This window comes from Phyllobates terribilis, unplaced genomic scaffold (genome assembly GCF_046119375.1).
Source record: "Phyllobates terribilis strain yellow unplaced genomic scaffold, ASM4611937v1 Scaffold_1__5_contigs__length_1240528914, whole genome shotgun sequence".
Lineage (NCBI taxonomy): Eukaryota > Metazoa > Chordata > Amphibia > Anura > Dendrobatidae > Phyllobates > Phyllobates terribilis.
The window spans coordinates 1,150,752,056-1,150,896,234 of record NW_027362761.1 but is presented as its reverse complement, the minus strand read 5'-3'; the positions used below and the strand labels follow the sequence as shown (position 1 = coordinate 1,150,896,234).

At 44.1% G+C, this 144,179-nt stretch overlaps 1 protein-coding gene and 1 long non-coding RNA gene across 2 annotated transcripts; one reads left to right on the top strand and one right to left on the bottom strand.

Moving 5' to 3' along the window:
- The first annotated feature begins 8,762 nt into the window (after positions 1-8,762).
- LOC141172825 (uncharacterized) lies at positions 8,763-17,717 on the top strand. The gene is made up of 4 exons (XR_012252540.1): positions 8,763-9,001; positions 13,348-13,493; positions 14,622-14,713; positions 17,232-17,717. It is a non-coding gene; the product is annotated as an uncharacterized lncRNA (long non-coding RNA).
- Positions 17,718-42,492: 24,775 nt separating this feature from the next.
- LOC141191640 (proton channel OTOP1-like) lies at positions 42,493-142,821 on the bottom strand. Its single transcript, XM_073661614.1, has 7 exons — positions 142,763-142,821; positions 135,358-135,776; positions 98,008-98,144; positions 80,762-80,820; positions 69,972-70,102; positions 49,998-50,857; positions 42,493-42,672 (listed from the first exon to the last, which is right to left on the bottom strand). The coding sequence occupies exons 1-7, from the start codon at positions 142,819-142,821 to the stop codon at positions 42,493-42,495; spliced, it is 1,845 nt and encodes a 614-aa protein (XP_073517715.1).
- Positions 142,822-144,179: the final 1,358 nt, after the last annotated feature.

The window sequence follows — 144,179 nt, the reverse complement described above, 5'->3', positions numbered from 1 at the left end:
TGAACACCTTGTACTTCTGTGTCTTGTTCAGTGGTGGTTGGGTTGAGCCTTCCTTACCTCGGTCGTGTCTCTGAGCACTGAACACCTTGTACTTCTGTGTCTTGTTCAGTGGTGGTTGGGTTGAGCCTTCCTTACCACAGCCGTGTCTCTGAGCACTGAACACCTTGTACTTCTGTGTCTTGTTCAGTGGTGGTTGGATTGAGCCTTCCTTACCACAGCCGTGTCTCTGAGCACTGAATACCTTTTACTTCTGTGTCTTGTTCAGTGGTGGTTGGGTTGAGCCTTCCTTACCTTGGCCATGTCTCTGAGCACTGAACACCTTATACTTCTGTGTCTTGTTCAGAGGTGGTCGGGTTGAGCCTTCCTTACCTTGGCCGTGTCTCTGAGCACTGAACACCTTGTACTTCTGTGTCTTGTTCAGTGGTGGTCGGGTTGAGCCTTCCTTACCTCGGTCGTGTTTTTGAGCACTGAACACCTTGTACTTCTGTGTCTTGTTCAGTGGTGGTTGGGTTGAGCCTTCCTTACCACGGCCGTGTCTCTGAGCACTGAACACCTTGTCCTTCTGTGTCTTATTCAGTGGTGGTCGGGTTGAGATTTCCTTACCTCGGCCATGTCTCTGAGCACGGAACACCTGGTACTTCTGTGTCTTGTTCAGTGGTGGTCGGGTTGAGCCTTCCTTACCTCGCCTGTGTCTCTGAGCACTGAACACCTTGTTCTTCTGTGTCTTGTTCAGTGGTGGTCGGATTGAGCCTTCCTTACCTCGCCTGTGTCTCTGAGCACTGAACACCTTGTACTTCTGTGTCTTGTTCAGTGGTGGTCGGGTTGAGCCTTCCTTATTTCGGTCGTGTTTCTGAGCACTGAACACCTTGTACTTCTGTGTCTTGTTCAGTGGTGGTTGGGTTGAGCCTTCCTTACCTCGGTCGTGTCTCTGAGCACTGAACACCTTGTACTTCTGTGTCTTGTTCAGTGGTGGTTGGGTTGAGCCTTGCTTACCACAGCCGTGTCTCTGAGCACTGAACACCTTGTACTTCTGTGTCTTGTTCAGTGGTGGTTGGATTGAGCCTTCCTTACCACAGCCGTGTCTCTGAGCACTGAATACCTTTTACTTCTGTGTCTTGTTCAGTGGTGGTTGGGTTGAGCCTTCCTTACCACGGCCGTGTCTCTGAGCCCTGAACACCTTGTCCTTCTGTGTCTTATTCAGTGGTGGTCGGGTTGAGCCTTCCTTACCTTGGCCATGTCTCTGAGCACTGAACACCTTGTACTTGTTTGTCTTGTGCAGTGGTGGTTGGATTGAACCTTCCTTACCACGGCCGTGTCTCTCAGCACTGAACACCTTTTACTTCTGTGTCTTGTTCAGTGGTGGTTAGGTTGAGCCTTCCTTACCATGATCGTGTCTCTGAGCACTGAAAACCTTGTCCTTCTGTGTCTTATTCAGTGATCGTCGGGTTGAGATTTCCTTACCTCGGCCATGTCTCTGAGCCCTGAACACCTTGTCCTTCTGTGTCTTATTCAGTGGTGGTCGGGTTGAGCCTTCCTTACCTTGGCCATGTGTCTGAACACTGAACACCTTGTACTTGTTTGTCTTGTTCAGTGGTGGTTGGATTGAGCCTTCCTTACCACGGCTGTGTCTCTGAGCACTGAACACCTTTTACTTCTGTGTCTTGTTTAGTGGTGGTTAGGTTGAGCCTTCCTTACCATGATCGTGTCTCTGAGCACTGAAAACCTTGTCCTTCTGTGTCTTATTCAGTGATCGTCGGGTTGAGATTTCCTTACCTCGGCCATGTCTCTGAGCCCTGAACACCTTGTCCTTCTGTGTCTTATTCAGTGGTGGTCGGGTTGAGCCTTCCTTACCTTGGCCATGTGTCTGAACACTGAACACCTTGTACTTGTTTGTCTTGTTCAGTGGTGGTTGGATTGAGCCTTCCTTACCACGGCCATGTCTCTGAGCACGGAACACCTGGTACTTCTGTGTCTTGTTCAGTGGTGGTCGGGTTGAGCCTTCCTTTCCACAGTCGTGTCTCTGAGCCCTGAAAACCTTGTCCTTCTGTGTCTTATTCAGTGGTGGTCGGGTTGAGATTTCCTTACCTCGGCCATGTCTCTGAGCACTGAACACCTTGTACTTCTGTGTCTTATTCAGTGGTGGTTGGGTTGAGCCTTCCTTACCACGGCCGTGTCTCTGAGCCCTGAACACCTTGTACTTCTGTGTCTTATTCAGTGGTGGTCGGGTTGAGCCTTCCTTACCTTGGCCATGCCTCTGAGCACTGAACACCTTGTCCTTCTGTGTCTTGTTCAGTGGTGGTTGGGTTGAGCCTTCCTTACCACGGCCTTGTCTCTGAGCACGGAACACCTTGTCCTTCTGTGTCTTATTCAGTGGTGGTCGGTTTGAGATTTCCTTACCTCGGCCGTGTCTCTGAGCACTGAACACATTGTACTTCTGTGTCTTGTTCAGTGGTGGTCGGGTTGAGCCTTCCTTACCTTGGCCGTGTCTCTGAGCACTGAACACCTTGTACTTCTGTGTCTTGTTCAGTGGTGGTCGGATTGAGCCTTCCTTACCTCGGTCGTGTTTTTGAGTACTGAACACCTTGTCCTTCTGTGTCTTGTTCAGTGGTGGTTGGGTTGAGCTTTCCTTACCACGGCCGTGTCTCTGAGCCCTGAACACCTTGTCCTTCTGTGTCTTATTCAGTGGTGGTCGTGTTGAGCCTTCCTTACCTCGGCTGTCTCTCTGAGCACTGAACACCTTGTACTTCTGTGTCTTGTTCAGTGGTGGTCAGGTTGAGCCTTCCTTACCACGGCCATGTCTCCGAGCCCTGAACACCTTATACTGTTTCTTATTCAGTGGTGGTCGGGTTGAGCCTTCCTTACCTCGGCCATGTCTCTGAGCACTGAACACCTTGTACGTCTGTGTCTTGTTCAGTGGTGGTCAGGTTGAGCCTTCCTTACTTCGGCCATGTCTCTGAGCACGGAACACCTTGTACTTCTGTGTCTTCTACAGTGGTGGTCAGGTTGAGCCTTCCTTACATCGGCCATGTCTCTGAGCACTGAACACCTTATACTTCTGTGTCTTTTTCAGTGGTGGTCGGGTTGAGCCTTCCTTATCTCAGCCGTGTCTCTGAGCACTGAACACCTTGTACTTCTGTGTCTTGTTCAGTGGTCGTCGGGTTGAGCCTTCCTTACCTCGGCCATGTCACTGAGCACTGAACACCATGTACTTCTGTGTCTTGTTCAGTGGTGGTTGGGTTGAGCCTTCCTTACCACGGCCGTGTCTCTGAGCACTGAACACCTTGTACTTCTGTGTCTTTTTCAGTGGCGGTTGGGTTGAACCTTCCTTACCACGGCCGTGTCTCTGAGCACTGAACACCTTGTACTTCTGTGTCTTCTTCAGTGGTGGTCGGGTTGAGCCTTCCTTACCACGGCCATGTCTCTGAGCACTGAACACCTTGTACTTCTGTGTCTTATTCAGTGGTGGTCGGGTTGAGCCTTCCTTACCACGGCCATGTCTCTGAGCACTGAACACCTTGTACTTCTGTGTCTTGTTCAGTGGCGGTTGGGTTGAACCTTCCTTACCTTGGCCATGTCTCTGAGCACTGAACACCTTGTACTTCTGTGTCTTGTTCAGTGGCGGTTGGGTTGAACCTTCCTTACCACGGCCGTGTCTCTGAGCACTGAACACCTTGTACTTCTGTGTCTTATTCAGTGGTGGTTGGGTTGAGCCTTCCTTACCTCGGCCGTGTGTCTCTGAGCTCTGAGCACCTTGTACTCCTTGGCTCTCCAAGGAGGCTGCAGTTCTGGAATATGACGGCACTGGAGGATAACGGATTCCTGGTCGCTTCACGCATGATTTCTCTCAAATCTTTTCAGAGTCAGTTAAATCTCTTTTTTGGCCCACCCCTCCTTATTACACAAACCCACATCACCTGATCCGCTTAATCCAATAAGCGTTCACATTTATACAGCTTGGTGGTGGAAAATTTGCATAAAAATTATGATATGGTCAAAATACTGACTTGCCTTATAATTGTGCACACAGAGCATAATAAACACAGGGGTTAAAATAGAAATATAATAATATGCTCATCTCACTCCTCACCTGTCCCTCGGCCACAGCTTCCTGCTAAGTCTTTTGCATTCCTCCGACTCCAGTCTACGGCTCTTCTGTATTCGCTCTTTGGTGCCTCTAGAGCTAACTAGACCTCACACAGCATTATATCATGTCCTACGATGTTATGATGTCATAATAGGCATATGTCAGTGCCAGAGAAGAGCTTAAGAATGAAGACCGAAGAGCTGAAGACAAGTGTCAGAAAGGGAGATAAAGCCGAGGGCCGGGTGTTGAGATTTGGCAATGTTTTAGGGAATGGGTGCAATCACTAAATATGTTTTTTATTTTTCAGCCTCTTCCTGCCCTAAAAGAATCCAGCAAAATGTTGGCTAGCCAGCCTTCAGTTTGCTTGTGTGACGCTCGCAAGCCCTGCCCTGGGAAGATGGGGTACTCGGAGCCGGGCCAGATGTTTAAGAAGGGGGATGCAGTCGTGGCCTTGACCCGTTCCGTGCCCAGGGCCGTCACATTGAAAATGGTGTTAGGGCTTTCCGGGTTGAGTGGTAATTTGTCGACTACGCCACTTGTGGTGTCTGGTGATGCGCCACCAGCGCCGCTAGCAGTCCGCTGAGGCCCGATGTCGTGGCGGCTAAAGTTCTCGCTGCTCCCCACAGGCGGAGCGTGGCCTCAGGGCAGGCAAGGCGGGATGAAGGGGGGTAGTAGTGTGGGAGTGCGGGCACCGTGTCGCGTGGTATGGCGCATAATGATCAGTCCGGAGGCCATAGGGATGAATTTCCAAGGCTTTACTCACAGTTCTCATAAGCAGCGCAAGGCTTCTCCCTGCTCCTCGCAGAGTCCTGCGGCCACCAGGGACGGGGGTCCGACTACCTCCGAGAAAGTCCAGTGTGAGGCAGCATTCCTACACCAGAGTGTTCCTGCACTACAGACTTTACCCCTTCCCGTCTATGCGTGTGTAGATAGGCCGGGTCTCCCTCTGAGCTCCTCTAAGGTGTGGGGCTCGGGTGGCAATTCCTCTCCAGCCGAGGCCCGCTGCGATCCTCAAGGCCTAACCAGGCTTTCCCGTCCTGGACATAGAGTACGAGGTCGGGTGTCGGGGGCCGGTACCCCTCTTGCAGCCGGAATCTCTCTGAATAGATCAGGTAGAAGAGGACAGGTGGCGTGCTCCGCTCCGTCTGCATCCTCCCCGGGACCCATTTGCTAGGGAGCCACACTCTAAAGCTCCCGGGCCTTCTTGATCCTGGTCCTTGGCCGGGTTGAGACATTCGTTGTCTGCAACCTTCCTCTCGTCCCATAGATCGGGGTACGAGGGCTGTGTCCCATGCCGGTGCAGGCCCACACAGGATCTGCGCTCCCGGAGGGAAGTCACTTTACACACAGTATTTTGGACAGCACAGTACGACCACTTGACAGCAAGACTGCCAGAGACCACACAGGTCTAAAGGACTGGACTCTGCACTAGGCAGACAGGGACCAAGATCAAAGATGGCATTCTATTAAATATGAAATTAGAAGTGTAACTGACTAACTGTTCCTCCACCCACACCCACTAACTGGTTCCTACCACTTTGTGTTCCCCAGTCTCCCTGTAACCAGGGGAGCAGCACTAGTGCATACTAGCTCCCTCTGGTGGAAATGTGATGTTGGATGCAAGAGGCTGGATCACTACCATCACACTGGCCTTACCTCAGAGGAGGAACACCACACTCCATTAAAGAAGTGCAGCATTCCTGTGGCGGTCGAACCCTCAGGGGTGCCACACTTGCATACATATGGCATACATATTGTAGAATATCCGAATTTGCTTTGTATCGATTTGCTCATCTCTACTCGTACTCCACATTGACGCATTGAAAAAAACTTGTAATGTTATTAATATATTTTCTCCATTGAAAAGTACTGCAGTATTATTATTTACTTGTAACCCCTCACACATGTAGACATGCTTTATATCTATTGGAAACCATTCAGCATTGCATGCTTATTACATGGTTTTCTTGGATATCCATTATTCCTTATTGCACAGAGTACTCATTTGGACAGATTACATTGAGAAAAAATATACAGTTCAGTTCCCCCAACCGTAATTATTCTCCAAGTAGCATATAAATTATGTACTACGTACATCAATTGTTTTATGCAAGCAATGCCTCTAAGGACTCGAAAGACTGAGTACAATGCATAAATCGTGATGTTGGGTTCTTGTTTTTTTAACTCATAGCAGGAATCTTCATCATTTAACTTGACATCCTTTCTATATCCAACGTGATAATAAATGTGCTAATTTACATTAATATCAGTAACCAGAGACAAAACATAAAAACTTCCAGCATAAACACCCATCAAAGCGGCTTTCCACTTTCAAGAAAGAGAACCCCAAATGCTGTAAAATACCTGAAATAACAAACACAGCAGCTACTCACCCTTCCTGGGTGTAGAACGGACTTCCAGCCATTGCTCGGGTTTGGGTGCTTTGACGTCATGTCAATAGCCTGTATTGCCACTGTATCCAATAAGTGAGCTCAGAAGTTGTGCCAAAATAGACGACATGAGCCGCTGAGCTCAGACATCACCCTGCAATCAAACACTGAGATCCAAGCAGTGACGGAGAGTCAGCCCTAGACCTGGAAACAGTGAGTACCTGCTGCGTTTGTTATTTTAGATACTTTACAGCTTTTGAGGTCTACATTCCTGAAACGGGAATACCCCTATAAAGTCAAAATTGTAAGTGAATGCAACCACCAATAGAGGGAACTTATAAACTTATTGCATACTGTGTTATTATTGAGATTAATGTATAACAGTATTTGTTATGCTCCCTCTGTATTGTCTACTCATAGACTATACCCACCTAGTGGTGGTTTCCCACAGACAAGCTCCCTCTACTGGTGGCTGCCCACTGGATAAGTTCCCTCTAGTGGTGGCTGCCCCCAGACAAGTTCCCTCTAGTGGTGGATGCCCCCAGACAAGTTCCCTCTAGTGGTGACTGGCCCCAGACAAGTTTATTCTAGTGGTGGCTGCCGCCAGATAAGTTCCCTCTAGTGATGGCTGCCCCCAGAAAAGTTCCCTCTAGTGGTGGCTGCCCCAGTCAAGTTCCCTCTAGTGGTTGCTGCCACAGATAAGTTACCTCTACTGGTGGCTGGCCATAGACAAGTTCCCTCTAGTGGTGGCTGCTTAGACAAGTTCCCTCTAATGATGGCTGCCCCCAGCCAAGTTCCATCTAGTCGTGGCTGCCCCCAGACAAGTTCCCTCCAGTGGTGGCTACCCACAGATAAGTTCCCTCTAGTGGTGGCTGGCCACAGACAAGTTCCCTCTAGTGGTGGCTGCTCACAGACAAGATCCCTCTAGTGATGGCTGCCCCCAGACAAGTTCCCTCTATTTGTGGCTGCCCCCAGACAAGTTCTCTCTAGTGGTGGCTGCTCACAGACAAGATCCCTCTAGTGATGGCTGCCCCCAGACAAGTTCCCTCTATTTGTGGCTGCCCCCAGACAAGTTCTCTCTAGTGATGGCTGCCCACAGACAAGTACACTGTTGTGGTGGCTGCCCCCAGACAAGTTCCGTCTATTTGTGGCTGCCCCCAGACAAGTTCTCTCTAGTGTTGGCTGCCCACAGACAAGTTCCCTCTAGTTGTGGCTGCCCCCAGACAAGTTCTCTCTAGTGTTGGCTGCCCATAGACAAGTACACTCTAGTGGTGGCTGCCCCCAGACAAGTTCCCTATATTATTGGCTGCCCCCAGACAAGTACACTCTAGTGGTGGCTGCCCGCAGACAAGTTCCCTCTAGTGGTGGCTGCCCCCAGACAAGTTCTCTCTAGTGGTGGCTGCCCACAGACAAGTTCCCTCTAGTACTGTCTGCTCAGATACTATCTCTCTCTAGTGGTGGTTGCATTTAGACAAGCTCCCTCTAGTGGTGGCTGTCCACAGACTGTCTCCCATTGTTACATTAATTTGAAATCTGCATTGTGGAAAAAAATAGATTGTTTAAGCCCCACTGGATGAACTGACTTATCTCAGACACTGCAGTGTCGTAGCAATTTGGGGCTACTCAATGGGTATCAAATATCTTGGAGAATTCAGAATCGGTAAATAAAAGAGATAACAGGTTCAGGAGACAGAATTCACACACATCACAGAGTCTGGTACATAATTGCCCCCCTTTATTAGGCTGAACATAATTTACAACATACTGTCTCATTATAGTTTGACCTTCCTTCCAGATCAGGAGTCATAGCTGTATGTAGGAATCCAGGTTGCACAGGATGTACCACTCTCATCCTTGAAAGAAATGTATTCCCCTACAGTTTCTAGTTTCCATTTAAAGGCATAAATCTACTACACCAATAACACTATGTATCAACATGGCTGTTATGTCTCACTCGTTGAAGAAGATCCCGGAAGCCCTTGGCACAGATGATCAGTTATTATGCAGGACGGGCAGATGATGTTGGTGCAGCAGAAACATCCAGATTGAAGAACTTACATTGTGGTGAAAGGACGACAACAGGAGGAGAAAATGGGAATCATGGTATCTAATGCAGTAGAGTTGACTCAGCAGTGAAAGAGTTAAGTTTGTCACAGAGTTCAAAGCACAGCTGGCAGTAGTAGCAGAGCTGAGTTTGTCATAAAGCCCAATGTAGAACTGGCCAGGTATACAGTAAACAACCTACTGATGTAACAGAGATGAGTATGCCACAAGTTCAAGTTATTACAGACCAGAGGTTTAGCAGAGTCCACAGCTATGAAGCTAGCTTGGTTCGTCAGGTGTCCAAGTCAGCAGTGGGACAGCTAATAGTTGGTTACCCAGCACTATAGCAGAGATGGGTTTACCCAGAGTCAACAGTAGCTACCTGAATACACAGATAGCGATCCAGGGTGCTTGATATCAGATTTTAACAGAGACAACCGACAGCAGGAAGAGGATGCCGTACCTGAGGTTGGATCCAGGTGAGGTGAGTAACACAGGCAAAATATCAATGAGTGAAAATTCAAGGTACAAAAATCCTTTATGATACTACAATAAGAGTTGAATTGGTTACTGTTGGTCAAACCCATCAAAATTGGCAGGTTCATCCAACGTTACTCTAATAGGGTATAGGAGCCTTAATTCTGGACCCAGATGTTAAAGTATCACAAAGGTCTAGTTCTTAAGGATTCTCAGATGGTTGAAATTAAAGAGGGGGTAAAACTAATCATAGTAGGTGAGACTTACTTGCTTTAAAAAGTCTAAAGACAGATGACGCCATTATAATCTGTTCACCAAATAAAGAAGGGGCAATCATTATCTAAGATTGAGTTGATTATTAAAAGGAAGCTTATAAGTTCGTGGAGCATGTAAATAATATAGTGAGTTGGAATCGGATGATACTGATAGAAAGATGCAGCCTCAGGTAACTAGAGGACCAAATATTTAGGAGTCATACATCCTATCACCTCCTTTTTCTATCATCTCTTTAAAATCCACAAAATAGAAAAAAAAACCTTGGGAGACCAATAGTATTGGGCATTGGCTCATCAGGGGATGAGTCAATGCTTTAATTTCATCGGCCTACAGTGCTTTACAAAAGTTTTAGCCTATAATACTGCAAAGTAAGAATGATTTCAATAAAAGAAATGTTAATATTTTATTGTTATCAATTAACAAAATGCAAAGAGAATGAGCAAAAAAGAATCCTAAATCACATCAATATTTGGTGTCACCACTCTCTACCTTCAAAACATCATCAATTCTTCTAGGCACTTGTACAAAGTTTTTGAAGGAATTCGGCAGGGAGGTTGTTCCAAGCATCTTGGAGAACTAAACACAGATCTTCTGTGGATGTCGCTTGTGCAAATCCTTCTGTCTCTTCAGGTAATCCCAGACAGATTGGATGATGTTGGGATCAGGGCTCTGTGGGGGCCAGATCATCACTTCCAGGATGCATTGTTCCTTTTTATACTGAAGATCGTTCTTAATGACATTGGCTGGATGTTTGGGGTCTTTGTTCCGCTTCAGAATAAATTTGGATCCAATCCGATGGCTCCCTGATGGTATTTCATGATGGATAACTTCATCAGGTCGCCCCCAGTTTCTCAAATTTGTCCATGGGCGGATTTAAGTTTCTCCGCATCACAGTTTCCCCCTTCTCTGAACATATCATCTATTATAAACGCTTCATAGACAACCTATTCATCATCTGGAGAAGTTTACAGGAAGAATCAATTTTGTGAATGTGATAAATTAAACAATAATGATTGGGATTTCTGAACCCCAACATGACTACCAAGCGAAACAGATTTTTGGACATAGAGGATAGTCACTATAGACTGGGTCTGTTCATAATGAAAACAAACATCAAAAAGGTAGATTCAAATACTTTTCTAAACTATTGGCGTTTCGTCTATGGTAAATGAGTGAGAAACATCCCGCACAGCCAATTTTAACCAAATTAAGAAATCTTTCCAATCTCTTATTCATTCAGCATATGAACAAACTCTGAATATTCAGCACAAGGACTTTTTAAAAAATAGAATAGATACGGAGGAAATAAAATAGGAGAATAAATACCAGAGCAGCTTTTTAACCACATATAATAGTAATAATAAGGTTGTGAGAAGAATTCTTAATAAACATTGAGGGACCTTGAAACTAGATTCTATATTAAAAAATATAATTCCATCAAGACCAATAATAACCTTTAGAAGAGTGCAAACCACTAAAAAAGTTTTAGCACCAAGTCGGCGGAGGAAAGAGAACTAAAATAACAATAAAAGGCGGCTCAGTTAACAATAAAAGAACGTTTAAATCGAATATAACTCAAGTGTTTTGAGATTAAATTGTTTAATTGTAGCTCCACGTTCATTTTGTATTTGATAGAGCGAGGATGTGGACTACAATATATTAGCAGAATAACTTAAACACTCAGTAAAAGGCTGAATGATAATCATTTTAAGAAAAAAATCTGGATTTTTAAATCATAGCCTATTCTGTCATATTTTAGTGATGCACAAAAAATCTAAGGAGAGTCTGTGATTAACCCCATTTAGACAGTGTCCCTTCTAATTCTTCAAATAGATATAAATTGTTAAAAACACAAGGATGTTTATGGGTTTTTACAATTTTAAACTACAGACACTTTTTCTGTTTCAACGTGACCACAGAGAGCTTCTATTGGCTAAATGTTGGAGTGCATCCACCGATGTAATGATTCTACCCTTCAGTGTTGAGCTGTCTGTGCAGAGATTGACAGCTTAGTTGGCCAGTCCGCTGCAGGGGCGTGCTAAGTGGTCTGTGCAGTGATTGATATTTCATTTGCCCAGTCTGGTGCAGGGGCGTGCTGAGCTGTCTGTGCAGTCATTGATATCTCAGTTGCCCAGTCTGGTGCAGGGGCGCGCTGAGCTGTCTGTGCAGTGATTGATATCTCAGTGGTCCAGTCTGGTGCAGGGGCGTGCTGAGCTTTCTGTATTTTGAATGACAGCTCGGCCGTCCAATCTGAGACCGGAAGGTGCTGAGCTATTTGTGTTTTGATTGACAGCTCAGGCGTCCAATCTGAGACCGGAAGGTGCTGAGCCCTCATCAGGTGCTAAGTTTCCATAATTGCTCAGCTATGTAACTGGGTTGGCACTCCCAGATAGTAGTCAGTGTGGTTTGTTACTCTGTGCCTTGTATTTTGCTCATTGATCTATCGCTTATTTATATGCACCCCTATCAAGTGGTATATAACAGACAAGTTCCATTTTAGGACATTTTGTGCTTTTAATATCCAGTCTCTGTGGGCTTTTGGACTTGGGAGAGCATGAGATACTGGTGTTTGATTTTCACCTTTGGGTATACATTTAGTGCTGCTTTGGTTGATAGTGACGTGGCGCACGTGACCAATACCAGAGATTGCTATAGGAAAGCTGGAGTAAATTTCCAAACAGGTCAGAATGATGTTCAAAGCCGTATATATATATATTTTTTTTATTTTATTTATATTTTTATCGTCATTTATTATATAATTGTCTCTACAGTTGTTTTTTTCTTTGTTATTATAACTTACGGGAAATTAGTATTTTAAAATGAATTGCATTAAGGTACTTTTATTTGAGCCTGACAAAGATCTTGTGTTGAGGTGGAAAAGCTTTGCTAAGTGGATTTGCTCAGAATAAATAAATTACTAGATATTCATTATCTTTGTGTACCGTGCCATTTCAGTGATTGGAGATCCGTACACAACGCGGTGTTATCACAGAGATTCCATTACAAGTCTTGGAGTGCTGTTGTTTGTTTGTAGGAACCACGGACCCTATTTCTGTTCCCTTTGAAAGAGACTCTGCCAGACAGGTGGTTCTGTATCTCTTAGAGAACAAAATAATATGTTTGGATACTTCTCTCCTCCAACATTGTCTATCAAGGGAGAGTCGGGACAGTTGGCCAAAGCTGTCGATATTGGCGGGATCAACCAGCGTTAGTCTAATGAGCATGTTGGGCTTAATTCTGTAAAAAGTTAGTGACTTAGAGGTTACAGTGTCCCAAGAGGTAGCCTATAGTAGGTTCAAGCAGGAGGTGCAAGCCATCCTGTGTGCAATATAACCATTTGGAGGACTTATGGTGTGGTGCGGAGTCCAACAGACACATTAAAATACTGTCATGTTAACACAACTGTTCTTCTGTTCATCCTTTCAAGAGTATCACCCACCAAGCATGAGAGGAACCATTGTATTCCACTTAAAGTAACTTTAATGGTTCCGAGTATTGTGCCTCATTGTGAGAAAAGACTAAAAGTTTTCATTTCAGTGCCAACTATTTGCAACATTTTCCAATAGACTAATCCCCTCATATTCCAGCCTCAACACCTTCCACCTAATTGATTTTATCAGAAAAAGTAACCGAAACTGCCCAACTGTCCATTAACATATGGATATCTACATTGAATGATGTACTTATGTGTGCAATCATTATTATTATACACATGTTTGCTATGGGTTTGCTATTACTGGTGACCCTTAAGGTACCTGTCATACATTGATTGCTTACAAATTGGTGTTTAATAAACTCAGTTTTACGCTTCATTTACATGTATTTTTAATTCCGCAGCTTTATAGAGACAAGGACTGTTAACATTATTTGCCGAGACATGAACCGTGTTTCTTGAATTTAGAATGTTACAGGGTGTCTGACATTTGAAAAGCTTCACTGCAGACAAGGCCCCGGGTCTGTTGTTTCCTTGGATATGTTCACTTACTCAATTATAATGTGGTCCTCAGTTGTATTCTACATGTTCCCGAAGGTCTCCGTTTGACAGTGTGTGACTAATATCTTTTGATTTTTTAGCAGATGTAACATAAAAAATGGAAATCCAATCAAGGCTTGGAAATATAAGGTTTATCCCAGAATTAGAGTTAAGTATGGGCAGTATGTGAGCCCAAATGGAGACAGTGATGATGTCTGTAAAGTGCTGTGGAATTACTGGCGCTATATAAGTGAGTAAAATAAATACAGGAGAATACGAAGATGATTTTTTTTTTTTTTTTTTAAATATGTGTCATAAGTCAGATCAATGGGAACTCCAACAGTTGGACCCCATATGGATATGAAAAATAAGTAGATTCTTTTTTTCCCCAGATGTTTTCTTATTGGGTTATTCTCAAAATCTTAAATTATCCTCTATTCATAGAATACAGGATAATTTGCTGATTTCTGAGACTTGTAGAGATTTTGAAATGAGGACTCTGGAACCCGGGAGCCAAGTTCTACAGCCCTATCTTGAAGGAAGCAGAGATGCACATCCTCGGACTCCACTCCATTCATTGTCAACGGGACTTCTGGAAATAGCTGAGTTTAAAGCTCAGCTTTCTCCACCAGTCCCATATATAATGAGTCAATTGGAGGTTGAGCATTGTCAACTCCGTTTCAATGGGAATTTGTGATTTTGGGTTCTCCGGGACAATGATATTGTTGACCTATGCTTTAGGTCCTCATACACATTAGATAAAAGATGATCATGCTTTCTGTGGGACAAGAATCTGTGGGGGAATCTAATGTGTATTAGGGCCTTCCAACTTCCCCCAACAGATCATAAGGGTCTGGTTGTTGGAATTCAATTGACCGATCCTTTGGTTTGACGGAGAGATAAGCGGCAGTTTGATGATTCTGTCATTGAGAATAAAAAAACCTTGTATGGGGATGTTAGAAGAGACAGCTGTCAGTCAAACAATATTTAATCTAACAGTGATCTAGTGTGTATGGCCAGTCAATGATAGGTTAACAATACCAGACTGATGTGGTTACAACAGCCGACAGTACCACTGATAACTCAAACGTTATGTCCAATATAACTGAATTAGACATGTTTTTGTACAATTTTTTTAAAGAAATGATAGAATCATAGAATGGTAGAGTTGGAGGGGACCTCCAGGGTCATTGTGTCCAATCACCAGCTCAATGCAGGATTCACTAAAACATCTCAGACAGAAGTCTGTCCAGCCTCTGTCTGAAGACTTCCATTGAAGGAGAACTCACCACCTCTCGTGGCAGCCTGTTCCACTCATTGATCACCCTCATGGTCAAAAGTTTTTTCTAATATCTAAACGGTATCTTCTCCCTTTCAGTTCCATTCCATTGCTTCTCGTGTTTCCATGTGCAAATGAGAATAAGGATGATCCCTCTACACTGTGACAGCCCTTCAGATATTTGTAGACAGGTATTAAGTCTCCTCTTAGCCTTCTTTTTTGCAAGATAAACATTCCCAGATCCTTTAACTGTTCCTTGTAGGACATAGTTTGCAGTCCGCTCACCATTCTGGTCGCTCTTATCTGAACTTGCTCCAGTTTTTCAATGTCTTTTTTAAAATGTGGTGCCCAGAACTGGACACAGTATTCCAGATGGGGCCTGACCAAGGAGGAGTCAAGGGGAATAATTCATGTGATCTGGACTCTAGTCTGTCTACAATATTGTCTGTCTACAGTAAGTCTGTCTACAGTATTGCATAAAGTTTACCGAAATAGGAAATACTAAGTGGAAAGTAGGATTAGCCATCGGAAAAGTCTTATGTAACTGTATAGTGTTCTGAATAATAAGAAAAGACCTGAAAATGTGTATCTTTCTGGTGTTGATATACAAGTGATACTAAAGAACATGAACATTGACGAGCTGCCCAAGTATAGAGGAGTAAGCAAGAATCTTAAGACAGATTTTGAAAAATGGCAATAAATATCTGATATAAAAAATGAGTGAGAGAAATCAATTCAGGAAATTGTGTTCTCTATGATACCAAGGAAGAGAGGATCAGAAGCAGAAGAGGATTAACAGTGTCAAAAGCTGCAGAGGAGTCAATGGGAAGGAGAATGGAGTAAGATCTCCTAAAATTCCTAGTCAGGAGATTATGCAACTTTTGTCCAGAGTGTTGGGATTTAAAGCATCACTCCAACATCTTTTTTATTGCAGCGCTGGAGTGGTATTTCTAATCTAAGGTCTCTACCCCTACTCTCATACTTACCTGCCGTCGTCTTCACTTTTTATCTCCGCCACTCCCGTTGGCTTTGAGCTGGATCTCTCCAGTGTCCGGTCGGCCTCGAGCTGGATCTCTCAAGTCTTTGCATTGAAAAGTGACCTCCAGCTCGATCTAGCAAACACTGGAGATATCCAGCTCAAGGCTGACCGGAGCGGCGGAGATTAAAGGTGAAGACGACGGCAGGTAAGTATGAGAGTAGGGGAAGGGGATCTTTGTTCTGGCTCTCATATACTTGCATTAAGAGCTTGTGACCGTTACCCCTGGCTTCCGGTCAGTCAGCAGTTGCTGCTACAAGATGCTGCCACAGGACTGGAGCGGCGCCAATAAAAGGTGAAGACGCCAGCAGGAAAGTATAAGACTAAGGGCAGGGACCTTAGATTAGAAACACCACTCCGGAGCCGAAAACAAAAAACTGGGGTGGTGCTTTAATATCATATCAGATCGAGTGTGGTCAAAATGTTCCCATTATTTCAAGTTTTATGAGTGACACACTCGAACCTGTGAAAATCTACTATGTCACTTTCTAGATATAGTATAGTGAAGTATGTAAAGGAATGTAGGATTTTTCAAGTTCAAGGAGCTTATTAGTAAAGTGATGTGATGAAGAAGATATCTCCATCCTTTCAACTTCAGAGAAAGATAAAAAACTTCATATCAACCTTAGATACTCATGTGCTGATCTGTTCTTCTCATTTCAGTAACAGGAAGGTCTTACAGATACCATAAGCTGGAACCCAATTATGAGCAATCTGTCTACATGCAGGATTTTAGAAATATCCTCCACCTGTGATGCTCAACATCAATTTAGCCCTATTCTGACGACAAATATTTGGAAATATTTTATTTGCTAGGGTGGCTTATTAGTGGCACCTTAGGTGATTTCTTACTCTGCCTGCCTATTATTCTGACTGTTTCCTACTCAAATAAAGGGGCAATAATTTAATGTACTGATTGACAGCAACTTTTTTCCTCACTTCTCCACTCTATTAGTGGGAAGGTTCACAACAAGTTACCAACTCATCCATATACACAAATAAAACATGTAGAATCGGAGAGAACCCATTTAAAGGGAGCCTGTGACATTGTACAGAAAGTCCTATCTATGGGCATAAGGACATAGAGCAGGAGGAGCTGAGCAAATCGATATATAGTTTTGCCTGAAAAGACTCAGCACAAGTTGTGATTTATTCGTTTGAATCTCTGCACTTTCTATGCTTAGGAGTCCAGTAGAAAAGCTGTCAATCATTAAATAGGCCCGCCCACTGGACTCTTAAGTATGGTATTGATTCATATGAATAAATTACAGGTTCTGCTGGAGCTTTTCCCACGATGCTATATATCAATCTGCTCAGCTCTTCCTGCTCTACAACCTGATGCCCAGAGATAGAACTTCATAGACAACGTGACAGATTTGCTTTAAGAGCGAAGCAAGTATTCACAATTTGCTTTTCTCCTCCATTATACACCATTTTAGTTAAAAATTACCATCTTTGCAGAAAACATGTGTATTTCTGTCTAGGAACAGATAATGACAACATTTCTTCCAGATGATAGAAAGACAAGTATTTATTCTTCGTTAAGTAGATTGTTACAGCGAGAGTTCTTTGGGGACCATATTATTTTCATTTCTCTAGCTGTAAATAATTATTCTACACGTATATAAAATCGCCTCCATAGTATAACACTAATTATCTTCTTCCATACGTAGACACATTCGGATCATGGACTCTCAAGTGACAACGCTCTGGATTACTGACATTATAATGGCATTCAGTGCAAACAGAAAATGTCACCGTCTGCGCCTTCCATAATACCATATTAATTATGTACTGTTACAATACCGTAATATCCAGCAGAAAGGCAAAGTCAGAGTCTTAACCAACAAATGTTCTCAAAATCCTTGAGTATTTGTCATCATGAGGTCTCCTGGGGCCCATGTTCCTCAGGATAAACTCTGCGGTTGGAATCCTTTGATCTGGACTCTCAGTACATCTACAAACAGCGGTCAATGGTAATTAGCTCATTTCTAGATTACTGTATTTGACACCCAGTAGGAAGACAGAAATGTTTTATAGATAAAGGATTTAGGTGGTTTGGTGATTTATTGTTTGACCTGGTATCCATCTGCAGAATAGCCATAAACCTAACGATTCCTGGGAATTATTTGTAATTTTAACTGTTCGATTTATATATTTTATTCAGATTATTCTTTCAGGAAAAATATATATTTGTACCATGTTAGTCAGTAGAACTAATCCACATAATATTATTCATTTTTATTCTTTATATAGTTGTCTAGGTGAATATTCAGTAAACTAATCTGCATCTCAATCTCATTGACTTTAATAGCAGAAAATACTTAGCCTGAGTCTGTGGACAACATTGATGCTGCTGCAAAAAAATAAAAAGTCGACTCCTGCACAAACCTCTTGGTAACTTCTTTCAATGTACAGTGGCATGTAAAAGTTTGGGCACCCCCGTTCAAAATTACTGTTATTGTGAAGAGTTAAGCAAGCTGAAGATGAAATGATTTGTAAAAGGCTTAAAGTTAAAGATGACACATTTCCTTTGTATTTTAGGCAAAAAAGTTATATATATATATATATATATATATATATATATATATTTTTTTTTTTTTTTATCTTTTACATTTTAAAAATTATAAAAAGGAAATTAGGCATATGCAAAAGTTTGGGCACCCCACATGGTTAGCACCTAGTAACACCCCCTTTTGCAAGTATCACAGCTTGTAAATGCTTTTTATAGCCAGACAAGAGTCTTTCAATTCTTGTTTAAGGGATTTTCATCCATTCTTCCTTTTTAAAATTCTTCCAGTTCTGTGAGATTCCTGGGTCTTCTTGCATGCACTGCTATTTTGAGGTCTATCCACAGATTTTCAATGATGTTCAGATCAGGGGACTGTGAGGGCCATTGTAAAACCTTCAGCTTGCGCCTTTTGAGGCAGTCTATTCTGGATTTTGATGTGTGCTTAGGACCATTATCCATTTGTAGAAGCCATCCTCTTTTCAACTTGAGCTTTTTTACAGATGGTATTATGTTTGCATCAAGAATTTGTTGAAATTTCATGGAATCTATTCTTCTCTCTACCCGTGAAATGTTCCCCATGCCATTGGTTGCAACACCACCCAAAAGCATGAATAATCCACCCCCATGCTTAATGGTTGGCGAGATGTTCTTTTCCTGAAATTCTGTGCCCTTTTTCTCCACACATACCTGTGTGGTGCCTGAGAAACCCATATAGTTACTGTTGGGTGGTTACTGTGTGCAACTATATGTTGCCAGGTCCTCCGTCCTTAGTCTGTTAAAACTATTCCCTGTATTCCCATAGTCTATTATAATGATTCCCTATCTTGTACTGTCCCTGTAGTCCTGTCTTGGATATCCTGAAACCTCGTCTGCGGTATCTGTACCCCGTGGCTGAATCGGCAATACCTGAACTGTCTCCCAAGTGGCCATCTTGCCTCCACAGTCTGAACCTGTCCCAGTGGCTGTCCTGTCTGCTCAGTCTGTTGTCCAAAAATCGCCGTCCTGCCCTGTCTAGGAATCTGAGTTGATGTCTCTGCCACTTGGGGTCATCTGCTACTGCCTAATGCCGCCCTGGAGTGGCATCTGGCAGCTACCTGCTGCACAAGCCTGACATCACCACTAGAGGCTCCAGTGAACACCAAGGTAGCTGCTTAGTTACGCCCCTTCAGGGTAAGTCCGATCAATCGTACAGTTGGTCTACAAACCACAAGTGCCACCTACGAGCATAACAGGTTCAAGGAGCTAGAGTCCATATATTCAGATTTCGGGGGACTCTTCAAAAAATAGCAAATTGCCCAAAGTGGACAACTCATTAACAATGAAGCAGAGAATTGAATTGTTTTACTGTTAGATTTGCCTGCCGTTACATTTTTCTGAAATAGGTAAAATATATGCAGACCCAGAAATTCAATATCCTGTATGGTGCTCCTGGAGAATTTCTGACTTCCAGATGTTAGTATAATACAATGGAGCAAAAGTCTGCAGTGCGTTATTGTGTAGTCACTCGGCCGTATTGATGTAAAGGTCTGTGATAATGAATAGCAACGATGAGCTGTTCTAAGTGTCTCCGATAATGAAGAATCTTGAAGAATCAATGACAAATCTCCATTTTACCGATCAGTCGCATGCATGCAAATTGTTTCTCATGCTACTGGTCGGATGGCAGAGAAAGAGACAGATTTCATTCCCCATAGTTCATGCTTTCAATGTGCTCCTCTATTCACTTGTTTTTAGGGTATTTCAATAAAATTTGCATAGATTAACAGTACATTCAAAAGTAAGAAACTTTGTAATAAAGCTTATTTATTGAAAAATGCCTCTTTCTCCACTTATGAGCTACTGTATATCTCCACCACCTGAAGGCATCCTTCATTTTGAAATGCTCCATTGCATGCATCGAAGTGTCCATTGCTTGCCTGCCAGTTTTGACCTTAAAAATGAAAGAATAAAGACTTGTGGGCCCTTCTTAAAGAGAACCTGTCAGCACGATTTTGTAAATAAAGACATGGCTGTAATGGCACTGTAATACTGATTAAATTGATACTTTTAAAGAAGAAATCCCCTTTGTTGTTATTCTTCCATTTGAAGATTTCTGCTAATAAGATTTTGGTGCACAGGGGCCGGAGTGCACACTGGGTCTTCTCCTCCCTGTATGTGATTCCCTGGCCCCTCCGCCTGCTTCCAGTCTGTGACTGACCTACCTCCTCTGTTTGAATCCTCAACAGTGACCTTTCATTGAAAGACAAAAGGCAGGCGGGGGGGCTGGGGAATCACAGACCAAAGGCAGGAAGAAGAGCCGGGGAATCACAGATCAGAGGCAGGTGGAGGAGCCGGGAAATCACAGACCGGAGGCAGGCGGAGGAGACGGGGAATCACAGACCGGAGGCAGGTGGAGTGGATGGGGAATCACAGACCGGAGGCAGGATGAGGGGCCGGGGAATCACAGATCGAAGGCAGGCGGATGGGCCTGGGAATCACAGACCGGAGGCAGGAAGAAGAGCCGGGGAATCACAGATCAGAGGCAGGTGGAGGAGCCGGGAAATCACAGACCGGAGGCAGGCGGAGGAGACGGGGAATCACAGACCGGAGGCAGGTGGAGGGGATGGGGAATCACAGACCGGAGGCAGGATGAGGGGCCGGGGAATCACAGATCGAAGGCAGGCGGATGGGCCTGGGAATCACAGACCGGAGGCAGGCGGAGGGGACGGGGAATCAAAGACCAGAGGCAGATGGAGGGGCTGGGAAATCACAGACCGGAGGCAGGATGAGGGGCCGGGGAATCACAGATCGAAGGCAGGCGGATGGGCCTGGGAATCACAGACCGGAGGCAGGCGGAGGGGCCGGGGAATCACAGACCAGGGGCAGGCGGAGGGGTCGGGGAATCACAGACCGAAGGCAGGCGGATGGGCCGGGGAATCACAGACCGGAGGCAGGTAGAGGGGCTGGGGAATCACAGACCGGAGGCAGGCGGAGGGGCTGGGGAATCACAGACCGGAGGCAGGTGGAGGGGCGGGGAATGTTAGACTGGAGGCAGTTGGAGGGGCCAGGGAATCATAGACCAGAGGCAGGCGGAGGGGCCGGGGAATGATAGACAGCGAGGACAAGACCCAGTGCACAGTCCGGCCCATGTGCACCAAAATCTAATTACCGGAAAGTTTCAAATGGTGATTAAAGAACAACAAAGCATGTTTCTTCACTAAAGGTAACAATTTAATCAGTATTACAGTACCATTACAGCCATGGGGAGAGCTAAAGAAGGCGGGAGGTAAGTATAAGGCTAGGGTCAGGGAACTTAGATTAGTAGCACCATTCCAGCACTGAAATTAAAAAAACAAACAAACACCAGAGTGGTGCTTTCATTTTTGGTGCGTGTTTTACTCTCCATCTTACCTATATGAGAGCGCTGATCACCTCTCCTCACCTGCATCTCACTGGGTTGGCTGCATCTGGATGTTGTTTCTCCCCCATGTGTTACATGGAATTGTGCCCTACATAGCACCACCAGGTAAGAGTCTTTTATATTTCTCTCCATTGATGTTAACTTTTTATCTATTTACCAATACTACGCTCACATAGCACTGCATTGTCTCCCCCTTTTTCCCTAGGCAAAGTCTGTCCTTATATTGAATCAGGTTTCAGGTTTATTAACCTTTTGGATAGACCAACAGCGCTGCAGTTGTTCGATAATAAAATTAATCTTAAAAAATATAAATTGTCTAACAATTATGCACAGAGTGTACAAGTATATACAATATAATGGCCACAAATAGTGTTATTCTTCATGTACACACACATATGATGTGGAGATATGCAGAGGGGACTCGATAGCAAAATTAAAAAAGGTAGAGAGATGTTATGATACTGACGTAGCACTGCTGGAATCCAGTGGCCAAAGGAGCACAAGCAGGAACAGCAAGTGGTAGTAGAAGTTCTTGGAGTTAGCAAAGGAATTGTAGGAAACAATCCATAGATAGGTGAGAACAGTCTGGGAAAGACAGTCCAGGAGCTGGAGACTGGAGCTAGACACAATACTCAAGCAATGAGTGAGAGATCCATGCAGCTTTAAGTAGGCCCAAACAGGAAACAAGATGGATTCCACAGGTTCAGAATCTGCCATCTAAGTAGAGGGCAATTACAGAACACAGCAGCAGCATCCAGTGGAATTGCAGCACAATTATTAAGGTGAACAATAGCAGCCACTAGTGGTCAAACTGTAGAAGGACAACAGGATTCCTGACAAGAGCACATGCATGTGGCTCTCAATGTTGAAATTTAGAGTCTGAGGTGCTGTCTGAGCATATAAGAATGAATTGCTCAGACAACACCTAAGAATAAATTGCAGACAATGTTTAAAACAATAAGGATTAATTGCCTGTTAAATTCCATGCGGGTTCTAAGCAGAAGCAAGGGTGGTACCCATTTGTCTTTGCTAACTGTCCTGGGGTGATGTCATTCTGCACGGTACATGACCTCTGCATGTAGTCAGTGGATAAAGGGGTGATGCCAGCATGTACCGAATGAGACTGCAGAGGGCAATGATTGATTCATCATTCCTAGAAAGTAAACATAGACCATGGGACCACAAAGCCATTGGCACATGAAGGGTACAGAATTGAACAAATTGGTGTAGTTTGTTCTGTTTCCGAAACTTTCGGACAACTCTTAAAACTCCCATTGCGTTAAGACCATTCCCAACCTGGTGCTGGTTCTAGGAAGAAGAAGAAACTTGCTTGGAACTTCCTTTTACTTAAGGGCCACCCAGGAGTGGGCAACATCTGTGATACTCACCAATATCAGGAATAATCTGGTGTGACCTCCATATTCAGTTTATAATTAGATTTTTCAGAATGATTCTTATGCTTTAAAGGTATAAGTGTATCATCATAAAATGACTTAGTGTTTAACCCCTTCACCACCTTGCAATTTTCCATTTTTGCGCTTTAGTTTTTTGCTCCCCTTCTTCCCAGGGCCATAACTTTTTTATTTTTCTGTAAATTTGGCCATTTGAGGGTTTGTTTTTTGAAGGACGAGTTGTACTTTTGAATGACACCATTGGTTTTACCATATAGTGCACTGGAAAGTGGGAAAAAAAATTCCAAATGCGGTGAAATTGCAAAAAAGTGCAATTCCACAATTGTTTTTTGGGTTTTTTATTTACCATATTCGCTAAATGCTAAAACTGAAATGACAATATGATTCCCCAGGTCAGTACGAGTACTCAGATACCAAACATGTATAGGTTATTTTTTATTTAAGTGGTGAAAAAAAAATCCAAAGTTTGTAAGAAAGAAAAAATTTGCTTATGTCGTCATTTTCTGAGACCCATAGCGTCTCCATTTCTCGGGATCTGGGGCTCAATGATGGCCTTTTTTTTGCGCGCCGAGTTAACATTTTTATTGATACCATTTCGGGGTAGATACGATGTTTTGATCTCCTGTTATTGCATTTTATTTCAATGATGTGGCGGCCAAAAAACGTAATTCTGGCGTTTCAATATTTTCTCATTACGCTGTTTTCCTAATCGGATTAATTTATTTCATATTTTGATAGACCAACATTTCTGAATGCTGCATTACCAAATATGTGTATTTTTTTTAATATAGTAGTTTTATTTTGAATGGGGTAAAAGGGGGAGGGGATTTGAACTTTTGTGTTTTTGCTATTTTTTTCTATTTTTTTCTATTTTTTTCAACTTATTTTTTTTTACTGTGTTGAATAGTTTCTTTAGGAGACTTGAATCGTCTGATCGCCTGTGCTACACATAGCAGGGCTTCAGCTCTGCTATGTGTAGCAAAAATGACGATGTCCTATGAACGCCAGTCATGGGCTGCTGTTCATAGGAGAATCACAATGACAGGCACAGGGGGCTTCTGCGGACCCCCGGCCATCATGACAACCCATTGGCGCCCCGGGGTGAGACTTGTGACATGCTTCCGGCCGGCTGTCACTGATTAACATACTGTCACTGATTAACAGCGGCATTTAACTGGTTAACAGCTGCCCCACTGGCTACTGGAGTCCATACTTCCTGTTCATTCAGAAGACTTTTCTGCAGGTTCATTATCGTCACAGGCAGCATAACAATAACAGGTAATATGATTCAATGAACCTAGAATAGCCCCAATGATAAGTGTGAATATTAAAAAAAATGTCTATTTTTTATTTATTTATTTATTTATATATTTTTTTATACAAACTTGCAATATGGGAAAAAAACTTTGCCAAAATGTAAAAAAAAAATACATTTAAAATAAAATACTGATTTGAATTGCAAGTCATTTGCTGATGATCATTCCCTTAAAGGATGTTTAATTCAAAAACTATTTTTTTTTTTTTGTCACCATATTAACTCTTTACATTTAAAGACGACCTAAGCAAACACTGTTAAAGAACACCACATAAGAAATGATTCTGCACAGCAGGAGACTGTTTAGAAATTTCGACATTATATGGGAAAATTCTTCAGACTTGGCATTGTCCCAGGAAATGAGAAGAGTTACAAACTAGAAAGGACAGTGACATGCTTGGGAGAATGGCCAATGCTGGCAACATTTTATTTTGTTTCAACCAACGCAGCCCCAGCTGTACAACTATGATAACTAAGAATAGTCCGTCTTCTGAAGGCATCCGCTCAGCCGACACTAATGGATCACAGCTTGTATTTCATCTTTTATTATTGCAATAAATCAACACTTTAAGTTTTGCTTGAATTTGTTACAAGCAATCTTTTCATATTAGGATTTAGATACAGAACGCTAGGAATTGCAGTTCATTGATACAACACTGCCCTCTAGTCGACAATGTGAGAACTGCAGAAAGGTTTAACAGGAATCACTATTTTCTACAAATTTTCAATGAATTATTTTCATGAGATGAGTAAAGTTTGCCTGATTTGCTGATTTACCCATATGTAAAATACTGTACAATGAGAAATTTAATTCACATGGATATGAAATCTTTTAAAGTGACTTTCAAACCTGGCTTTTTACCAATTTTATTGGCTGGTTAATTAGGCACCAAAGCTGCATCCATTACAATCATATCGCATTCACTTTGTCATGTAATTTAATGCAGTGGCCGTGTGTGCCTGGCCTTAGCAGTTGCTCGCAAGTGGTGAGAGAAATTAGAGATGCCTTGTTATTGTGCTGGGGTTTTCTTTATGGCACAACCCCTTTTTAAAATGCAGTTAAACCTCCTATTCTATTATAGCAAAGCCAGATAGACTAGGATTAAATCCTAGCTCTACAGGTTATTATTAGTACACCTGGCTAACCCTGCATATAACCAGGCTAGCTGTTTGTAAACTGGCCACCGGCGGTAGTTGTGTGAGTGGTCCGCCATTTCCATGTTGGGGCCAGCTGCATAGAATTTTGTGTTGTTGAGGGGTGTGTGCGACATTGTACCTTGATCTGCTGCTTCCATTGACGCTTCAACGTCTACCATTTCATTCAATAAACCAGACCAATCCTTATAAACAATTTATATACGGTCAAACTGGTAAACAGGGGATTACAGGTTGTGCATTCACACAATACTCCGGCTCCATTCTGAAAGTTACAGTCTGCGTTTTGTTCCCGGCAACAGGTACCACAAGGGACATGGGGAGATGTTGTAATTGTCTACGTTTAGGGTTATTCGGGTCCACGCGTTATGTACTGATCCCGATACCCGTAGACCTTAGCTAAGACAGGCCCAGCGGGCGCTCGTTGAGACAATGCTTCCGGTTTTTAGTACTTACAGCAGGGCACTACATTCTTCCTAAGGTCCCCCTTTTCCGCTGGACAGTACTTTTTTCCGGACTTCTGAGCTTTTCCTTGATGCAGGGGGCACCAAATGCCTGTGCCACCTCTGTAACTAACTTCTTACATGCTGAGCCTTGTAGTTCCACACACACTGAACCTGTATCCTGCTGTCTCCACCTTCTCTGCACACAGCCTGCTCCACACTCTGCCCAATGAACACTGACTCCTACTTCCTGGATCCAGTCTCCTGTTTTTGCCCAGTCACTTCTCCCCCTCCCTGGCTGGCTAGCTGTTAGCCCTCTAATCCCTGAACCCATGATCCTGCAGCCCAAGGGAAATTTGATCAAGAAGACAGTGACCTCTGGTGGCCGGTGCAGACAACATATTAGGTACATAACTTTATACACAAATAACTTTTAGGAACTTGCCTCAACATCTTCTTGAGGGGGACATAGATCCTGTCCACCCTCTCACATGTTCACCATAGGCAGTAAGATCAGGGAAGCAGACCAGCCTGGATGTGTCTTGGAGCGGAAGAGAGAGACAGGAAAGAATCCCTCTTTTAGAAGAGTCTGCACAGGCCGTGTGCAGAACGCAATGGCTGTTTTGTTTGACCAAGCTGGGGCTAGCTTAGCCATGTCTGAACAGCCAGGGTCTGTTCTGTTTAGTTAGCACCTAGACAAGGCTAGGGATTTATGTCTATGAGTTTGTACAACCTGTGGAAAGCAATAAAATCTGCACGTGTTTGGACCAAAACTGCGTTGCCTGTGTAAACGCTATCTAATGCCTAACGCCTACCAGAGCGAGTGAATCACTACACTATTTTTATTATATTTTAGAACTCTGTTTAAATCAAATATAATTTCTTTCATTTTCTAGAAATGTGAATGCATGGCAACAATTCTGATAAGTACTTACGGCCTTATGGAGGATTTTCAAAAGCGTTTCCCAGACCTCAAAGGGGTTGTCTCAGGAACAAAGTACATTTTAATCCAAAAAATAATTTCCATCATTGGATGTTTTAAAAAACGTTCCTGTGGTGAGATAATCTTATAAATGTGCCCCTGCTGTGTACTGTGTAATGGCTGTGTCTGACCGTGCAGGAACATGGTCTGATCATACCACATCTCCTGGGCAGTGGAGGGAGAAAAAAGTATACAGACATTACAGCAGGGGATCACAGTGGTTGCTTTCTTGTGTTAAAATATTTCTCTGCCTTTTTAAAAACAGGCAAGGAAATGTTTTACTTCACAGAAAGAATCAGCTGCGATCCCCTGCTGTAATGTCTGTATACTCTTTTGCGTCCTCCCCTGCCCAGGAGATGTGTTATGATCAGACCATGTTCCTGCACGGTCAGACACAGCCATTACACAGTACACAGCAGGGGCACATTTATATAATCTCAGCACAGGAACATTTTATTTGAACACATATAATTGTAGAACTTATATACCAAGATTTATTGATTAAAGTGTACTTTTGTGGCTCCCCTGCTGCGCATTGGTGCCACAGAACCCAGAAGGGTGCATGGATGGACTTCTCCACAAGAGGCCCTCACTACATTCATACACCTCCACCTTCCACCTCAGACCAGCAGAGGGAGCCCGTTAGGGACATATATAGGGAAGGTGGAGCTAGGCAGCGTAGTGAGAGTTGAGTCTACAGAGAGTTCAGTTTCAGTTCAGTGTTCAGAGAGGAACACAGCTCAGAGTGAGCTGAGAGCGTGCCGACGCTCAGAGAGCGGTGAAGACGCAGCAAGCCAGCTGCCAAGAAGTGAGGGCCCCGAGTGTGATCGACGGCGAGAGGAAAAGGAGAGTGGAGCTAAGGGGGCAGAGGAGCGTAGTAAGCTCACCCCGATTTATATACCGGACACCGGGTCCGCGCCTACAGGGACTCCTTATACCCAGCAGGAACCACCGGAACCCCTGGAGAACTACAGGTCCCAGGTCCACCTAATGCTGATTGTAGTACCAGGGCTAGGAGTCACAGAGGTCCCAGCGTCCAGGGAGAGTGATCTCTGAAGAGAAGGCCCTACCACCAAGTCAGCAGGTGCAGAGAGAGACAGTAACCAAGCTAGGCCTAGCTCCAGGCAGGCCAGAAGCTTAGAGAAATAAGCAGCGGATCAGGAGGCCCTATACCCGCTCACTGGGGAGAGTCCAGAAGTGCGCCCTTCACCTGGAGTAGCCTGGACCGTGCCTGCAGCATCACCAGTAAAGGTACTGAAGCTTACCCCCGTGTGAGTGTCCGTCCTTCCTCCGGGACCGTCCTGCCGTCTCTCCCCTGCACCGCCATCCAGTACATCCCCCACGCTGCCCTGAGGCCCACTCCACCTGTGAGGAGCCATTCCATCACAAACTGCCCTACCATCTGCCTGAGAGGACTGTTGTAGCGCTGGTGATCCTCACCAGACACCACAGGTGGCGTGACGAAAAATTCCAAAAACCCCATATAAAAGTATTCCCCCATTTCACTGACCGCCCTGGGTCACGGACCGGGCCAGCGACCGTGATATACCCTGGCAACCAGAGGCCCGGCTGCCGAGTACCCCACGGCCTAGGGGCGAGACAGCTTCTTGGTGTCATGAACAGGATCCCGTGCCCATTGCCACCGGGTACTGTGCGCCTTAAAAGACTGTGTTACTCACTGTGGTGAAGTTTTCCCGCCATTCCTGAAGTTTTCCCGCCATATCCGCCATTTTTCCTGTTGCCGCGCAGGAAGAAGAGGGGCGTAACTGCTGGAAGCGCGCGAAGCCCAGTACACGCCCCGCCCCTGACGCCGTACCAGGAAGCGTCAGGTCCTGGAAGGGGCCAGAGGACGCTCTGACGTCAGACGCGAGCGACGCAAGGTCCTGGTAGAAGACCGTCGTCCGCGGAGCTGCGGCCTACCTGTTGAAGAAGGTAGGCTCCGGTACACTAGGGGGGCGCAACAATGGCCGATGACCAGCAAGCCGCCGGAGCACTGGTTAACGCACCTGATGCCCAATTTGCGCCCTGCGCTGCACAGGCCGGAGCGTTCACTCCACCAGCAGGGGTCGTAACTCCATTGATACCTATGGCCCTGTCGTATATCCCTGGAGCAAAGTGGTTCCCCCAGTATAATGGTAAACCGGACACACTGTCCGGATTCAAGAGAAAAATATGTGGCATATTGGATATGTATTCTATGACTGGCAAGCAGAGAGCCACTGTGGTGTTAGGACAATTGACTCGTGCCGCTGAGCGAGAAGTTGAAACCTGGTCAGCCGCAGACCAAGAATCAGTGTCCATCATCTTTAAAAGATTGCAAACAGCGTTTGAAAACCGCACTGAGACAGATCTCCGGATGAGGTTCTACCAGTGTGTCCAGAAACCTGAGGACAGTATCCGGGACTATGCCTGGCGCTTACAGGAGGCCCTGCGGGCCCTGAAACAGGTTAGTCCAGCCAGCATCCATGAGGAAAATAAAATGCTGACGGAACAATTCATCCGGGGGGTGAAGTCCCAGGAAGAGAGCAGAACTGTACGGTGATGGGCCTTAGACCATCCAGATGCCACCTTTGACACCCTTAAGGACATGGCTATAAAGGGCCTGCAGCCCCTGGAAACAACAGACACTGCTATCCAGCGTTACCAGGGTGGAGCCACCCCAGTGCCCGCAGCTCCCACTGCTTCTCCATTGACAGCTGAAACAAGGATGCAAACAGTGCCCCCTAGCGAGCTGGACAGCTTACGCTCCGGAGTGCGCCAGTTAAGTAAAACCCTGGCCACTGTCATGAGCACCCTGCAGCTATAGACGGAGCCTGAGCCAGAAGAAAGGATCCTGCTAGCCGATAGCCCTGAGGATGTCCCCTGGATGAGAAGAAGAAGGAGGACAACGCCACCCCGTAGGAGGACAACGCCACCCCGGAGGAGGACAACGCCACCCCGGAGAAGGACAACGCCACCCCGTGGGAGGACCAACGACCAACGGCGCTCTCCAGAAGACTTCATCTGCTACCGCTGTAATAAAGCAGGCCACACCACACGGACCTGCCCTTTAAACGAGGAAACCCTGGGGCCGAGGGCCGACACCCAGGAGTAGACCAACCAGGCCCATCAAACTGGTACCGCCGGTTCGTGGGAGGAAGACCTTTCATCTCCATTGTGCTGGACGGCATCGCAACACCTGCCCTGCTGGACACAGGATCTCAGGTGACCATCATGCCTGATGCCCTCTACAAAAGGTTCTGGTCCATAGACGTACTTCACCCGTCAGATCCCAACCTTTCCATTTATGCCTCTAATGGCCTCCCCCTTAACCTAGTCGGGGTTAAGGATGTGGCAGTAAAGGTGGGAAGAGGGGAACTGAAGGACCAGGGACTAATTGTAGTAGAGACTAATCCTGATGATACAGACTTGTATATGGTACTTGGCACAAATATTGTTAGTAACTATTTGGGAGAAGTGTTGTTCTTGCTCCAACAGATGGCTGACAACACCAGACCAGGGCAGAGGAGGGTGCTCCAGAAAGAGATCCGAGCCCTTATGTACCAGCAACAGGTAAAGCTATCAGGTGGTGAAATCGGTAATGTACGGGTGACAGACCCGATACCCATTGTGATCCCCCCGATGAGTGAGATGCTGATTTGGTGTAGAGCAGCAATAGGTCTCAGAGGACGGAGCTACCAGGCGGTAGTAGAGCCCCTTAGCTCAGAGCATAGACCTACACTCTTGACTGCCAGAGGGGTAGTGGATGTACGCAATGGGAGGGTGCCCATATGCCTCCTAAACTATGGGGAGGACGAGGTTAGATTACCACGCTACGCCACTGTTGCCAAACTGTGCACAGTAGATAACAACTCCATACACACGGCGGAGTCCTTAACCTCACCAGACGAAGTGGAGGATAATGACCGGGGATCCCAGGTGGAGGATTGGTATCAACAGCTCCATGTTGGGACAGACACCACTCCTGCCCATCAGAAACAGGGTGTACACCGGGTGGTTCAGGAATACGAGCAGGTATTCAGTAAACCCCCACTTGACTTTGGGAGGATTAAAGGGGTACAACACCATATCCCCACAGGTGACCATCCACCCATCAAAGAACGTTACAGGCCCATACCACCAGCACACTACCAGAAAGCGAAGGAGATGTTGCACGACATGAAGAAGGCAGGGGTAGTAAGGGATAGCTGTAGTCCCTGGGCAGCTCCCCTGGTCCTAGTCAGGAAAAAGGATGGAAGCATGAGAATGTGTGTAGATTACAGACAGGTAAATCTCATAACACACAAAGATGCATACCCTTTTCCCCGTATAGAGGAATCCCTGGCTGCATTAAAGTCTGCAAATTACTTCTCCACCCTTGACCTCACTAGTGGGTACTGGCAAGTAGCTGTTGTTGAGGAGGACCGGAAGAATACGGCCTTTACTACCCCGATGGGACTCTGCGAGTTCAACAGTATGCTGTTCGGACTCTGCAACGCCCCCGGAACGTTCCAGAGATTGATGGAGTGCTGCCTGGGACACCGCAACTTCGAGACTGTACTGCTATACCTGGATGACGTGATAGTGTACTCCAAAACGTACGAGGACCATTTGAAGCACCTGGCAGAGGTATTTGAGTCGCTGTCCCGGTATGGGATGAAGCTGAAGCCCTCCAAGTGCCACCTGCTCAAGCGAAAGGTACAGTACCTGGGGCACATCGTCAGTCCAGAAGGAGTAGCACTGGACCCGGAGAAGGTCACTGCCATTCGGAAATGGCCGGAGCCGAAGAGCCTCAAGGAGGTACGTCAATTCCTGGGACTAGTCTGGTATTACCGAAGGTTTGTGAAGGACTATACCTAGAAAGCGGCGCCTTTGCAAGATCTCCTGGTAGGACAGTCGGGGAGAGGCAGAAACCCCCCGTTCCAGTGGGGTAAGGAGCAAGCTGAATCCTTTGAGGTGATGAAGGAGATCCTGACCGGCGAAGAGATCCTAGCCTACCCTGACTACAGCCAACCGTTTCTGCTGTACACTGATGCCAGCAACGAGGGATTAGGAGCTGTGTTAAGTCAGAAGCAGAATGGCCGAGAGAAGGTGATTGCCTATGCAAGCAGGAAGCTCCGCCCGACCGAGAGGAACCCAAAGAACTATAGCAGCTTCAAGTTGGAGTTCCTGGCCCTGGTCTGGGCCATCACTGAGCAGTTCAAGCACTACCTAGCCTCCAGTAAGTTCACTGCCTACACTGATAATAACCCCTTGACTCATCTACAAACAGCCAAGTTAGGAGCCATGGAACAACGATGGATGGCTGTCAAACTACCAGTTCACCATTAAGTATTGGGCAGGCCGCAAGAATGCCAACGCCGATGCCCTGCCCAGGATGCCTCACCAGTCGGACACTCAAGAAGTGGATGACCTGGAAGAGATTGAGCTACCTGCCTTCCACCGTAATGGAATGGTCCACGAGCAACGAGCCTCCAGGAGGCATCGCGGTAAGACGTTAAACCCTTTGCCTCACCACAGCTGGAAGGAGACCCAGGACAGCGACCCGGTTGTCAGCCGTATCAAAGAACTGATAACCCAGGAAGGTTCTTCCCTGGAGAAGGACGTGTCTCCACAAGCCAAGCAACTGTGGAATGAGATAAACCGGCTGTTTATCTATGGAGAGAAGCTGTGTCGAAGGTACTTCAAACCGAGGACCCATGAGATGGTAAGGCAGATCGTAGTGCCTAGGACGGACATCCAGATGGTGTTGGAGGCCTACCACGATCAAGCGGGGCACTTTGGCTGGAAGAAGCTAGAAACTCTGCTGAAAGGTCGGTTTTATTGGGTTGGAATGCGCAGTTCCATAGAGAGATGGTGCCGGGATTGTGGACCCTGTGGCCTCAGAAGAAAAGACTACAGCAGCCAGAAGGCACCCCTGCAACCCATCAAGACAACTCGACCCATGGAGATCGTGGCCCTGGATCATGTCAAGCTGTCACCCAGCAGGTCAGGATATTCCTATGCCCTGACCATGGTGGATCACTACTCCCGGTTTCTAGTGGTCGCCCCCGTCAAGGATCTGATGGCGGAAACTGCGGCAAGGACGTTTCAGGCATATTTCTGCAGGCCCCATGGATACCCGGAGCAGGTGCTGACAGATCAAGGCCCTGCCTTTGAAGCCAAATTGTTCAAGGAGTTCTGCCATCTGTACAGGTGTAAGAAGATCCGGACTACACCGTACCACCCCCAAACCAATGGGTTATGTGAAAAGATGAATAACATCGTAATCGACCTGTTGAAGACCTTACCGCTAGAGGAAAGAAACCAGTGGCCGGACAAGCTACCTGACCTGGTAGATTTGTACAACTACATACCTGTGAGTTCCACCAATTGTACTCCAGCATATCTCATGCGAGCAAGACCCGGAAAGTTGCCCATGGACCTGGAGCTTGGTGTAGTAGAACCCGAAGCAGATATGTCCACTGAGGACTGGGATACGACTCGACAGGAGCAGTACAGGAGAGTACAAGCCTGTGTCGAAGACTGTCTGAATAGGGTAAGAGACAAGCAGGAAGCACAGTACAACAAGAGTGCACCAGCAGAACCCTTTTCACCTGGAGAAGTTGTGCTAAAAAGAAAAAGGAGAAGCCACAAACTTGACGACCAGTGGGAGAGAGAACCCTACACTGTGTTGAACTCCAGATTCGATAATAGGAAGACCTGCTTAATTAGTAGAGACGGAGGAAGAACAACTGCGACGGTATCAAGAGACCACCTGAAGTTGTGTCCAGGTCTTTTGAAGCCCCAGGAAGAAGTGCCTCTCACCGTTCCGGAGGAGCCTAAAGAAGAAGTACTCCACACTGAATTAGGAGATTTCCCGGCAGATTGGCCTCAATTGGATGGAGCAGTGATAATACCTGTGATCCCCTTCTACCAACAGCCAGAAGACCCTCCACAGCAAGTAGAACCTGTAAGTGCCCCAGAAGAGCCTGCTCAGGAAGAATCTCCGGAAGAAGGATCCCCGGTTGGAGCAGAGAAAGAAGGCCCAGCCAATGGTACACTTGCCAGTCCCATAGAGAGGTTAAGGCAGTTTTACAATCTACTCACATGTAGAACTGACAGGGTAGCAGACAGTGCAGACACAGATACCATCCACACTCCCGTACTATGCAGATCAACAAGTAGCACCAAAGGCCAGGCCCCTGTCAGGTTCAGTGAATAAGTAGAAATACCTATAGTATAAATAGTTGCCCCTGGGGAATGTTATTCTTGTGTGCTTTTCATGTATTTATTTATTGGTTTCAGCTTATGGTGGACAATTTATATGAACATTAGTTACCCGTAAGGGTATACATATAAAGGACTCAGTGGCTGAGGACTGTGAGCAGCCCAAAAACTCTTATGTATGTAGCTGCACTCCCTGGAGTGCCCCTTGGTTGACCACGGTACAAAAACCCGTTTGGCGTGGCGGAAGACGTGGTCCAGCACCTGGATCACCTATGCCCTGTAGCCACGCCCAGGGCCTACGTTGAGGGTTTTCAGGCGGGTCCCTCATGTGCCTCATGTTCTTTCACCGGTGAGATGGACACCATTAACTTGTAAGACTCTGAGGACGCTCTATACTTGTATATATTTATTATGTTTTTACACCTGTAACGTTCAAGAGATGTGCCTCCCATAAAGGGAAGTTATTGTTAACCTGTTTTGAAAATTGCTTCAGTCCAGGAGTACTGAGTCTTACTAGGGGGGAATGTGGCGTCCCTGCTGCGCATTGGTGCCACAGAACCCAGAAGGGTGCATGGATGGACTTGTCCACAAGAGGCCCTCACTAAATTCATACACCTCCACCTTCCATCTCAGACCAGCAGAGGGAGCCCATTAGGGACATATATAGGGAAGGTGGAGCTAGGCAGCGGAGTGAGAGTTGAGTCTACAGAGAGTTCAGTTTCAGTTCAGTGTTCAGAGAGGAACACAGCTCAGAGTGAGCTGAGAGTGTGCCGACGCTCAGAGAGCGGTGAAGATGCAGCAAGCCAGCTGCCAAGTAGTGAGGGCCCCGAGTGTGGTCGACGGTGAGAGGAAAAGGAGAGTGGAGCTAAGGGGGCAGAGGAGCGTAGTAAGCTTACCCCGATTTATATACTGGACACCGGGTCCGCGCCTACAGTGACTCCTTATACCCAGTAGGAACCACCGGAACCCCTGGAGAACTACAGGTCCTAGGTCCACCTAATGCCGATTGTAGTACCAGGGCTAGGAGTCACAGAGGTCCCAGCCTCCAGGGAGAGTGATCTCCGAAGAGAAGGCCCTACCACCAAGTCAGCAGGTGCAGAGAGAGACAGTAACCAAGCTAGGCCTAGCTCCAGGCAGGCCAAAAGCTTAGAGAAATAAGCAACGGATCAGGAGGCCCTATACCCGCTCACTGGGGAGAGTCCAGAAGTGCGCCCTTCACCTGGAGCACCCTGGACCGTGCCTGCAGCATCACCAGTAAAGGTAATGAAGCTTACCCCCTTGTGAGTGTCCGTCCTTCCTCCGGAACCATCCTGCCGTCTCTCCCCTGCATCGCCATCCAGTACATCCCCCACGCTGCCCTGAGGCCCACTCCACCTGTGAGGAGCCATTCCATCACAAGCTGCCCTACCATCTGCCTCAGAGGACTGTTGCAGCGCTGGTGATCCTCACCAGACACCACAGGTGGCGTCACAAAAAATTCCAAAAACCCCATATAAAAGTATTCCCCCATTTCACTGACCGCCCTGGGTCATGGACCGGGCCAGCCACCGTGATATACCCCAGCAACCAGAGGCCCGGCTGCCGAGTACTCCACGGCCCTGGGGGTGAGTCACTTTGTTCATGGGAAAACCCTCTTAAAGGAAACCTGTCAACTGATTCATACTACACAAACCATGGGCAGCATGAATCAGAGCCTGGCTGCACAATTGGAGTCAGGTATAATTTTACTCTTATTTAACTATACTTCAAAGAACTGTCCAAGGACCATAGCTGGAGATGTGACTAGTCCAGCGCCGCCCCTGGCCAGCTTCTCCCAGTGCCACTGGAGATGATTGGTTTCTCTATAACATCAGACATGTCAATCACCTGGAGTGGGGCTGGGAAAAACTGGCTGGGGGCGGCACTGGACTAGTCTTTGTTCCTGCTATATCTTCTAACTATATTTTCTCTGAAACAACTGTTCCTAACACAATTGCAGATTGCAGTTTTGGTGTAGGTTTTGCATGTGGGCATCTTTTCTTAAGTTCAACAGAGTAAAACTATAAAAACATACTAATAAAAGTAGCAAAGGGGTTAAGAGACTTGGAGATTTACAATAAAAACTACTTTCCTTTGTGCGTCACTTGCCTGATCTATGTTATGAGAGTTTAAGAACTTTTTTTTCCAGAAAAAAAAAAAAACGTGTAATTCAAGCTCTCGGCTATTGGTGAACTGACTTGTTTCTCAATACTATGTACATTGATGTGATGTATGAGATATTTAATAACTGCAACCAACACTCATAAAGTACCTAGAAATAATAATTTTAATAACAATAATCACAAATAATACTTCCATTAGCAATAATCACTTCTATGCCTTTATTTATATATAATCAGTGCATTCAAAATATTCTAAGAAAAATCTCAAAGATGAATAGATAAGAGAGAATTATATCAGGGGCAGACATATTGCCTTTGCAGCAATGTAAGGGGGGCCCAGTTTTGGATGCTGATCTCCACTGAGGCAGGACAGTGGGGCATCTGACTCAGTGAATGTTTCTATATATGTAGAATATATATAAAACTAATTCCCATCTTCCAGCTTGTCTTTGCTGGGATTCAAACTCAAGACCTGTGATATGAAAGGCAGAAATGCTAACAGTGAGCCACAAGCAGCACTGTATAGGAGAGAATTTTTGATGTATCTGGTATACAGATATGTCACTAAATAAAAAAAGTAAAAGTCATAGATAGAGATGGGAGAATCAATTTGCAGAATTCTGATCCAGTGTCCAGGTTAGTATCCTGTGACTGCTGGACGGGAGACCTTTGAAACTCCGCTTACATTCCGGCACCCCCAGCTCTTCCTTTGATTAGCCGGACTGGCATCAAGTCTGTGCATCAAGTCACAATGATGATGTCTCACCTGAAGCTGGGGATGCTGGGAGGTAAACGGAAATTTGCAGGGCTACCATACAGCAATCACAGATTACTGACCAGGTCACTGACCCAGAGTCCTCTGTTTTTTTTTCATTTAAAGGGAATCTGTCAGGAGGATCAGCCCTCAATATGGACATGCAGGTCATAGAAAGTCAAATAAAATGATACCTTGATATCTGAGATGTCTTATTCCAGAGAACTACAAGTTTATCTTATATGTAAATGAGCTGTTAAGATCTATAGGCCGGACATACAGTACAGACCAAAAGTTTGGACACACCTTCTCATTTAAAGATTTTTCTGTATTTTCAGGACTATGAAAATTGTACATTCACACTGAAGGCATCAAAACTATGAATTAACACATGTGGAATTATATAATTAACAAAAAGGTGTGAAACAACTGAAAATATGTCTTATATTCTAGGTTCTTCAAAGTAGCCACCTTTTGCTTTGATGACTGCTTTGCACACTCTTGGCATTCTCTTGATGAGCTTCAAGACGTAGTCACCTTAAATGGTTTTCACTTCACAGTTGTGCCCTGTCAGGTTTAATAAGTGGGATTTCTTGCCTTATAAATGGGATTGGGACCATCAGTTGTGTTGTGCAGAAGTCTGGTGGATACACTGCTGATAGTCCTACTGAATAGACTGTTAGAATTTGTATTATGGCAAGAAAAAAGCAGCTAAGTAAAGAAAAACGAGTGTCCATCATTACTTTAAGATATGAATCTCAGTCAGTGCGAAAAATTTGGCAAACTTTGAAAGTGTCCCCAAGTACAGTTGCAAAAACCATCAAGCGCTACAAAGAAGCTGGCTCACATGAGGACCGCCCCAGGAAAGGAAGACCAAGAGTCACCTCTGCTTCTGAGGATAAGTTTATCCGAGTCACCAGCCTCAGAAATAGCAGGTTAACAGCAGCTCAGATTAGAGACCAGGTCAATGCCACTCAGAGTTCTAGCAGCAGACACATCTCTTCAACAACTGTTAAGGAGACTTTGTGCAGCAGGCCTTCATGGTAAAATAACTGCTAGGAAACCACTGCTAAGGACAGGCAACAAGCAGAAGAGACTTGTTTTGGGCTAAAGTACACAAGGAATGGACGTTAGACCAGTGGAAATCTGTGCTTTGGTCTGATGAGTCCAAATTTGAGATCTTTGGTTCCAACCACCGTGTCTGTGTGCGACGCAGAAAAGGTGAACGGATGGACTCTACATGCCTGGTTCCCACCGTGAAGCATGGAGGAGGAGGTGTGATGGTGTAGGGGTGCTTTGCTGGTGACGCTGTTGGGGATTTATTCAAAATTGAAGGTATACTGAATCAGCATGGCTACCACAGCATCTTGCAGCGGCAAGCTATTCCATCCGGTTTGCGTTTAGTTGGACCATCATTTATTTTTCAGCAGGACACTGACCCCAAACACACCTCCAGGCTGTGTAAGGGCTATTTGACCAAGAAGGAGAGTGATGGGGTGCTACGCCAGATGACCTGACCTCCACAGTCACCAGACCTGAACCCAATCGAGATGGTTTGGGGTGAGCTGGACCGCAGAGTGAAGGCAAAAGGGCCAACAAGTGCTAAGCATCTCTGGGAACTCCTTCAAGATTGTTGGAAGACCATTTCTGGTGACTACCTCTTGAAGCTCATCAAGAGAATGCCAAGAGTGTGCAAAGCAGTCATCAAAGCAAAAGGTGGCTACTTTGAAGAACCTAGAATATAAGACATATTTTCAGTTGTTTCATACTTTTTTGGTAAGTATATAATTCCACATGTGTTAATTCATAGTTTTGATGCCTTCAGTGTGAATGTACAATTTTCATAGTCATGAAAATACAGAAAAATCTTTAAATGAGAAGGTGTGTCCAAACTTTTGGTCTGTACTGTAGATCTTCCCAAGATTCTGCCTCCAGAGATTATTTTAAATGAAAGTGGGCATTACCAGTGTGAGACATGTAATGGCTGATGGACTACTTTCATAATCGCACACAGCTCTGCAGTGAAATCAGAACTAACAGTACAGCAGAAGTGAACTTTGTCTCATTACAAACACTTTTGCAGTTATCATCTGACTGCACATGAGATGAAAGCGGAAGTATTGTGAGAGTACAATTGCAAATGTGTTTGTTGTGTTTGCAATGAGAAAACGTTCAGTTCTGCTGTACTATGTTGGTTATAATCAGGCACAGCTCTGCAGCAGAGTTGACAGCACTATGAGAGGACAACTGCAAATGTGTTTGTAATGAAAAAACATTCACTTCTGCTGGACTTTGTTAGTGCTGATCTCACTGCAGAGCTGTGCGTGATTATGAGATTAAAGAGTCAGACATCACAAGTCTCACACTGGTTACACCCCCTTTCATTTAAAATAAGCTCTCGAAGAGATCTATGTCCGGCTCATAGATCTGAACAGCTCATTTGCATATAATAAAAATAAGACACCGGATCACATACATCAAGCTATCATTTTATTCAGCTTCTATAATCAACATGCCCATATGGACGGTTTAGGAGGGTTCATCCTAATGACAGATTGCCTTTAACTCATGAAAAAAGTTAATATAAATGTAACACTTACTTATGAGTATGGTAACATGGCACCTTAAAAATACAGTTAGTCTGACAAAAAAATGCTTATGTGAAAATCAAAAAAAGTTATGGCTGGAATGGCTATGACTTTGAGAAGGTGAAAACTAAAAATAAATTCTGGGTGTCTGAACAATGGTATTGACAAAATTTCCATTAGTAAAAGGTTTAGATTACAAAATTAGTGCCCTACAGCAGCCTCTTTTGTTTTTAGGGTTTGTTTAAACATTGGAGGTTTTTTTGTACCAAATATATTTATGTCATTTTTATATACAGTGGGGAATATGAGTATTTGATACACTGCCGATTTTGAAAGTTTTTCCACCTACAAAGAATGGTGAGGTCTGTAATTTTTATCGTAGGTACACTTCAACTGTGAGAAACAGAATCTAAAAATAAAAACCAGAAAATCACATTGTATGATTTTTAGACAATTAATTTGCATTTTATTGCATGAAATAAGTATTTGATACAGTAGAAAAATAGAACTTAATATTTGGAACAGAAACCTTTGTTTGAAATTTCAGAGGTCAGACATTTCATGCAGTTCTGGACCAAGTTTGCACGCACTGCAGCAGGGATTTTGGCCCACTCCTCCATAGAGATCTCCTCCAGATCTTTCACGTTTCAGGGCTGTAGCTGGGCAACATTGTTTCAGCTCCCTCCATAGATTTTCTATTGGGTTCAGGTCTGAAGACTAGCTAGGCCACTCCAGGACATTGAAATGCTTCTTACGGAGCCACTAATTATCTGCCCTGGCTGTGTGTTTTGGGTCATTGTCATACTTGAAAACCCAGCCACGACCCATCTTCTATGTTCTTACTGAGGAAAAAGGAGGTTGTTGGCCAAAATATCGCGATACATGACCCTATCCATCCTTCCTTCAATACGGTGCAGTTGTCCTGTCCTCTTTGCAGAAAAGCACCCCTAAAGTATGATGTTTCCACCACCATGCTTCATTGTTGGGACGGTGTTCTTGGGGTTGTACTCATCCTTCTTCGTACTCCAAACAGGGTGAGTGGAGTTGATACCAAAAAGTTCTATTTTGGTCTCATCTGACCACATGACCTTCTCCCATGCCTCCTCTGGATCATCCATATGGTAATTGGTGAACTTCAAACAAGACTGGACATGTGCTGACATGAGGGCCTTCCTGCCTTGCGTGCCCTGCAGGATTTTAATCCACGACTGCGTAGTGTGTTGCTAACAATAATGTTTGAGATTGTGGTACCAGCTCTCTGCAAGTCATTGATCAGGTCCTCCTGTGTAGTACTGGGCTGATTCATGACCTTTCTCAGAATCATCCTTACCCCTCGAGGCGAGATCTTGCATGGAGCCCCAGACCAAGGAAGATTGACATCTTGTGTTTCTTCTATTTTCGAATAATTGTGCCAACATTAGTTGCCTTCTCACCAAGCTGCTTGCCAATTGTCCTGTAGCCCACCCCAGCCTTGTGCAGGTGTACAATTTTGTCCATGGTGTCCTTAGACAGCTCTTTGGTCTTGGCCATTGTGGAGAGGTTGGAGTGTAATTGATTGAGTGTGTAGACAGGTGTCTTTTATGAAGGTAACAAGTTCAAACAGGTGCAATTAATACAGGTAATGAGTGCAGAGTAGGAGAGCTTCTTAAAGAAAAACAAACAGGTCTGTGAGAGACAGAATTCTTGCTGGTTGGTAGGTGATCAAATACTTACTGTATTTCATGCAATAAAATGCAATTTAATTATTTAAAAATCATACAATGTGATTTTTTGTTTTTTATTTTTGGATTCTGTCTCTCATAGGTGAAGTGTACCGACGATAAAAAATACAGACCTCTCCATTCTTTGTAGGTGAGAAAATTTGCAAAATCGGCAGTGTATCAAATACTTATTTTCCCCACTGTATGTGTGATGTGTGTAATGTATATAAGCATGTTTATGTGTGTATTTTATATATTTGCACATGTATATGTTTTGGGTGATCTAGACATGTGTTCTACACAGGATGATTTTGCCAGTGTCAACTACTGAGATAGATAGATAGATAGATAGATAGATAGATAGATAGATAGATAGATAGATAGATAGATAGATACTATTTTTTTATTTTCTGTATTACACATTAATCAAAAAAACTTTTATTCTATTATTACTATCATTATACCACACACAATGTAGACACTGGAAATATGAGAAAAGATTATCCAGTTAAAAGTGGAAAGATTATTCATAATCTCCAAAATATTCATAGATAGATAGATAGATAGATAGATAGATACTATTTTTTTATTTTCTGTATTACACATTAATCAAAAAAACTTTTATTCTATTATTACTATCATTATACGACACACAATGTAGACACTGGAAATATGAGAAAAGATTATCCAGTTAAAAGTGGAAAGATCTCCAAAATATTCATAGATTATACAACTCAATGTTTTCAAGAGACACCACATAATTAACAAGCTCATCTTTAGAGGTAGAGTAACAACATTATATTAGTGTGTTATTATTGGGGGAGGGTCCTTTTAATCAATAAAGTAATTGTACAAAAGTAATCAATCCGTTAACTAATAAAGGCATGGTACATATAGTAGCAATTCAATCAATTTTGGAACAAATCATGCGGGACATGTTCCTGGAAGCAAGAATCACCAAACTACGACTTGCCTACTCTGGACAAATCATACGAAGGTAGCAATCACTGGAGAAGGACATCATGGTCAGAAGAATATAAGGAACACGGTGAAGAGGAAGACCGGCAAGCCAATGGCTTGATACAATCAAGATAACGGTGGAGAAGACCCTGGTGGACCTATCTAGGTTTGCACAAGATCGATCTTCCTACAGATCGCTCATCCATCAAGTCGCCATGGCTCAACATCGAGCCAAAGGCCGTTAAAAAAAGATAAAACAACATTTAGTAGTACTCATTGGGGAATTATGAGCTTTTTCTATGGAGTCCTGTTTTTTCTCTGTGTAGTTTCTTATGCATAAATTATCATGATTTATAAAATAAACCCGTAATTCTTCATGACTTTTCAGAAAGAACCTATTTTACAGTATACATCAAACAAGGAGTAAGCAGAGTGCATTCTGTAAAAGATGGAAAATGGAACAGCAATATCTACAATGATAATCCAGGGTATGAACCCAAACACAATCGCTTCCAATCCATTATCGTACTGCGGGCGACATCCAAAAGCTGGGGGTATCCAAAGCTGGAAGAAAAAACTGCATGTGTTAGTACTGTGTATATAGTATACAAGTGTATTACTAAATTATACAGGTACATGTGTCTAAAACAGATCTGCTCCAGAAGGAAGAATATTGTGACTATTTGTCCAAGAGAGCATTGCTCTAAAGAATCCTAATTAGCTGCATCTCAACAAGGAGAGTACAGACCAAGAGGAAATGTGCCAACATTTGCTTACTGTTAGGGCTTTTGCACACAACCAATTTTCTTGTTTTTCACAGATAGCGCCCATACCTGTGCTATTCTATGGAGCTGTGCACATGTCCAATTTTTTTCTCAGACTGAGTGGCCTGCTGAAAAAGTCGAAGACATGTCCAATTTTGATCTGAGTGTTGCAAGTCATTGGGTCTATGAAAAAAAAATAGGACCAAGCTCAGATGACATCCAATTGCGGTCCAATTTTCACTGACTGATAGAATGGACAAAGGTGGAGAAACTGTTTTTTTCTCCACGTCCGAGAAAAACTAATGCTACTCTGATCAAACTCTGATCAAAGTCTCATCAGAATAATTAGACCGTTTTTCACGGATGCGGAGACGTCGGTCGTGTGAACCGACCTTCAGCTAGCAGATTAGTATGAAACCTCAGGTGCAAATGCTTATACAGTATGTGATAGGGGAAGCCCACATGAGTGCTGTGGGGTCTAGGTTGAAAATGTCCTATTTATTTTTGGTTATATACCTGTTTTAATGGTTACTGAGAATTTACTCAGTGCATTGATACCATCGCTACAGGTGCTGCAATGCTGGCAAACTATGAAAAAAACATATACCAGCAATTTTGCATTGGCACAATAACTCTATTCCAGAAGTATTCTGGGGCTGTAATTTCTAAGCGGTTCCTCTACAAAACTTTTGGGAAATGCTCTCAAATTACTCACTTCTGGACTGTAATCCAATCTTTGCTCAAAGTCTTGTTTGGTGTAACCATTCCCCAAAACCTACTGACCTACTTTCTCCAAAACATTTTGACTAATCTAGTGCTAGATTATCCTTCACATCCTTATTGCCATATTCTGGAAGCGAACTGCTCCCCCAAGGAAGTATATACCTATATATAACCATTGTGATGCAGTGAGAGGGATCATATGCGAGGGACGGTATGTATCCCCCAGAATGCGCATAGAAGCATTTTGAACCCACTGGAGCACATTGCTATCACAGACACAGCAATGATTGCAGTGCAGAGTAAAAGTAAAGTTTGAACTTAGTCAAGCTATTTGTCTAAGTTGGATTTAAGAAAACCTGGCATGGGCTTTTATTCTTGGAGTGGACTACAGGATGGCAGTGGGGCGGTCCACTCCCTCCAGCCCGGGTCTTACAAGTGGCTCATGGCCACAGATTCCTTTTATAAACCTGCAGTAAAGGTTTGGGTGTGTCAGTGTTAGGACTGCTAGGAGCATAGCAGGAAGCTCTGCAAGCTTGTGTGAAGCTGAACACAGGCCTGTGAAGGCAACGTATCTGACGCACCCTAAGTGACATGGTGCGGCCGTCAGCCCACGGCAACAGGTTTACGTGGACTGTGTGGATATCCCGGCTGAGATCCGGAGGACAGCCTTTGCTTTTGAGTTGTGAGTTTTGCCAAATAAAGCCATTTAAGTTGGACTTTCCTTGGGTCACTGCCTCATTACTGCACAGTGTGAACACCGCTGCACTACAATATAGTGGAGAATGCGGGCAGTGTGAACTGAGGCATACCCCAACGCCAGCTGCATGTCTGTCATTAGGCCTGCCACTCTGCAGCCCAGGCCTGCTGACAAGATGGAGGAAATCCTGAGACAGCTGGTCCTCACACAGCAACAACAACAACTAATAACCTGTTGCAGCAGATTGCGGCTCTGCGAGAGACGCCACCAACACCAACCCCGAAACGTCGTGAGGCCCAGGACAAGGTCCGTTCCGCGTTGAGGAAGCTGAGTCCGGAGGATGACCTGGAAGCCTTCCTCATGAGCGCAAAGCAGAGCAGGAGAACCTGCCAGCCAAGCAGTGGGCTGAAGTGGTGGCTCCATTCATGATGGGTGACACGCAGAAGGCCTACTTTGACCTCAGTCGGGAGGATGCCCAGGGCTATGGGAAGCTGAAAGGTGAGATCCTTGCCCGAATGGGGGTTAATACCAATGTGAGAGCCCAACGGATGTTTTCATGGACCTTTGTGGAGGCCCGATCCGCCAGGTCTCAGGCATATGACTGGCTGCAGCTAGTGAAAAGGTGTCTCCAGCCTGAGACCTTGACTCTCGTCCAGATGGTGGAGAGGGTAGTGGTCGACTGGCTAGTGAGAGCTCTGCCAACCGCGATACAGTGTTGGGTGGGGGAAGGGGACCTTGGCACTCTAGACCAGGTGGTAAGCCTGATCGAGCGGTACACGGCCACTCAGGACTATATACGGGACTCTGCCCCATTGCAGCTGTCACGCCGGACCCTGCATGCTCAGGAACCGGGGAAAGGGTTGTGTCCCTCTGCTGGGGATGGTCAGCACCTAGTATATACTGAGGGGGTACCCCGGAGAGAGAATACCAGGAGACCAGTTTCGCCTAAAACGGTCTCAAAGACTAACGGTGCCTCCACTATCAGGTGCTGGAGATGCAAAGGGCCAGGACATGTGGCGCCAACTGCCCCCTGACGGCGGAATCTATGGACTGCGGGTTTACGCGCAGAGTCTTAATGTATGCCCAGACATTCTGCACTGCAACTGCAGATGCTGCATGCAGCGAACCCCAACTGTGCCCAATACTCATCAACGGGTTCCAGACGGAGGCTCTCTTGGACTCAGGGAGCCTAGTGACTCTGGCCCATGGGTCACTGGTTGCTGGGGACAGCCCCAGTGAACGGAAATTCGGGGTTGTTTGCATACATGGGGACCTCCGAGAATACCCAACCGCGGAGGTTACTTTTTCCACTCCATGTGGGGAGGTGAAACATGTGGGGAGAGTGGTGAAGACACTGCCTTATGGGACTGTTTTGGAAAGAGACTTGCCTCTGTTTTGGTCCCTTGGGTGAATAGAAATAACCCTCCCAGGGTAAATGTCTTTCCGAGTGAGGAACCCGAAGATCCAGAGTCAGGGATACCTGCCGTAGGGGTCACCAACTTAGGGACAGAGTGTAACCCCGATAGGTTTCCCCTAGAGGTATTGGAAGGAGAACTCAAGGAGACCCCATAAATCCCAGAGCTGGAAGTGTCCCGGGGAATGTTTGAGATAGCTCAGCTGCAGGATCCTACCCTGACCCGGGCCCGGGAAAGGGTAATAGAGGTAAATGGGGTGGCTCAGCAACCGGGTGCAGAGACCGTCTTTCCATGAATGGTGGTCAACCAAGAGTTACTCTATCGGGTTGACAAAATCCGGGACAAGGTCATGGAACAACTAGTAGTGCCTCAGTCGTACCATCACATGGTGCTAGAGATGACCCACACACACCTGCTGGGTGGACACTTAAGGGTAAAGAAAACACAAGAACGTATTCTGCAGTGGTTCTTTTGGCCTGGGATTTACACAGAGGTACTTAGGTATTGTGAGTCATGTCCCGAGTATAAATTTACCACACCCACTGCAAATTTCCGGAGTCCATTGGTACCTCTACCCATTATAGAGGTATCATTTGAGCGGATTGCGATGCATCTGGTGGGGCCTATAGTAAAATCCGCCCATAGCCACCAACATATTTTGGTGGTAGTAGATTATGCCACCCGTTACCCAGAGGCAATACCACTTTGCCACACTTCAGCAAAACGAATCGCCCTCGAGCAATATTCTGCCGCCTTGGGCTACCTATGGAGATCCTTACAGATCAGGGGACTCCTTTTATGTCCAAGGTGACATGGGAGCTATGTAAGCTGCTCCGAATTAAACAGTTGCGCACATCGGTGTACCACCCACAGACCGATGGGTTGGTGGAGATATTTAATAAGACACTTAAATCTATGCTAAAAAAGTGGTTTCCAAAGACGGGAGGGATTGGGACATGTTACTGCCCTATTTGATGTGCGCTGTCTGCGAGGTGCCACAGTCTTCCACAGGCTTCTCACCCTTTGAGCTATTGTATGGCAGGCATCCTAGGGGTCTGCTAGACGTAGCCAAGGAGACATGGGAACAGGGGTCTACCCCACATAGGAGTATAATAGAACATGTGGCAAATATGCAGGATCGCAGCGATCATGCCCTTAGTAAAGGAACCCCTCCAGGATGCTCAGGCAGCGCAGAGCCGGGCATATAATAGAAAGGCCATGGTTAGATCCTTTAAAGGGGATCGGGTATTGGTATTAGTGCCCACTGCAGAGATTAAGCATTTGGCCAAGTGGCAAGGGCCATATGAAGTCCGGGAAACGGTTGGGGAGGTGAATAACAGAGTGAACCAACCCGGGAAGAGGAAACCTGAATAGTTATATCACGTAAATCTGCTTAAAGCCTGGAAAGACCGGGAGTATATAGTAACGGAGGTGACTCCGAACGTCTCATCTGTGGACCCTCCAATGCCGGCCCGGGAGGAGGCCGCAGGAGAGGTAAAGATAAGTGATGTTTTCACTAAGCAGCAGCGGCAGGAGGCTCGGAGATTAGTGCAGCAGAATATGGATGTATTCTCCAAACTACCCGGCTGCACCTCTGTCATCCAACATGACATTGTCACCGAACCTCGGGTGAGGGTGCGAATGAAACCGCACTGTGTGCCAGAGGCCCAGAGGCAAGCTATTGTGACTGAAGTAAAACAGATGCTTAAGTTAGGAGTCATCGAGGAGTCCAGGAGTGAGTGGGCTAGCCCCATTGTGCTGATTCCGAAGCCAGACGGATCATTACGATTTTGTAATGACTTCCGGAAATTGAATGAGGTGTCAAAATTTGACCTTTATCCAATGCCTCGGGTAGACAAGCTGATCGAGAGACTGGGGCAGGCCCAGTACTTCACCACACTCGATCTGACCCAGGGTTACTGGCAGGTGCCACTGCCAGAATCAGCAAAAGAAAAGACCGCCTTTCTAACACCAGAGGGCCTCTATCACTATGTAGTCTTGCCTTTTGGATTACATGGGGCCCCAGCCACCTTCCAGAGGTTGATGGACATAGTGTTAGAGCCTCATCAGAAGTACGCGTCGGCATATTTAGTTGATATCACCATCTTTAGTACCGACTGGCATACCCACCTGTCCCAGGTACATGCAGTGCTGGATTCACTCAGAGTCGCGGGGTTAACAGCGAACCCAAAAAAATGTGCGATAGGTCTCAAGGAAGCCCAATACTTAGGGTATGTGATTGGCCGTGGGGTTATCAAACCCCAAGTAAACAAGATTGAGGCCATTCAAAACAGGCCTTTGACTACCAAACAGGTGAGAGCGTTTCTCGGCATCATTGGGTACTACTGCCGGTTTATACCTAATTTTGCTGGGAGATCAGCACCCCGGGCCGATCTCCTAAAGGGGAAGAAGTTGGTCATGGTTCGGTGGAACCTTCAGGCGGAGGAAGCATTCCAGTCCATGAAGTTGGCATTGTGCAGACAGACGGTCCTCACCAGCCCCAACTTCAAGAAAGGCTTCATCGTGCAAACGGATGCTTCTGAGGTAAGCCTAGGAGCGGTACTGTCACAAGAGGTGAAAGGAGAGGAACATCCGGTCACCTACTTGAGTAGGCAACTTACCCCGGCAGAGAAAAATTATAGCGTAGTGGAGAAAGAGTGCCTGGCTATTAAATGGGCCTTGGAGTCCCTACGCTATTATTTGCTCGGGCGACAGTTTTGCTTTTTGACGGACCATTCAACCTTGGTATGGATGAGAAATGCCAAGGAGAGGAATGCTCAAGTCACAAGATGGTTCCTATCATTGCAAAATTTTAGTTTCTCAGTGGAACATCGAGCTGGGAAGTCCAGGTAAATGCGGATGCCCTGTCACGGGCACCCTCTATGTGACAAGTGTTCAATCCCACAAGTTTGAACAGAGGGGGGGATATGTGAGGCAGTGAGAGGGATTATATGCGAGGGACGGTATGTATCCCCCAGGATGCGCATAGAAGCATTTTGAACCCGCTGGAGTGCATTGCTATCACAGACACAGGTGTAATTGCAGTGCAGTGTAAAAGTAAAGTTTGAACTTAGTCAAGCTATTTGTCTAAGTTGGATTTAAGAAAACCTGGCATGGGCTTTTATTCTTGGAGTGGACTACAGGATGGCAGTGGGGCGGGCCACTCTCTCCAGCCCGGGTCTTATAAGTGGCTCATGGCCACAGATTCCTTTTAAAAACCTGCAGTAAAGGTTTGGGAGTGTCAGTGTTGGAACTGCTAGGAGCATAGCAGGAAGCTCTGCAAGTTTGTGTGAAGCTGAACACAGGCCTGTGAAGGCAACGTATCTGACGCACCCTAAGTGAAACGGCGCGGCCGTCTCCCACAGAAACAGGTTTACATGGATTGTGTGGATATCCCAGCTGTGATCCAGAGGACAGCCTTTGCTTTTGAGTTGTGAGTTTTGCCAAATAAAGCCATTTAAGTTGGACTTTCCTTGGGTCAATGCCTCATTACTGCACAGTGTGAACACCGCCACACTACACCATATAAAAAACATGCAAACCATGGAACACTGCCTCGAAATGCAACACTTTGAAAAATTATGTTCCACCTAGACATCAAGGAGCTCTCACCTGTTAATGCACATTTATGATAGATGCACACTCTTAGCTTTTCCTGCCTTCCAGTCAAACTAACTGTTCCATTTCTCCTTGTCCTTCCCTTTTGTTTCCTTCTTTCTAGCCTTTACTTTCTTTTTGGGTTCAGTTTTATCATATGTTCAGTACGTGATGCAAATCACCACATAGAACAGTTGTATTTAAAGCTGAGCCCATTAATTCATTGCAAAATAAATTCATGTCAAATTTTTGGGAATTCGATGGACCTGGCAAATTCTAAACTATTTGCTTTGAGTGAATTGCTAAAAATGACTGATGCCAATTTACACTATGAAGAAGACTGCACAAGCAAGAGAAGGCTCAGATGACCTCAGGCGTAGTTAGGCAGGCTTCCCCATAATGGTTTGCTAATATAACATAATGTGGTATAAAACATCTGATAACGAAGAACCAACATAGCCTGTGTAAAAGCAAAAGCAGGAAATGCAGAAGCAATTTCATGGCGAATCTGGATAGTGAGGGGACGTCACAGCTCACAGCTTAGTTATAGACGGAGGGCATAAAACATTGAAGAAATTATATGGCTGTGCTTGCAAAAATGTATTGTTTTGCTACCATTTAAAAATATTGTTGTAATCTAAAACTTTACTAAAACTACTGTGTGCTCCTCTATACTAATTGCCATATACTTACAGAAATGTTGCATAGAAACAAAGCAATTGTAATGTTTTTCAGGATTGCTTTCTTAAATTTTGCGCTTGAATCGGGAGACTTATTATTCGTAGAAATGCCTTCTTGCTTTGTGGCATTGTGGCTGTTGCTGTGTTTGAGATTTTGCATCTTGTCTTCATTATCTTTTCTGAATTCTATACTTGCATCAGAACAGCTGCCATCAGCTGCCATCACAGATATTTCCACGTGCGGTATCTTAGCACTTTTCTTGTCTTTTTTGTTTATGTATGTAATTATGAACATGTTTTGTAGGTATTTCTCTAATATCATGAGTATGGAGTAGGGTAAAGTGTACCAGGTATAAGCAGGGTGGCTACTAGTAAATATTATAGCAATAATGGAGCCCCATGATGTAATCCAAGATCCAATGGCAGAACCCACCAGTAGGCTTTCATCCAGCTTTACTGCTGGGCTTTTCTCTTTCATGGTACGTATGTTATCCAGTTTATATATTGCAAGGCCAATTATTGATACTATGCACATGAAGCTTAGGACAGCGATACAATAGAAGTAGAAGATACTCAAAGCGGATTCGCTGTTATTTTTTGATCGTCCTATATTCATTAGGTATGTTACCACCACAGCAATTGTTGCAGCTACCACAGTGGATCCTAAAAGTGTGCCAGGGACCACCCCTCGAAAATTAAGCTTCGATCTATGATGACAATATCCAAGATTGTTCCCTATGTTCTTCCACAGTACATACAGCATGGCCGAGGCTAAGATCTGATATTCAATGTAGAATGGGTAGATGTAATAGATTCCTTTCCTAAAGTTGTCACAAAGATCCATGGTACAGTTACACGATAGGTGGCTTTCAGCTGTAATAAAAATAAATAATAATAAAAATGTGGTAAATGTAAACCTCGTGATAAGCAGATATATTACAATAGTATACATGGGATAAAGTCATTAATGAGACCGTGGGGAAAAAAAACATGAAACTGATAGCTTGCATGAAGAAGGAGACAACTAATATTTACAGTAATGTTAAGCAAACAGATTGATGCCCCCTGATGAAGCAGGGTAAAACATGCATTAAGGCACAGTGATACACAGTTGTTATCTGATAATGTATTATTTGAGAATTTTATGAACTGTTAAAATCTATAAAAGATGGACCTTATTCATTCACTAAGTGACATTGAGGCATGATTGGATTACATTGCTTTTTTGTCATCTTTAAAAGCACAGACAGGTTGTTACTTGTTTTTGCTTGTATTTTTTGATAGCATTGTTATGTGTGACGTGTCCCAGTATTGTTGCTTTTGTCTAGTGGCCTCTGCACCTCCCTTGTATTGATCTACCGTTTTATTTTATGTTTACATTAGAGATGAGCGTTGTTCTACTCGAACTGTTCGCCAATCTCAAATTCGAGCTGTTTTGGGCGGTGTTCGAGCCGTTCGGCGAACACGAACAATTTGAGAAAAATTCGGCTGTTCGAGGTTATGTTCGATAACTGTTCGTGCACCAAAATCATAACTGGATTTTTTCTCAGTAATGATGAAAATTAATGTTAATACGCAGTTTGAGTGCACAGCGGGGTGGGGGGAGGGGCAGGGGATGGATCTCTGCAGGAACAATGAAGATCTCCATTTTTTTTTCTCTTTCCCGCATTTACAGTGGGGAGGTGCAATCTGTCAGCCTATCAGCAGCGCACACACGGAGCGAAATGCTTTTTTTCACACAAGCAAGGGCATGTGTCATTGGCAGTGTATGTCACATGTCCTTGCCCTATAAGACCAAGCCATTTTCCCCGTCGCCACCATTTTCTCACTGCTGCAATTTGTTAATTTCAAGCCAATTTTCGCACAAATATACAGATAGCTTGGGAGTAGGGAATAGTTGTGATTGCAGTCCTTTTAAGGACTAGGTTACAGCATTTCCTACGACTTTTATCAGGGAGGTCTGTGCTCTTAAATAGATAGATTGTGGGAGTAAAGACTAATTGTAATTGGAGTCCTTTTCAGGACTAGGTTACATCAGTTCCTATCAGTTTTTGCCAGGCAGGTCTGTGCCAGTGCTGTGCAAGTTTTTTTCACAGCATTTGGCTGAATCTAGCAAAGCTAATCCTTTTTGGCCTATTGCAGAGTGTGTTAGTCAGTGGAGTAGCCTATCTGTGTTGCAAGATATACCACCTGTGTATAGAATACCAATTTTTTTACTGCACCTAGTGAAGTAAAATCTTTTGGGCATAGCATCATTCTATTAGTCCATCTATACTGACCTCCATCAGGTTGCAAATTAAAACTAATTTTTATCTGCATCTACAGTACCTCTGAAAAAATATTTGGGCTTCTAGCAGTGTGTGGGACTTGTTCTATTAGTCCATCTATACTGACCTCCATCAGGTTGCAAACTGAATATAGTTTTTTCTGCATCTACCTCTGAAAAAATATTGGGCTTCTAGCTGTGTGTGGGTCTTGTTCTATTAATCCATCTATACTGACCTCCATCAGGTTGCAAACTGAATATATTTTTTTCTGCATCTACCTCTGAAAAAATATTTGGCCTTCTAGTAGTGTGTCGGACTTTCTCTATTAGTCCATCTATACTAACCTCCATCAGGTTGCAAACTGAATATAATTTTTTTCTGCATCTAGCTCTGAAAAAATATTTGGCCTTCTAGTAGTGTGTCGGACTTTCTCTATTAGTCCATCTATACTGACCTCCATCAGGTTGCAAACTGAATATAGTTTTTCTGCATCTACCTCTGAAAAAATATTGGGCTTCTAGCTGTGTGTGGGTCTTGTTCTATTAATCCATCTATACTGACCTCCATCAGGTTGCAAACTGAATATATTTTTTTCTGCATCTACCTCTGAAAAAATATTGGGCTTCTAGCTGTGTGTGGGTCTTGTTCTATTAATCCATCTATACTGACCTCCATCAGGTTGCAAGCTGAATATATTTTTTTCTGCATCTACCTCTGAAAAAATATTTGGCCTTCTAGTAGTGTGTCGGACTTTCTCTATTAGTCCATCTATACTGACCTCCATCAGGTTGCAAATTAAAACTAATTTTTATCTGCATCTACAGTACCTCTGAAAAAATATTTGGGCTTCTAGCAGTGTGTGGGACTTGTTCTATTAGTCCATCTATACTGACCTCCATCAGGTTGCAAACTGAATATATTTTTTTCTGCATCTACCTCTGAAAAAATATTTGGCCTTCTAGTAGTGTGTCGGACTTTCTCTATTAGTCCATCTATACTGACCTCCATCAGGTTGCAAACTGAATATATTTTTTTCTGCATCTACCTCTGAAAAAATATTGGGCTTCTAGCTGTGTGTGGGTCTTGTTCTATTAATCCATCTATACTGACCTCCATCAGGTTGCAAACTGAATATATTTTTTTCTGCATCTACCTCTGAAAAAATATTTGGCCTTCTAGTAGTGTGTCGGACTTTCTCTATTAGTCCATCTATACTGACCTCCATCAGGTTGCAAATTAAAACTAATTTTTATCTGCATCTACAGTACCTCTGAAAAAATATTTGGGCTTCTAGCAGTGTGTGGGACTTGTTCTATTAGTCCATCTATACTGACCTCCATCAGGTTGCAAACTGAATATATTTTTTTCTGTATCTACCTCTGAAAAAATATTTGGCCTTCTAGTAGTGTGTCGGACTTTCTCTATTAGTCCATCTATACTGAACTCCATCAGGTTGCAAACTGAATATAATTTTTTTCTGCATCTAGCTCTGAAAAAATATTTGGCCTTCTAGTAGTGTGTCGGACTTTCTCTATTAGCCCATCTATACTGACCTCCATCAGGTTGCAAATTAAAAATAATTTTTATCTGCATCTACAGTACCTCTGAAAAAATATTTGGGCTTCTAGCAGTGTGTGGGACCTGTTCTATTAGTCCATCTATACTGACCTCCATCAGGTTGCAAACTGAATATAGTTTTTTCTGCATCTACCTCTGAAAAAATATTGGGCTTCTAGCTGTGTGTGGGTCTTGTTCTATTAATCCATCTATACTGACCTCCATCAGGTTGCAAACTGAATATTTTTTTTTCTGCATCTACCTCTGAAAAAATATTGGGCTTCTAGCTGTGTGTGGGTCTTGTTCTATTAATCCATCTATACTGACCTCCATCAGGTTGCAAACTGAATATATTTTTTTCTGCATCTATCTCTGAAAAAATATTTGGCCTTCTAGTAGTGTGTCGGACTTTCTCTATTAGTCCATCTATACTGACCTCCATCAGGTTGCAAATTAAAACTAATTTTTATCTGCATCTACAGTACCTCTGAAAAAATATTTGGGCTTCTAGCAGTGTGTGGGACTTGTTCTATTAGTCCATCTATACTGACCTCCATCAGGTTGCAAACTGAATATATTTTTTTCTGCATCTACCTCTGAAAAAATATTTGGACTTCTAGTAGTGTGTCGGACTTTCTCTATTAGTCCATCTATACTGACCTCCATCAGGTTGCAAACTGAATATAATTTTTTTCTGCATCTAGCTCTGAAAAAATATTTGGCCTTCTAGTAGTGTGTCGGACTTTCTCTATTAGTCCATCTATACTGACCTCCATCAGGTTGCAAATTAAAAATAATTTTTATCTGCATCTACAGTACCTCTGAAAAAATATTTGGGCTTCTAGCAGTGTGTGGGACTTGTTCTATTAGTCCATCTATACTGACCTCCATCAGGTTGCAAACTGAATATAGTTTTTTCTGCATCTACCTCTGAAAAAATATTGGGCTTCTAGCTGTGTGTGGGTCTTGTTCTATTAATCCATCTATACTGACCTCCATCAGGTTGCAAACTGAATATATTTTTTTCTGCATCTACCTCTGAAAAAATATTTGGCCTTCTAGTAGTGTGTCGGACTTTCTCTATTAGTCCATCTATACTGACCTCCATCAGGTTGCAAATTAAAACTAATTTTTATCTGTATCTACAGTACCTCTGAAAAAATATTTGGGCTTCTAGCTGTGTGTGGGACTTGTTGTATTAGTCCATCTATACTGACCTCCATCAGGTTGCAAATTCAAAATAATTTTTTTCTGCATCTAACCCAGCCAATAGTTTTGGCCTAATACCACAGTTTGGCCACTCAGCTCTGCTCGGTTACCATCCATTGTTTTTTTGTGCAAACAACTCCAGAGTTGTGAATTAGTTAACCACCAAAATGAGTGGAAAAAGGCCTGCTGCTGGTGGAAAGGGGAATAGGCGTGTTGGGAAGGGGAAAAAAGGTTGTGTCCGTGGGGTAGGTGTTAAAGCAACAGTAACATCTGCAGAAGAAAGACCATCTTCCAGCCAAACTAAAATGTCTACTTCTTTTAGCGGACAATGTGATAAGATCCCTTTCTTACGGCCACGCCAATCGGTACAAATTCCAGATGAGGCACAAAAACAGCAGGTGCTTCAACGGATATCAAGTGCTCCTTTAAGTGGGCTCTCCTCCACATCAACTTCAACATCACAAATACTCCAGTCCTCAAAGGTGTCACCCAAATCGCACTTGCTTCCTCACAGCTCCCAAATCTCCAGCTGCCCGTCTGAGTATGAGGTAGAACAGATGGTTGAGTCTGCAGAGCTGTTTACTCATACTATAGCCTGGGAATCAGAGGTCGACTCCAGCGCTTCTGTGAATCCAGACGAGGAAATGATCTGCACTGATGCCCAGAATCTTTATGAGTCGGATCCAGGACCAGACGCAGAAGGTTCTGACCATAATGTAGACCCTCATTCCCAAACTGTAACTCCTGTTGGTGGAGACAATGAGGAAGACGATGATAAGACTCAAATACCTGATTGGAGCGACAACTTTAGTTTTTTGTCAGGGCAGGAACAGGTTGGCTCTGAGGACGACGGGTGTGATAACGCACAGGGTGATGATGATGAGGTCGGAGATCCCACTTACTGTCGACCCACAGTCAGCCAAGAGATGAGGTCAGCAGAGGAGGTGGAGGAAGATGCTAGTGACGACGAGGTCAGGTTGCGCCTTCCTGGACAGAGACGTAGTACTGGAAGCACGTCAACAACTGCATCCTCAAACACAACTCTGCCTCTCACCACAAGTCGTGGTGGCTCTTCAGGTCGCATGGGTGCTAAGCCTTGCATAGCCTGGGCATTTTTTCAGATCGATAAAGATGACCCAACTCGTGTTATCTGTAACATTTGTCAGCAAAAGCTAAGTAGAGGCCAAAAAATACATAGTTTGAGTACTTCATGCATGAACCGGCACATGGACATGAAGCATAAGTTGCAGTGGGAAGCTCAGTGTGCTACAATGCGGCCTAGCCGGCCGGGCCAACCACCGTCTGCCATATCTTGTGCATCCGCGGCCTCTTCATCCTCTGTGACTGGGGGGACAGCAGTCACATCTGTTTTGGGGCGCAGACCTGCCACCTCTTTACCCGCAACAGCCAGCGTGATTGGCAGGTCATCATTTTCTTTGGAGGTGGTAACACCAGCTGGTGTTGAGCGCTGTCCGACATCGATAGCACCACCTTTGGATGAAGGCAACCTAACATGTCCGCCTGCATCTTCCTCACAGACCGGCAGTTTGCCGGGGACACCCTTATCAACCCCGTCTAAGCACAATAGCCAGCCCTCGGTCCCTCAGATGTGGACAAGTAAAAGACCATTTCCTCCTAGCCATGAGAAAGCTAAGAGGTTGAATTTCACCATCTGCAAGCTCTTGGCTACAGAAATGCTGCCTTTCCGCCTGGTGGACACAGAGGATTTTCGAGACCTTATGTCCGTCGCAGTGCCCCAGTACCAGATGCCCAGCCGGCACTACTTCTCAAAGAAAGGTGTGCCTGCGCTCCACCAGCATGTCGCACACAACATCACCGCTTCTTTGAGAAACTCTGTGTGTGACAGGGTGCATTTCACCACAGACACTTGGACGAGTAGGCATGGACAGGGGCGTTACATGTCGCTGACTGGGCACTGGGTAACTATGGTGACAGCAGGACAAGGGGCTGCTGTCCAAGTCTTGCCGTCCCCACGAGTTGTGCGTCAATCCTCTTTATGTCAAAGTTCCTCCACTGCTTCTGCCTCCTCAACCTCCTCTCGGTCTTCCACCTGCACCCAAAGCCTGTCTGGTCATGCCACAAGCTTTCTAACTGCGCAGAAGGGATCCTGCACACCTCCTTACTATGCTGGCAGTAGGGCTCAACGTCATCAGGCGGTTTTTACATTGAAATGTCTGGGAAATGTGAGTCACACAGCTGAGGAGTTGTGGTCAGCTCTGGAGAACCAATTTCATGAATGGTTGTCTCCACTGGACCTGAAACCAGGGAAGGCCGTGTGCGACAATGCTGCAAACCTGGGTGCGGCCCTTCGCCGGGGCAATGTCACACACGTGCCTTGTATGGCTCACGTGTTGAACCTGGTTGTCCAGCAATTTTTAGCCCACTATCCCAGACTAGATGGCCTTCTGCAGAGGGCACGGTCGCTGTGTGCTCACTTCCGCCGTTCGCATCCCGCAGCTCAGCGACTTACATCTCTACAGAAGTCGTTGGGCCTGCCACTTCACCGGCTAAAATGCGATGTGCCTACCCGGTGGAATTCAACTCTGCACATGTTGCAGCGACTGTGGCAGCACCGACAAGCCCTGGTGCAATACGTTCTGACGTATAGCCTGGGCCAACGAGATTCAGAGGTGGGGCAAATCACGCTGGAGGAGTGGTCTCAGATCAGGGACCTATGCACCCTTCTGCACAGTTTTGAAATGGCGACGAAGATGTTTAGTGCTGACGATGCCATTATCAGCATGACTATTCCGGTGATTTACATGCTGGAGCACATGTTAAACAGAATTTGGAGTCAGGTGGTGGCACAAGAGGAGGTGGAGGAAGTAGAGGAGGAGGAGTTGTATGCGGAAGGGCTAACATCTGCAAGGTCCAGAAGGTCGGCAGCACCAAGGCGGCAGGCATGTGAGGGTGGGGGAGATGGTTTTACCAGGGCGCATGGTAGCAGCCAAACTAGTGAGGAAGGTGCAGGAGCCCAGGAAGAAGTGGAGGACGAACTGATGGAAGACTCATCAGATGAGGGAGACCTTGATCACATTTCTGTTGTGCGAGGTTGGGGGGAGAGGACAGAGGAAGGAAGCATGATTGTTACCTCGCCACCAACACAACAGGGACTTGGTGCTCCTGGATGCGCAACACACATGAGTGCCTTCTTGCTGCACTACCTGCAACATGACCCTCGAATTGTGAGAATTAGAAATAATCCTGACTACTGGGTTGCCACACTGTTAGATCCCTGGTACAAAAGTAAATTTGCAGAAATTATTCCTGCCATAGAAAGGGATGCACGCATGCAGGAGTATCAGCAGAGACTGTTGCAGAATCTTACATGTGCTTTTCCACAAAATACCAGTGGTGCACGTAGTGAATCTCACAGTTCCAACTTGCCAACCGTGGGACCGTCAAGTGTTCAGCACTCAAACCGTAACAGAACCACAGTATCTGCTGGTAACATCAATTTTGCGGAATCATTTCACCACTTTTTTAGCCCATCCTTTGCAAGGCCACAGGAGACAAGAAGTCTGACACATAGTCAACGCCTAGAGACGATGGTACAGGAGTATCTCCAAGTAAACATTGAAGCCACGACTGTGTCACTGGACCCTTGCTCTTTTTGGGCTTCCAATCTGGATAAATGGCCGGAGCTAGCCACTTACGCCTTGGAGATCTTGTCATGCCCCGCAGCCAGCGTTCTGTCTGAACGTGTGTTCAGCGCTGCTGGTGGTGTGCTGACAGATAAGCGCACACGGCTCTCCACTGATAATGTAGACAGACTCACGTTCATAAAGATGAACAAATCATGGATCCGAAACGACTTTTCTACCCCTGTGTCATCCTGGGGAGAGTAAAAGCTTGATGATTGGTTAAAATCACCCTACCAAACGTTTTAAGCTTTCAAATTACTAATCATGTTTATCTGTATCTTGACTGGAAAATAATTTGGGCTTTGTAGCAGTGTGCAGCACTGATCCTATTAGGCCATCTATAATAAGCTCCACCAGATTTAAAATTAAAAATAATTTTTAGCTGCATCTAGCCCGGAAAATAATTTTGGGGCTCCGAGATGCGCAAGACACATAAGTGCCTTCTTGCTGCACTACCTGCAGCATGACCCTCATATTGTCAGAATTCGAAGTAATCATGACTACTGGGTTGCCACACTCTTAGATCCCCCAAACTTTTCGATCAACCTTTTCATTTTAATAAAGACCAAAAAAATGGTCATTTTTGAAATTATAAGCATTAGCAGGTTGTTAGAAACTGAAATCAAACAGTTTTCAACTCAAAACTTTATTCTAGGTGATGTTACATTTTCACATAGGACCCCTTGTTCGAAAGGAGCTTCTGAACTCTCTCGTCCATTGAATTTGTCAGATTTTGGATGGTTTCTGCTTCAATTGTTTTGCATGAGGACAGAATACCCTCCCAGAGCTGTTGCTTAGATGTGAACTGCCTCCCGCCATCATAGACACTCCTTTTAATGATGCTCCAAAGGTTCTGAATGGGGTAGAGGTCAGGGGAGCATGGGGATCACACCATAAGTTTGTCCCCTTTTATGCCCATATCAGCCAGAGATGCAGATGTTTTATGTGCAGCATGAGATGGTGCATTATCATGCAGAAAAATGATCTTGCTGTGAAATACACGGTTCTTCTTCTTGAACCATGGCAGGAAGTGCTGTTTGAGAAAATCCACATACATTATGGAGTTCATCTTTAGCGCCTTCAGGGATCCTAAAGGGGCCGACAATCTCTCTCCCCATGATTCCAGCCCAAAACATTACTCCACCTCCTCCTTGTTGGCGCTGTAGCCGTGTTTGCGTGGGGTGTCCATCAACCAGCCATCCTCCACTCCATCCATCTGGACCATCGAGCGCTGCACGGCACTCATCCGTGAACAAAACAGTTTTGAAATCAGTCTTCATGTAATGTTTGGCCCACTGGAGCCATTTCTGCTTGTGTGAAGTGGATAGAGGAGGTCGACAGGATGGCGTATGCACAGCTGCAAACCTCTGAAGGACCCTGCATCTTGTTGTTCGGGGGATGTTGGAGGCACAAGCAGCTTCAAAAACTTGTCTGCTGCTATGACAAGGCTTTTTTGCCGCTGCTCTTTCAACCTGACGTAATTGCCTGTAGGAAAGAGTCCTCAATTTGCCCTTATCAGCACGCACACGTGTGTACTGTGAATCAGCTACATACTTCTTGATTGCCAAGACACTTCATCCTGATCATCGCACAATGTTGATTGTAGTCATGCCTTGACCTAAACACTCCACAATTTGTTGCTTCTCAGCAGCCGACACATCCTTTTTCTTTCCCATTTTGGCAGAAAATGTAGGCTGCTTAATAATGTGAGAGAGCCTTCTTAAGTAGTCTTGCCTTTCATTGGACACACCTGCCAAACTAATTAGCACAGGTGTCTGCAATTGCTTACAGTGATATAAAGAGCCCTGACACACATCACCATCAATGAGTTTAACTGACAAACAAACAAATTCTTCCCTTATCACTCCTAAACACTTTTTGCATAATAATTTGGAACGCGGTGTACATGTGCTTTTCCACAAAACACCAGCGGTTCACGTAGTGAATCTTACAGTTCTAACTTGCCAACCGTGGTCTGTATGGAGTTGTTCAATAAAGGGCCCAAAATTAAGATAACATAGATGGGAGAGGTCTCTATGAATAGGAATTCCTAAGTATTTGATACCCTGTGAGGGCCAGGCAAAGGGAAAGTTGGACTGGATGGAATCCTATATGGATTTGGGGAGGGAGACATCGAGGGCCTCAGACTTCGCTGCATTGATTTTAAAATTTTACCATGTAACAAAGTGATCTATTTCAGCCATAACAGCATGGATGGATATATGTGATTGAGTGATATATACTAGGACATCATCAGCAAATAGAGAGCACTTGTACTCGGTGCCTCCCACCTCAATCCACCTAATATTGGGGTTATGGCGAATTGATGAGAGCAGGTGCTCCGTCACTAGGATGTATAAGAGAGGGGACAGAGGACATCCCTGCCTTGTCCCATTGGTGATTGTGAAAGGTGATGAAAATGTTCTGACGCACCCCCTGGGCCTTGGGACACCCGGAGCCGGACCCTTTTTGGTGGATGCTGGTGGTTGTAGTCTTCGTGGCGGCGACCCGGTTCCGTGGCTCAGGGCGGTCAAACCAGTGGCGGAACTATTTATGTGGTTTTGATGTTTAAATGTCCGACTACGCCACCCGTGGATTGCGGTCAGAGTGAACCGCCGCTACAGGGCAGACCGCTGAGGCTGGTGTTGTGGGTGCAGCAGAGCGTAGCATAACTCCCCACGGGAGGAGTATAGCCTCAGGGCAGTGTATGCGGAGGATGGGGGTGATGGTGCAGGGCAGCAGCAGTAACGACACGGAGTCAGTGATGCAGTCCAGGGCCTTTACTCACAGTTCTTATTATCCAGACCACGTCTGCAGGTAACGGCTGCCCACGTCGTACTGTGCTCACCAGGTGAGGGGCTCAGACAACTCCCAGATAACTTTGGAGCACTTCACAGGACCCCCTTTGTGTGTCCCTTGTCTGGCCTTTCTTACCAACACTTCTGTCCGGCTGCCTCGGGCCTCCTCTTGGTAAACTTGGCGCCAGTTTCCCTGACCCTATGTGGTGCCTTCCTAGCGGGTGTAGCGAGGGGCTGCGCCACATAAAATGTCAGAGCCTCCGGTTTCTAGCTGAGGGTCGTTTCCTGCCTCCACTAGTTCGGGGACCGGTCTCCCCCTTTGGCCTGACCCCTCCACGCAGGTGGATTCGGGCGTGCGGTGGCGACTCGCCCGTCCGCACCCCTGGGATCCCTTCATTCCTCGTTCCTGGAGCCTTCTCCGCTCCTCTTCCTTCCTTCTCCCTCTTCCAGGCCTGGGCCTCTGTTACTAGGCCCGCCTCCGGAGCAGAGCTCATGCAGAGCCCCTGCTCCCTGCCACTTCTGCTCAGACTTCTCTGCACTGAACTAAGATGGTGCCCACCTTTTATACTCCCTTCTCAATGCACCCAGGAACTGCTTCCTCCCTGCTCCTGCACTACAGGGTTCCCCTTTCTCAGTGTTCCCTCCCCCCACTCCAGCCAGGGACAGGGACTGACGTGCCCATCTTAGGGGCATATTGGTCGCCCTGCCCCACGGCAATGTGGTGTAATGCATGCAGGTGTCGGGTCCTGATCCACACTCCATCCTTACCTGAGAGTGAGATATCACACCTCTGGGTGAGGTGCAATACGTCTGTAGCAACCGAGCCCTCAGGGTGCTACAGTTCCATTTATCTTCAGCCTAGGTGACGTATTGCGATACAGGGCCGTGATTTTGGCTATAAAAGGGTCCCCTAGACCCCTACCCCAAGCTTTTTAAGAGAATCATATATGGCGTGCCAGGAGACTCTATGGAATGCTTTCTCAGCATCCAACGAGAGTATCTAATTACAAATTTTAAACTGCATCTAGCCCAGGAAATACTTTGTGCCTAGTAGCAGTGTCTGCTAGTCAGCGGATTATCCCGGCTGTTAAGCAAGCAACACCACCTGTAGTTTAGACACTTAATTTTTTCAAAGGAAATGCTTCGGGACCATGGGATACTCAGTGAAGAGCATCAGGAGGCACCCCAAGGCATAGGGGCTGGGACTGGCAGTAGGATGCCTTGCGGTGGACAGCCGAGCTCGATCCTTATAAAAGCTTTTTAACTGCAGCAGCTTTAGTGGACGCTACTGGAGCTGGAATTACGCGGCTGCTGGCATGAGACTTGCCCTCCAATAGATCCTTGTAAATGGATTTAAAGTGTATTCATTCAAATTAGAGAGACAATTTAAATTAAAAAGCTTAGAGCTGCCTCCACCACAGGGGGGCTCGCTCGACCCACCAGCGGACAGGCACCAGTATTGGGAGAGGGGGGCTGGCCATCAGGGTTCACCGCGGCTCTGGCACAAACCCGGCGACACGGAGGTGGCACGGGCAGGAGCGGACTGGCCGTGTCGGCTTCTCACTTTTTGGATTTTAGAAGGGCATGACATGCCTATATCTGTGTCTCCCCCTCCTTTTACTCCTCCACCTCTTTTATTTTCGCATGACTATATGTACTTGTCACTTTTCCATGTGTTAGTTGTGTCTTCTGAGCAGTTTGTCAGATTTTGGACACCTTTGAAGGTGTTTTCTATGTGTTTCTATGTGTTTTTGTTTGCCTGCCATTGGTTTTAACGGTGTTCGAAGGTGTTCGACGAACAGTTCGGCGAACACACGGGTGTTCGACGAACCGAACTCGAACACTACGGGGGTGGCTCAACACTAGTTTACATATACAGTACAGACCAAAAGTTTGGACACACCTTCTCATTTAAAGATTTTTCTGTATTTTCTTGACTATGAAAATTGTACGTTCACACTGAAGGCATCAAAACTATGAATTAACACATGTGGAATTATATACTTAACAAAAAAGTGTGAAACAACTGAAAATATGTCTTATATTCTAGGTTCTTCAAAGTAGCCACCTTTTGCTTTAATGACTGCTTTGCACACTCTTGGCATTCTCATGATGAGCTTCAAGAGGTAGTCTCCGGAAATGGTCTTCCCAGAGATGCTTAGCACTTGTTGGCCCTTTGGCCTTCACTCTGCGGTCCAGCTCACCCCAAACCATCTCGATTGGGTTCAGGTCTGGTGACTGTGGAGGCCAGGTCATCTGGCGTAGCACCCCATCACTCTCCTTCTTGGTCAAATAGCCCTTACACAACCTGGAGCTGTGTTTGGGTTCATTGTCCTATTGAAAAATAAATGATGGTCCAACTAAACGCAAACCGGATGGAATAGCATGCCGCTGCAAGATGCTGTGGTAGCCATGCTGGTTCAGTATGCCTTCAATTTTGAATAAATCCCCAACAGTGTCACCAGAAAAGCACCCCCACACTATCACACCTCCTCCTCCATGCTTCACGGTGGAAACCAGTCATGTAGAGTCCATCCGTTCACCTTTTCTGCATCGCACAAAGACATGGTGGTTGGAGCCAAAGATCTCAAATTTGGACTCATCAGACCAAAGCACAGATTTCCATTGGTCTAATGTCCATTCCTTGTGTTCTTTAGCCCATACAAGTATCTTCTGCTTGTTGCCTGTCATTAGCAGTGATTTCCTAGCAGCTATTTTACCATGAAGGCCTGCTGCACAAAGTCTCCTCTTAACAGTTGTTGTAGAGACGTGTCTGCTGCTAGAACTCTGTGTGGCATTGACCTGGTCTCTAATCTGAGCTGCTGTTAAACTGCGATTTCTGAGGCTGGTGACTCAGATAAACTTATCCTCAGAAGCAGAGGTGACTCTTGGTCTTCCTTTCCTGGGGCGGGCCTCATGTGAGCCAGTTTCTTTGTAGCGCTTGATGGTTTTTGCAACTGCACTTGGGGACACATTCAAAGTTTTCCCAATTTTTTGGACTGACTGAACATCATTTCTTAAAGTAATGATGGGCACTCGTTTTTCTTTACTTAGTTGCTTTTTTCTTGCCATAATACAAATTATAACAGTCTATTCCGTAGGACTATTAGCTGTGTATCCACCTGACTTCTGCACAACACAACTGATGGTCCCAACCCCATTTATAAGGCAAGAAATCCCACTTATTAAACCTGACAAGGCACACCTGTGAAGTGAAAACCATTTCTGGTGACTTCCTCTTAAAGCTCATCAAGAGAATGCCAAGAGTGTGCAAAGCAGTCATCAAAGCAAAAGGTGGCTACTTTGAAGAACCTAGAATATAAGACATATTTTCAGTTGTTTCATACTTTTTATAATTCGACATGTGTTGATTCATAGTTTTGATGTCTTCAGTGTGAATGTACAATATTCAAAGTCATGAAAATACAGAAAAATCTTTAAATGAGAAGGTGTGTCCAAACGTTTGGTCTGTACTGTATGTGTTTTATAAAATCTTTTAAAAATTATTTTTAATAATGATACTTTTAGAGGGATTGCCCGACACTTATGTGATTCTGCCTTGGGGCAATGTGTTTTGTTTTAATATTCTTAGTAGAATTGAGCAAAAAATATTTGCAGAACCCTAATCCAGCATCTATGTCAGCAATGCATCAATGTCGGTAGTTCATGGCCGATGGACTGCAAACCTTCGACTACTTATCCCCGTTGCCTCTTCTCATTAGTAGTCCCCACAACACTTTATGTTGTGGTGCCATTATTCCCACAGCTCTTTACAGACATCATCATCACTGTCCCCATTGAGGCTCACAATCTAAATTCTCCAGTACCTGCCGTGCCTGCCAGTACCTGCCTGTATACTTTATTATTATTCATTATTAGGCTGAGTTCACACGATGCGTTTTTCATGCGTTTCCGCGGCGTTTTTGCAGTTGCGTAAACGCCGCGGAAACGCATGAAAAACGCATGGTAGAAGGGCAGCAATGTTCCCCAATGGAAATCCGCATGTGCTGTGCCAATGATGCGGATTTTTCCGCAGCGTAAACGCTGCGGTCAAAAATCCGCAGCATGTCAATTAATTTTGCGGAAACGCTGCTCTTTTGCCGCCATTGACTTGCATTAGACCGCATGGAATCCGCATCACTGTATATGTTGATGCGCTTTTCATGCGGTCTAATGTGCGGATGGTACCCGGGTGTGGATGAGAGGACTCTCATCCAGACCCAGGTACCATTTAAAAAAAAAGAATAAAATAAAAAATACATATATTCTCACCTTCTGACGGCCCGCGCTGCGTCCTGCCGGCTTCCCGCGCACTTCGCGGTTGAATGAAGGACCTTCGCTGACGTCAGAGTCATGTGACGGGTCACGTGACGCTGACGTCGGAAGGTCCTACAGTCTTCACTGCCGGCAGCCGGGACCGATGAAGCAGGACACCGGGGGCCATCAGATGGTAACGTATAGATTTATTTTTTATTTTTTGACATCACACACTATATAAATCCATGCCGGTTGCATGGATTTATATAGTGTGAAGTTGACAAGCACTTTCCAAGTGATGCTAAAATCGCTTGGGAAGCGCTTGTCAACCCGCATGCGGAAATGAAAGTGAAGACCGCTTCATTTCCGCATGTCCCTGGCAGGAAACCGCATGTACAATCCGCATGCGTTTTTTCCTGCCAGAGAGATGCAGAAACGCTCAGGAAAAAATCCTGAGCATTTCTGCATCGTGTGCACATACCCTTATAGTGCTATTTATTCCATGGCACTTTACATGCGAAAAAGGATGTGCTGCGGTAGAGAGTTCCAGAGTAGGGGGGATGCATGGGAGAAATCTTGAATACCAGCCATGCCTGCCGTACCTGCCTGTATACAAGCCATGCATGCCAGCATCCACCTGTATACCAGCCATTCTTGTCCAGCTCGCGCCTGTGCCAGCTGTGTCACCTATTCCTAGCCGTTCTAGCTTCATACCCAGTTGGAGGTCAGCTGCCATGTGTCCGAGGTCTGTCCTGGAGTAGCACCTAGCATCCATCTGGAGCCAAGTCTATCCACACCATCAGACGCTCTAGCGAAGAGTCAGGTGTTCGCCTAGTCACATCCCTCCAGGCTCACGGCACAGTGGTTCCACTACCACGTGCGTTACAGCAATGTTCTTTGTTTTAATAAGCACTTTACAATTTTACCCATTTAAGATGAGACAACACCTTTATCCCCCAAAAACAACATTGCTGGACAAACCAGAAGGTTATTGAAACAATGTTTTGTGGACAGATGACAGCAAAATAGAGTTTTTTGGTTTACATGAGAAACGTTATGCTTGGAGAAAGAAAAACATGGCATTACAGGATAAAATCCTTATACCAACTGTAAAACATGGTGGTAGCATCATGAATTGGCCCAGTTTTGTTGCATCTAGGCCAAGACGACTTGCCATTATTGATGGAACAATGAATTCTACATTTCATCAGCAAATGGTTAAAGAAGAATAACAGGAAACATTTTGGAATGGCCAAGCTAAAGTTCTGACCTTAGTCCAATAGAAATGTTATGGAATGACCTGAAGTGAGAAGTTCATGGAAGAAAACCCACCAACATAATAGATGTGAAACTGTTTAGTACTAGGGAGAAAAGGGTTAAAATTCAACCAAGCTGATATGCAAAACTAATCAACAATTACCGGAAACACTAAGATGCAATTATTGCTGCAAAAGGGAATTAGAACAGATATTGAAAGCAAAGGTTCACATACTTTTGCCATTCACAGACATGTGATATTGGATAATTTTCCTTATTTAAAAAATGACAAAGTCTATGTAGTTAGGTAAGCAGGAGGAGCAGATGGAACTGGGAAGCGCATGATTTGAAGAGCAGACTACCCACAGCACTTGACTTCCTCAGAAGAAGGCACAGCGCCGAAACGCACGTTGGGGATATGACATTGCACCACATCTAAGGTATTTAGGTATTTCTCTACTCTATCCTTTACTAACAATTGTGATTGATCTCTGCCCCCCATATGTGTATTACTATTGTTAGTCTCACCATTTTATATTGTGTTTTCATTTTCCAAATAATAGGGCAATTTCTAAGTTATATTCCATTTTTGTACTATATTTCCACATGGATTATTTATATAATTAATCATTATATGGACTATATCATATAATTATCATGGGTATCTGCTAGTATTACACATCCTTATATCTTTATATTGACTATATACAGTGGGTTGCAAAAGTATTCACCCCCTTGACTTTTTAGTTTTTACCTATTTTGTTACATTAAAACCTGCATTTAAATATTTTTGTAATTCAGTTTGTGTGTGATGCATCAGCACTAAATAGTCTAAGTTGGTGAACTGAAGTTAGAAAATATAGGCATAAATTAAAAAGTATGGGATCAAATAACTAAAAATTTTCATGTGCATATGTATTCACCACTTTTGGATGAAGCCCCAAAAAATTTCTGGTGCAAGCAATTACCTTCATAAGTCACATGCTTAGGGAAAGGAAGTCCACCTGTGGGCAATCTAAGTGTTACATGGTCTGTCAGCATATACACCCCTTTTCTGAAAGGTCACAGAGGCTGCAACACCATTAAGCAAGAGGCACCACTAACCAAACAACACCATGAAGACCAAGGAGATCTCCAAACAAGTCAGGGACAAAGTTGATGAGATGAACAAATCAGGGTTGGGTTATAAAAAAATATATCCAATTTCTGATGATCCCCCAGAGCGCCAACAAATCCATTATCATCAAATGGAAAGAACATGGTACCACAACAAACCTGCCAAGAGAGGGCCACACACCAAAAATCTCAGCCCAGGAAAGGAGGGCATGAATCAGAAGGGCAGTACAGAGACCAAAGATAACCCTGAAGGAGCTGCAGCGTTACCAAGCAGAGACTATAGTATCTGTCCATATGACTACAATAAGCCGTACACTCCATAGAGGTGGCCTTTATGGAAGAGTGGCCAGAAAAAAACCTTTACTTACACACAAAAATTGTAAGGCTTATTTTGAGTTTGCCAAAATACACGTGGGTGACTCCCCAAATATATGGAGGAAGGTGAGACCAAAATTGAACTTTTTTTGCCATCAAGATAAACACAGCTCATCACCCCAAGAACACCATCCCCACAGTGAAACAAGGTGGTGGCAGCATAATGCTGTGGGGATGTTTTTTGGCAGCAGGGACAGGGAAAATGGTCCAAGTAGATGGGAAGATGGATGTTGCCAAAAACATGGATATTCTTAGGAAAAACTTGTGATTTGACACTGGGATGGAGGTTTACCTTCTAACAAGACAATGGTCCAAATTATACTGCTAAAGCAACACTCAAGTGGCGAAAAGGGAAACATGTAAATGTTTTGGAGTGGCCTAGTCAAAGCTCAGACCTTAATCTAATTGAGAATCTGGGGTCAGACTTGGAGATTGATGTTCACCAGAGGAAACCATCTAACTTGAAGGAGCTGGAACAGTTTTGCCTTGAAGAATGGGCAAAAATCCCAGTGGCAATATGTAGAATGCTCATAGAGACTGAGGCAAAGCGACTTGCAGCTGTAATTGCCACAAAAGGAGGCTCTACACAGTACTGACTTTAGGGGGGGTGAATAGTTATGCACACTGAAGTTTTCAGTTTTGTACTATTTGTTGTTTGCTTCACAATAAAAAGAAAACGAAATGTTAACAGTTGTAGACATGTTCTTTGCGTGAACTGATGCAAACCAGTGAAATTCCAGGTTGTGAGGTAGCAAAACGTGAAAAATTCCAAGGTGGGGTGGGGGGGAATACTTTCGCAAGCCACTGTATTATATCAATCACACGTTTTTTCGAGACTTTCCTAGTTGTGGTGAAGTGCATTTACTGGTTGTTTCACATTATGTTTTTATTTCTGGCCAAATAAACTTTTCTGTATTTTAATCTATTTTGTACTCAATAAATATGTGTTCATTTTATACTGGTTCATCATGCATTTCTTTCTCCTTTCTTTTGACATTACTTTGGTGCAGAACCATACTTAGTAGTAGTATTAGATAGTACACAACACAATTCTTAGATTGTTTATGTTGACATTAGATACTTCATGTACCTTGACCAATTGTCCACAGCACTTGTGTGAAGTCTGTAACCCTAGAGACACGTACAGTTGGGCTTGAAAGTTTGTGAACACTTTAGAGTTTTTCATATTTTTGCATAAGTTTTAACTAAAAGTACATCAGATTTTCACACAAGCCCTAAAGACATTGATATAATTGAAAGTGGAAAATGCCGTCAACTTCCCTGGAGACCAGGACGATTCACCAATTTTAGGATAGACCCGCTTAATCTGGGACTGTTGGGAGGCATGTATCCAATACTCCAGGATGAGTTGGCACCCAACCGTTCTTATTGGTAGAGGATAAAATGAATTTTACTGTATATATACTACATATTCATGGTTGTCATTGTGAATGTCCTTCCAGTGACTCTCACTATTTTAACTTACATATAGTTATGTTAACAAAGCCCAATGATGTCAGTCTGCCCTTGTGCTCCTCTAGCTGATGGTCAGATTCTGTAGCCACTGCACTGGCCCACAGCAGTAAATTTGTATATACAGAGTGTATTAAACCAAACCTAAAAACAGAATAAAAAGAGAACATTATTAAGATACAGAACATGGATGATGTACATCTGTAAATAGATATTGTCAAAGTACAGTCCTGCTCATCCTTATTGGTACCCATGAAGTTTAAGTACATAATGTGGAATATCTCCTGAAAAAAATGAATCAAGTGAAACAGTTTTTTGTACAGAGCAGTCGTGCTAAATACAAAAGAGCAAATGATAAACAATAATTTAAAACAAAAAACAATGAAAGGGATAAATAGAAAATCCTAAAATTTGCGGTGCACTGGTATTGGCACCCTTTACATTAATTTAGTATGGAAACACATTTTCACTCGCCTGTAGTAAATCACAAAAGAGATTCTCCTGTGATTAATTGTTGGTGCTCATGTGACATGAATTAGCCAATTAATGATGACTTCAGTGTTTTAAAACGCCTCATGGTAAGCTCTGTTCCTTTGTCACAATGATGAAGACAAAGGAGCTTTCTGAGGACATTAGAACTACTATTATTAGCAAACACAAGACTTTCAAAGGGTATAAGGCCATCTCCAAAGACCTTGGTATCCCAGTTTCAACAGTGCACAATGTTATTAAGAAGTTTGCCAAGCATGGAACCATCAAGAACCTCTCTGGACTCGGGGGAAAGAGGAAAATTGACAAGAGATGTCTTTGAAGGTTCGTGTGAATGGTGGAAAAAACACTACGTCAAGCATCTAAAGACCTGAAGGCCAACCTGGGACAGTCTTGGGTCATGGTTTCAACAAGTACCAAACGCCGCACACTAAACCAAGTAGCGCTTTATGGGTAAAGGCCAAGGAAAAAAACATTGCTGAAGAAAAGGCATAAAATGGAACGACTGATCTTTGCCAAAGGGTACCTTGACAAGCCACAATCCTTCTGGGAAAATGTTCTGTGGACAGATGAAACAAAAATAGAGATTTTTGGCAATGCGAAGCAACAGTTTGTTTACAAACAGCGCAATGAAGCTTATAAGAAAAAAACACCTTACCAACAGTTAAACATGGTGGAAGATCCATAATGCTGTGGGGTTGCTTTGCTGCATCCACTACTGGAGGCCTTGACCGTATCACAGGAATCATGAAATCAGAGAATTATCAAGAGATTTCAGAGCCAAACGTCCTACCCAGTGTAAGAAAACTTGGTTTGAGTCGAAGATCATGGGTCCTCCAGCAAGACAATGACCCAAAGCACACATCCAAAAGTACATAGGAATGGTTGAAGAAGAAAAAATTTACTTTTTTACAATGGCCAGCAATGAGTCCTGACCTCCATCCCATTGAAAATCTTTGGGCTGAGCTAAAATCTGCCATTGGGAAAAAGAACCCTGCAAACATTAAAACTGCAAAGGAATAATGGGAGAAAATTCCAGCTGAGAAGTGCAAGAAGCTTATAGATGGCTACAAGAAATGTTTGGAGGCTGTCAGCAATGCCAAAGGGTGTGCAACCAAGTATTAGGGGTGCCTTTATTGCAGCACATGCTGGATATTCTGTTTTCTTTGAAATTGCAACATGGAATTTGAAAAACAATGTTTTATTGTTGTATTACTTTGGACCACTAATTCAAAAATCCTGAGGATATAATTTTGGTACATTTTCATTTATTTCTGAAGATATTGTACTGTCTATGAAAAAAGTGAATGGGTGCCAATAATGGTGACCAGCACTGTATACAACAGCCACAGGCTTATGTAGGGAACAAACTATTTTGAGCAAACAGCATGACCTTTCACCATTTTGAGCATGTTAAACAGGCTACATCATAGAATAGTGGCTGCAGGGCTGAATAAATCATTAATTTTATATTTTAATTTCTCCTCTCCATTGCAGAGATATTATCTTGTAAAGTTTAGGCTATAATTTATGACAAGCCTAACTGGATGTTACCAGAGATTTTTCTCTGGGGACGTGTACTTCTTCACAGGCATGAGGTTTACCAATCATAAGAAAGCAGCAACATAAAGAGGAAAGAAGAACACGCCCCCACAGTAGCTTAGAACAGGCTTTTGCCTGTGTGAGACATGTAATGAAAGACAGTCTGCTCTCCTCATAATTAAGAATGATTTTTTTCTTACCTTTTTGTTACCTTTTTGTTGAAGTACAAGAAGATTTTAAACCTTTATCAATAAAGAAATGTCTTTTTTCCATTTCTACACAGAGATCGCAGCTGTAATCACTCTGCAGCACTTTTATTGACAGCCTGCTCTGCAGAGCATGTGTGCAGCATGTGTGTGTAGAGCAGACTGTCAATCAAAGTGAGCGGTGACTGTGACTGTTCCCTGCGTCTCCCCAATAACTGGAAGCAAGCAGCTGTTGAAAGACTATAACTTAATTTTCTACCTGTAGCAGCTGAAGATATTTACTTGCAGATTAACCCTATATAGGTAAATAGCATTTTTTGTACATAACAGGTTCCCTTTAAAGACATTCAGTCAGTATAAAATGTCCATAGATATGTGTTACTGGTAAGTGACAGGAATAAACAGTGCAGACTCTAAATCAATAATTTCTGGTCAGTAAAATTGATCACTTCTACATATAGATATCTCCCAGACCTTCCAGATCCAAAAATGTCTAATGTGTCGAAATGATCGCTTTAGTTGTATAGTAGTAAGTCTGTGAGTTCTGGCACTATGCTAACACCAACTCTCTCAGAATTAAGCTATTTATGATTGAGGAGCAGTCCATTGAGCTTGGAACTTCTGCCTCTTTGATATAGCTGCCGGTGACTTCACAGCATTATGGGGCATCACATTGTAAGAGACCCTGTGGGGACATCATACTTTGTAGGTGATACTCTAACATCAAAATGTTGTAATAGCATCATACATGTGTGGAAATGCACTTTGTGGGAAACACACAGGTGCATCTCAGTAAATTAGAATATCATCAAAAAGTTAATTTATTTCAGTTCTTCAATACAAAAAGTGAAACTCATATTATATAGAGTCATTACAAACAGAGTGATCTATGTCAAGTGTTTATTTCTGTTAATGTTGATGATTATGGCTTACAGCCAATGAAAACACAAAAGTCATTATCTCAATAAATTAGAATACTTTATAACAACAGCTTGAAAAATGTTTTTAAAAACCGAAACGTTGGTGTACTGAAATGTATGTTCAGTAAATGCACTCAATACTTGCTCAGGGCTCCTTTTGCATCAATTACTGCATCAATGTGGCATGGAGGTGATCAGCCTGTGGCACTGCTGAGGTGTTATGGAAGCCCAGGTGGCTTTGATAGCAGCCTTCAGCTCGTCTGCATTGTTGGGTTTCATGTCTCTCATCTTCCTCTTGACAACACCCCATAGATTCTCTATAATAGATTCTCTATGGGGTTATGGTCAGGTGAGTTTGCTGCCAATCAAGCACAGTGATACTGTTGTTTGTAAACCAGGTATTGGTACTTTTGGCAGTGTGGACAGGTGCCAAGTCCTGCTGGAGAATGACATTTCCATCTCTAAAAAGCTTGTCGGCAGAGGGAAGCATGAAGTGCTCTAGAGACGGCTGCGCTGACTTTGGTCTTGATAAAACACAGTGGACCTACACCAGCAGATGACATTGCTCCCCAAACCATCAATGATTGTGGAAACTTCACACTAGACCTCAAGCAGCTTGGATTGTGGCCTCTCCACTCTTCCTCCAGACTCTGGGACCTTGATTTCCAAATGAAAATTGGAACTCTGGGACCTTCTGGAGTGTGTCAATGACTGCCTTCTGGACATCTGTCAAGTCAGCAGTCTTCCCCATGATTGTGGAGCCTACTGAAACAGACTAAGGGACCTTTTTAAACGCTTAGGAAGCCTTTGCAGGTTTTTTTTTGTTAATATTTTAATTTACTGAGATAATGACCTTTGTGTTTTCATTGGATGTAAGCCATAATCATCAACATTAATAGAAATAAACACTTGAAATAGATCACTCTGTTTGTAATGACTCTATATAATATATGAGTTTCACTTTTTGTATTGAAGAACTGAAATAAATTCACTTTTTTATGATATTCTAATTTACTGAGATGCACCTGTACTCTGTGGAAGCATCATACTGTGTGTGGGGAAAGTACTATGTGAGAATCATAGTCTGTGTAGAGAAATGCACTATTTGGGGTGTGCATTGTGGGGGCATCAAACTGTGTGTGGGAGCATTGTGGGGGGGTATAATTCTATATGTAGGGATACCATACTGTGAGTGTGTGAGAATTTTGGGGTATCAAAATGTCTGCAGGGCACTGTGGCATCATACTGTGTGTAGGGGCATCATACTTTGTAAGCATTATGTGGGGGCATCATACTATGAGGGCTTCATTCTGTGTGTGAAGAGAGCTACTTGAGGCCTCATCAGTGGCGTACCACCAATGGCGGCAGGCCACGCACCTGCTATGGGGCCCGTGAGCCAGGGGGGGCGGTGTCAGCACCGCACAGTCAGCACAGCGACCACGACCCGCATTCAAATGTATTGACAGATGCCGATACAGTTAACAGCAGTGATGGTGGAGGGAGCGTCATGTGACACTCCCCCTCTGCATGTGATGCAGCAGCGCGATGATGTCACTTTATCGCGCCACTGGGTCAGGCTGTGGAGCTGTGGAGACGTGCTGCAGAGACTGAAGCAGCGGGGGAACAAGGAGGAGGGGGGAAGTATGTATTTATTTATTTTACAATCAGTGCGTACGTGGCGCCCATATTACTGGAGGACTGTGGCTGCACTCTGTCCTATGGGGGGGCCGCACTGGGTCCTATGGGGGCCGCACTAAGCCCTATGAGACCGCACTAAGCCCTATGGGGGCCGCATTATACTGTGTGGAGGACCATGGGGCCTGCATTATATTGCATGGAGGACCCTGGGGGGGTGCATTATATTGTGTGGAGGACCATGGGGAAGTGCATTATATTGCATAGAGGACCATGGGGGTGCATTATATTGCATGTAGGACCATGGGGGTTACATTATATTGCATGGAGGACCATGGGAGGGTGTATTATATTGCATGGAGGACCATGGGGGGGGCATTATGTTGCATGGAGGACCATGGGGGGTTCATTATATTGCATGGAGGACCATGGGGGTGCATTATATTGAGTGGAGGACCATGGGGAGGTGCATTATATTGCATAGAGGACCATGGGAGAGTACATTATATTGCATGGAGGACCATGGGGGATACATTATACTGCATGGAGGACCATGGGGGGCGCATTATACTATATGAAAGGCTATGTGGGGTCATTATAATATTTGGAGGGTTATGTGGGGCCATTATACTGTGTGCAAGCAATTATACAGTGTGAATGTTTGCGTGAGGTCCTTCATACTGTGTGGGGGCCATTATACTGTTTGGAGGGCTAGTGTGGGCTATTATACTGTATGTAGGCCCATTATACTGCATGGAGGGCTGTGTGGGGTCACAGTTGGGGGATCATACTATGTTGGGGGTCACCATACTTTGCGTCGGGAGTTTAGGTGGGGTACAATAGGGTGATTATACTGTGCATGTGGAGGAATTCACCATGGGGGTATCATACTGTGTTTGGGGAGCACTTTTGTTGCCACCATATTTAATGGGGGCAATGAAAGAGGAATCTAGGACTTCAGCAGGAGGAAAACTACTAAGTAAAGGCTGGAAACTTTGTGAGATCTGCTCTTCTGTGACCCCGACAATTATTTAATTTTTGTTTTTCTTTTTTTCTTTTTTTTTTTTTTGGGAGGGTGCCCAATTAGAATTTCTGCTATGGGGCCCAATGATTTCTATGTACACCCCTGGGCTTCATACTGTATAGAGGTTTATAGAAGGGGCATCATACTGCATGCTGAGGCATCATACTTTGTGAAAAAATTGAGGGTCTTCATTAGGAGCAATTTTTCTGTACGTTCACACAAAAAGGACAGGTTTGGGGTCTGGCTTTGCGTAAAAAAATATTGTGCTGAGCGCATTGCAATAAATATCCCTCATTTCTGTCATTCAAAGTATGGATAGGTGATAAGTTGCGATCTTTGTACAACCATCAAGTGGGGGCATTATACTGTGTATAGGGGGCATTTTGGGGGCATCATACTGTGTGTGGGGAAAGTACTATGTGAGAGTCATAGTCTGTGTAGAGAAATGCACTATTAGGGGTGTGCATTGTGGGGGCATTAAACTGTGTGGGGGAGCACCATGGGGGTATCATTCTATATGAGGGGACATCATACTGTGAGTGTGTGAGAATGCACTGTTGGGGTATCAAAATGTCTGGGGGGGCACTGTGGCAGATATTGTGTGGAGCCATCATGTGGGGGCATCATACTGTGTGTAGGGGGCATCATACTTTGTAAGCATCATGTGGGGTATCATACTATGAGGGCATCATTCCGTGTGTGAGGAGGCCTACCTGAGGCCTCATACTGTATGGAGGTTTATAGAAGGGGCATCATACTGCGTGTTGGGGCATCATACTGTGTGTTGTGGCATCATACTTTGTGTAAAAATAGAAGGTCTTCATTAGGGGCAATTGTTCTTTACGTTCACACAATAGGGACAAGTTTGAGATCGGGCTTTGCGTAAAAAAATTGTGCTGAGCGTATTGCAGTATATATCCCTCATTTCTGTCTTTCAAAGTTTGGATAGGTGATAAGTTGCTATCTTGGTACAACCACTTTAAGTAGCTCTCTGTCTGCAAATTTGTTTATTTGAAAAATGAGTGTTTGGGTTGGTTCTTCACCTCACAATTACTGCTGACATTTACGACTACTTAACCAGTTATTCATCACATAGAAAGCTATTCATTGAATTGTTTTTTTTCACATCACGTATACAGTATGTGTGGCTCATAGTGCTTTGTATCGTATTACAATTATATAGTCTGGGTCATTTCAGTAAGCAGGTCCAGGTTTATTAAGAGAAAGACTCATGTTTCGCGTTTTTTCTCCACATCTATTCTTGATTCAAGGAACAAGAGATTTCACAACATGCAACCATTCTAAGAACCTACAATTTAAGATTATCCTCATTGATTGCAATTAACTAGTAGCAACAACATAGGTAGACAATGGCTGCATTATGCCATCCCGCAACGGGCACAAGTCAGGCAGAAAATGAATGTTTATAGTAATACAGAAAGGTTATGGAATGGGTGTGTGAGGATAGATAAGGGATAGATTCTGGGGGGAAGCTGCTGCAGTTCTCTCACTTCTTTTCAGGAGCAAATTTCAACATTAAGTTTAGGGGTCCTCGTGCAAAATTTAAAAAATTTCCCCCAACTGTCATGGGGTTTTAATACAACCCCTGGCAAAAATTATGGAATCACCGGGCTCGGAGGATGTTCATTCAGTTGTTTAATGTTGTTGAAAAAAAGCAGATCACAGGCATGGCACAAAACTAAAGTTATTTCAAATGGCAACTTTAGGGCTTTAAGAAACACTAAAAGAAATCAAGATAAAAAATGTGGTACTCAGTAAGGGTAATTTTTTTCAGACCAAGTAGAGGGAAAAAATTATGGAATCACTCAATTCTGAGGAAAAAATTATGGAATCATGTAAAACAAACACACAAAAGAACACTCCAATACATCACTAGTATTTTGTTGCACCACCTCTGGCTTTAATAACAGCTTGCAGTCTCTGAGGCATGGACTTAATGAGTGACAAACAGTACTCTTCGTCAATCTGGCTCCAACTTTCTATGATTGCTGTTGCCAGATCAGCTTTGCAGGTTGGAGCCTTGTCATGGACTATTTTCTTCAACTTCCACCAAAGATTTTCAATTGGATTGAGATCTGGACTATTTCCAGGCCATGACATTGACCTTATGTGTCTTCTTTCAAGGAATGTTTTCACAGTTTTTGCTCTATGGCAGGATGCATTATCATCTTGAAAAATGATGTCATCATCCCCAAACATCCTTTCAATTGATGGGATAAGAAAACTGTCGAAAATATCAATGTAAACTTGGGCATTTATTGAAGATGTAATGACAGCCATCTCCCCAGTGCCTTTACCTGACATGCAGCCCCATATCATCAATGACTGTGGAAATTTGCATGTTCTCTTCATGCAGTCATCTTTATAAATCTCATTGGAACGGCACCAAACAAAAGTTCCAGCATCATCACCTTGCCCAATGCAGATTCGCGATTCATCACTGAATATGACTTTCATCCAGTCATCCACAGTCCACGATTGCTTTTCCTTAGCCCATTGTAACCTTGTTTTTTTCTATTTAGGTGTTAATGATGGCTTATGTTTAGCTTTTCTGTATGTAAATCCCATTTCCTTTTGGCATTTCTTACAGTTCGGTCACAGACATTGACTCCAGTTTCCTCCCATTCGTTCCTCATTTGTTTTGTTGTGCATTTCCTGTTTTGGAGACATATTGCTTTAAGTTTCCGGTCTTGACGCTTTGATGTCTTCCTTGGTCTACCAGTATGTTTGCCTTTAACAACCTTCCCATGTTGTTTGTATTTGGTCCAGATTTTAGACACAGCTGACTGTGAACAACCAACATCTTTTGCAACATTGCATGATGATATACCTTCTTCTAAGAGTTTGATAATCCTCTCCTTTGTTTCAATTGACATCTCTTGTGTTGGAGCTATGATTCATGTCAGTCCACTTGGTGCAACAGCTCTCCAAGGTGTGATCACTCCTTTTTAGATGCAGACTAACGAGCAGATCTAATTTGATGCAGGTGTTAGTTTTGGAAATGAAATTTACAGGGTGAGTCCATAATTTTTTCCTCAGAATTGAGTGATTCCATAATTTTTTCCCTCTGCTTGGTCTGAAAAAAATTACCCTTACTGAGTAAGATTTTTTATCTTGATTTCTTTTAGTGTTTCTTAAAGCCCTAAAGTTGCCATTTGAAATGACTTTAGTTTTGTGCCATGTCTGTGATCTGCTTTTTTTCAACAACATTAAAAAACTGAATGAACATCCTCAGAGCCCGGTGATTCCATAATTTTTGCCAGGGGTTGTAGTATCGGTCTGAGGCCATTCACATGTTCATGATTTTCAGTGCACCGAGTGGTCAGTGCCAAATTGCAGAGACATGTCCGATTTCGATCCAAGCGTCAGATCAAAACTGGCAATGAAAGCCTATGGGTCCATGAAAAAAATCAGACAGCACTCGAATGGTGTCACGCCAGGTGTAAGTGCAACATATAGGGAAAAGGGAGAGGGAGCCCAGACATTAGGAAAAGGGGGAAGTGGAGACCTCCTAGTCTGGTCTAGCGTCACCCTGTATCAACTAACGTCCCTATATAGTCTCCTCAGCTATCACCGATCGCGTGCCTCGCCCTACTTTCCCTGGCGTAAGGCTACGGCTAGGGATGGAAGGAGATGAGCACTAGTCAACCTCCACTAAAACTCTAAAGACAACAAGGGTAGACAAAACAGGGGAAAATGGCTTAGCTTTAGATGAACTCCAAATGTGCACACGGCCTCAAGCTCCAGAGAGGACAAGGTACAGTAAATGCTAAGCTTCACAAGTAGAAATGAATATAACCGGCGACACCCTCTCAGACACACCAGGCATATATACACCCAGGCCAGGGAGCAAATTAGCAAGAGAGGTAGTCGCTCGGTCCTAAAGACAGCCTCCTATCTAAGCAACTGTCTGCAATGCCAAACGTGGAGCACTCTTGCAACCCACTGCAGGATGACTGTCTGTCACCTCTGGCACACCCATGACAGATGGCATCTAATTTTCACAGACTGTGAGGCTACATTCCCTGGATGAGGTTTTGGTGCGTTTTTGAAGCTGCATATTTTGTCTCTGTCAAAATCGCAGCGTCATGCAGTTCCAGCAAAGTGAATGGGATTTATAGAAATCTCCTGCCCACTGTGCTTTTTTTACCGCTGCATAATCTGACCTGCGGTGCAGGTTTCAAATCCTTAGACTTACATTAGACGTAGAAAATCCATAGGTATAAAATGCACATGCGTGTTTAGTGTGTTTTCACAGCTGAAATGTATGTAATCTGCATCTAAGTATAAAATTTTGTCAAAGCCAAATACCAGGAAATATCAAAATCAAAGCAGCTTTATTTAAAGCATGCTAAAACAACAAGAAACAAAAAAACATAGCATCAACAAAATTTTCACGTCCGAGAAAAATTGATGACGCGGATGAAACTCTGACCAAAAATCACTGATGAAGCTCAGTCAGTTTTTCTCGTACGTGAAAAAACTGACGTCTCACGTATGAGAAAAACAAACCGATTATTTTGATCATACTCTGATCAGACTCTGATCCAAGTGTCATCAGTTTTTCTCGCACATGGAAGAAAAAAAAGTTTCTCCACCTTCTCCTTTCTGACACTCTGTGAAAATCGGACTGCACTTAGATGTCATCCAAGTACGGTCCAAGTACGGTCCTCAGATCACAATCCGAAATGTCTCCGCGACTTTCCGCAGACCGAGCTCGGTCCATGTAAAATTACAGACATGTGAACTGCCCCATAGACTATCACAGGTACGAGTGCTATCCGTGAAAACCACAAATTACACTCGTACGTGAAAAATGGACGTCTGAATGAGGCCAAAGGCTGAGGTTTAATATGTCGCAGATGTAAAGCGAATCTCAGAAAACCTCAGAACAAAACCTCAGAAAATACAAAGAGATTAGTGGAAATCATTCCAAGAAGATTAATATGAAATCAAATACTTTTACCTTTCAAACGTTTTAAAGGACTTGACGATGTCTTTTGAATGTCGCCAAAGAAAATATACCTGTAATTTATAAACATGTAGAAATGGTTTTATTTTTAGTAAATGGATCTTAAGATGAATCACTGTGAACAAAAAATTACAGACACTTTTATTGGAGCAATAAATCGTTAAATTGTGCTATAACATTTAATAGACAAAAGTAGTTAACTTGTCTCACCTGGTAACAGCGTTTTAATTGTAGTGGGTGTATCTAATCCAACAATCTTAAAATAAGGCAGTAATTACACATGTATAGGTGCACCAGTACTGTCGTACTGTAGTAGAGATTTTCCTGGTACATGCCAGCATACATTAGGGCAGCACGGTGGCTCAGTGGTTAGCACTCCTCTGCAAGGAGTTTGTATGTTCTTCCTGTGTTTACGTGGGTTTCCTCCCACAGTCCAAAGACATACTGATAGGGAATGTAGATTGTGAGCCCCAATGGGGACAGTGCCCGATATGGTCTGTACAGAGCTGTGGAATTAATGGTGCTATATAAGTGAGTAAAATAAATAAATAAATACATTATATCCTGTGGGCCATGTGCAGATGGAGTTTTTTTTCAGGCACTCAAAGACAACTAATTTTTCAAGTGGAAACCGCTTTAACAAACACTCCTTCTTTGAGAAGTTTTTGAAGACATTTTTCATTTCCTGAAGTTGTTTTGCAGCCTTCTAGTTTGGAGCGGATTTCAACAGGATTCGCTCCAAAGAAGTGACATGTTTTTTTTGCTACCATGTGAAGTGAAATAAAAAACGTTTAAAAGTTTGTACATAAGACTAGAGATGTGTGAACCTGAACTTAAAAGTTCGGGTTTCTTACCGGACAGTTAGTGTCCGATGCTTAACGCCAAACACGAACTTCTCCTGGAAGTCCGTTTCAATGTTCGGAGTTCCAGGAAAGAGAGGGAGAGTTCGGGTCCCTGTTGTTTTCAATGGGGTTCGGGTTCTGGTTCAAGTTCTGGTACCCAAAATAAACTTTCGAATTATGCTCGGGTCGGGTACCAGAACCCAAACTTCCATGAGACGGCTCATCCCTACATAAGACGAGCAAAGTGGTTTTTACAATAGAAATTAATTGGAAAAATAAGTCAAGCTTTTTTTAAGCGATTTTTCATGGTTTTGAAAAGTCCCATAACGAAAAATTTCTCAAACCTCTATCAGTTTCATGGTGTCCGAACCAAATGCAGGTCAATGTTTTATGCAGTCATGGGGAACCGGTGGTTTACCATGGTAGGCAGGAGACTGCTGAAGGCTGCCATCTTGGTTCTCCTATGAAGCCCACCCACTGGCTGAGCTTCATAAGAGACCGTGATTTACTAAAATACTATAATTATAAGTATTACAATACGGCAGTACTATAAGTTCAAGTCCCTTAAGGGGCGTAAACAAAGTAAAAGTAATAAATATATTAAAAAAAAAAGTATTTTAAAAAATATAAACAAGTGAATCACTCCCCGTTTCCCCCATTAAATATGGATTATTTTAAAAAAAAAACATAGTTGGTTTTGCTGCATCCATATAAGTCCAGTTTATGAAAACATAAAATGAATTAACCCCTATGGTAAATGCTGTAAAGATAAGAAACATCAAAACGTCAGAACGGCAATTTTTCGGCCCCTCAAAAATATAATATAAAACTATCAAAATGTCATATTTACTCTAAAATGCTATAAATATAACTCACCACATAAAAAACAGCCCCTCACATCACTCAGTCAGCAGAAAAATAAAAATGTTATAGATCTCAGAAAATGGCGACATAAATCAATGTTTTTCATCACTAAATAATAATAAATAATCCACTAATAATCCACTCACCACTAAATAAATAACAATTTTTAAAAAATCTACGAAAGTTTGGTATCGTTGTAATCATACTGACCTGGAGAATAATTTTTCCACATCATTTTATACCATGCAAAAATAGCCATAAAAAACAAAATCCAAAAAACTATGGTGGAATTGCAATTTTTTTCCACCATTTCACCCCATTTGGATTTTTATTCCTGCTTCTCGTTATATCGTCTGATGAAATTAATTGTGTCATTCAAAACTACAACTCGTCTTGCAAAAAAAAAACAAGCCCTTGTACAGTTATGTCAATGGAAAAATAAAAAAGTTATGGCTCTTGGAAGAAGGGGGAGGAAAAAAACTAAAGTGCAAAAAGGAAAAAATGCCTTGACATGAAGGGGTTAATAAAGGTTAGTCATTGAAAGAGAAATAATGTGCTGTGTTTTTATCTTTTGGTTTGATTTTATAGTTGTAGGTACATTAATATATTTTTTATATGGAAGCAAAATGGGCAAATATCTTGCTTCTAAGTAAAATGTAATAATACATATAAATAACATAGGGCACTTAGTAAACACTGTTCCTGATCAAAAAAAAGCACAAAAGCCTGTCGCAGAGTGCATCTTCTTACAGTCACCACTGTACTTACGAGAGCTTTAATCAGCAAGATATCTTGAGTAAACAGTAGTGTTGAGCATTCCGATACTGAAATATCGGGTATCGGCCGATATTCGCGGTATCGGAATTCCGATACTTAATTCCGATACTTTTACAATATCGAATACCGGAATCGGAAGTTCCCATAATGCCTGCGCTCTGCAGTGTCTGTGAAGGATGACAAGCTGGATGGCAGCGCTCAGCTGAGATCCAGCCTGTCATCAGAATGCCATCCCAGCGGGGGAGAATTCTCCTGATTGTTTAAAAGCCGGCGCGCGGTAAAAAGCCGCCGGCTTTTAAACAATCACACAGCCCCATACTGCTTCCCCGCAGCCTCCCACCCCGATCCTCCGCTCCCCTCGCCACCTCCCATCCCGATCGTAAGTTAGGACCGGGCGGGGAGCGCAGCACCAAGGAGCGGGGAGCGAAGGACCCGGGCGGGGAAGCCGGCAGTGAAAAGACTTCACCGCCGGCTTTCCCGTTCTGTGCTGCGCTCTCCCGCCAGTTATTTCAAATGAACAGCTGAGGTATCAGGTGATGCCGATCAGCTGTTCATTTGAAGTAGCTGCGGTGCCCTCAGAGGGTTCATGTGAGTTCATGCTTGACTGCATTGCATGAACTCACATGAACTTTCCCACGGCCGCACAGGTCAGCCTCACCTCCCAGACCATCAGACCGGTCATGATTAGTGTGTGTGCGCGTGTGTGTGCGGGGTGTGTGTGCGATGTCTGCGGGTGTGTGCGGGTGTGTGGGGTGTCTGTACGGTGTCTGCGGGTCTGTGCGATGTTTGTGGGTGTGTGCGGGTGTGCGCGGTGTCTGTGCGACGTGTGCGGTGTCTGTGCGATGTCTGCGAGGGTGTGCGCGGTGTCTGCGATGTGTGCGGGTGTGTGCGTGCAGGCAGATATAGGCCGATGTGACACTACTACTCCCATCGGCCTATGTCTGTCCCCCGTCCACTCGTGCCAGCAGGATCAGCTCGATGGGAGCAGTAGTTCCCATCAGCCTGATCCTGCTATTTAAATTGCCCTACTGTGCCCCAATAAATTTTAAATACATGTCATTGGTGGCCAGTGGTTACCTACAATAAATTAGTTCATACATTACCTGTCCCCGCCGATCGCCACCTAAAATAAAGTAAAAAATAAAAAACTACACCTATACTCACCTAGACACCTAATTCCCCGAAGCCATCGATCTCCTGTAATAAAATATAAAATAATAAACCACAACCTTATCCTTACCCCTCCGTAGTAGTCCACGAGTGTCCCACGAAGATCTCCAGTTCAGAGCAGCCACATAGAATGTGACCGCTCTGAACCGCTGCCGCCGCTAGAATGACGGGGCCGTAAGGGTTCGCCGGAGTTCAGGCAGCGCTGCTCCGGTTAGCTCCTTTACGGCCCTGCTGTATCGTGAGAAATTCCCACGGTACAGCACTGCCATAAGGGAGGTCTCCGGAGTTGCGCTGACTGAATGCACTCCGGTGACCTCAGTCAGGGGCTCCCGCTGCCGGGAGCGGACGTGTTCCCGGCAGCGTGAGCTTACAGCAGCCATGCACAGCTGTCACCATCTCCAGATGTGACAGCTGTGCATGGGAGATCAGCGCAGGAACGTGGACAGGTAACTATTATTTTTAGTAAACTAAGAATTAAATAAAATGGTCTGTTTTATTTCAAATAAATTATTTTTTTCTGGGTGTAGTGTGTTTTTTCTTTTCAACACTTTGTAGGTTAGTAATGGGGGTGTCTTATAGACGCCCATCATTACTAACCTGGGCTTCATGGCAGCTGGCGCTGACATGAACCCCACCACTATTACCCCCTGCCACCGCACCAGGGCAGCGTGGAAGAGCGAGGCTAAGTGCCAGAATTGGCGCATCATATGGATGCGCCATTTCTGGGGCGGCTGATGGCTGGTGTTTCTAGCCTGGGAGGGGGCCATTATTCATGGCACCCTTCCTGGGCTATTAATATCAGCCCCCAGCTGTCTGCCTAGCCTTTGCTAGCTATTAAAAGAGGGGGGACCCCACGTCATTTTTTTGGGGGGGGGTCCCCCATTTTAATAGCTATTAAAGGCTAGGTATTCAGCTGGGGGCTGATATTAGTAGCCTGGGAAGCTCCGTGGGTTTTACCCCCTTCCCAGGCTTGAAACATCTGCCCCAGCCGTCTGCTTAACCTCCGCTAGAGACTAAAATTATGGGGGATCCCACGCCATTTTTTTTTTTAAATAAATCCTTTATTTTAACACTAAATGACATTTGAGGAGTTAATAAAGATGTAGTCCCTAAATTATTATTTATTTTTTAATTAATTTTTCCCAAAACTTTTGACGTGGGCTTCGCCATATTTTTGTATGCCAGCCAGGTACAGCATCCAGCTTCTATGAACGCGCCATTTTCTGGGGCGGCTGCGGACTGCAATTTTCAGTGGGGGGGGGAGCAGAAACCTTGGGCCTCCCTGCGCTGCAGATTCCATCCCCCAGCTGCCTAGTTGTACCTGGCTGGACACAAAAATAGGGAGAAGCTCCACGTTTTTTTTTTTTTAATTATTTCATGAAATTCATGGAATAATTAAGAAAAAAAGGGCTTCCCTTTATTGTTGTGTCCAACCAGGTACAAATAGGCAGCTGGTGGTTGGGGGCAGCCCGTTCCTGCCTGCTGTACATGGCTCTACACAAATATAGTGCGAAGCCCCACGTCAATTTTTTTTAAATTATTTCAGGAAATTCATGAAATAATTAAAAAAAATTGATGTGGGGCTTCGCCCTATATTTGTGTCCAGTCAGGTACAGCAGGCAGGAACGGGCTGCCCCCAACCACCAGCTGCCTATTTGTACCTAGCCGGACACAACAATATAGGGAAGCCCTTTTTTTCTTAATTATTCCATGAATTTCATGAAATAATTTAAAAAAAAAATACGTGGGGCTTCGCCCTATTTTTGTGTCCAGCCAGGTACAACTAGGCAGCTGGGGGCTGGAATCTGCAGCGCAGGGAGGCCCAAGCTTTCTGCCCCCCCCCGGTGCAAATTGCAGTCCGCAGCCGCCCCGGAAAATGGCGCGTTCATAGAAGCGCCATCTTCTGGCGCTGTACCCAACTCATCCAGGGCCCTGGTGCGGTGGCTCACTGGGTAATAAAGGGGTTAAGGCCAGCTTGGCATTATCAGCTGGCCCTAAGCTCGAAATTCATGGGGTCACGCCAATATTAGACATGACCACCATGAATTTCTAGTAAAGTATTTAAAAAAAACACAAACACCCAGAAAAAAGTCCTTTAATTGAAATAAAGACACAATTCTTTATTGTTCTAAATTAAACCATACTTACCGTCACGCCCATTCCAGCTGAAGCCAACGATCTCCTGCAATAAAAGAAAAATAATAAAGCAACATCATCCTTACCTTTCCATGGTTCCCAGGACAGCTTCAGCTCTGCTACATCGAGATGACAGGCTGGACCGCAGCAGAACGCTGCCATCCAGACTGTCATCCCGCAGACACTGAGAAGCGCAGGCATGCTTGCGCTCCTCAGTATCAGGCTGTGACGGCATAAAGATGAGCCGAGGTCATGTCCAATGAACTTGGCTCACCTCATGCACGTCACTGACAGCGTGGGAAAATTCTCCTGCACTCAGCGCTTCAGCGTGAGAATTCTCCCACGCTGTCAGTGACATACATGAGGTGAGGTCATGTCCAATGAACTCAGCTCACCTCATGCACGTCCCTGACAGCGTGGGAAAATTCTCCTGCACTCAGCGCTTCAGCGTGAGAATTTTCCCACGCTGTCAGTGACGTGCATGAGGTGCGCCGAGTTCATTGGACATGACCTCGGCTCATCTGGATGCCGTCACAGCCAGACACTGAGGAGTTGAAGCATGCCTGTGCTTCTCAGTGTCTGCGGGATGACAGGATGGATGGCAGCGTTCTGCTGCGGTCCAGCCTGTCATCTCGATGTAGCAGAGCTGAAGCTGTCGTGGGAGCCATGGAAAGGTAAGGATGATGTTGCTTTATTATTTTACTTTTATTGCAGGAGATCGTTGGCTTCAGCTGGAATGGGCGTGACGGTAAGTATGGTTTAATTTAGAACAATAAAGAATTGTGTCTTTATTTCAATTAAAGGACTTTTTTCTGGGTGTTTGTGTTTTTTTTAAATACTTTACTAGAAATTCATGGTGGTCATGTCTAATATTGGCGTGACCCCATGAATTTCGGGCTTAGGGCCTGCTGATAATGCCAAGCTGGCCTTAACCCCTTTATTACCCAGTGAGCCACCGCACCAGGGCCCTGGATGAGTTGGGTACAGCGCCAGAAGATGGCGCTTCTATGAACGCGCCATTTTCCGGGGCGGCTGCGGACTGCAATTTGCAGCGCGTGGGGCCCAGAAAGCTTGGGCCTCCCTGCGCTGCAGATTCCAGCCCCCAGCTGCCTAGTTGTACCTGGCTGGACACAAAAATAGGGCGAAGCTCCACGTATTTTTTTTTTTAAATTCATGAAATTCATGGAATAATTAAGAAAAAAAGGGCTTCCCTATATTGTTGTATCCGGCCAGGTACAAATAGGTAGCTGTTGGTTGGGCGCAGCCCGTTCCTGCCTGCTGTACCTGACTGGACACAAATATAGGGCGAAGCCCCACATAATTTTTTTTTAATTATTTCATGAATTTCCTGAAATAATTTAAAAAAAATTGACGTGGGGCTTCGCACTATATTTGCGTCCAGCCAGGTACAGCAGGCAGGAACGGGCTGCCCCCAACCACCAGCTGCCTATTTGTACCTGGTTGGACACAACAATATAGGGAAGCCCTTTTTTTCTTAATTATTCCATGAATTTCATGAAATAATTAAAAAAAAAAATACGTGGGGCTTCGCCCTATTTTTGTGTCCAGCCAGGTACAACTAGGCAGCTGGGAGCTGGAATCCGCAGCCCTGGGAGGCCCAAGCTTTCTGCCCCCCTCCCCCCCCGGTGCAAATTGCAGTCCGCAGCCGCCCTAGAAAATGGCGCGTTCATAGAAGCGCCATCTTCTGGCGCTGTACCCAACTCATCCAGGGCCCTGGTGCGGTGGCTCACTGGGTAATAAAGGGGTTAAGGCCAGCTTGGCATTATCAGCTGGCCCTAAGCCCGGAATTCATGGGGTCACGCCAATATTAGACATGACCACCATGAATTTATAGTAAAGTATTTAAAAAAACACAACACCCAGAATAAAGTCCTTTAATTGAAATAAAGACACAATTCTTTATTGTTCTAAATTAAACCATACTTACAGTCACGCCCATTCCAGCTGAAGCCAACGATCTCCTGCAATAAAAGTAAAATAATAAAGCAACCTCATCCTTACCTTTCCATGGTTCCCACGACGGCTCCAGCTCTGCTACATCGAGATGACAGGCTGGACTGCAGCAGAACGCTGCCATTCAGCCTGTCATCCCGCAGACACTGAGAAGCGCAGGCATACTTGCACTCCTCAGTGTCTGGCTGTGACGGCAAAAAGATGAGCCGAGGTCATGTCCAATGAACTCAGCTCACCTCATGCACGTCACTGACAGCGTGGGAAAATTCTCACGCTGAAGCGCTGAGCGCAGGAGAATTTTCCCACGCTGTCAGTGACGTGCATGGGGTGAGGTCATGTCCAATGAACTCGGCGTAGAGTACAGGATAAATGTGCGCCGAGCCTTACTGCAATCTTTGGGAGGCAGAATGAACAAATCAACAGCAGGACAAAAATTGGTTTTATTTATTTTTTACACCAATCCTCATGCAGTATAAGTGATATGATGACTTTATTCTTCGTGTCGGAGCGATTACAGCAATACCAGATTTATAGCGGGTTTTTATGTTTGGCTGCTGTCACACACTAAAAGACTTTTTTTTTTCAAAAACTAGTGTTTGCATCATCATTAGTGTGGAGCAAATTTGTTCGGCATTTCAAATTCGTGTTCGTGTACGGGGTTCCGGCTTGTTTGCGCCAAAAAATCGTCTCCGTCCATGAACATCACTGATTTGCCAAGCTGTCACGCAGATAACATCATCATATCTTGAGAGCTGTAGTTTTTACATATTTCGGCCGACAGAGTCATGTAAGGGCTTTTAAGGGACAAGTTGACATTTTTATTGGCACCATTTCCGGGCACATCACATTTTTTTATCGCTTTCTATTCTGATTTTTGTGAGGCAGAATAAACAAAAACCAACAATTCAGGAATTGTTTTTAGGTTTTTTTTTTATGCCGTTCCGCATGTGGTAAAATTGGTAAGGCAGCTTTATTCTTCGGGTCAGTACGATTACAGCGATACCATAGAATCATAGAATCATAGAATCATAGAATGGTAGAGTTGGAAGGGACCTCCTGGGTCATCTGGTCCAACCCCCTGCTCAAAGCAGGATTCACTAGATCATCTCAGACAGATGTCTGTCCAGCCTCTGTTTGAAGACGTCCATTGAAGGGGAACTCACCACCTCTCGTGGCAGCCTGTTCCACTCATTAATCACCCTAACTGTCAAAAAGTTTTTTCTAATATCTAATCTGTGTCTCCTCCCATTTAGTTTCATCCCATTGCTTCTAGTCTTTCCTTGTGCAAATGAAAATAAAGATGATCCTTCTACAATGTGACAGCCCTTGACATATTTGTAGACAGCTATTAAGTCTCCTCTCAGTCTTCTTTTTTGCAAGCTAAACATTCCCAAATCCTGCAACCGTTCCTCATAGGACATGGTTTGCAGACCAGTCACCATTCTGGTCGCTCTTCTCTGAACTTGCTCCAGTTTGTCTATGTCTTTTTTAAAATGTGGTGCCCAAAACTGTACACAGTATTCCAGATGAGGTCTGACCAAAGAGGAGTAAAGACCGATAATGACTTCACGTGATCTAGACTGTATGCTTCTGTTAATACATCCCAGAATTGTATTTGCCTTTTTTGCTGCTGCATCACACTGTTGACTCATGTTCAGTCTATGATCTATTAGTATACCTAAGTCTTTTTCACATGTGCTGTTGCTTAGCTCTATTCCTCCCATTCTGTATATGCTTTTTTCATTTTTATTGCCCAGATGTAGTACTTTGCATTTTTCCCTGTTAAAACCATTCTGTTGGTTGCTGCCCACTGCTCCAGTTTATTTAGGTCTTTTTGAATCCTCTCTCTCTCTTCTCTAGTATTAGCTATCCCTCCTAGCTTTGTGTCATCAGCAAATTTAATCAGTTTACCCTCAATTCCTTCATCTAAATCATTGATAAAGATGTTGAACAATACAGGTCCCAGGACGGAGCCCTGTGGTACCCCACTTGAGACATTCATCCAGCTGGATGTGAAGCCATTTACAACCACCCTTTGAGTCCGATCACTAAGCCAGTTATGAATCCACCTAACAGTTGCCTGGTCCATTGCATACTTGGTCATTTTTTCAATAAGGATGGTGTGAGATACTTTGTCAAATGCTTTGCTGAAGTCAAGATATACTATATCTACAGCATTTCCCTGATCCACCCAGTCAGTGATTCTGTCATAGAAGGAAATTAAGTTAGTCTGACATGACTTGTTAGTTACAAACCCATGCTGACTCTGATTAATCACTTCATTCTTATCCATGTACTTACATACATGTTGTTTAATAATTTGTTCAAAGATCTTTCCTGGTATAGAAGTCAGACTCACCGGCCTATAGTTCCCTGGGTCCACCTTCTTCCCCTTTTTGAAGATAGGAACAACATTTGCTCTTCTCCAGTCTTCTGGGACTTCTCCTGTTCTCCAAGAATTTTCAAAGATTATGGAGAGTGGTTCTAAAATTTCTTCTACGATCTCCTTCAGTACTCTGGGGTGTAATTCATCTGGACCTGGAGACTTGAACTCATTTATGTTAGCTAAATATTCCCTCACAATCTTTCTGTTTACAGATAACTTGGATTCCTCTATTCCTTTAAAAGGACAGTGAAGATCAGTTGATGTTACATTTTCTTTCTGAGAGAAAACTGATGCAAAATAGGAATTAAAAAGTTCGGCCTTCTCAACATCCTCTCTTACCATTTCTCCATTTTCATCCTGTAAAAATCCTATAGCATCTTTGACTTTTCTTTTACTTTTGACATACCCCCAAAATCCTTTTTTATTGCTTTTGACATCTCTTGCAAGCCTTAATTCATTGTCAGCTTTAGCTAACCTGATACGTGCCCTACAGGATCTGCAGACTGCATTATAATCTTCTTTAGATATGCCTCCCTCTTTCCATTTAATAAACATTTCTTTCTTTCTTTTTAGCATGTGTTTAAGTTCTGTGTTCATCCATCCTGGTTTCCTTAAATGCTTCCCATTCTTCCTACTTTTCGGGATTGTTAACGATTGTGCTTTGAGAATCTCATTTTTAAAAATTTCCCATCCTTCCTGGACATTTTTGTCCTTAAGGACATCCAGCCATTGGATCCCTCCTATTCTCTTTCTGAGTCTCTTAAAATCTGCCTTTCTAAAATCTAACCTTGAAGTTTGAGTCTTCACATGTCTTCCTCCTCTAGTTATCCAAAATTCTATAATAGCATGATCGCTGCCTCCTAGGGTCCCAGCCACCTTTACCTCCTCAACCATTTCCTCCCTGTTTATAAGGATTAGATCCAAAGTAGCAGATCCCCTTGTTTTCTCCCCTACCTTTTGGAAGATAAAGTTGTCAGCAAGAGAGGATAAGAATTTGCTTGACCTGTTAGTTTTACTTGAGAGAGATTCCCAACAAATGTCTGGATAGTTGAAATCTCCCATGACCACTACGTCATATTTTTTGGAGAACTTGGTCATTTGATACATAAAGAGTTCATCCATATCTTCAGCTTGCCCAGGTGGCCTGTAGTAAATGCCTACAATGGTGTCCTTTCCGTTGTTCTCTCCTTGTATTCTTACCCAAACAGTTTCCACAGAACTCCCAGTCTCTGAAGCTTCAATCTCTGTGCAATATACGCTTTTCTAACATACAATGCAACACCTCCTCCTCGTTTATCAAGTCTGTTTCTTGCAAATAAGTTGTATCCTTTTAGCCTTTTATTCCAATCATGTGTATCGTCCCACCAAGTTTCAGTGATTCCAATGACATCATATTCCTTTTCCTGCATTAGTAGTTCCAATTCTCCTTGTTTGTTGCCCATGCTTTGTGCATTTGTATAAAAACATTTTAGTTTGTGATTGGTTTCTCTTCCTCCCATATTTTTATTATTTAGATTTTTTTGTCTTTGTTCTTCTTTTCCACTTCCAGTAGCAGAGATCTCAATAGTATTTGTCAGCTGTATGGCTTTTTCTGGCCTTTTGCTTCCCTTCCCACATTGTTCTAGTTTAAAGCTCTTCTGATGAGTGTAGCAAGGCGACTTCCAAATACATGTTTTCCAGTCTTTGTAAGGTGCACCCCATCTCTAGCAAGTAGTCCATCGTATAGGTAATTCATTCCGTGATCCAGAAATCCAAATCCTTGTTGACGGCACCATCGACGTAGCCAGTTGTTCACCTGTAGAATCTTATTCCACCTCATTGTTCCATGGCCATCCACTGGGAGGATGGATGAGAAGACCACCTGCGCTCCCAATTCTTTCACTTTCTTGCCTAAGTCTTCAAAGTCACTGCAGATGGTTTCCAGGTCCTTTCCTGCGGTGTCATTTGTCCCCACATGTATTAGCAGGAATGGGTAGTGATCTGTAGGTCTGAAGAGTCTTGATATCCTGTCAGACACATCTTTAATTTTTGCTCCTGGAAGACAGCACATTTCTCTTGAGGTTATGTCTGGTCTGCAGATAGCGGCCTCTGTTCCTCTTAACAGGGAATCCCCCATGACCACCACTCTCCGTTTTTTCTTCACAACATTCTTCTTTCTCCATCCAGGAGGATTCTGAGGGCTTACAAGGTTATTCATTGCTGGCAAAGTCTTATTTTGCTGTATTTCTTCATGGTTCTCCTGCGTGAGAGCCTGGTACTGGTTCCTGAGCAGTATGGGTGCTGACTGCCTCTCGATCCTCCTGCTTCTGTGGGTCACATGCTTCCATTCCTCTGTTTCGTCAGGTGCAGTTCGAATTTCTTCTCTTTCTGAATCATGAAGAGATAATTCTGCTCTGTCTGAGAACTCTTCACCTTCCTTAATGATTTTCAAGGTAGTTAACCTCTCTTCTAGATTTCGCAACTTTTCCTCCAACAGGGACACAAGCTGCATTTCTGGCATGTGAAGTTTTGCTTTTCCACTGGCAAGTCTGTGAACATGTAGCAGGATATGCAGCTCACCAAATGGCTCCTGGACTCTTCCATGTTCTTATTGTTAATGTTCTGAAAACAGTGAAAAAAGCTTAAAAAATTTATATAGTTTATATATATAGTTTTTTATGTTTTGGCGCTTTTACACAAATACAAAAACTATTTTGTAGAAAAAAAAATATTTTTGCATCGCCTTCTTCTGAAAGCTAAACTTTTTTTATTTTTCCGCTGATGGAGCTGTATGGCAGCTTTTGAGAGACAAGATGACAATTTTAATTTACATTCACCTTTTTGTTTGCCAGTATGATGATATATCATAGTTTTTGCGTCGTTTTTTATGGTGTTCACTAAAGAGGTTAACTAGCGGGACAGTTTTATAGGTCCGGTCCTTCCGGATGCAGCGATACCAAATATGTGTACTTTTATTGTTAATTTTTTTTAAAAAAATATTTATTTATGGGTACAATATTTTTTTTTTATTATTTTGTGATTTTTTGTTTTATATTTTTACAACTTTTTTCCCTTTTTTTTTTTCACTTAGTCCCACTGTGAGACATTCACTTTCTGCAATCTCATCGCAGTTATAAGGTATAGCGATGCAGGATCACTGCTATACTTTATAACTAGTGAGTGCTGCAGATACAAGTTAGTTAGTTAGTTAGATCATGCACTGCGCATGGGTCGCGGGGTCTCCGATCCAAGAGCAGAGGGGCTTTTGTCCCTCTGCCTGCTCGCTAAATGCTGCAATCGCAGCAATAGCAGCATTTAGGGGGTAAAAGTGCCAGAAGTGGTGCTGGCACTGCTCCTGGCACTGAGTGCCGGGTGTCAGCTGTCAGAATCAGCTGACACCCGATGGCCATCACATGCACACAGCCTCTGTGCACGCAAAATCGCCTAGACGTATCCATACTTCCACGGTCGGTAAGTACCAGGCCATGTGGACATATGGATACATCTAAGATCAGAAAAGTGTTAAAGGGGCTGTCTAGTGAAAATGACTTATCACCTACCTGCAGGATACGTGATAACTTACTGATCTGTGGGTATCCCACCAATGACCATGATTTGGCAGATTGGATGCACAACCACCATTCCATTCTTTCTAAATGGGGGCTGCTGGAAAAAGCTGAGCACATCACTTGGACTGGCCCACAGGAGAACAGGGGAAACCTCCTGTGGGCCCCTATGCGAGAGTAAGTCACTTACTCCGAACATGAGCAGGATTTCATCATTCATTCAACAAACGACCTAGTTTATTTTTATATACTGTAGAAGCAAAAGTAAATTTGTGAAAGAGGGTAATATAATGAGGGCAGCACGGTGGCTCAGTGGTTAACACTGCAGCCTTGCAGCGCTGGGGTCCTGGTTTCAAATCCCACCAAGGACAACATCTACAAGGAGTTTGTATGCTTTCCCAGTGTTTATGTGGGTTTCCACATAAAAAATATAATATTTGCATGAAGCAGAACAGTGGGCCCCCAAGTCAATGTTACTGGTGGGCCGTTGCCACCCAAGTCCGACACTGCAGCAGCAACATAGGGAATTAATGTAGCAGCGGTTGAACATTTGCTCTACTGATCTATTCTAACATGGATAAATGTTCCCCGTTCTGCCAATTAACATAGGTCCCAGCGGTCGGTCACCCACCAACAAGTTATCATTTATCTTATGGACAGGTGATGAGTTGTTTTGACCAGACAACTCGTTTAACATGAATAATAATGAAATATAATGATATAAAGATGTTTCCCTTTAAAGTATAGAGTGATGTCAGCATCTATGTCAGTAATGCACTTTAAAGTCTTTTGTCCGACTTAGTCTTTCCTATTCAAAAGTTTAGTATTACAACAGATTCCCTTTTCTCTATTATTCCAAGCATCTCCTCCTTACAGAAGGAAAGCGCTGAGTCTATAGATAGAAAAGGCATTGAAATCTGTACAATCATTGTCTCGCCAATGTAATTGTGTTTCAAGTGAAATATAATCACATATAAAGGATCGGAATTGCAAATGAACAACTTTCACAGAGCTGATCCCACCTCGTACAGCCCTAAGTAGCTCAGCCGTGTTCGGGCATATGTATCATAAGAACCTTTGAATTTATATATAGAGATCATTTGTTATATGATATGGGAAAATTAGTTTCTAAATGTAGTATGTTTATGAGTGGTATCGAAAAACCGCTCTCAAGTATATAGTGGCCCGAGGCAGAGATGGAAATGAAGGGAAGAGGGAAACTGATCAGCATGAATAGCCTTTTTTGGAAGGATGAACGTCGTATGTTTGTAGAATACAACATACCGTAAAGAAAACATGGAGTAAAGAGAATGTCAGAATAATACTCATGGAACTACTGGTGTGGCTCTTAACGTCCAGCTATAAAAATGATAGCAACAGTCCAAACGATAGCCGGTACTCACATAGTATAAAAGGCACACAAAAATGGTTGAACACAATAGTATAACAATTAAAAAGGCAAAAAAGAAATATCCGCTGTGCTCCCAGGCAACATGTTTCGGACCTACACTGTACATGGTCCTTAGTCAAAATGATAACTTTTCTTGGACAAATCTGAAGTCCCAGAAATGTAGTTGTAGAGGTAATGCAAATAAGGTTAGAAGTGCACTGGGGGCGTGTCCATGCACTTTTACTGCTGACACTTCAGATTTCTACAAAAAATAGTATATTTTTTTATTGTTGGACAACGGACTATATAGCCATACCACTAGTAGTAGTATAATGCTCCTGATGGGTTCTATTTCATTGAATATTTTGACATTTTTATATTACATTTTTATACACAAATTTCTTATTTTACATTAATTGATACTTTCTTTATATTCTATTTATTATTATGTTTTATTATAATATTTTAGTTATTTAAATAATAATAATTCTTGATAATAATATACCACACTATTAACTTATCACTTCTAGTGCTATGTTAGGTAGAGATGAGCGTACCCGTAGAAGTTCGAGTTTTGGAACACGACCCAAACTTTATTCAAAAGTTCAGTTCGGGTACCAAAACTGTACCCAAACTTGAACCAGAACCCAAGCCCCATTGAAAACAATGGGACCCGAACTTCTGTACTGGAAAATCTCTCTCTCTGCAATGGACTTTCCCTGGAACTCCGAACATTGCAATGGACTTCTCAGATGAGACAAAAACATTCGTGTGACCCCAATCCTTAGGCTGCTCTCTTAAAGGATATCTTTTGTATTTTTTTTTTACTCAAATGCATACATTTTTGGCTAAAAATTAGTGTTGAGCGAGTATGTTCTGTCCGAGTATGCTCGGGCCGAGCTCCGAGTATTTATAGCTGCTCGGTGTTATGGTTGAATCGCTCCCGTGTACATGATTTGCAACTGTTTGACAGCTTTATTACATGTGAGGAATGTGTAAGAAATAGACATTCCTCCCATGTAATAAAACTGTCAAACAGTCGCAAATCATGCACACGGGAGCGATTCAACCATATCACCGAGCAGCTATAAATACTCGGAGCTCGGCCCGAGCATACTCGGCGAAAGGGTTAATAGAACATACTCGCTCAACACTACTAAAAATCATTTCTACAATAGGGTTTCATTTTTTAAAAAAAATCAAACATTTTATGGGGCATTTTCTATACTCAAATGTACAGTATGTATCATTTTTGCAAAAATTTTCATTAAAATGTTGGGACTTTTTTGCCTCTGCAGACTCTTTGTATCACAGTACATAGCAGTTTGCAGAAAGAGTTAACAGTGAATCCGTCAGTGAGCTCTTCTGACGGCAGTTTAAAATTATTTTCAACTGATGTATGACCACAGCAAGGTTGTAATAGTCAGCAAGTGCAACAGAAGAGAGCTAGGGATACATACTCTGCCGGACGAGCTAGCTGTCGGATTCACTGGTAACTCATTCTGCAGCCAGCTGTGTACAGTGATACTTATGTGTGAACAGAAGAAAGTGTTTGAAGGATAATGTCCTGTCTTGGCTCCTCTAATCACACCTCCCTGGGTGTGATTGACAGCATGTATATCGGTACTGCTATAATGGGAATTATATTCAGGCTTACTCATGCCCAGGGAGGCATGATTAGAAGATCCAAGGCAGAACTAGCCTGGGGTAAGAGACGCACTACTGAATTAGTCCTGCCTCATTACCATATGTGATATTGTCGGATAAAAGTTCATTTTTCAAACATTGCAATATTAGCAATCAACATAAAACTCCCTATCAGATTAAAGAAGCCAGATACTATAGTAGCGGTTGAAACCTGAAAGGTTCCCTTTAATTTTCCTACAGCGCCACCAAAGCGTAAATGAAGCATAAATACTTATCCTATAAACTCCATATAAATTCTTATCCTATATATATAGAAGTGACTCTTTGTTTTATCATCTAGCAAACATGAACAATTTACCATAAGTACAAAAATAGGTCAAATTGTTAGAATTGGAATTTTGCTATGAACAGAATAGTTTTTCTACTTGCATCACACACTGGAGCATCAGTTTCTGGACATGATTTAACAGAGCAGGGAAAACCCAGTGATTTATCTTCTTAATGCCTACCTGGAAAACTGTGTGAATAATGTGGGTGACCGGGTATATTCCTTCAATTATCGACATGCATTCTATGTATCCAATAAAGTAGCCGAGCTTCAGAGCATGCATCACTATTGTGGTTACTGCAAACAGACCTACGCCACCTAGACACGGAATCCAAAGATAATGACAGGACAGGTGTTAATGAAGAAACATTGCACAGAAAACATCACTATGCGAATGTGACCACTGAAGACACTAGTGGAGTTAATTCTACAGTTTTATCTACAGTGGGTCACCAATTCAATTTACACTTGGTGAAACTTGGTATACAGGTACTTAAAAGTCTTTCAGTAGAGCTTTCACAATCTGCTTCATCAGTCCAAGCTCAATGTGGAGTGGTGGCAGGAGAACTTTAATGGCATCAACTAAACTTTCTGCAACTATGTTATTGAGTTCAGGTTGCAAAGATGTTCTTGTTGGCCAACTTTTTTGGCTCCAGTGATGAGTCCTTTCCCGGCTGTTCCATTCACACAAAAAGCATGGGTACTTTGTTTATCCTCATTGCTACCTAAGGTGCAAAGAGAGAACGTTCAGATCACCACATATTGACCATCCTTAATCCTCGCAGTTACAGTTGTGCTCAAAAATTTACATACCCTGGCAGAATTTTTCCTTTCTCGGCCTTGTTTCAGAGAATATGAATGATAACAAAAAAAATTTTCTCCACTCATGGTTATTAGTTGGGTGAAGCCATTTATTGTCAAACTACTGTGTTTTCTCTTTTTAAATGTTAATGACAACCAAAAACATTCAAATGACCCTGATCAAAAGTTCACATACTCCAGTTCTTAATACCGTGTATTGCCCCCTCTAACATTAATTGATACATGCAAGCTGCTAGGTTCAGATAGGACGAGACAGGTTTCATGAATTCTTTGGAATCCTGGGGGAACCGTTACTCAGGGCGACCATAGGCTCCAGCTTCTCTCAAGCACAAGATAGATTCAATTGCTGACGAGACACATGTGACAAGAGTCTTTTTCAACAGTTTAACAGTGGAATTTAATCTGAAGCACGGCCAGTGCAATTCAGGGATATTACAGCACAATCTTCATTACAGTACAGTCTGAGTTTCTTGAGCAACCGCCTTCAGTAACAATACAGTAGTTTCTTCACAAGGCACAGTATTACTGTCTCTTCAGTAGCATAATTCAGCATAGATTAGATCTCTTAGCAGCACACTTCTATGTATACACAACCACAGGCTTTTCCGTCACTAGGACACAATAGTACACAGCATTCTTTATACTGCATGGAGATGGAGGGGGGGTGTTTGATGAGGGAGATGATCCCTGTGGCACAATTCCTTCCAGTCCTTATCTTCCTGCCCAATAATACTCTGCACTGTTAGTTCAGGGAGTTTCTGACCTGTGTTTAATTTCTCTCCTGATCTGAATCCTGTTTAGTTGCCTTCTGTCAGATATAGATAACACACTACCTTTCTCTTGCTTCAGCCAGACTACAATAAGAAGTTCCCCCAAATCCCCCTGGGGCTCGGTTAAAACACAACCCTGTCTCCTGTGACTGTGTTAACCCCTCTAGTTGCTGAATGCTTCTGAAGCAACAGCACTACTTCTGCATGTCACACTCTTCCCTCCTTTTTGAATGTCGTCCTCGACATTCATCTTAATTGGTCAATCTAACCAATTCTGAGACAGTGGTGAAAGTTGAGTAACTTTATATACAAATTGGTATAACATTTATAAACATTTATAACAACCTATTTTACAAACTTTTTCTTGTAGTACTCCTGTAAGAAATAAACAATTAACACAATCAGTGTCTCTTCAGCTGGAGCTTTTTGTACGTCTTCAACCAGCTCTCTCTCTCACTAGGCCTTAACAGTTCTTTGTTTCTACAAAGTCTTTTAAGGAAAATCAAAGTATGAAAACAAGTCTTTCCACCAGGCAACATCTTCCATACTCCCTTTCGGTGGTGAATACCACTCCAGTGGGCTTACCTGGTCCGTAGGCAGAGATACCTGTTTCCAGTCGACAGTCCTTGGCACTTGACTCGGTTCACCAAGTGTCTCATACGTCAGCATCACGGGCCTCCTCACTTCTCGAGTCGACATCCTCCTGGTGGGTTGTTCCTCAGATACCACGGGTTCTTTGGTCACAGGAGTTTCTTCCGCCATCCTCATTTCCTGTGCTTCCTCCAATGCTCCTGGAACTGCCTCTGTAAGTTCCTGTACTTCTACGGAATTGCCTGGTACCACACGGTCTGGTAATTCCGCTTTTCCTGAGTGTCGATCGGTCTCTCCAGTGACCTGTGTTCGATCATCAGATCTGAATTCGACTTCATCTGTACTCCTTGGTATAAACTCTGGAGCCTCGGGACTTAGCTCACTTTCCTGAGGATGGTACATCCCTACCCTTGTCAGTTCGAGAAATACAACGGTGTGCTCTTCTTCATCGGAACTTTCAAGATCACTATCCACCACCGGAGCTTCAATCTGTGGTGGTCTCTTAGTCGATCTCTGTCGATGTCAGTTTGCTTCTGGGAAGTCTTGTTGTGGTGGGAGATAATCACAGGGTAGTAATAAATTCTGATGGACTATTCTGATTTTCTTGTCCCCTCTTTCCAATCAGATTTCCTGGACCACCTTTCTCATGTACATTCTCGACTAGCACCCGGCTTCCCGGTGCCAATTCTGAGCCATAACATTTTTGATCATAGTACTCCTTACTCTTGGTCTATCCTTGCGTAACCACTTTGGACGCTATGTTGTATGCCTCTGCCATCCGTTCCTTCCATTTCCGAACATACTCCGGATACCTTCTGTAAGTCTCTGACACCGGAGTATAGAACATGATGTCAATTGGCAGTCTTGGCGATCGTCCATACAATAGGAAGAAGGGTGAGTAACCTGTTGCATCGCTCTTTGTACAGTTATAGGCATGTACCATTTTTGACAGAGAACTCTTCCAGTCTTTCTTCTCGTCAGCTGTTAAAGTGTGCAACATTGACAAAAATATCTGGTTAAAACGTTCTCTTGTCCATTACCCTCTGGGTGATAGGGCGTTGTGTGGGAACTCTGAATTCTACAGTACTTTCCTAGCTTGGCAAAGAGCTGGTTCTCAAATTGTCTTCCTTGGTCATGGTTTAACTTCACAGGGAACCCAAACCTCAAAGCAAAATCATTGAAGATCTTCTCTGCCGCTGTTCGACTAGCTTTATTGGTGGTGGCATATGCTTGGGCAAATCTAGTAAAATGATCCATCACCATCAATATACATTCATAACCACCCTTGCACGTAGATATGTAAAAAGTCTATTGAGACCATCTCAAACAGATATGTAGTTTGGATGTTGCCCACAGGTGCCCGGGTTGATGTATTGGGATGTTTATCTTTCAGACACCCACACTCCCTGGTCACGTACCTCTCAATATCTCTCTGCATGTACGGCCAGAAGAAACGTTCACGGATCAAGTTGGTTGTCCTTTCCGCTCCCAGGTGTCCCATGTTTTCATGGAGTTCTTTGAAGACCAACCTACGGAATACTCTGGGTAGTACCAACTGCTGATTTTGTCCTCCTTTACGACACAGGATACCGTCTTCACTGATGTAGAGCTTCATCCATTCTTTAACTAAAACAGATACTGCTGGTGACTCATTCTCTCTCTCCCGTTTACTTGGAAACCAATTTTGGTCCACATAAAGTAGTATTCTACCAATTATCTGATCTTCCCGTTGTGCTCTATGGATTTTTTCCTTTTGGTAGTTGTTGAATGGACAGGGGGTAATCTTGTTCTCTTGCTTTTATGGTGGTTTCCACCGTCAATGGACACCACAGTGTTGTATCTTCCTCTTGATAAGCTTGCACTGCTTGGGTAGTGATCTCAATTGCTTCTAGACTGACTTCTTCCGAGCATTCTGGCATGAACTAATTAGGCTCTAGTGGCATTCTCGACAATCCGTTAGCATCCGCGTTGCATTATCCTGGCCTGTACTTGATGCTGAAATTGAAGTCAGCTAGTTCAGCGACCCATCTCTGACCTGTTGCATTCAGTTTGGCTGTAGTGAGGACATAGGTCAAAGGGTTGTTGTCAGTGTATACCTCAAACTCTTTGCTGTAGTAGAGATAATCTCTAAATCGTTCACAGATAGCCCATTTCAATGCCAGAAACTCCAATTTTCCAGAATGTAGATGATAATTCTTCTCGGCATCTGTCAATGTTCTAGAACCGTAACCAATGAATCTCAATTTTCCATCTTAATGCTGATACAGGGCAGCTCCCAGTCCAACTTGAGAAGCATCACAGTGAAGAACAAATGGTAAGTTGAAATCAGGATATCCCAAGATGGGTGGTTTTACCAGGTAGTCTACTAATTCTTCCAATACCTCCTGGTGGTCTACTGCTCAGAGAATGTGCTGTTGGGACGAAACGGCGTTGTTTCTTTTAAGCCCGGTCCTACCCGCGTTCTTCATTTTATCCGTGGGTGTTGTTGACTCTGTTGTCCCCCCCAAGAGCAGGTATAGCAGGGTAGCAATCCTGGAGAAGTTCCGAACGTAAGTACGATAGTAGGAGAGGACTCCTAAGATCTGCCTCAACTCCCCAACAGTAGAGGGCCGCTTGTTTTTTAAGGCCAGTACCAGAGCGATTTCTGCTGGGTCCATGGTATATCCTTCTCCGGACACAATTTTCCCTAAAAATCGGATTTGCCTTTTGAACAGTTCACACTTCTTTGGGGTAAACTTAACTCCGTGTTATTGATACTGCTGTAATACGGTCCTCATGTGTTCAACATGCTCCCGGAAAGTTTTGCTGTGTACCACATTGTCATCCAAGTACGGTTGGCAGATATCGTCCCTCAATCCTTCCAAACAGGTCTCCATGCTCCTCTGAAATTCTGCTGGAGCTGAACTAAGCCCAAACGGTATGCGGATCCACTCATATAACCCCCACGGTGTGATGAATGCTGTCAAGGGTCTACTGGACTCTTAAACAAACCCTTAATGGTATGCTTTACCCTGATCGAGGACAGAGAACCAGGTACTTCCTGATAGGCTATCCAGCATATCTTGAATCTTTGGTATCGGGTGCTGATCAGGTACTGATTTTCGGTTTAGTTCCCGGTAATCACAGCGGAGTCTCAACGTACCGTCCTTCTTCTTAACACAAACAATAGGAGAGGAATAAAACGACTTCGAATTTTGGACCCAACCTCTGTTGATTAAATCTTACAAATACTCTTTCACTTCACGGTGCAATGGTTTCGGCACAGACATGTAACTTCTGGTTGCTGGGGTCGTGTCTTACAAATTGATTTTCAATTGCAATGACAGGATACAGCCTATATCAGAGTCATCTTTAGAAAATGCATGATACTCTTCTCTCAGCATCTGTTTTGCTATCACTATATCTTCAGCACACAAGTGTTCCAGGGATACTGGGGGATCCCAGGACCCTGAGGTGGGTTGTGCAATTTCCTCCCCTGAGCAACCTCTGTTCCTTGGTGGGGAGACTGAATTCACGGTAGACCCCTGGGCGGATCCCACACTGGCTGGATATACCGTTTTAACAGTTTCAATGTGGCCTAACACAGTCTTTGGATCCAGTCTAATTTCGTGTTTTGTGTTTACTATTCATCACCGTTACTGTCAGTCGAGCAAACACACCAGTAGGAATCATAAGCACAGCCTCATCTTGAACTAGGCCTTCCAGAAGTTCTGAGGAGTCTTTTGGCACGAACAGTCTTTTCTGTACATTTCTTCCCGGTTCTACCCAGACTCCACACCTCACCCCCACCATTTGGTTTGCAGGGATGATGGTTGGGCATCAGCTTACCTTGACTTCTTTTAGGTCCATTGTATTCTATGCTTTCTTTACTCTATGAATCACATTTTCCGCCATGGTGTTGGGTATGGCAAGTGATGTGGCAATTGCATCAACCACCAGCGTCCCTGACTTGTGTTTCGTGATGACCTCACTGATTACATTATAACCCAGGATAGGATCCTCTGCCACGCTCTCATCACTGGTCACGAGAAAAGGTACCAAAAACTCAATGGTGTTGCTGTTCTTCATGGCCCTCAGTTGGAAAGTCATTTCCACCCAGCCTATGAAAGGGATTTCGGTCTGGTTGACAGCTTTGCGGTGGAGTTCCACTGGTCCTAAGAGTTCTTTTAGTGACAGAAGGCAGGTATGTGACAGGTAGCACCTTCTCCATTCTTCATTTAAAAGGCTTGCTTTGGCTTCTGTGTCCCACAGAGCTTTTACCAGGAGTCCATCTAGCTGGCACTGTATAAAGCACCTTTCACAGATTAGGCTGATGAGGCTATCTTTACTAACCGAGGAATCCTCCTCCCAGGAGTACATCGTTTGATCTCCGCACTGGACATTAAGTAACTGATGCCTCTGTCTCTGTTGCAGCTGTTGTAAACGGAAACACACTTGGAGATCGTTCTGACGCAGCCGTTTTACCTCATGCGCCATTCTGGGATTTGGTGAGATTTGGATTTGCTTCTGGGGCCTCCTCTGTGTCACGGTTACCAATCGCCAGGCACTAGCAACCTCATGTCTTTTAACTCAAACGACCATGACCATCGGCATTCCTTGGCATAATGTCCTTCCTTACCACATCTTAGACAGTGGACACACACCGTACTTTGATTTGATGAACGGCAAGCTTCACAAGCTGGGTATCTTCTGTTCTGGAACCCACTCCTGGGTCTGAGGGATAAAGGTTCTGGCCTGGAACGAATCAACTTTTTCACCTCAATCAACTCGGCTCGCAGTTCTCCTATTACTTCCTCCCAGTTAGCGCTGGCGGTCCTCTCTTTTGTTGGTGATTTAAGGTTCCCTCTCTGAGGTGGCACTGGAGGGTCTCCATGATGATCTTCGGACTGACCACTGTGGGTCTCCAACTTCAGCTGACTCATTTTAGTGATTTTAGGAGCAGAGCCTTTCTTTAACTTCTGTTCGCTCTCTAACTTCAAACTAGCTGCCTCATTCATTTTTTCAATTAGGACATCGTCCAGAATGCCAGGATCTTCTCCGTACTGTTTCAGCTGCAACTTGATGTCTTTGCTGATTATTCCTGTTCCCAATGATCTCAAGAACTTCTGGAAACTGTTTGGGTAAGAATACAAGGAGAGAACAACGGAAAGGACACCATTGTAGGCATTTACTACAGGCCACCTGGGCAAGCTGAAGATATGGATGAACTCTTTATGTATCAAATGACCAAGTTCTCCAAAAAATATGACTTAGTGGTCATGGGAGATTTCAACTATCCAGACATTTGTTGGGAATCTCTCTCAAGTAAAACTAACAGGTCAAGCAAATTCTTATCCTCTCTTGCTGACAACTTTATCTTCCAAAAGGTAGGGGAGAAAACAAGGGGATCTGCTACTTTGGATCTAATCCTTATAAACAGGGAGGAAATGGTTGAGGAGGTAAAGGTGGCTGGGACCCTAGGAGGCAGCGATCATTCTATTATAGAATTTTGGATAACTAGAGGAGGAAGACATGTGAAGACTCAAACTTCAAGGTTAGATTTTAGAAGGGCAGATTTTAAGAGACTCAGAAAGAGAATAGGAGGGATCCAATGGCTGGATGTCCTTAAGGACAAAAATGTCCAGGAAGGATGGGAAATTTTTAAAAATGAGATTCTCAAAGCACAATCGTTAACAATCCCGAAAAGTAGGAAGAATGGGAAGCATTTAAGGAAACCAGGATGGATGAACACAGAACTTAAACACATGCTAAAAAGAAAGAAAGAAATGTTTATTAAATGGAAAGAGGGAGGCATATCTAAAGAAAATTATAATGCAGTCTGCAGATCCTGCAGGGCACGTATCAGGTTAGCTAAAGCTGACAATGAATTAAGGCTTGCAAGAGATGTCAAAAGCAATAAAAAAGGATTTTGGGGGTATGTCAAAAGTAAAAGAAAAGTCAAAGATGCTATAGGATTTTTACAGGATGAAAATGGAGAAATGGTAAGAGAGGATGTTGAGAAGGCCGAACTTTTTAATTCCTATTTTGCATCTGTTTTCTCTCAGAAAGAAAATGTAACATCAACTGATCTTCACTGTCCTTTTAAAGGAATAGAGGAATCCAAGTTATCTGTAAACAGAAAGATTGTGAGGGAATATTTAGCTAACATAAGTTCAAGTCTCCAGGTCCAGATGAATTACACCCCAGAGTACTGAAGGAGATCGTAGAAGAAATTTTAGAACCACTCTCCATAATCTTTGAAAATTCTTGGAGAACAGGAGAAGTCCCAGAAGACTGGAGAAGAGCAAATGTTGTTCCTATCTTCAAAAAGGGGAAGAAGGTGGACCCAGGGAACTATAGGCCGGTGAGTCTGACTTCTATACCAGGAAAGATCTTTGAACAAATTATTAAACAACATGTATGTAAGTACATGGATAAGAATGAAGTGATTAATCAGAGTCAGCATGGGTTTGTAACTAACAAGTCATGTCAGACTAACTTAATTTCCTTCTATGACAGAATCACTGACTGGGTGGATCAGGGAAATGCTGTAGATATAGTATATCTTGACTTCAGCAAAGCATTTGACAAAGTATCTCACACCATCCTTATTGAAAAAATGACCAAGTATGCAATGGACCAGGCAACTGTTAGGTGGATTCATAACTGGCTTAGTGATCGGACTCAAAGGGATGAATGTCTCAAGTGGGGTACCACAGGGCTCCGTCCTGGGACTTGTATTGTTCAACATCTTTATCAATGATTTAGATGAAGGAATTGAGGGTAAACTGATTAAATTTGCTGATGACACAAAGCTAGGAGGGATAGCTAATACTAGAGAAGAGAGAGAGAGGATTCAAAAAGACCTAAATAAACTGGAGCAGTGGGCAGCAACCAACAGAATGGTTTTTAACAGGGAAAAATGCAAAGTACTACATCTGGGCAATAAAAATGAAAAAAGCATATACAGAATGGGAGGAATAGAGCTAAGCAACAGTACATGTGAAAAAGACTTAGGTATACTAATAGATCATAGACTGAACATGAGTCAACAGTGTGATGCAGCAGCAAAAAAGGCAAATACAATTCTGGGATGTATTAACAGAAGCATACAGTCTAGATCACGTGAAGTCATTATCGGTCTTTACTCCTCTTTGGTCAGACCTCATCTGGAATACTGTGTACAGTTTTGGGCACCACATTTTAAAAAAGACATAGACAAACTGGAGCAAGTTCAGAGAAGAGCGACCAGAATGGTGACTGGTCTGCAAACCATGTCCTATGAGGAACGGTTGCAGGATTTGGGAATGTTTAGCTTGCAAAAAAGAAGACTGAGAGGAGACTTAATAGCTGTCTACAAATATGTCAAGGGCTGTCACATTGTAGAAGGATCATCTTTATTCTCATTTGCACAAGGAAAGACTAGAAGCAATGGGATGAAACTAAATGGGAGTAGACACAGATTAGATATTAGAAAAAACTTTTTGACAGTTAGGGTGATTAATGAGTGGAACAGGCTGCCACGAGAGGTGGTGAGTTCCCCTTCAATGGACGTCTTCAAACAGAGGCTGGACAGACATCTGTCTGAGATGATCTAGTGAATCCTGCTTTGAGCAGGGGGTTGGACCAGATGACCCAGGAGGTCCCTTCCAACTCTACCATTCTATGATTCTATGATTCTATGATTCTATGATTCTGGACTAGTCCAGCATCAAACTTCTCCTCCGCTTCTACATCTCTTGATGCAAACAACAGTCTATCCTTCAGTTCAATTGCTGTAAACAAGAAATTTTGGGGTGATTCATTATTTTTTTGTGAGAGGTTAATGAGTCGGTGGAACAATTCTGTACTCTCTTCTTTATAGTGCCCTTTTAAAATCATCTTTAGCTGTTGCAAGGTCAATTTACTCTTCATTTCTAGCATACTACGTAGGTTCAGTCCTGGGCTGATCGCTTTCACCACCCCCTCAACGATCTCATTTGGCTGGTAGCCTTTCTGTAAGCCTGCATAGATCGGGTGCAACAAGTTAATATAGGACAGTTTCTCTTTGTGTTCACACGCTCCAATCTGTCCCAGGATCTTGAATTCTTTCCTTATGGTGATTTGTGGTGTTAGAGAGGACTGTCTTAATGATTTATCTAACCCGAGCAAGGTAAAGGTTCTGTCTGAATCTGTCACTCGTTCAGAGGTTTTGGTCGATTCCTGCAGGGCTGTTATTAGGGCTTTGATTGTTCTTTCAATTCCTGTAGTTCTGTCTGCGGACGGAGATTCCCGCTTTTGGTAATTGGTGCCGCCCCTCCATCCTCTAACTTCAACCTGGTTAGAAACTGTGTTAGCTCCTGGAGGAACATCCCCATGATGTCTTCAGCTTCTTTCTCCCCCAGCTCATCCATTTTTACATTAATGGCAGCTAACAGTTGCTTGTGGTTGTGTGCTTTAGAAATCTGTTCTTCTAACATCTTTATATGTTCTGCTACTGTTCTCAATTCTTCACAGGTTAACTGAAGAGGCAGCTCACTAATTCTGTCCATTTGTATTTCCACATCCATTGCTGCTAGTGAGATTTCTTTAGGGCTGGCCCCATTTAACTGGTGTAGCAGAGTTGAATTGAGGTGCTGTGCTGCTGTGTTTTTTCAGACACTTTTCCTCTATTCCCTCTACATGCTAATTCCCTCTCAGGATTCCCTGTATGGGCCACCAATGTTACATGCACGCCATTAGGTTCAGATAGGGCAAGACGGGTTTCATGAATTCTTTGGAATCCTGGGGGAACCACTACTCAGGGTGACCATAGGCTGCAGCTTCTCTCAGGCAAATGATAGATTGAATTGCTGACCAGACACATCTGACAAGAGTCTTTCTCAACAGTTTAACAGTGGAATTTAATCTGAAGCACGGCCAGTGCAATTCAGGGATATTACAGCACAATCTTCATTACAGTACAGTCTGAGTTTCTTGAGCAACCGGCTCCAGTAACAATGCAGTAGTTTCTTCACAAGGCACAGTATTACTGTCTCTTCAGTAGCATAATTCAGCATAAATTAGATCTCTTAGCAGCACACTTCTATGCATACACAACCACAGGCTTTTCCTTCACAAGGACACAATAGTACACAGCATTTTTATCCTGCATGGAGCTGGAGGGGGGGGGGGGTTGATGAGGGAGATGATCCCTGTGACACAATTCCTTCCAGTCCTTATCTTCCTGCCCAATAATACTCTGCACTGTTAGTTCAGGGAGTTCATCTGACCTGTGTTTAGTTTCTCTCCTGATCTGAATCCTGTTCAGTTGCCTTCTGTCAGATACACATAACACACTATATTTCTCTTGCTTCAGTCAAACTACAATAACATGTTCCCCACAATCCCCCTGGGGCTCTGCTAAAACACTCCCTGTCTCCTGTGACTGTGTTAAACCCTCTAGTTGCTGGATGCTTCTGAAGCAACAGCACTTCTTCTTCATGTCACACAATGACAACTTGAAGTCTTTTGTGGTAGATGTGGATGAGGTTCTTTATTTTCTCAGATGGTAAAGCTGCCCATTCTTCTTGACAAAAAGCCTCCAGTTCCTGTAAATTCCTGGGCTGTCTAGCATGAACTGCGCGCTTGAGATCTCCCCAGAGTGGCTCAATGATATTGAGGTCAGGAGACTGAGATGGCCACTCCAGAACCTTCACTTTGTTCTGCTGTAGCCAATAACAGGTTGACTTGGCCTTGTGTTTTGGATCGTTGTCATGTTGGAATGTCCAATTACGTCCCATGCGCAGCTTCCGGGCTGATGAGTGCAAATTTGCCTCCAGTATTTGCTGATAACGTGCTGAATTAATCTTTCCTTTAACTTTTACCAAGTTTTCTGTGCCTTTATAGCTCACACATCCCCAAAACATCAGCGATCCACCTCCCTGCTTTGCTGTAGGAATGGTGTTCCTTTCATCATAGGCCTTGTTAACCTCTCTCTAAATGTAACGTTTATGGTTGTGGCCAAATAGTTAAATTTTGGTCTCATCACTCCAAATTACCTTGTTCTAGAAGTTTTGCGACTTGTCGCTGTACTGTTTGGTGTATTGTAGGCGAGATACTTTGTGGCATTTGCGCAGTAATGGCTTTCTTCTGGCGACTCAACCATGCAGCCCATTTTTCTTCAAGTGCCTCCTTATTGTGCATCTTGAAACAGCCACACCGCTAGTTTTTAGAGAGTCCTGAATTTCAGCTAATGTTATTTGTGGGTTTTTCTATGCATCCCGAACAATTATCTTGGCAATTGTGGCCGAAATCTTTGTTGGTCTACCTGACTATGGTTTGGTTTTTACAGAGCCCCTGATTTTCCATTTGTAAATCACAGTTTGAATGCTGCTGACTGGAATTAGCAATTCCTTGGATATTTTTTTGTATCCCTTTCCTGTGTTATACAGTTCAACTACCTTTTCCCGTAGATCCGTTGACAATTATTTTGCTTTCTCCATGACTCACAACCCAGAAATGTCAGTGGCTGGATGAAAGATTCAAGAGTCTGTCTGGCTCCCAGAAACTCACTCAGCTTTTATACACACACACTGATTACAAGCAAACAGGTCACATGTGAGAATGTTACCTTTAGTAGTCATTCAAACCTATATGTGTCAAATTTTGTGCATGTTATCAGGCCAAAATCACCAGGGTATATGAACTTTTGATCAGGGTCATATGGATGTTTTTGGTTGTCATTAAAATTTAAAAAGAGAAAACACAGTAGTTTGACAATAAATGGCTTCACCCAACCAATAACCATGAGTGGAGAAAAAGTTTTTTGTTATCATTCATATTCTCTGAAACAAGGCCAAGAAATGAAAAATTCTGCCGGGGTATGTAAACTTTTGAGCACAACTGTAAGTTTTTTGAGAATAAAGTCTAAATTCTCATAGATTTACTTCAAATGCACAGAATGTCCAACAGGCACTGAAGCATACTTGCTGCCATTGTGCAGTAGCACAGCTTTCAGACTTTTTTTGGATAAATCAATAAAGAGTCTCCATCCGCTCGCTTTGTATTCAATGTTAAATTTTTCCATCAGCCCAGGAACATCACTGCAATACGCTAGAGCACCATATGTATGTGTAAGTACAGTACCTTTTCTCTGCTTCTGTACCATGAAAAACAGGTACCAGAAGCTAGCAGGTTCTTTTCCTTTAGTCTAGAGCCTAAAAGTTCTGCAGAATGTTTAGGAAGGTCCAAGTCCCTGACTAAAATATTTAAATCAAGCTGTTAAAAAAGATGTGGCAATCTAAAGATACCAAAATCATCCAGCCAAGGTCACGCAAAGGGGTCAAAGTATAGTGCAAAAAAAAGAATATGGAGTCAGGGTTTGTGAAAAACCTGTACGTGATGGAATTTTTTCAGGGATCAAAAGTATATAAAATCACCTCTTACTTTTCAAACAATTTTACTTTTGCAGACTTGTGTAATTAATATCAATATTTGTAATCTTATCAACCAGTACCGTGGCCACAGGGGAAGGTGCAAGGCATTCCAAAGTGATAAATTGTATGATAATAAATACATTATATGACTCAATGTTCCCCTACACTATACTGAGCCTGTGTTGTGCCAGTGTCAGCAAATGTAACAGGAGAGTTTCAGTATAACACATCCTAGGTTAACTGGGGTGAGGTTAAGAATGAAAAAACTGTGGTCCGTGATTTATCCATCTTGAAACTGTATAGGAGTCTCAGGATGGTGCTTTTTAAGTGTAGTGAACTGAGACTCAGGGTGGTAGTGAAGGAGCTATAGGACAGACAGCTCTGGCAGAGGAGGCAGAGAGTACTGCCTCCTGGAAAATGTAGTCTGGCTGCAAGGGTCTGAAGGGGAGCTAAAAAAAAGAAAATAAAGTTAACAGGGGGGGTTGGTGACTTGTTACAATGGTTATAAAACCTCTTTAATCAGTAGTGTACCACTAATAGTGGCAGACCACATGGCCGCTATGGGTCCAATGAGTTGTGGGAGCCTGATGCTGAATGACATCTCTTGATCATGCCTGCTGCATTGAGCCCCAGTTTACACACAGAACAGACCGGAGCAGTGAGAGTCAAGGGTTTGGAGCTAAGTAAGTCATTTTTTTATTTTGTCTGATTAATTGTAGGGGCGCTCGTACTGTGGGGGGAGAGCTCTGAGAGTCATCATACTGTTGGAGAGGGGGTGTGGGGAATCATACTGTACCTATAGAGCCCACGTCCCATGTGGGGGGGCTGTAGGGATATCATATTGTGTGGCAGGCTTTTTGGGGTATCATGTTGTGTAGGGAGCTCTGGGAGAAATTATACTGTGTGATGAGCTGTGGGTGTATCATACTCTGGATGCATCATACTGGGGAGGTCACTGTGGGTACATCATATTGTACTGGGGGATTGTGGGGACATCATACTGTGTGTAGGTTCACTTTGGGTGCATCATACTGTGTGGGTTCTACCAACATTTCAATCAATGGCACTATTATTTATAAGTGGCATCCTGTTGGCATTGTTGTTTATAGGGTCACTCTAATGACCGCATTGGAGACACAGGAGGAGGTTGCTATGGCACAGAAACAATTGTGCACATGTTGTATAAACCTAGGACAGTCCTTCTTTGTACAGTGAGGAGATGTTGCCACCAGCGCCTTCCCCATTAGGTAACTGCCAGGCTAGGCCGTTTGGACATTTACACCTACACCCACAAAATCACAAAGTCGGAAAGTAAAATAAGTAAAACCCAATCACAGATACATGTTGTAATCTAATGACAATAGATTTATCACAACAATGAGATTTTGCACTGCCATTTTAAAGAAAAAAAACTTTGGGCCTTATGTATAAAAATGGTTGCCTATAACAACCAATCAGATCTCCTTCATTTTAGGAAATGCTCTGGGAAGATTAAAGATGCAATCTGATTGGCTGCATCACTGCCATTATTCCCAGAGCTGCTTTTATTGACGAGGGCCATTGTGCATTCATTAGGCTTGGTTTTAACCTTTCGCCTCTTGAGATGCAATTTCGATTAACTTATCTTTAACCTTGGGGAATTTTCAAGAGATTTATTGACATAGATACCAACAAAGGACGTGACCTATTTCACTAACAATTTGTCAATGTCACACAAAGGGCAATTTACAATGTAATAAATGAACTGACACAGTACAACCATGTTATTGGAGATCTCCATTATTGCATTGTCAAATGGATCCATAGACTCCCATTCAGCAGACGGACAGCAAATTGGCCTCCTCTTGGTGGTATACCTCATGTGAATGAGGGTGCTTTCACATTGTGTTCGGGGGTCCCCTTGGGGCATACGTCCGAACCTCCCTGCAAAACGGGGTTCGGACATATGCGCCGACGGGGCCACAGACAGTAAAGTTGCAGACAGAGCGAACATGCGCCGTGCATCATTTTCGGGAGTGTACGCCTACAGGAGGAGAACACTCAGACGTAGTAGAGTACTCCTATGACGCACATTCGGTGAAGTGTATTGCAGGAAGGAGCCCAGGATGGGGGACATATATATCAGGATGGGGGACATTTATACCAGGATCGGGGACATATATACCAGGAAGGTGCCCAGGAGGGGAGACATATATACCAGAATGGGGGACATATATACCAGGATCTGGGACATACAGTTGTGCTCAAAAGTTTACATACCTCGGCAGAATTTTTCCTTTCTTGGCCTTGTTTCAGAAAATATGAATGATAACAAAAAGAAACTTTTCCTCCACTCAGGGTCATTTGGATGTTTTTGGTTGTCATTAAGATTTAAAAAGAGAAAACACAGTAGTTTGACAATAAATGACTTCACCCAACCAATAACCATGAGTGGAGAAAAAAATTTTTTGTTTTCATTCATATTCTCTGAAACAAGGCCAAGAAAGTAAAAATTCTGCCGGGGTATGTAAACTTTTGAGTACAACTGTATATACCAGGAAGGTACCCAGGATGGGGGACATATATACCTGAAAGGGGCCAACTTGATGGACTGACATATACAGTGGTGAATTAAATATTTGATACACTGCCTACTTTGCAAGTTTTCCCACCTACAAAGCATGGAAAGGTCTGTAATTTTCATCGTAGGTACATTTCAACTTTGAGAGACAGAATGTAAAAAAAATAAAGAAAGTTACATTGTATGATTTTTAAACAATTAAATTGCATTTTATTGCATGAAATAAGTATTTGATCACCTACCAACTAGCAAGAATTCTGGCTCTCACAGGGCTGTTAGTTTTTCTTTAAGAAGTCCTCTTACTCTGCACTCATTACTTGTATTAATTGCACCTGTTTGAACTCGTTACCTGTATAATAGACACCTGTCCACACACTCAATCAATTACACTCTGACCTCTACACCATGGCAAAGACCAAAGCGCTGTCTAAGGACACCAGTCACAAAATTGTAGACCTCCACAAGGCTGGGATGGACTACAGGACAATAGGCAAGAGGCTTGGTGAGAAGGCAACAACTGTTGGCACAATTATTAGAAAATGGAAGATACACAAGATGACTGTCAATCTTCGGTCTGGAGCTCCATGCAAGATCTCGCCTCGTGGGGTAAGGATGATTCTGAGAAAGGCCAGGAATCAGCCCAGAACTACATGTGAGGACCTTGTCAATGACCTGAAGAGAGCTGAGACCACAGTCTAAAACATTATCGTTAGTAACATACTACACCATCATGGATTAAAATGCTGCAGGGCTCCCAAGGTCCCCCTGCTTATGCTAGCATATGTCCAGACCCATTTGAAGTTCGCCAATGACCATCTGGATGATCCAGAGGAGGTATGGGAGAAGATCATGTGGTCAGATGAGACTAAAGTAGAACTTTTTGGTATCAACTCCATTCACCGTGTTTGGAGGAAGAAGAAGGATGAGTACACCAAGAACACTGTTCCAACCGTGAAGCATCGTGGGAGAAACATCACATTTTGGGGGTTCTTTTCTGCAAAGGGGACAGGACAACTGCACAGTATTGAAAGGAGGATGGATGGGGTCATGTAACGCGAGATTTTGGCCAACAACCTCCTTCCCCCAGTAAGAGCATTGAAGCTGCGTCTTCCAGCATGACTATTACCTGAAACACACAGACAGGGCAACTAAGGAGTGGCTCCGTAAGAAGCATTTCAAGGCCCTGGAGCGACCTAGCCAGTCTCTAGTCCTGAACACACTAGAAAATTTTTGCAGGGAGCTGAAACTCAATGTTGCCCAGCAACAGCCCTGAAACCTGAAAGATCTGGAGAAGATCTATATCAGGGGTCCTCAAACTACAGCCCACGTAGTGTGACAACTGATGGTGTTCCTAGCATGGTGGGGTCTAAGAAAGGAGTAATTGCTCGCATTAAGCAAGAGATGGAGAAAAATAACCATTCTCATCCAATAGCCATACACTGCCTCATCCACCAACAGGCGCTGTGTAGTAAATCACTGAAGTGGGACTCTGTTATGAAAATTTCAGGAATTTCTGTCTGAGCTAAATGTTGCCTATGAAGATGTTCTATACCACACAGAAGTGCGTTGGCTGAGTAGAGGGAGAGTTTTGAAACATTTCTATGACTTACTTCCACAGATTACAGCTTTTCTGCTTTCAAAAAACAAAGAAGTACCGGAGCTCAATGATGCGGGATGGAAATGGCACCTTGCCTTTCTGACAGATGTAACAGAGTTACTTAACAGCTTCAATGTGCAACTTCAAGGAAAGGGGAAGCTCATCTGTGATATGCAATCACATGTGAAAGCATTTGAAGTCAAATTAGGCCTCCTCATCAAACAAGTGAAGGAGGAAAATTTCTGCCATCTCCCCACAACTCAAAATCTGTTAGCGGAAAAACCATTGGTTGCATTCCCAAACAAAACATGTGTGGATTCACTGGAAAAGTTACAAAGTTACAAAAGGAGTTCCAATGTAGATTTAAAGAGCTTCATCTCCATGAACAGGACATACAGCTTTTCCGTAACCCATTTTCTATTGACATTGAAAATGTGGATACAATTTACCAAATAGAACTGGCTGAATTGCAGAATTGTGACTCTCTGAAAGATGCATTCAAGTCAAGCAGCCTTCCTAATTTCTATGCATCTCTCCCCTCTGAGACATATCCTAAGCTCAAGAACCATGCACTCAGAATGGCAACCATCTTTGGCAGCACTTATATCTGTGAACAGACTTTTTCCAGAATGAAACATCTGAAATCTCCAACCAGATCCAGACTAACTGATGCACACTTGCATCACTTGTTACGACTAGCAGTGACAAATATGGAACCGGACATTGACCATCTCATTAGCCAAAAGCAGGCCATTAGTTCCCATTGAAATACCAGTAAGTTTGTTGATTTAACTTTACTTCTTCATTTTAAATATTGTATTTGTTCCCGTTTTGTTTTTTTACTTCAAAATAAGATATGTGCAGTGTGCATAGGAATTTGCTCATAGTTCTTTTTAAAACTATATTCCGGCCCTCCAATAGTCTGAGGGACAGTGAACTGGCCCCCTGTTTAAAAAGTTTGAGGACCCCTGCTCTATATGAAGGAGTCAAAATCCCTGCTGCTGTGTGTGCAAACTTGGTCAAGAACTACAGGAAACATCTGACCTCTGTAATTGCAAAGGTTTCTGTACCAAATATTAAGTTCTGTTTTCTATTGTACCAAATACTTATTTCATGCAATAAAATTCAAATAAATTATGTAAAAATTATACAATGTGATTTTCTGGATTTTTTTTTGAGATTCTGTCTCTTACAGTTGAAGTGTACCTACGATAAAAATTACAGACCTCTCCATTTTTTGTAGGTGGGAAAACTTGCAAAATCGGCAGTGTATCAAGTACTTATTTTCCTCACTGTATACCTGGAAGGCGCCCAGGATGGGGGACATATATACCAGGAAGGGGGCCATATATACTAGGAAGGCGCCCAGGATCGAGAACATATATTCCAGGATCGGGGACATGTATACCAGGAAGGTGGCCAGGATGGGTGACAAATAACTGAAAGGGATCAAGGATGGACTGACATACATACATACCTGGAAGGGTACCAGGATGAAGGACATTAGTACAGGATGGGGGAACATTACTACATAATGAAAGTGGTGGGGACGAACACGTATGTCCTTATAGGATTTAGAACGCTACAAGGGCCCATACATCTGACCAATATGCAGGGGGTCCAAATTTTGCACAGGGGCCCATCAAACTCAAGTTACGCCACTGTCAGTATCAAATTTTATTCTGCGCGTTCACTCATTGTGAAATAAAGGTATATGGTTTTATAAAGGATTGTACATCAAGCTACCGTGTTAATACAAAATCAATGCATTCCTTGAAAGTTAGGTATCAAATTTAACTCTGCTGCAGCTGTACATAGCTAATGCCAAGGGACGGACTAGAAGAGAGCCCTCTGTGCAACAGTATATGGGCCCTTTGCAGTCCAATAATGCAACCATTTATGGTTCTGTGACAGAATCTGCTTTCAGCCCCCTTTCCTCTTGGGCCCCTGTGCAGCTGCACAGGTTGCATCAATGGTGTGTCCACCCCTGCTATTGCCTAATGTCCCTCATATAATGTTCCTTAGGAAAAATGAACACATTATCACACATCCACAAATGTACATAATGTTCTTTATAGTAGTTACTAAACAAAATTGGGGGAAGTGGAAATAGAGATGTATTCATTGTGTACATAATGCATTGTGTACATTATGCATAATGGTCACATTTGCCCAGAGGCGAGGCCACCACCTAGGATTCTTTTGTGAAATGTAGTGCTTTATAAATCTTTCCAACAGGATATATCATATTTGGTCTCCCAGGACCAGTGTGTAGGCAGACAACTCCTTTGTTAGTGTAAAATCCCATCCTTGCGATGTTGGCATGTACAGTCGTGGTCAAAAGTTTTGAGACTGTCACAAATTTTGGCTTTCACACAGTTTGCTGCTTCAATGTTTTTCGATCTTTTAGTCAGATGTTTCTATAGTTACTGAAGTTCAATTTAGGCATTTCATAAGTTTTTCAACTTTTATTGACAAATTTATCAAGTTTATGGACAGTCTCAATATTTACAGTGTTGCCCCTTATTTTTCAAGACTTTGGCCAGTTGGATACCAGCTTTTGGGCCAAATCCTGGCTGATGGCCCATTCTTCCCTAATCGGTGCTTGGAGTTTATCACAAAGTTTGTGTTTTTGTTTATACACCCGCTTTTTTTACGGCTGATGCCAAGTTCTCAATGGGAAAGAGTGTAAGTGTCTCTGGTTCTCTCCTGGCTTAACCATCGCAATCTACCATTAGGGCCAACCTCACACTTGACCTAGTCGTGATACTGCTGGCGTTTCTAGGGCTGCACATCGAAATCTAAGGGATAACATTTCTCCTTGTGGAGAGTGACCTGCTGGCATGTCAGTGTGAGGAGACTTATATGCCATGCAATGCTCCTCTTGAAAAATTTGCATAGGGCTGCACAGGCATGGCAAAGGAAGAGAAGCTAATCTAAATAAAAAGTAGCCTACCTGTTAATGTACTGTCATATTGAACAAAACTAGCAGCATAAAATTACTGTCACAGGCCAATGTTAATAGCGGCTTAGCCAGTGGTTTACTGATTTGGGGGAATCTGCTGTACCCGTAGACTTTAACGGTAACCCTGACAAGTGTGTACATTTCACTGTATGTTCTTCATTATTAATCTCGCCATTCTCCTCTTTACTTTGTAAAATACAAGGAAATGCGTAGAATCCAGCAGTTATTATCTTATGTGATCTGATGTACAGGAAAAATATAGGAAAGCATTGCATTAACGGCTTCCCGACATCCTCCATATTTGTACGGTGCAATTTGAGAGTAGGTGTATGGCTGAGGCCACCCCATATATTCGGCACATAATGACTGTTCGTCACAGCCACGATCTGCCTCTAACAGAGCGAAATATTATATGCCCATCGGATGCGGGGGGCTGATAGGTTGCGATGTCAGCTGGAGGTTGTTGAAGACCAACTGTGAAGACCTGGGGGCTTCTGTGGGCGTAACGCTACTCAGACAACACAGGGTGAGGGTAAAACAGCATGGCAATACTTTATTGAACCACAGAGCGGACAATAAACACATAGAACAGTCCCAGAAAATACCCAAGATGGTACAACATTACACAGTCTCAACCTTCCTTCTCCGCACGACTGGAATAGAACAGCTGCAACTTTGGAGACTTCCAGGGCCAACTACCTCAACCAGTGGCCCCCCGCTTCTGGCGGGCCCCCACAGAGAGAAGGTAGTGGCAAGCTTAGGAAGCGAGCAGTCCATCGAGGTACAAGGCCAGGAGATCCGAAGGTCCCAACCTGGGCTCTCCGAGAATTTCCATGGGGCCAGATGACCGACGGGTCCTAATCTGGCTTCTCTGAATGTCTCCATGGGTTGCAGGTGACCAGTGGGTCCCTCCTGGCAACCCCAAACAACACATTCATGGGGCCAAGTGACTTGTCCATCCCACCTGGTCTCCCCAAAAGTATCCATGGTCTCTCTGATGGTCAATGGAGCAGATCCAAATCTTTCCAGTCAGGACCGGTACCCTTAGGCTAGAATCATGTAGAATACAAATCAGTGTCTCTTTATATGGAGCTGTCATGCAATCCATCTACTGTCCTGAAGGATGTCTCTCATTCTCCTTGTAAAGTCTTTCTCCAATCTCTGTTTCAAGTGTGACTGTGGTGAAGGCTCCGCCAGATCTTCTTTCAACACTTACACAATGTGCCCAAACAATTTTTTGAACAATGGTTAGATGCTACTGAGATATTAATGAGATTTGTGGAATTCTGGACACTTTACAAGTTAAATTATGTAGCATCGGAGTCTCTGCCCTCTGCCAGGCAGAGACGCCGTCCCTCTCACCGCCGCGCTCCCTGCCCGGCGTCCTCCAGTGCTCCTCTTCCTGCTTCTGCTGCCGCCGCGCGCAGCTTCCCGGGCACTGTGCTTAGGGCGCGCGTGCTCCCTTCCTCTTAAAGGGGCCACCCTAAGGAGTCCCCGGCCAATTGCCGGAGGTCCTCCCATATATAAGGCACCTCCTCCAAAATGGAGGTGCCCGAGCAATAGTTGATGCACAGTGTACTTACCTCTGCTTCAGCTCTCAGGTCCCGCTGCTAGCCTGACTACTAGTCCTGCCCGCCAGCCTGACTATCAGTCCAGCCCGACAGTCTGTCTTCCGTTCAGTCCGCCAGTCTGTCTATGGGCTTCGCCCGCCTGCTTACCTGGGAGCACCTGCCTGTTACCTGTCAGCCTACTTGGAGGCTCCCGCCTTTCACTTGCCGTGACCACCTGTCTGCCTACCCGGAGGCTCCTGCTCGTCACTTGCCGTGACCACCTGACAGCCTACCTAGAGGCTCCTGCCTGTCACTTGCCGTGACCACCTGTCAGCCTACCTGGAGGCTCCTTCCCGTCACTTGCCATGACCACCTGACAGCCTACCTAGAGACTTCCGCCTGTCGCCTGCTGTCTCTGCCAGTTCATCTAAACGGACCTCTCGTCAGCCTGCCTGCTGTGCCCATCTGCAGTATCTGTCAGTCTCAGCCATCTGACCGGTGGGAGTCACCTGCTCAGAGTAGCACCTGGTCCCTCTGCTCGGTCCCTCCCTGGTCACGGAGTCGTTTGCCGCCGTTCGACCAGGGTCGGTCCGAGTTGATACTTAGTTACGCCCCTCTTGGTCCCTCCTTGCACCGCAGCACAGAGGTTCACCACCCGGATCCGTAACAGCTTGCTCGGGCCATGGAACCCGGTGGCCCCCAAGCCCCCTCGCTCTCTGACCTGTACCAGGAGGTTTCTCATCAGAGATCCCAACAGGAAACCATCCTGAACTTCCTGCGGAGTGTCAACCACCTCCTGGACACACTGCCTGTTCCACCTGTGCCCGCCTCGAGTCATGCGACTCCCGCTCTGGCAGCGCCCCTGCCCACCAATACCACGGCATCCAACCCAGGTCCCCGGCTTTTTGCACCTCCTCGTTTTGGAGGCGACCCCCGCTCTAGCTTATAGTTCATAAACCAGTGCACCCTGCACTTTGAACTTTTGGCACATCAGTTTCCCTCCGACCGGGCCAAGGTGGCGTTCATCATGTCTCACCTGACTGGGGAAGCACTGGCATGGCTTAATCCCCTGTGGGAGAGAGGGGATCCCCTGGTGTCCGATCTATCGTCTTTCCTCGCTGCTTTCCGGAAAGTCTTCGATGAACCATGATGAAAATCCTCTACTGCCTCCTCTTTGCTCCATCTCCGCCAAGGGAGTCTCACCGTGGGCCAGTATGCCATACAGTTCCGTACCCTCGCTTCTGAACTTGCCTGGGACAATGAGGCCCTGGTGTCCATCTTCTGGGAGGGCCTTTGCGGCCGGATTAAGGATGAGTTGGCCGGCCCGGACATTCCTACCACCCTGGATGACCTGGTGTCGCTAGCTAGCCGGATCGACATCCGTTTCCTGGAACGTGCTAAAGAGACTACCCGGGAGCAAAGATTTCCTCACCTTGCTCCGACTTTCCAGAGACCTGTCTCTCAATTAGCTACTCCCCGGGCACGCTCGCCCGAACCTATGCAAGTCGACCAGACCAAGATGGTCAAATCTCGCCAAGAGTCACGCCGAGCCGAGGGGGGCTGTTTCTATTGTGGCAGTAAGGAGCAGTTCATTCGTTCCTGCCCGGTGAAGCCGGGAAACGCCAGTACCTAGGACCGCTCGAAGAGGTCGTCCTAGGCAACAGTAAACCCTCTTCTTCCCTGACTTTGTCTGTCTCCATCTCCTGGGGAGAGAACCGCTACTTTGAAATCGCACACCTAGATTCTGGAGCTGCTGGGAACCTCATTTTCCAGTCCCTGGTAGAGAAATATCACATTCCCACCAAACCTCTGGCTGAACCATTGGCAGTCACCTCCGTGGATGGAAGACTCCTTCCGGTGACCATCCTGCTCGTCACAGAACCTATAACCCTGCAGGTGGGAATGCTGCACTCTGAAAGGATCTCCTTCCATGTGCTTTCCGGTCTCTCTCACTCCCTATTGCTAGGTCTACCCTGGCTTCAGAGACATGAACCCATGCTGAACTGGCAATCCGGTGAAGTTCTCCGTTGGGGGCAGGATTGCCATGAGACCTGCCTGGTCCCGGTCCGCCCGGTTCGTCCGCCCCTCACCCCGGCTAATCTACCCGGTTTACCGGCACCTTACTGGTCCTATGCAGATGTCTTCGACAAAAAGGAAGCAGAGACACTGCCACCTCATAGGCCATATGATTGCCCGATCGACCCGGTACCCGGTGCCACTCCACCCCGTGGGCGTATTTACCCATTGTCGTCGGCTGAAACCCGGGCCATGTCGGAATACATTAAGGAGAATCTGGCTAGGGGATTCATCCGGAAATCTACCTCCCCGGCTGGAGCCGGATTATTCTTCGTCAAGAAGAAGGATGGTTCACTACGCCCCTGTATAGACTATCGAGGTCTTAACCAAATCACGGTCAAAAACAAATACCCCCTGCCACTCATCTCCGAGTTGTTTGACCGCCTTAAGGGCGCTAGAATCTTTTCCAAGCTGGATTTACGTGGGGCGTATAACCTGGTCCGGATCCGTCAAGGAGACGAGTGGAAGACGGCTTTCAATACCTGGGACGGTCACTATGAATAGCGTGTAATGCCCTTCGGTCTCTGCAATGCCCCCGCCGTCTTCCAAGAATTAGTCAAAGACATCTTCCGTGATCTTCTATATTCCTGCGTGGTGGTGTACCTGGACGACATCTTGGTCTTCTCTCCCGACCTTCCCACACACTGGAGGGATGTTCGTCAGGTCCTGCTTAGGATCAGGCAGAATCACCTCTATGCCAAATTTGAGAAGTGCCTCTTCGAGCAGATCTCCCTTCCATTCCTGGGTTATATTATCTCCCAGACAGGTCTACGAATAGACCCCGAGAAGCTCTCTGCTGTCTTAAAATGGCCCCGTCCGGAGGGGTTGAAAGCGATTCAGCGATTCCTGGGCTTTGCCAACTACTACCGACTCTTCATCCCGCACTTCTCTTCTCGGACTGCTCCCATCTCTGCGCTCACCCGTAAGGGAGCAAATCCCAAGGTATGGCCGCCCGAAGCTGAGGAGGCCTTCCTTTCCTTAAAGCAAGCCTTCTCCTCTGCCCCAGTGCTGCACCGTCCGGACTGCAACAAACAGTTCTTCCTGGAGGTTGATGCTTCCTCCTCCTGAGCCGGAGCGGTGCTCACCCAAAACTCTTCATCCGGGAGAATGGTAACCTGCGGCTTCTTCTCCAAACTCTTTTCCTCGTCTGAGCGCAACTACTCCATAGGAGACCAAGAACTGCTAGCCATCAAATTGGCGCTGGAGGAGTGGCGTTTCCTGCTTGAAGGAGCTCTATACCCAGTGATCATCTATACTGATCACAAAAATCTTGCATATCTCCAGAATGCCCAAAGACTCAATCCGCATCAGGCCCGGTGGTCTTTGTTCTTCGCTCGCTTCAACTTTATCCTACATTTCCGCCCGGCGGGCAAGAATGTTAAAGCTGACGCCTTGTCCCGATCCTTCCTGTCCTCCGATCTAGAGGAGGAGCCTATGCACATCATCGACCCCTCCAAAGTAATGAGTATGGCCCCCTTAGATCTGACTCGTCTCCCACCCGGTAAGACATTTGTAGCAGTTCCTGATCGGGAGAAGATTCTTCATTGGGGTCATTCATCTAAACTAGCCAGCCATGCTGGTCAGAAGAAGACTTTCCTGCTCATTACCCGGCATTACTGGTGGCCCACCCTGCGCAAGGATGTAGCAGACTTCGTCTCGGCCTGTTCGTCTTGTGCCCACAACAAAGTTTCCAGACATCTTCCAGCCGGTCACCTCCTGCCTCTTCCCGTACCTGCTGCCCCTTGGCAACACATTGCTATGGACTTTATTACAGATCTCCCTGTTTCTGCCGGCTGTACAGTCATTTGGGTGGTCGCTGACCGCTTTTCTAAAATGGCCCAATTCATCCCTCTGCCTGGCCACCTGTCTGCATCAGAGCTGGCTAAGGACTTCTTCCTTCACATTTTCCGTCTCCATGGCCTACCCCTCCACATTGTGTCAGATCGAGGGGTTCAGTTCACCTCACGCTTCTGGAGAGCTACGTGTAAGCTGCTGGATGTCACCCTGGATTTCTCCTCCGCTTACCATCCACAGTCCAATGGCCAAGTGGAGCGTATCAACCAGATCCTTACCAGCTACCTCCGGCACTTTGTTAATGCTCACCATACCGATTGGGTGGACCTCCTACCATGGGCCGAATTCTCCTACAACAACCATGAGAGCGAATCGACTTCCAAGTCACCGCTCTTTGTAGTCTATGGTCAATATCCCCGGATTCCGTTTCCCGTCTCCGCTTCTGTGGACAACCCTGCCGCAGAGTCTCTGGTCATTGAATTTTCCACCATTTGGGAGAATACTAGGTCTGCACTTTTTCAGTCCTCCGAGCGGATGAAGAGATATGCTGAAAAGAGACGTCTGGATCTGCCTCAATTCCGTCCGGGCGACAAGGTTTGGCTCTTCTCCAAACATGTTCGGCTCAAAATACCCTCCTACAAGTTGGGTCCTCGGTTCATCGGTCCATTTGAAGTCCTCAAACAAATCAACCCAGTGGCCTACAAGTTAAAACTCCCGGCCACCTTACGGATTCCAAACTCCTTCCACGTATCTCTCCTCAAACCTGTTGTGTTTAATTCTTTTTCCAACAATCCAGGTACTCCCCCTGCTCCGGTTTCCGCTGAGGACGTTTTTGAGGTAGAGAACATTCTGGCCACCAAGAGGGTAAGAGGAAAAACCTTTTTCCTGGTGGATTGGAAGGGGTTTGGCCCAGAGGAGAGAACTTGGGAACCCAGGGAGAACATTCATGCCCCGCTTCTTCTTGAAAAATTTCTTTCTCGCTTAAAAAAGAGGGGGCGTAAGGGGGGGGGGGTACTGTAGAATCGGCGTCTCTGCCCTCTGCCAGGCAGAGACGCTGTCCCTCTCACCGCCGTGCTCCCTGCCCGGCGTCCTCCAGCGCTCCTCTTCCTGCTTCTGCTGCCGGCGCGCGCAGCTTCCCGGGCACTGTGCTTAGGGCGCGCGCACGCGCTTCCTTCCTCTTAAAGGGGCCGTGCGCGCCGCCCTAAGGAGTCCCCAGCCAATTGCCGGAGGTCCTCCCATATATAAGGCACCTCCTCCAAAATGGAGGTGTCCGAGCAATAGTTGATGCACAGTGTACTTACCTCTGCTTCAGCCCTCAGGTCCAGCTGCTAGCCTGACTACTAGTCCTGCCCGCCAGCCTGACTATCAGTCCAGCCCGACAGTCTGTCTTCCGTTCAGTCCGCCAGTCTGTCTATGGGCTTCGCCCGCCTGCTTACCTGGGAGCACCTGCCTGTTACCTGTCAGCCTACATGGAGGCTCCCGCCTGTCACTTGCCGTGACCACCTGTCTGCCTACCCGGAGGCTCCTGCCCGTCACTTGCCGTGACCACCTAACAGCCTACCTAGAGGCTCCTGCCTGTCACTTGCCATGACCACCTGTCAGCCTACCTGGAGGCTCCTTCCCGTCACTTGCCGTGACCACCTGACAGCCTACCTAGAGACTTCCGCCTGTCGCCTGCAGTCTCTGCCAGTTCATCTACCCGGACCTCTCGTCAGCCTGCCTGCTGTGTCCATCTGCAGTATCTGTCAGTCTCAGCCATCTGACCGGTGGGAGTCACCTGCTCTCTTACAAGGTCGTCCCCAGAGTAGCACCTGGTCCCTCTGCTCGGTCCCTCCCTGGTCACAGAGTCGTTTGCCACCATTCGACCAGGGTCGGTCCGAGTTAATACTTAGTTACGCCCCTCTGGGTCCCTCCTTGCACCGCAGCACAGAGGTTTCACCACTCGGATCCGTAACAAATTAGTGTACATAAACTGACGAGCAAGCAGAACATTAATAAAACACAGCCAGCAATCTCTATTAAAACACAATAAGGTATTTCTCTTGGATTAACAAATCTAATTGTCTAGGTAATTAAGATTTTATGCTGTGTCATCACACCAACATCCCTGTCATCACGGAGCTCTGTTGAAACCCAGCCTATGGGTGGAATTTAAATGGGACTTTGATGTTTACTGTATACATGAATACTGAAGTATTGCTGTATATTTGTTAAACTCCTGTCCTGAGTATCTCGGGCTCCGCTTCCTTCCCCTTGGTCCGCTGACCTCTGTTGTTCTCCACATTGGGTTTTGCAAGTTGCCCAGCGTGGATCAACTACATCATCTTCCTAGGCTTATTTAAAACCCATTAAGACACACAATTGTGTCTTGGGATTGAGGCTCTAGTTCTATATTTGGTGTGCTCGATCATCTTTGCTGTTTGTGCTTGCATGCATCTTTGCTAGGTTCCTCTTCATCCATCCTGCAGTTCTTGAGATTCCTGAGTATGCCAAGTCCTCATTGCCCACGTGCCTTCCTGCCTACTGCAACAATGCCCAGAACCCGTGTGCCCACCCGGAACTGGGGCTTAGTGGATCCACCTCACAAGGTGACCCTAACAATATGGTATAGGCGATCAGACGATCACTTTTTCAAGTCACCTAATTGGACTAACAAATTCACTAAAAAGTAAAAAAAAAAGTTTTTAAAACTATGAAGAAAAAAAATAAAAAGATACTAAAAATACAAAAAAATACACATATTTGGTATCACTACTTCTAAAAAAGTCCTATCAAGATATAAAATTAATTAATCCGATTAGTAAATACCGTTAGGAGAGAAGAATTTAAAACGACAAAATTGTGGGGGTTTTGCCACCACAACGCTGCAAAAAATGCAGCAAGAAGTGCTGAAAATGTCATAGCTATCCTAAAATGGTATCAGTAAAAATGGCAAAAAAATAAGCCCTTACACAACCCCGTATCACGCAAGGTGAGGGAAGGAACAAGTGTACAACAACGGGAAGAGGGGGAAGGGAGCTCAACAACTAGGGAAAGGGGGAGTGGAGACCCCTAGGCAGATCTAATATCACCCTGACTACCCTATCGTCCCTATATAGGTTCCGCACCTATCGATAAGCAAGAAACCTAATCCCTGAATATCCCTAGAGCTAGACCCTATGTAGCGAGGGGACGGGGTGAACACTAGTCAGGCCCCACTGTAACTAACGACAACAGGATAAACAAACAAAGGGAATACACTTAGCTTGAGAAGACACCAGAGAGATAACGCCAACTGTCCTCCAAGGGAAGTCCAAGAAGAAACTAGCCAACTACTAGCAGTCCAGACATGGACAGAGGAGCATAGAACTATCATCGGCGACTCTCTGGAGACACTGAGAGTTTTTAACTACCAAGCAAGGGTGTGTCAATTAGCAGCAGAAGGTGGAGGTCTCTGCTGGGTCCTAATGGGAGAAAAATATCACTACACTACAGAGATGAGAGAATCAAGAAGGTGTCTGCAATGCCAAGTGCAGTGACCTTCTACAGCCAGATCCAGAGCGACTGCCTGTCACACTTGATACACCCATGACATTACCCCCCTCATACGAGTGGCCTCCAGACACTCAAAACCAGGTTTATCAGGATGAGAGTTGTGGAACGAACGAACCAGCCTAGGGGCATTCACCTCTGATGCCGAAACCCACATCCTTTCCTTTGGACCATAACCACTCCAGTGCACCAAGTACTGTAGGGAACGACACTGGAGACGAGATTCCACAATCCTCGAAATTTGAAACTCAAAATTACCATCAACCATGATTGGGGGCGGCGGCAGGGGAAAGGAGTCAAGAGGTTCTACATATTTCTGGAGCAGAGACCTGTGAAACACATTGTGGATCTTAAGGGCCTGAGGTAGCTCAAGACAAAATGCTGCTGAAGTCTCAGCTTCCAGGAAGGAACTTTCAACTTGATATTCCTGGTATACAACCACACAAAGTCATTCACACATAGGTCCGGACCTGGCGAGCGTTTCCTGTCAGCCATACGATTGTACCTGTCTCCCATGATCTTCAAATTACTCTGCCACACAGAAGAGAGCGACAAAGCAAAACATTCCTCCTCAGGAACTCTCGAAGTCCCTCCCCCACTAAAAGTACCAAACTGTGGTTGGAAACCGTATGCACCAAAGAACAGTGACCTGCCGGTAGATTCTTGGCGATGATTATTAATAGCAAACTTGGCCAACTGTAAGTAAGATGCCCAATCCTCATGGTTCTCAGAGACAAAACACCTGAGGTAAGTCTCTAAATTCTGATTAATGTGCTTGGTCTGTCCATTCGACTGAGGATGGAAGGCAGAGGAAAAGAACAGCTGCACCCCCAGTCGAGTACAGAAAGCTTTCCAGAACTTAGAAACAAACTGGGTTTCTCTATCTGACATCACGAAGGGAACCCCGTGAAGCTACACGATCTCATTTATAAATACTTGAGCAAGAGTCTAGGCATTCGGAAGTGCCAGTAAAGTAACGAAGTGAACCATTTTACTGAGCCTATCTACAACCACCAAAACCACAGTCTTGACTGCAGATACTGTTAGTTCAGTAATAAAATCCATGGACAAGTGTGTCCATGGCCTGCTAGGAATAGGTAGTGGAAGAAGAGGACCAGACGGATGGGTATGCGATACTTTAGAACGTGCGCAAATACTACAAGCAGACACTTGTTCAACCACATCCTGATGCAACCCCCACCACCAAAAACGATGAGAAAGGAGGTCCGTGGTTGCCTTGCCACCTGGATGACCAGCAAGCACCGAGTTATGATGTTCCCTAATTACTTTACGGTGCAGATTAGATGGTACAAACAACCTCCCCGAAGGGGAGGAGGCAGGGGCATCCCCCTAAGCCTCCAACACCTCAACCTCCAAGTCAGGGTACAACGCCGAAATGACTACCCCCTTCTGCAAAATCGGGCAGGGTTCTCATGGTCACCACCACCAGAGAAGCTCCCGGGACAAAGCATCAGCCTTGATGTTTTTGACTCCAGGACTGAAAGTGACAACAAAATTGTCGCCATTCTTCAAACGCTAATTTAATTGCCAAAACCTCCCTATTATCCACGACATAATCTCTTTTAGCCGAATATGATTTCTTGGAAAAGAAAGCACATGGACGCCATTTACCAGGGGACGGACCCTGGGACAACACAGCCCCAACCCCCACCTCCGACGCATCACCTTCAACAATAAAAAATTGAGAAACATCGGGTTGACTGAGTATAGGTGCTGTGGCAACTCTTTAGAGAGGAAAAAGCCTACTGGGTGGCATTTCACCATTTAGAAAAATCAGACCCCTTCCTTGTCATGTCAGTGAGGGGTTTCACAATTATCGAATAATTTTGGATGAATTTCTGGTAAGAATTAGTAAAGACCAGAAAACGCTGTAAAGCCTTCAAGTTCTCGGGACGGTCCCAATCAAGGACAGCATGGATCTTCTCCTGATCCATCCAAAAACCCAATGATGACAACAGGTACCCGAAAAACTGCACCTCCTGGATGGCGAAAACACATTTCTCTAGTTTGGCATTTAGTTTGCTATCCCTTAATATCTGAAGCACCTGTTTAACATGCCCCCGATGTGTCTCAAAATCAGGAGAGTAAACAAAAATATCAACCAGATAGACCACCACAATCCTGCCCCCCAAATGATGGAAAATATAATTTGTAAAATGCTGGAACAATGTGGTAGAATTGGTCAGACCGAAAGGCATAACCAGACTCTCAAAATGAACCTCAGGGGTATTGAACGCTGTTTTCCATTCATCCCCTTCTCTGATTCTAACCAGATTGTAGGCTCCCCTTAAATCCAACTTGGAGAACACCTTAGCTCCCACAACCTGGCTGAACAAATCTGGAATCAGAGGAAAAGGGTATGGATCTCGCATGGTAATTTGATTCAATTCCCGTAAATCTAAACAAAGACGAAGACCGTGTGGCACCCTGCTACACACAGGTACCACAGGACCCAAAAGGGTGCATGGACGGACTTCTCCACAAGAGGCCCTTACTACACACAGACACCTCCACCCTTCCACCTCATACCACCAGAGGGAGCCCTGTTAGGGATATATATACTGGAGGGTGGAGTTAGGTAGGGAGAATGTGCTGGCACTAGAGATCAGCGAAGAGGCAGCACCTGTTGAGCTGCAGTGCTGAGGGCCTCGAGTGTGGCCAGAGGCAAGGAGAGGAGAGAGGAGTTAAGGGGGCAGAGGAGCATCTTAAGCTCACCCCAGAACACAAGCCGGACACCGGGTCCGCGCCTACAGGGTCCTCTACACCCAGTAGGGATAACCGGCATACCAGGAGGATTCCAGACCCCTGGTCAATCTGAAGCTATAATCATTTACAGAACTAGGAACCACGAAGGCCCCAGCATCCAGGGATAGTGGTAGCCAGAGAAAAGTTATACTACCAAGCCGACAGGTGAGAGAGTGAAACAGTACAGAAGCTAGGCCTAGTTCCAGGCTGGCCAGGAGCTTTAGAGAGAGGAAGAAACGGACCAGGAGGCCTACTACACGCTCACTGGGGAGAGTCCAGAAGTGCACCCTTCCTACTAGGTACACTGGACCATACCTGCCGTTACACCAGCAAAGGTACTGAAGCGAATCCCCTGTGTGCGTGTCCGTCATTCACCCTGACCTGACCAGGCCACCTCTCACCTGCATCCCTTCCATCAACCCTGCCCCGTGGGCCCGCTCCGCCTGTGGGGAGCAGAAGCATCCCAGCTGCCATCCCATCAGCCCCGGAGGTCTGCAGCAGCGCTGGTACCCATTACCAGGAACCACAGGTGGCATCACGAGACAAAACTGTTATTCATCCCTTCAAGTAACAAGCCCCTTTTAAAGAGTGACCCCAGAGTACGGGCCCGGGAGCCGACTGCCGTGACCTCCCAAGAAGGTAAAGGCCCGGGTACCGAGTCCCCCATATCCCCCTGGGTGAGTCAACCACCATCTTTCTTCTTCACAAAGAAGAACCCTGCCACCACAGGCGAAGATGAGGGTCTGATATGTCCCTTCTCCATTCTCTCCGCAATGAAATCCTTCATGGCTTGTCTCTCAGGGCCAGAAAGATTATACAGTCTGGACTTTGGTAGTTTAGCTTTAAGGTTAGGTCAGGTTAATAGGACAGTCATATGCACGATGAGGAGGCAAATACTGACACTCCTTCTCACAAAACAATATCTTCAAAACCAGACAAGAATGAAGGTAAGGTCTCCGTAGAGACTGCAGAAAGGGAAATGTTTAAGCAGTTCTCATGGCAGTAATCTCCCCATTCAACAATCTCTCTGGATTGCCAATCCACTATCAGATTATGTTTCACCAACCAGGGTAGACCCAGTACAATCGGAGTTTGATGGCCCTCTAGGACATAACAAGGAATTATCTCATAATGAAAAGACCCCACCCTCAGTCTCACATTATGTACAATCTGAGTTAGAGTTGTCTGTGCAAGTGGTGCTGAGTCAATGGCATAAATAGGAATGGGCTTAGCTAAAGTACAGCAAGTAAGTCCATGAGTTCTAACAAACTCAGCATCAACCATGCTGACTCCAGCCGCACTGTCTACAAACACAGAAATGTTCTCAGTCCTGCTCTCTAGCACCACATCTGCTGTCAGGACAAACCGAGAACTGCAGGTTGACGAAAAACACACCCCCTAATTATCAAACTACAGAATACCAAGGGATAATCGAGTTTCTTTTTGCTTAAGAATCAAGGAACAGGCCCCGATAAAATGTCCCTTTTTTCCACACAAAAAAACACACTCCCTTTTTCTTGCGGATCTCAGGGGAAACATACGACGCTGAGGCACCCCCTAACTGCATGTGCTCATCCAACTCCACAAGTACTGGTTCACCCCCAGATAGCCCCCCGGCAAAGGGGTGTTAGCCCGAAAAGAGGGCTCAGGAGAAGGTGGTCTCACCCACCTATCCCGAAGGCGTTTATTACCACTTATAGCTAATGACTTGGCAGCCTCCAAGTAATTTCATACACTGCCAAGGTATCTTTCAACCTTTCAGTAAGGCCCTGACAAAATTTGCTTCTAAGAGCCGGGTCATTCCATTTGGTATCGGTTGCCCATCTACCGAATTCGGAGTTATACGTCTCCACTGACCGATTCCCCTGCTGAAGGCTACGCAGACTGGACTCAGCCAAGGAGATTTGGTCAGGATCATCATAGATGGGGGCTAGAGCCCCAAAAAACCCTTCTACTGATTGCAGAACAACAGAATCCTGTGGCAAAGAGAAAGCCCAGGATTGAGGATCTCCTTGCAACAGTGAGATCACCATCCCCACTCACTGCTCCTCATCTCCAGAGGCGTAAGGATGAAGTTTAAAATATAATTTGCAAGCTTCTTTGAATACAAAAAACTTGTCCCTACCTCCTGAAAATCTGTCTGGGAGGACAACTTTGGGTTCAGGCTGGACCAGCCTACCCACAGAGTTCCCAACATTAGGAGTCTGCAGCCGCTGCCATTGCTGCTGAACCTCAGAGCAAAGGTCAGTCACCTCCAGAGACAGCCTGTGCAGCTGCTCTGCCAGCATTGCAACGGGATCCATGAACCAAGAGAGAGGGAAAACACACACAAAAAAAAAACGTGTCAGATTTTGTTTTGTTTTGTTTTTTTTATATACGGCCTGTGATAATGTCACGCAAGGTGAGTGAAGGAACAAGTGTACAACAATGAGAAGAGGGGGAAGGGAGCTCAACAATTAGGGAAAGGGGGAGGGGAGACCCCTTGGCAGATCTAATATCACCCTGATTACCCTATCGTCCCTATATAGGTTCCGCACCTATCGCCGAGCAGGAAACCTAATCCTTGAATGTCCCTAGAGGTAGGCCCTAGATAGGGAGGGAACGGGGTGAACACTAGTCAGGCCCCACTGTAAATAACGACAACAAGGTAAACAAACAAAGGGAATACACTTAGCTTGAGAAGACACCAGAGAGATAACGCTAACTGTCCTCCAAAGGAAGTCTAAGAAGAAACTAGCCGACTACTAGTACTCCAGGCATGGACAGAGGAACATAGAACCATCACCGGCGACTCTCTGGAGACACTGAGAGTTTTTAACTACCAAGCAAGGGTGGGTAAATTAGCAGCAGAAGGTGGAGGTCTCTGCTGGGTCCTAACGGGAGAAATATATCACTACACTACAGAGATGAGAGAAAGAAGAAGATATCTGCAATGCCAAGCGCAGTGACCTTCTACAGCCAAATCCAGAGCAACTGTCTTTCACCCATGACACCCCGTCCACAGAAAAATGAAAACGTTCTAGGTCTCGGAAAATGGCGACACAATCAAACATTTTTTTTAATGTTTTTTATTCATCACTGAATTAGTTAAAAAAGTGTACAAGTTTAGTATTGCGGTAATTGTACTGACCTGGACAATCATGTTGTCAGGTCATTTTTACCTTATAATGTACTTTGTATGAACAATTCCCTCCAAAGGGCATCTTTTTGAGCACTTTGTTTACTTTTTCTCTCGAAAACCCGATAAGAGTTTATTCATTATTATTAAGTGAAGTTAAAAATACGCCTGGAACATGCTGATTAAAAAATGCCCCAAAAACACTGAACAGATGCTCAAATAAAAAAACACTCAGAAAATAACCAAAAAAGGCTAAAAAGACACTTAAGCGCTGAGTGTACATACTCTCATGCTATGCGCACATGGTGCGTTTTTTTATGTGTTTGGCCCCAAAAAAAGCTTGTTAATCCTTATCCCAGCATTGCCTGTGAGAATTTTGAAGATCTGTGCACATGATCAGGAATTTTCCTGACAGGATTTCATGTGCGTTTAAATCTGCAGCATCTCAATTCTTTGTGCGTTTTTGCCTGCATTTTCTTATGTAATGCATTGGCTTTGTTGTTCTTCATTAATCACCATATGATGTTTTCTGCTAATTAGGTTTTGGAACACAGGGGCTGGAATGTGCACTGGGTCTTCTCCTCCCTGTCTGTGATTCCCGGCCCCTCCGCTGCTTCCGGTCCTTGAATGACAAGTCAATGCTGAGATTTCAAACAGAGGAGGTGTCATTCACAGACCAGAGGCAGGCGGAGGGGTCAGGGATCACAGACAGGGAGGAGAAGACCAAGTGCACAGTCCGGCCCCTAATTAGCAGAAAGCTTCAATTGGTGATTAACGAAGAATCAGAAAGCAGATTTCTTCACCAATTCATCAATGTAACCTGTATTATAGCGCCATTACAGCCGTGTCTTTACATTACAAAATTGTGCTGACAAGTTCTCTTTAAGTAGGGGTTGTCCAGTACTGGACAACTGTTTTAACATAGTTTTCAAAATAGTTTTGTTCGACTCAAGAATATGTTGAGCATAGCTGAAATTATTTCCATAACCATGACCCCTATTTACAAGCCATGCCCATATTTCTCGCCTCCTGATTGGGCATATTAATCTGGGCTCAAAGGAACTACAAAATACTTTACCCCAATAAAAGTACCATTTTTTTGGATATACATCAAAAATACAAATTCAAAAATGATTCACTTGTAAACCAAATATTATACATAGTGCAGTAGAGTCCCCATTGTGTTGGTATGTACGGTATATCGCATGTACCAGGGGTGGACAAATCATTGGTGCAACTTATGCAGCCGCAGAGGGGCCCAATAGGTAATGGGGCCCACTACCACCTCCAAAGCAGCAAACAGATTCTGTCAGACATATTATTGGACAGCAAGGGGCCCCAATACTGTTATTGCACAAGGGTCCTTTTCTGTCTCTGTATCCGCCAGTGGCACCAACTATAGACCATATATAATATATGTTACTGACATCAAGTCGATTTATTAAATAGATATGAATCTCTATAGAAGTTCAAAAAAATAAATGTACATCTAGACACCAGGGCTCAAACAGATGACAAAGCACCATGGCACCATGCCCAGAAAACTTTCCGAGAGCATTTCCTTACAGGAGGATTCAGCAGACTTCTGCGGGTTTCAGGGGAATTGCCAAGTCTTCATATTGCTTGGTGGTTCTTCCCTTTTTTTTGGCATGCCCATGGACATTCCAAGGATAATTGGTTAGAATACTATAGGATGTTCTAAGGTCGGGTTGATATCCTAGCCTTGAGGTTTGAGGAGACTCAAAAGGTCCCGGCCTCATCTGCAGAGACAAGAACTGTAAATGACAAGTGATAATTAATGACCGTTTTCAGATCTTTCATTGGGGATCAGGAGCTTTCAGTTACACTTCTGGTTGGGGGGAATGGGAGATAAAAGCCTTGGAAGGTTGAGGCTTTTTGAGCAGTTGCTCTTTTTCCATCCCTATAATTTTACTCTGTGTTGAGGTGCTCTGACTGATGTGATTACACTTTGTACATCTCTGGGCATTAAAATAATGATAATAATATTTTACTTACATCGTAGCCACCTGGCACCAGCGTGTCCATCTTTCTCAACAGCAGCCCATCTCTTTCTGCTACCAATAGCCATATAAAAAATCATCCACAGGACCTGAATCAGCATTAAAATGATCAAGAAGATCAACCGGTCACTTTCGGCGAGGCCATCGATTTTTAAATAAGTAGCAAACATCAGAAGAAGTCCAACGATGAAGATATTGATGCCATACTGACTGCTGGCAATCTCGCTGTTCTTATGCTTCCGGCTGGAAATAGTTTTTTTGGCTCGCATATGCGGGTCAGATAATATAGGAGGAGGTGGAGGAGGAGGAGGTAATGTTATTTCATCTGCGATATCCATAATATTCAGAGAGATTTTCTTCAGTGTAGCATTTACTGTAGCATAGCTGTTGTCTTCAGTCATGTCTGTGACCGTTTAGATAAAGGAAATCCCTAAAATAAACCATAGAAGTTAAATAAGTGCACTCCAAATAACATTATACATGTGCAGCAGAGCTGTCCTTGTCACAATATAAAAATATCTAACTAAGGCTATGTTTACACTTGCGTAGTGTTACAAATGGTGATTCTGTCCTCCCACCTGGAAATGTAGCAGGTCTGGTGCTGCGCTACTCCGGTCGCAAGCGCCACCATTGTCCTGACCCTGGAGGCGGAGCTACTGTGCATGCAGGGAAACGGTCCCAATCTTGTTGTGGGATGTGTGAGGACGCTGTTGAGTCTAGTACTGAGCAGTGGCTGGATTATGTTCAGTCTGCTGCTGAAGCTAGCAGGGAGTGGCTGTCTGGGGATGATTGGGAGGTAATCAACACCTGATCATTAGGTGGGCTATTTAACCCTGCTCCCTGCTCAGTCATTTGCTGTTTATTGCAGTTCCAATGTGCTGTGGTGTTCAGTGGTGCTAGCATTAGGTTTTGCTATCTTTCAGGGATTTTCTCATTTTCTCTTCTGGTTTCACTTCCTGGGATTCTTGCAGAGGTACTCCCCTGGTCCTTGACTAGGCACCAGATGCCAGCTGTCCAGCGAAATCAGGCCTGGGAAGGGCTCTGTCAAAGTCCCCCTTCCATTTACTGGGAGCTGCGTGAAGAGTATTCCCGGCCCTCAAGGACTTGCCTAGCTGGGCAGCTTGTGCCAAGTGCGTCTGTGGCTGCACCTTTGCTGATTTGGCACCGTTCTTGCTGGGTCCCTCTTCGAAGAGCATAACACATAGGACATTCTTTTGTCTGTTCCGTTTTTCAGAACAGACAAACAAAATTAATGTCCAAAGCGAATCCATTGCATAAATGATGCAAACAGAGGCAAAAGAGCCCCACTTGTAATCATGGGGTCCATTATGTGCTCTAGTGCACCACTCATAGCAGTAGACTAAGGGGACCATGAGTTTGGTAAGCTCGGTCCTAAGAGGCACTACCTCACCATTTGGGTGTCACAATTTCAACGGTGTCTGCCTACCCGGGATGCAAATTCAGTTGAACACAATTGTGAAGAAGGGAGCCGTCAGCTACCTGTTCCACCATTCACCCTGTGCGTCTGAAAGCAGCAGGTCCAATAATATAGCACCGAGTCACAATCACATCAACAATCGAGACCATCATTACGTTATGACATCAGATGCAATTCTGCCAAACGCAAGCATCAAATGTTCAACCAGGCCGATTAGTCAGACACTGGTGCTTTAAAGGTCATTCATCTTTCGGACATCACACTTGCACTTGCTCAGCCATCTGTTCTGGCTTCAAGCTCTAATTTTAGTCCTACTTCTAATTTTGGCTATATTAATGCTGTTAAAGATACTTTTTTTGATTGCATATAAAACAAGGGATCCCTTCTGCTATTAAAAAGAAATCTACCACCTTCCTTCCTCTTACACTTTTGCCCAGCGATCAAAATATTTGTGAGATCAGTATGTGAAGATCTTGAGAAAATGTTGGTCCAATGTCAAAATGCCAACCTTACTAACACCAGAGATTAGCATTGAGCTAATTAAAGGGAATGAATAACATAGGGACCGATTCATCAAGACCAGTGTTGTTCATGCCGGTCCTGATGAGGGGGCGTACTGGAGTCAGATGCTCCTGATTCATGAAAAGGTTCATGGGTCTTCATGAATCTGGAGCATCGGATGAGTGGTGTGCATCTCCATTTGGTATGCCAGAAATCTCACTCCAGTCAGGAACTAGAGTGAGATTTCTGGCATACAGAATGCCACAGCTCATCATGAATTAGACTCTCCCGCCGTGCCCCTGTCTCATTCCAGCTCCACCCATTTTGGCACAGCTTGGAAAAGCTAGCGTGAAGACGCCAAAAGATGCAACATTTTGGCGCAACTCTGAGTTGTGTCTAAATTTTGTGACTTTTCAAAGGTTTTAAGCCAGAATTCTGCCATCATAGTTGGTTAGAACACTAAGAGACTTCAGTAGAGGTATCATTTCTGAATTTGTGCTGCAATATTATGTTCCTCTTCCTGTTTTTAAAAGTTAGGAGGTATGCTCTTCTGTGACTGCACCTATGTCCACGTCCAATCCGTCGAATACTTTTTTAATATATTCTTTTTGAAGGGGGTAGCCCAGTTAAGTTTTTTGCTATGGAGCTCCATGAGTTCTATGTACTCCCCTGGTTATGTGTTAATTGTTAGAACTTAAGAAAAAGCATAGCATGCAGAACTGTTCTAAAATCTGATATATAACGGAACCCATACTAATTAACAGGGCCCCTCCACACGCATTTGCATTACTAATGGAATGTAACAGTTTCAGACATTAAATCCATTTGTACCTAAAAAAAATGGAACATCTGAATGCAAGTGTGAACATAGTCTAATATTTTAATTGTAAAAAAAATGCTAAATAAATAATACCAATATACAGTAACTTAAATATAATTATAAAATATTATTTACAAGCACATAAACTATCATATACTCTGTTAAGGAAAATATAACTAATCGGCAAATGTTCTTGTTATGGGGAGAGATCTCTTATAGTGGTGACACAACAAGACATCTACTTTTGCTGTGTCTTTGCAGTATGTTTTTGCCACAATGACATCATAATAATAATCTTTTTATTTATATAGCACCAACATATTCCGCAGCGCTTTACAATTTACAGACATTGTCATCACTGTCCCCATTGGGGCTCACAATCTACATTCCCTATCAGTATGTCTTAGGAGTGTGGGAGGAAACCGGAGGAAACTCATGCAAACACAGGGAGAACATACAAACTCCTTACAGATGTCATCCTTGGTGGGATTTAAACACAGGACCCAGCGCTGCAAAGCAACAGTGCTAACCACTGAGCCACCGTGCTGCCCATACATCAGGATGCATTCGTTTTTAAATACAATGTGGACGTGTCCTGGGAAAAATCCCATGAAAATTGCCAACCCAACATTTCCTCATAGAAGAAAAAAAAAGGCCTGATTTTTCACTACCGCTCAGCCTTTCGGCACCGGCGCACACATAGGATATCAGAGTCCCAGTGACGTCATCACACCGCGTCGAGACTCTGACGTCCTGTGCGTGCGTTGGAGCCAGCTCCTCGGCCATTGCATCATCCTTCCTTTACCGAGAGGCTCAGCGGTAATGCAGTATGATGTGAGGACAGAGACCCTGATTCCAATGATGTGTCACTTACTGGGCTGCTAGGTGTGGTTTCAATAAAATTTGTGTTTTATTAGCAGGACTAGTTGTCTCGTGCCTTCTAATCCTCCTGCTCTGTATAATCCCCACCCCCACCACTGATTGGCAACTTTCTGCCTATTCACAGTGTACACAGGAAGCAGCCAATCAGTGTTGTGTGTGGGGTTATACAGAGCTCAGCATTCAGAAAACTGGTAGATGTGCAGCAGAGAAAACAGGTATTTTATCAAAACTGCAGCAAGCAGCCTAGCAAGTGACACATCCCTGGAGTCAGGGTCTCTGCCCCTACATCATGTTGATGAAACATTCCCATTAAGGACAGTTTTTACACAGGAACCAACAGTTTGGGAAATTCATAACGAAAATCCGCTGATTAAGTTTTATAGCGTGCTGTGTTTTTCTCCAAAGTAGTACACCATGATGGGCAATATAGTGACCGATAGAATGCAACACTGTGACACCCCAATAGTATATTTTGGGGTCATTTTCATGTTAGACAGGACTTTAGTTCTTACAGAAAATGATTAAGGTCCAGGTGACTGAATCATTTGGATCAACCCTTAATCTAGTTGCTGAGTACCTTGGTATTTACAGTTTTGTCTAAGGCTCAATTCACACATCCGTGTCTATTTTTATATCAATGGAAAATGGACCTTTTCTTTCTGGGTGTCATTGATTTTGGTTCCGTTTTTTTCTCACAGCTTTTTTTGAAGCAGATAGAGTTTCTGAACTTTTATTTTTCTTTTGACTCTTAAAAGGGCTTATTCTCTTTGAGACAATGTTAATGCCATGGCTACAGTTTGTTGTGGCATAACAAACCGTGCTGTACTCACACTCTGAGTCTCCGCTGCTATCTGTCATTGGCTGCAGCGCTGACATCTGGTCAACAGCGCAGCAGCCAATCAGCGATCTCAGCAGCTATAAAAGAGGGTGTTCTATTGACACACAGCTCACTGATTGGCTGCCACACTGTCGAAGGTCCGTCAGCACCGCAGTCAATGGCAGAACCTGAGAGCATCGGCGAAAACTCACTGGCGGACCTGGGGAAGGTGAGTATTGTGCAATGTGTTATGTTTTAACAAACTACAGCTGGAGCAAAATATTGTCTGAAAGGGGATATCAAGATAAATAAAAGACGAGCTCACCAGTTATTAAAGTCCAGAATGGACGGAAAACACGTTCCGCCCATTATGAAGAAAAAAAAATATAGAAAAAGGTATTTCAGCTCCTGGTAAAACATCACTTTTATTCCATAATTAAATGTTAAAATTTCAACCAAAGTGGTGAGACAAAAGAGCGACGCGTTTCGAACGTAGTCCAATTTTCTTCGTGAAATTTGTCAAATCACAAATTTGATTGTGATTTTATTTGCAATTTTCTTTCCCCTGTTGTCCTTTTCTCAATCACATGGTATCTTTCAGTATGTTTAGACTGATTATTTAAGACTGTTGGGTAATTTTCACATTAAGCTTTGACAAAGAACGTTGGACTATGTTCGAAACGTGTCACTCTTTTGTTTCACCACTTTGGATGAAATTTAAACATGTAATATTGAAGAAAAGCAATGTTTTACCAGGTGCTGGAATACCTTTATCTATATTTTTTCTGAAAAGGGACAACCCCTTTAAAAAAAAAGCATCAGTGAATCAGGATGAGACTCGGATAGAAAACTGAAGTACAGAGCCTGCCTTCCATGTTTCGGCTGTTTTTTTTTTCAGATCTCCATCGACTTTAATGGCTGAATTTAATCCACATAACAGCTGAGAATAGGACATGTCCTGAGTCTCACGGACCGGGGACACAAATCCCTTTTTAAAATGAATGTGTGAATTAATCTATGAAACTCCTACGGGTCTGTGTTCTGTCCAAGAAAAAAATGGACAGTACCTGGACGTATCACATGGATGTATGAATATAGCTTTAGAGATAGAGGTCTAAGTGGTGACATACCGGCCCTGGCATGCCAAGATAAACAGGCTTATTTGCCATGCAATGGTCCTCTGGGAAATTAAATATGCAAATTGCCTCTTCAGAGAGGAAGAAGACTAGAACTTTACACACGCCACCTGTTGGAAGCAGCATACGTAATTTCCCAGAGGAACATTGCATGAAGAATAAGCCTCCTTACACTGGTATGCCAGGGCCGGCATGTCACTCTCCACAAGGAGAAACGTTACCCCTTAGACCTCAGTCCAGAGCCTCTCACCTAGCCAAATCAGTTCTCATACTTTGCATTGATGAGGGGCAACACCCTGAAACACCGTGTCTGCAAATTGAGATTCTGATTTGTCTTTTATCCTAAGTCATATTGTAAGACTTGTGAAAGGGTCGATATTGACTTGTAGGATTGCTGCTTTAGAGATAGACAATGCAATCTACTTGCTTTAATATTTATACACAGACCTATTGATTGGATACTGCCGGATATTAGCTTCCTATACCCTCTGGTCATGAATCGCCTTACCCTACACCCCTCATATAGAATTTTGCATAGTATTGTTAAATTATATTTGTATTTTAATTGATTGATATCCAGGACTTTTTATAGTTGGAGGAGGAAGCAATTACTGTAATTTTGTGAGTCAACAAGTAAATGATAAGCTTTGGATTTGATCGGCGCTTGTGGTTGGATCATGTTATAAAGATTTCATAATTTCTGTTGCAAAATTTTTCATCTGATCTATAATGGAGATGGCCATGGGCAATCTTTTCTATGTAGTCCCGTATAATATGACTCTAAGCATTCAGCCTCATTAAGAAGTCAGTTTTTCTTATACGAGTGTTATCTAGGTTTTTCACGGATAGCACTTGTGCCTATAATAATCTATGGGAATGTTCACATGTCAGACTTTTTCCTCGGAACCAAAGTAGTCTGTGCAAAATCATGGAGACTCGTCCGATATTGATCCGTGGGCGGGATCAAAATCGGCAATGCAAGTCTGTGGGTCCATGAAAAAAATCGGATAGCATTCCGGTTGTTTCTTTTTTCCATGGACTGATAGGAGAAGGTAGAGAAACTTTTTATTTTTTTCCCATCTGAGAAAAACTGATGAAACTTTGATGAAAATCAGTGATGAAACTTGGTCCGTTTTTCTTGTATGTGAAAAAAAACAACTGATGCCTGAATTAGGTCTTAAGTGAATATGATTTATGATCCGATCATGGCAGCAAAAGTTGGCATTATTTTTGCGTACATTTATAGTCCCCCAATGATTTTAATAGAAGCTGTTATTTGGGGGGAAACTAAACTGATTCAAGTAAAATGATAGGGGTCAAACGCAATTCCTAATACCCGTGTTTCGGCCAACATCATTGATTAACCCAGTTATATATTCAATTTTAATTCAGAAATTGCGCCCCCATCCTACTAGCCTCAAAATTGCACCCCCATCCTACTGGCCTCATAGGCCACTTCTTACTTCTGCTGATTCTTCTTATTGGTCCTGATGTTATATTATTTATACATTGGGTGTTTTAAAACTGTCTTTAAAGAAAAGGTTCACCCATAAGACGTCACTAAAACACAGACCTCTTTTTTAAAAACTTAAATTAGTTATGGAAACATCAAATACATATGGAAACAAACATGGAGACATCAAAAAATCTTCTTGACATATCCACCAGGTACATACATCGTACCCAAGATATGTGATACTGTATATCACGATGATGGATCAGTGTCAGGACTTATGATCAGTGAAATAATATGAAGAAAATATTATCAAATCCTGTCTCAGGTTCAAAGCAAATGATCTTCCTTACCTGACTGATGAGATGAAGAATTCCCCTGTGGATCTTCTGATCTGGTAGAGCTGGTTCATGCCTTCTGAGTAATTTCTGTGTTTGATCCCTTTTAAATGCATTCCCTGGGTGATGTCAGCAGCGGGGCGTCACTTACAATGGGATAGGATTGCAGGAGGGATCCAATAATGGAAAGAAGAACAAATGTTTCCAAATGAAATATTAGAAAGAGAAGCAATTTAATGGCGTGAAAGTTAACTTATTGTACAGTGCATCTTAAAAACAAATTAAAGGGATGCTCTAAGACAGAGAAGAGACAACCTATGCAGAAACACAAGGACCCAAAAGGACCACTGACTTTTTAAAAGGAACTTCCTACCTTCTATTAGATTGGTGATTCCATCACCAGCATTGTGGAAGAACATAGTGGACGAGCAGTTTGACAACAAGTGGTATCCACTGATGAAATAGTATGTCATTAACAGGTCACTCATTCTGCTGATCATTTACAATCATGATTATATTATGTTCATATTTTTCAACAAATTTGGTTCTCAAGTTCTCAGACCGTTCTCTTCTCCTCTTTCAGTTCTCCATGCTTAGTATGGCACACACAGACACAAAATGCAAAGACTGACTCAGCTTCTCTTTTTATCTGGTTCCAGGTGTGATTTTCATATTGCCCACATCTGTTACTTGCCAAAGGTGAGTTTGAACGAGCATCACATGCTTGAAACAAAGTTGTTTATCCACAATTTTGTCTGGCCCTTTTTGGGGGTTTTGTGTGAAATTATGTCCAATTTGTCTTTTTTTCACAGGTTTTTTTGTGTTATTCCAGTACACACAAAGCAAATAAACATGTGTATAACAAAATATGTGTAATTGCAATAATTTTCTGGGAGAAATATTTCATTTTCAGAAATAATTTCAAGGGTGACAACACAATCAGCCATGACTGTAAGTGAGTAAAGATGGATGCTGTTCCTGACAGCAGGTTGTCTTTACACACACCCAGGATGAAAATCATGCAATTCTGATCAGTCACTCTTAACAACATACAACTACACTATTTGGACACCTACAGGAGCTTTTATGACTTCCTATTCTAAAATTAATATGGAATAAGTTTCCCCTTTGCAGCTGTAACCTATCCCATTCTTCTAAGACGGCTTTCTACACGATTTTGGAGGTATCTGTGGGAATTTTTATCCATTCATCCAAAAAAACATTTGTGAGGTCAGACTCTGATGTTGGAGGAGAGGCCGGGCTTACAATCTCCATTATAGTTCATCCCAAAGATGTCTGATGGGGTTAAGGTTCTTCCACATCAAATGCCACACACCAAAAAAAGGCCTTCTCCAAAGTGTTCCTACAAAGTTGGCATCTACAATTGTCCAAAATATCTTTGTCTACTTTTTTTTTTTTTAACGTTGAAGGT

Bases quoted from the DNA above. Each gene is read 5' to 3' on its own strand.
- LOC141191640 (XM_073661614.1), bottom strand. From the start codon at position 142,821: ATGAACCAGCTCTACCAGATCAGAAGATCCACAGGGGAATTCTTCATC. The intron at 98,145-135,357 runs GTAAGTAAAATA...TTCCGTGTCTAG, and splicing joins TGGTGCCAGGTGGCTACGAT to GTGGCGTAGGTCTGTTTGCA. The intron at 80,821-98,007 runs GTAGGCATTAAG...TATAAATTACAG, and splicing joins TTATTCACACAGTTTTCCAG to GTATATTTTCTTTGGCGACA.